This window comes from Magnolia sinica, chromosome 4 (assembly GCF_029962835.1).
Source record: "Magnolia sinica isolate HGM2019 chromosome 4, MsV1, whole genome shotgun sequence".
In the NCBI taxonomy this organism is placed as follows: Eukaryota; Viridiplantae; Streptophyta; class Magnoliopsida; order Magnoliales; family Magnoliaceae; genus Magnolia; species Magnolia sinica.
Window position 1 is genome coordinate 20,852,924 of NC_080576.1, and position 137,163 is coordinate 20,990,086.

Sequence of the window (137,163 nt, forward strand, 5' to 3'; positions counted from 1 at the left end):
GCGGGCGCGGTGGCTCCCAAGTCTCAAGTTGCTCCTGAGCTAGGACCTGTTGCCGAGTAGGTTCCGAAGCAGGGAGATGAGCAGAGGGGGGAGCCCTCAAAAGGGTAGATGACTCAACAGGAGACGTCGGCCTTCCAGCGGGCCGTGAAGAATATGGTCCCCTGGGTGGTCTCTCGTGGGAGCGAAAAAGACTTCACTACCCTCTTCGAAGCTCCTTCAAGGCGGACTCTCTCTCATATGGTAAATATACTTCTCGAGGTAAGAATTGAACTTTGCGCTTGTTCTGTTGGTTTCCTCAATCTTGATCTAACCTTATATTTTCCTGTTGCAGTTTGCTCCTTGTGCGCTCAGAGCTGGCTCGGATCTGGCCGATGCTCAAAAACGGGCAAGGGAGGCGGAAACACAACTCGCTGCTGCCGTGACCTGGCTCAATATAATGACTGACGACTTAGGGCTTGCCAGGAAGGCCGTTGATGAAGCCAGGGCCGAGGGTGCTTGTTTGGCCTCGCAATTGCAAAGAAGGTCCAAAGGCCGAGGTAGCTGGGTCTGCTAATGCGGTGGCTGATCTTGAGGTTGCTTTTGAGGCTGCTCCTAAGGCGGCGCCAAAGGTTGCTTCGAGTGGCGGCAGCAGCTGAGTCTGAGCCACCTCCCATGTTAGCTCCTGATGAACCATAGAGCTAATTTGGATGTGTCAAGCACTTTAAGCACACTAAGCTTCAGGCACTTCAAGCACACCAAGCTTTAAGCCAGGCTCGAGAGTATCTGCAACCGAGAGGGGATATCGAGTGTCGCGGCCAACTCTTTTTGCCTTTATCTTTGTTATTCCATCAATATAATTTCAAAATAGAAACTAATATAATCCGATCTAAAACTCATACTGATGAATGAATGTACTCGGTTTTCTCATTCGTTTGACTCAGTTTACATGTTTTTCATTCTTTACTTAATCGAGTCTTTCTAATTGCTCAATGGTCGACCTAGGGATAATAAATTTTTAGATGTTCGACGTTCCAAGGATGGGGGAATGATTGCTCGGTTAGATCTTCCAACTGATACGTTCCGGGTTGGATGGTGCTCGAGACTACATAGGGTCCTTTCCAATTGGGTCCCAGTGTGCCGGCACCAACTTCCTTGGTGTTGAGGGATGTTTTTCGGAGGACCATGTCTCTTACTCGGAAGCGTCTAACCTTGACTCAGACATTGTAGAACCGAGCTACTTGTCGTTGCTGAACCATTATCCGTAGCCGAGCCACTTCCCTTTGCTCTTCTAAAAGGTCGAGTCCGAGAGCTAGCAGTTCTTCATTATCTAACTCATTAAACGAGCGGACTCGAGTTGAAGGTAATCCGATCTCAACCGGAGTGATGGCTTCTGATCCATATGCAAAGGAGAAGGGAGTTTCTCCCATGGTCATTCGAGTGGTGGTTCGGTATGCCCATAGTATCTTGGGAAGTTCTTCGGTCCCTGTTGTCATGCCCCAAACCTAAAAATCAGATTCACAGGAATCTTGATCGCCGAACCCGGTGCCGACGACCTCCGTAGTATCCCATTCTCGACCCCCAGCGTACATACGCCAGGTCCTGATCCTGGGATCTTACAAGGAGGATTTTCCAACGTACATTTGTCTCATAAGAAGCATAACCACAAGTATACCCAAATCGTAATAGCAACATCATCATCACATATCTACTAATATAATCATTTGAATACAATGCTGAAAGGAAAATACATATATCGAAATCAAAGCTCCAGAGGACAGCTACATGCTCGAAGCTCAACGTTGCTACAACCTAACGCCATTTACACGCATATATCGTGCATAAGCTTATAGAAAGTTTAGGGGGTGGTGAAAGTGTGTGCACAAGGTAAGTGTCAAGTAAGCAATATCAGAGTAATCAGAGTAAGCAGAAATATATTGGTAAGTCCATTAATGCTATCAGCCGTACCAAGGCTATGCGATGCAAAAACATAACAAGATAATAACAGATGTTGAGGATGCAATACAATATGCAAATCCTATCAAGTCCGTCTAAGCCATATAAGTGCAAAAACATAGTAACCCAAAATGCTAGGTACTGCGGATGCAATGTAATATACGGTGCAAATAAAATGACCATACTGGAATGTGAAGTCGGAATGATAGTACGTAGTATCGCAGGCTATGGGGTCCACCACAAGGGACTTCTATCCAAACCAGTCCCATACCTAAATTTGGATAGTTAGACTCTATATGGTAAACTCATAATCTCAAGTTAGTCGCGCACCCAACCGAAATCCTGACCATGCGAAGGTACATGTAACAAATAGTTATCCACCACCAGCTCGAGTGGATAGTGAATGAATGAATATACAATTCCTGTTTAATAAGTTCACATATCAGTACGGTTGCTCTCTGAGAAATCATCGGGGTTTATTACACTCCACACCGACTACCGCCTCTTTAACCACACAGCCTAGCGAGTGGAAGAGACCTCACTATCCACCTAGCCAGCAGTCTGCCAATACCTACTCGACTCGTCGATAGTGGACTCATTTACGAGCTGGTCATACTCAGCCTAGCTTATAGCCCCCTCACTTAGGTGGATAAGGCCACATCCCCTCCCAACCGACCATGACACAGTGAGAGACGCGGCCTACTGGTATTCTATACTCGGGAGCTCATGTTCCACTCAGTCTAGACGTTGGGGCACCCTTGACCTCAGAGATTCTGAGATTTTTACTCAATGACATCCTAAGTGCCCACAGTGCTAGAACCAAGTATTTTCGGTGTCCCTTTTAGCTATCCATGATGTGCCTGTGGAGACCACGGCCCTGATGTCTCTAGTATAATGATCAAGTCACATATATGCGAGATGCATGAGCCACACTATCCAGTCACGCAGCAATCCTGCGCGTACTGCGCGATAATGTGGGCACTTCGTCTCATAAGGAGTCCCATAAATGGTTTGCCTAATGGCGTATGCTATGATCAAACATTTCTCATACATGCTCCTTTAGCTTGGTCGAGTTTGGTTCGAAGGTACTGTTTAATGATCTTGTTGACTGCCTCAACCTATCCATTCGTCTAAGGATGATGGGGGGACAAGTGGACATTTTTTATTTCGAGATTATCGCACATCTCCCGATACTGTCTGTTGTCGAACTGTTTTCCGTTGTTAGTAATAATGGTCCAAGGTATCTTGAATCGACAGACGGTGTTTTTTCAGACAAAGTCCATGATCTTTTGTTCGGTTATCCTAGCCAATGGCTCGGCTTCGGCCCACTTTGTAAACTAATCTACTGCAACAACGACAAACTTGGTCTGACATTTCCCAAAAGGGAGCGGTCCGATGATGTCGATTTCCTACTGTGCGAAGGGCCAAGGACCGGCCATAGGGCTCCTCGGGGGGTTGTCATGGAATGGCTGCGAATTGTTGGCATTTGTCACAACCCTGGACGAGCTTACATGCGTTGTGCTGAACGGTTAGCCAGTAATACCCCTGTCGTAAGACCTTATGTACGAGTGATCGTCCTCCCAAGTGATTTTCATAAATCCCTTCGTGGATCTCCCGTAGTACATAATTGGCTTCATGATGACTTAGGTAGCGTAACAGAGGGGTGAAAAATCTTTTCTTATACAACACCCCGTTAAACATGGTGTAACGCGAGGCTCGGATCTTCAATCGTCAGGCCTCGGCACGATCCTCGAGCAGCTCTCCACTATCGAGATATCGGATGATCGGGTCGAGCCAAGTGGGTTCCGAATCGATTGAATGTACGGTCGAACTAAGCGGGTCATCGATACTCGTCTTAGCAACGTATTCAATTGGAACAGACCTGGGTATATCATCTTCGTCAGCAGAGGCAAGTTTTGCCAATAGATCGGCCTTAGCGTTTTCTGTTCGAGAGATCCGAGTGATGATACATAGTTGAAAACCATCGATTAATTATTTGGTTTTCTTCATGTATACTCGTAGTTGCTCTTTACGTGTTTGATACACGTTAGTGACTTGATTGACGACAAACTGTGAGTCGCTAAATACATTAAGATGAGTAACACCTAGGCTGGCTGCTAGTCGGAGGCCGAGCAACAAGGCTTCGTATTCTGCTACATTGTTCGAGACTTGAAATCCAAGTCTTAAGGCATATTGCATATAGGTTTGGTCAGGAGTTTTCAAGACGACTCCTGCCTCGCTTGCTTTAGAGTTGGATGAGCCATCGACATAAAGCTTCTAGGGAGTTGGTCCGGGCAATGACTTAGGGAAGTAGTCAGCTGTTTGGTAGGCTCATCTACAAGCTCGGTAGATGAATCGGCTTGTGGGGTAACTTCAGCTATGAAGTCGGTCACAGTCTGTCCTTTAACCGCTACCATCGGCTTGTATTGGATGTCGAATTCACTGAGCTCGATCGCCCACTTCGTTAGTTGGCCGGAAGCTTCCGATTTCTGAAGGATCTGATGGAGTGGGAGGTCAGTTATGACGATAATAGTATGAGCTCGAAAATATGGACGAAGTCGTCGTGAGGAGACCGCTAGGACTAGAGCCACCTTCTCCAGAGGCAGATATCTAGTTTCCGCCAGTAGTAATACTTTGCTGACGTAACACACTGGCAATTACTTTACTTCCTGCTCTCATATCAAAGCCGAGCTTATGGCTGTGTCGAAGACTGCCAGGTACAACAGCAAGGCTTCCCCAGGCTTGGGTTTTGATAACAGAAGTGGAGATCCGAGATATGACTTTAACTGCTGGAACGCTACTTCACACTCTTCTGTCCAATCTACCGCTTGTCGTCCCTTCAGTTGTTTGAAGAACGGGAGGCACTTATCGGTAGCTCGAAAGAGGAAGCGGTTGAGTGCGGCTACTCGTCCAGTCAGCCTTTGTATATCTTTGATTATTTTTAGGGATTCAATGTCGAGCAATGCTTTAATTTTCTCCAGATTCGCTTCGATCCCTCACAGGCTGACCCGAAATTTGAGAAATTTACCCGAGCTTACCCTAAAGGCACACTTGCTCGAGTTCAACTTCATCTGGTATTTGCGAAGGATAAGTAACATTTCTTCTAAGTCGGCAATATGATCGGCCGCATGTATACTTTTGACGAGCATGTCATTAATGTATACTTCCATGGTCCGGCCGATCTGTCGAGCAAACATTTTGTTTACTAATCGTTGGTAAGTTGCTCATGCATTCTTTTGACCAAATGGCATCACACGGCAACAGTAAAGTCTTTTGTCAGTGACAAAGGTAGTCTTAGATTTATCTGATTGATACATTACAATTTGATTGTATCCAGAATAAGCATCCATAAAATTAAGAAGTTCATGTCCTTCCGTGCTATCCACCAACTAATCGATCCTTGGAAGAGGGAAGCAATCCTTTGGCCAGGCTTTGTTTAAGTCGGTATAGTCAATACAGACTCGCCACTTTCCGTTGGCTTTCTTAACAAGTACGACATTTGCTATCCAGTCTAGATAGTATATCTTCTTGATGAATTTAGCCTTGAGGAGCTTGCTAACCTCTTCTTTAATGATGGCGTACCTTTCGGGGCCGAGCGGTCGTTGCTTCTATCGGATCGGTCGATAGGTCAGATCAATGTTGAGGCAACGAGTCATCATTGAGGGATCGATCCCAGGCATATCTTCATGACTCCATCCAAACACATCAGCGTATTGTCGGAGTCAGGATACCAGCTTATCTTTCAGGAGCGGTTGCAGGGACGAGCCAATCTAAATTATCTTGGATTCATCTATCTCGACCAAGGGTACTGGGGTAGGATCTTTTACCGGTTGTACTCGCTCGTGGGTCTCGGTTCGAGGGTCCAATGATTCAATCGTAGTTACTTCGGTTGGAGCTTTTATGGCCGTTGCATAGCAGCGCCTTGCATCCTGTTGGTCACCTTTGATGACTCCTACTCCCGACTCGGTCGAAAATTTCATATAAAGATGGTACATCGATACTATAGCTTAGAGAAGGCATAGAGAGGGTCGGCCAAGTATAGCATTGTAGACTGATGGTTGGTCGACTATCAGAAAGTCGACCATTATTGTCGCATGATGTGGAGAGTTTCCAGCAATAAGTGGCAACGAGATGACTCCTTCGGGAAGTGTTCGTCCACTAGAAAATCCTATCAATGAGGTGTAAACTGGTCGTAATGCCGATCGTTCGACACCCATTTTGTCGAACGCTTGAGTGAACAGTACATTTGTGGATGATCCTGTATTAACGAGAATGCAGAATACCTTGCGGTTCGCTATAGTGAGGGTGACGACTAATGCGTCATCATGTGGATGATGAATGCCCCGAGTGTCCTCATCGGTGAACGATATGTAATACTTCTCATTTTTCCTCTCTTTCGAATGCCGAGGTAAAATCAGGATCTCGGACTCAGGTCGACCGATGCTCTTGACGTGATTTTTTTGAGCATTATTCGACTCGCTCCTGCCTCGGGAACCACCGACGATAATTCAGATTTCTTCCATGGGTCGGTTATCACCCGAGCGTTCTTTCATTGTCCCGGTTCTTTCGACATGCTCTCTGAGACGGCCTTCTCGGATGAGTATCTCAATTTCTTATTTCAAGTGATAGTAGTCACTTGTATTATGCCCATGACCGCGATGGTAATGGCAGTATTTGTTCTTATTTCATTGGTTCGGATTGCTTCGGAGTCTATTCGGCCAGTTCACAAACCCTTCGCTTTTAATCTCCATCAAAATTTGCTCCTGTGGTTTATTGAGCGGGGTGTACGTTGAGAATTTATGGTCGGGCCACTTACTTGATCTGCGTTGATCGCGAGACCGATCGTCTTTACTTTTCTTTCCACTAGCCGAGTCAATTTCTTTCTTTGCTGACTCTTTGGTCGGGATTTTCGCGCACGCATGATTCGGATTTCTTCGACGTCCGCATACTTATCCGACCGAGCCATGAATTTTGCCAGAGTGGTGGGCGGGTTATTGTCCAAGGATGTAAGAAATGATTTATCTCTGATGCCTTGCATGATTGAATTAAGAGCTGTTTCGTCCAAATGTTTTTGGACTTGAAGCAATTCGAAGTTGAAGCGCTTGATGTAATTCTTCATTAGCTCTCCTTCTTTATGAACTATGTTGTTCAGATGCGTAGACGGCTTTAATTTTTTCTTCCCACTAATAAAATTGGTGAAGAAGGCATCGCTGAGCTCTGTAAACGAGTTAATGTACTTTGGTTTCAACTGTTTGAACCAAAGCCGAGCCACGTCGACTAAAGTAAGGGAAAAAGCTCAGCACATAACGACGTCCGATGTATTGTGCAATTTCATATACGTTCAAAAGGATTCGATATGCTCGGTTGGATGGATTTTGCCGGTGAAAGGCGTAATCTGGGGTAGAAGGAATCACTCCGACAACCGAGTTTGCATAATTTCCTCTGTACATGAGGATGCCTTTGCCTTGGGTCTTATCTGACCCAAATTTCGGTTTTTCCTTTTATCGACGATCTCTTCCTGCACTTCCCTCTTGAAATCCTGAAGGTCAGCTTTTTAAGGTTCGTCACTATCGGCCGTACCCTCAACTGGAGGCCTGGTGCACCTTCTCTGATCTATTTCATGTCGAAGATCGGTGGCGGGCAGCGGGGCGGTCATGGAATGAGCGGGTGCAGGCTCGGCTGTACCCTGGTGCTAACTTTACTACTGAGGGACGGATTGCAGAGCAATAGACTGAAGATCGGCAAATTGTTGTGGAGCATTTGTCTGATCACCATCACGCTGAGGCGGAACTTGCTAGCGATGGATCTGTTCCAATATTTGCTTCATGAAGTTCATATTGGTCCTGAGTTCCTGGACCTCCCAATCTAACCGCCTGTTCTCTCGGTTCTGCTGAGTATGTCTGGCCGAAACAGAGGTTGCCGGACGGGCCGCAAAACCTTGTCAGTTATCGGGTCGATTATGGGCTCTGTTCGTACCTGGCGGGCCTTCGGTTACTGGAGCTCCAGTGATAGCGACCTCATTAGGCTCTATTTGAGTGGTTTTTCTAGTTCTCACCATCGAAAATCTGTTTGAAGCTTTTCGGTAGAGCTTGGAAAACGACTTTTCGTATCGTTTTCCACAGACGGCGGCAATCTGGTGATGCGAAAAACTGGTACGTCTTCCTTCGTCCTTTCACCTGCACAAGAAGGAGACAAAGGAGACCTTGGCTAGAGCCGCGGACCCTCCGATGCCAAAGTTAAGTGTATGATTGAATAAGAGGGTTTATGGGAGAGTTTTTGCATACCTTTCACATTGGGGATTTCCTGTGTTTATAGGAAGGGGAGGATCCTACCGTGCCAGGGTTCTTCTCTTGATATTTTGGAGATTCGGTATCAATTCGTTTTTGGACTCCATCCAATCCCGAGATCTTCCGGATCAGGGATCTTCTAACTAGATTTTCGAGAAGGTGCTTTCATTTACACCGTTTTTACCTTGCTTGGATCAAGCCGAATCGACTCTACTGACGAGTGAGTCTCGGCTAGCTACAAGGGTAGGGCTATTCGCCATTTGTCGAATGAGATGAAATCGATCCGTGATCAATATCCTTTTTTAATCCGATAGTCGACTCTGTAATCGACCTAAATGTGGCTCGGTTTTATGGTCGATCAGGTGGCTTCTGAGCCTCGGGCCTTAATTGGCCTCTTTGGATGTTGCTGTCTCGTTTACCGAGTCAACTTTATGCATCTCATAGACTCCACCTTATGGCTCTGGACTTTGTAAGTCTCGGTTGGGATTCATTTCCCACAACTCGAGCTAAGTCTCTCCTTTAGGTGTTTGGTATACTTGCCTCGGTTGGACTTATTGCCTCGAAATCCCGGACGGTGTCAGTAGAGTTGATCCATTCTATAGCCGAGTCCCCAGACTTATCCTATTTTTCCCAACAATATATATATATATATATATATATATATATATATATATATATATATATATATATATATATATATATATATATGTGATTGTTTTTGATTGCCCCACATAACATAAATAAATTTATATGGAAGATAAAATGTAACCCACCTACAAAGAACTCTACCATTTTACAAATTGCATGATTATCTTGAAATAATCATGTGCTATTGGTTGAGATCTTGTCGACCCTATATTATCGAAGTAGACATATTCTCCTCTCTCTGCCCTTGGGTCAAAGTTGTTCCGTTCGAATCCAGCCGCAAAATCGGTTTTCGCACTCCAGCACACGCCACATGGGACAAAAAAGAAGGCCGATACACAATAACATGGACAGTTCAAATCATCGGGCCTTACATAATGTGGGCCAGTCACCAGGCCTTATTATAATATGGGCCCCAGTGCGAGGCGACACACGGTGGTTCTTTAGTCGCGACAGACGCAAAACGAGCTACTTCCCCACGACAGTCGCACGTAGCTCTGTCGATTTCGAGCTTCATCTTTTTAAAAGCTAATTTCTCCCACGATATCCGTTTAAAAAGAAATGCCAGGAATGTTCCGATGGAAAAGGCTCCAGCAAACCGCTACGCGAACTGCCAGAGTCGCCGGCTCGGCCGCCGATCGCTCCCGGCTCGCCGGTCCACCACCGGTTCCCAACCGGTTCAACTCCTTCATACACGTCGCTGCCTACCGTCGCCTCAGATCCTTCAGCTTCCAAGAACGCTATAAATGGGACGGCGTCGGGGGCGAGTTCCAGACCACACGCAAGATCAGAGCCGAGTCCAATTGCCCTAGATGCTTCACTCAGATGGACCTCCTCTTCTCCAACCGCCAGCTGTCGTCATCCCCACCGTCGATCGAGGGAGGGAGCTTCCACGCCTTCAATCTCTGCCGCAACTGCAAGACCGCGTACTATTTCCGGCCGTACAGCATGGACCCGCTTCAAGGGAGCTTCGTCGAGATTGGACGGGTCAATAAAGGGAGGAATACGGTGAACGGAGACGAGAATGGAAGTAACGGCGCCGATGGTTCCGAGGAGAGGATGAAATTGTCTGGAGGGGAACCGCCAGAGAATTGGCCCCCACCGGGGAATGGGAATGGATTGGCGGCGGCGCACGCACCGCCGTTCACCTCGGATGTGAATGTGGAGCGAGCGGTGGGACCTGGCGGTGGGAGTGGTGGCACTGGGGAGTTTGGGGGGAAGGATGAATGGGGCGGGTCAAATCTGGGTAAGGATTTGCCGACGCCAAAGGAGATATGTGAGGGGCTTGATAAGTTTGTGATAGGGCAAGAGAGAGCTAAAAAGGTATTATTATTATTATTATTTTGTTAATGAGATATCTGCAGAATTGTTTGTTTGTTTTGTTTTGTTTTGATTTTGTTTGATTTTTATTTTTTTCAGCCATGGGATGTTTGTAGTCAGCACATGTTTATCTAAATGCTTACCTGAGCAGGATTTCCAATGCAAACCCAATTGGGTTTTGGGTGGGAATGGGAATCCCATTTGGATTTGTTGGGGGATCCTGCCAACCATCCAAAGATGGTAGAAGAGGAGTTTGTCTTGCCTCTGTCATGACTCTGGATCAGCATCTATCGCCGCACACTGGGGCTCACATTCGGAGTCTTTGAATGACTGGTACCGTCATTTTTGGAACTCTATGCTATATGTGCCAGTGCCACCTTACACAGACTGTATGATTGTGACCATCACTATCTGTATATGAATTTAGAACAATGAAAAGAAAATTTCAACTCAGAAATCAAAGGTTAGTATCATTACTAACTGTGATTTGTGGCTTATTTATGGCAGTAACGATAATGTGGACAGTGCAATTATTGGACTATCTCAGTACGTGGGCCCAGTGGCTGGCTACACACGTGGATCCTGAGTCGCAAGTCGCAACAAAGTCTAAATGAACTCTGTGGAAGTCTGGGGTACTCTAGTTTTTTCTGTGTACTGTTTAAGCTGAATTTGGGTCCCATGCATAATGTTTGATTGAGGATTAAGAAGGATAAATATGTGGAGAATGATAGGTTGTTGGGCAATATACCACAACTGCAGTGCTGAGGTGGCTTCTGCACAGTACACATGGTATGCACCTCAAGTCTGAAGCATTTGATTTGTGATCCATGTCTTATCCTAAATTAGATCATAAAACGATCCTGACCTCTGGTCTATGGGCATTTGTTCATTGAAAACATTTCATTTTTACTTCCCATTAGATATCCTGTAATCAGTCTCTCTCTCTCTCTCTCTCTCTCTCTCTCTCTCTCTCTCTTTCTCTATTTATTTATCACCCTTTGAGTGCGTATTTTGGATTATAATCCATCTACCATGGATCCACAATTTGGGCAGTTTAGATTTGGGGTCAATGCCACATTCATAGTTGGGGAGGTACCCCTGCTCTGTAGCTGTGATATAATGCCCTGCCCCCCACCATTCCCTTGCGCCTATGCATTTTTAGAGAGAAAAAAAGAAGAAAGAAGAACAATTATGTCTGGACAATTTTCTTCTTTTTTGTGCAAAACATGGTTCGGGGATTTGGGAAAAAGCTGAACAGATACTTATTTGCATTTGTAGACTTCTTTTTATTGCTTTTGCTTGGATAATGCATGTTGACAGAGAGTCAGGAGAGTACTACTGATATTTACTTGCAGCTTGTATTTTGTTTGTTTGTTTGATTGATTGATTTTGGATGTTGCATGTGGTAGAGATTTAGGAGAATAAGGACATATATTTATGGACACTTCTATGTTTTATCTTTTGGTTGGGTATTATTCTTTTATCTTTTCGTATATATTTACAAGAAAGAAAGATTGGGACTTGTGTACATTTTTATGCATTTCTTCTTTCTGTTGGATATTGCATATTCATTGAGAGTTAAGAGAAAGCATGGGAAATACCTTGTATTTATTGTGAATGGACCCTTGAAGAATATGTGCCACATTTTTGTGCCACATTTTTCTGGGCGCAACATGTTTGTCTTTGTATTTTTATGCCTTTTTTTTTTCTTCTTCTTCTTCCGCATTCAACATCTGTGGAGATTTAGGAGACTATGGTAGGATTTTGTCTACTCTTTTATTTATTTATTTAATTTTTTTAATTTTTAAACCTTTTCTCTTTGGGGTATTGCATGCCTTTGAAGATTGAGTGGAAACAAGAGTTAGACATTATACTCCTAATCGGGTGCATATCTGTTTTGGTTGTTGGATAGCTGATTAGAATAATAATCCCCGCCCCACACACACACACACACACAAAGGAAAAAAAAAGAGAAAAAGTTTAGCAGATTTTATGATTTTGTTCCTAATTCTTCCCATGTAATTGCCTCTATCACACATTTCAGGTCCTTTCCGTGGCTGTCTATAACCACTACAAAAGGATCTATCACGCATCTGTACAGAAAGGGTTAGTTCTTGTGAACCTACCCATCTACTCTGTTCTCCACCTCCACTCTTCATAACACATTTGCTGTGTTTCATATCCACATTGCATGGTTCTGTCCCTTGAGTTGGCATGCATTTGCAAGCAGTTAAAACGTGTTTCTTGGCGATGTAATCCAGAATATGTTGATAAGATATGTTGGTTCCTGTTCCAGGACTGAGGGAGATTTGGGAAGTCCCAAGGCAGAAACTAAGGATGATGATTCGGTGGAGCTAGAGAAAAGCAATGTATTGTTGATGGGTCCAACTGGCTCGGGTATGGCCTCTGCTTTATAAAGGCATGGAAGTGTTTGTTGTCTGCTAATTCATTTATCTGTCACATTATTCTTGGTTCTTGCCTTAAGGATCTGTGGAATTTTGCCTTCACGTGGACTGAGGTTCATGATCTTGCTTACATAATGTAATATTGATTGTAAGGACAGGGAAGACATTACTTGCGAAAACATTAGCTCGCTTTGTGAATGTGCCATTTGTCATTGCAGATGCAACAACGTTAACACAGGCAAGTTTCATTCCTCATTTTCTTATTAGCTTCCTACACCTGAAAAATCACTCTTTCAGCTGTTTGTTGGCATTCTGATTTTTGTAGGCTTGCATTTTATATGGTTTGACTCATTGTTGTGAACTCAACTGGTTGACTTGGGAGTTGGGACTCACCCAAATCAACTCAGAACGGCCATATGCTGAGTTAACTTTCACATGCATTGACTTGGGGTTACTTGGCTGGCTCATTTCAACAGAACTCAGCTGTCATTCGGTTTTCTACTTGAATATCCTGGGCTGAGGCTCAGCACGTTGTTCGACTTGCCCTGGTATTATAGTGACTAGGCCTGGTTATTTTGGTGACTTGGCCACATTGCAACTGTCTCTCTCTCTCTCTCTCTCTCTCTCTGCCTTGTGCATACTTGTGGGACCCGCTTTGTGTACATGTGCCAGATCCATTCGGTTTGTCAGGCAGGGCCCACTGTGCATATATGTGAGCCTATTTGGACCATCAATATGATGCTCTCTTTGTTGATGGCTGATGCATATAAATGCTACCAGATTGGAAGATTATATTAGTCCACTCTTTTGGTCAACAGTCTAAATCACAAAAGTCGTGGGCCCCACATTTACGGAATCTAAGAGGCTTATGCTTTACCCTTTTTTCATTAATGTGTGGCCCACCATATGATTTGATTGGACTGATATTTGGGCTAGAGCATCTTTACAGTGTGCCAATACTGATGTGTAGCTCAGATCATGCACACTCTCTGCATCTCACATTGCAGGGTTCATCAGCCAGGAACATCTTTTACACCCAAGCTCCCTAATATCTATGGGCATTACTATTTCTGTAGATGGATGTAAAATATGATGATCAATTTAGGTAGTTCTTTCATTTTTACAATTACTTTGTGAGTGCATCTTATGAATGATGCATCGTTGTTTGAATTTGATATGTCATCATGTATGCTGACTGTAAGTTTGTAAGATTGCATGTTGGTAATATCTTTATTAGTTCTTTCTCGAAATTTCATTGTTCATCCTATTTTGTTTATTATATATCTTTAAATACTCTATAATATTTTAATTTTAAATGGTTTGTTAAAAAGCATGACTTGCCTGAGTCACCTAGTCAAAGTTACTCAAGTCAGAAAGTAAGGGCATGCCATATCTGACCAGAGTCGTGATTTTTCCAACAATTATTTGGCTTCCTTATGAATATTGAGCATGAAGTATGGAACAAGTTTTGTTGGAGCAAAGGGATGCAATATATCAACATTATGGGGAAAATATCAAGTTTGTCCATCACCAATATCCATGTGTGAAGTAGCTTGGAACCATGAACTTCTCAATTTGTAACAACAGCATCCAAAGCTGCATGTACCATGCAGTGAGCATCGAGTAAAGTTCCAAGAATGATTGTAGGAACTTCATGCAGCGAAAGGCTGGAAGGTGATGGGTATTTTAAGAAGTGTCAATCCATTTAAATGGCAACCGATGAAGAGGAACCTCCTTCATGCACTCAACTGCGAAAAGCTTTATCCTTCATTCATGTCGTCTATTAGCTGCTTGTTTCTTTTGTTTGCAATGTTATATAGACATTTCTATATTCGTAGCAGGCGTGGGTTCTTTGCACAATGAGCTGCTCTTAAGAATCATTTGACAAAATAAAATAATTCACTTAATGAGAAGATGGTTTCGTCTCTTATGTCAGTCTATTATGATGATCTGTACCATTTTGTTAGACTGACAACATCTCTGCAACTGTTATTTGGAAAACTTTCTGCTGTTTGATTGGTGATAACTGAAAAGACAAAGTACTGCTTTGCAGGCTGGGTATGTTGGAGAAGATGTGGAGTCAATATTGTACAAGCTACTAATGGTATGAGCCATGGGCATTTTATATTCATAGAGAATTTGCACAATGTGCTTCTCGTTATCTTTTTCATAATTTGTAGGCCCCTTTTCTGTAACTGTACCAACTTCTCATAAACTCCAGGAGGCTTTGCAAGTGTATATGATGTGATTGCATGCTTCTTGCTGCTAGTTTGACAACATTACTTGTTGATCGTTGTGTTTCTGCTTTAAGCATCTTTCTACATATTGGTGACCACTACAAGTCCTACAATAGTGGCCTGATTTTCACATCAGTAATAATGTTTTTATCTTTATTGTCTTAGAAATTTCAATGTTGCTAGTTCATATGACTAGCATGAATGTCAGTGATTTCCCTGTTGTCAATCCAGATTATTTATGGCTTCACCTTTCTTATCCCTTCTTACGCCAAAGACCAGACCTAAGAGTGCACTTCACAAGGAGTCCAGTACAAATGCTTCCTTTTTTCCTTCAAAATGTGTTCAATGGTCATGTGAACGGCATTGCTTTTGTCATTACTTTGCACTCCATGCTCCCAGTGTTTTTAGTATCGGTATTGATGCATGTGAGCATTGCATATATGGTAAATAATTAAATTTACCAATTAAAACTAGAAAACATGTAAGTAAAGGACAGCTTGACTATGTGCATTCTAATATGTGTGAGTCATCGCCCATTGTTTCTAGAGGAGGGTCATTATTTTTTATAACATTCATTGACGACTTCTCTAAAAATACATGGGTTTATTTCATGAAAAATAAATCCGATGTATTTAACACTTTCAAGTCATGGAAGATTATGTTTGAAAAACAGTCAAGGCAAAATTGAAAGTTCTGAGGACCCATAATGGCAGATAGTTTATTTCTCAACAACCACCGCCCAGTTTCGTATCAGCATTGTACGATATCGATAGTACTGCCCGATATATTGGCTGATACTATCGCTATTACAAGCACCATATGCTACACAACACCAACAAGCAGCCTGGAAAAGTAATCTGCATGACATATGTTTGATTTATCAATTCTAAGCACAGTGGCCCTTCAAGACTATTACCTTGAAACTTAGTCGGACTCTGCTCATGCTTTATTAGGTGATATTTGTTTCATTTTCCCCCCTCGCTTCTTCCCTCGGAAGCGGTTCCCTCAACTTGTGAGGACACTCCACTTTCCATGATGTATATCAGGCTCATTTTGATGCAAATGTTAGGAAAAAAACAAGAATTCTCTTTTTTCCCTGTAATATCTGGACTTTGTTTCTTTCTATTTTTATATGTAAGTTTGTTTTCCTCAACTTCTATAAATTTCCATTCTCTGTATTTATCTGGTCCTCTAAATCACATATCTTTGGGTATTACTATCGTCATAGTTGGAGGACAACCAATCCGTCAGTTTTTTCACACATTGTCTAACACTACATTCCTTTGTAGTATGTTTGGTACCAAAACTCGTGGAAGTTACATTTGCATCTGTGTAAATACCCATATCCTTGCATATGGATATGTTTGCATGCTTGTTGGTATGCGTGCTGCATTGCAACTTCTTGAACTAGGTTGATTTCCTTAGAAAACTGATATACTTCCACCATCTCTTGCACTAAAATATTGTTACATTAAGTTTTGACCATTCTTTGGATCTCCTGTTTGGTGCTTAACTCATCTGGTCTTTTTATTATTCATAATTTGACGTGCTTTTAAAATTTGGCATTATTTAAGGTTGCTGATTTCAACGTAGCGGCAGCTCAACAAGGCATCGTCTACATCGATGAAGTTGATAAGATAACTAAGAAGGTCCCATGAATTCTTTGCATATCCATTGAAAAAATGGGCACATTTTGATCTAGGCATCTACTGATGCTTTATTGTGCAGGCTGAAAGCCTAAATAATAGTAGAGATGTATCGGGAGAGGGTGTTCAGCAGGCATTACTAAAAATGCTGGAAGGAACGGTGAGTGATTCTTGTCATTTTACTGAACATTTTTATGCTGTTGATTTCCTGACCAAACTTTTTGACAATTGGTCATAGTTCTGAGGTTTATATCCTCTAAACATTTCGACAATCAAGTTGAGGGATGGGGTGTATATCCTGTGGCCTCCTTCAGTGATAGATTGGCATCTGCACCACCATAAACATTCATGACTTCTTCTTTATTCACTAATCGACACAAAATAAAGAAATGGGTGCTGGTTCCCTTTGTTTCATAATATTTGATCAATTTTGTATTTACGCTGCAAGTTCTGAAGTTAAAGACTTATTGGGAGAATGCTTTGTATGTTGGAGATTTTGGTTATTTCACAATTGAAAATAGAATATCTTCTTTTCCAGATAGTGAGTGTTCCTGAGAAGGGGGCTCGGAAGCATCCTCGCGGTGATAACATTCAGGTAAACTGGCTTTGCTCGTGCATGTATTTGTTTATGCATCTGATGTAAGTTTGGTCTATGAGCATTATATCTTCCAAGTTCTACCATTTTTATCTGATGCAGATCCAGTATTTCACAGATAGGCATGATGATTGTTACATCTAAATCTCATTTGTATATATAGATTTCCTTCAAAAATCCGCCCTTTCATATTATGAATGCTTTTATAGTTTTAAACATTAAGATACTCATGTATGAGTTGCCCGCAGCATGCTGAGTTCTTAGTTTAGTGAATATTTGTTCGCATGCACTGTTCTTAGATTCCAAACTTTTTTTTTTTTGAAGAATGAAAAGTATATATTAAGCAACACAGAGAAACAAAGACAGCCCAAAACATGGCAAGAGCAAAGACCAAAAGAAAGAAAACAAACGAAAATAAAAGATTAAAAACAAGCAAAAATCTAGAAAAAGCTATACTACTCAAAACAGAGGCAGCAAGCAAGGCTGACAGACTTTGAACTGAATTAGCCCAGGACTGAAGAAATTTAAGATCGGTCTTTTGAGGGGAAGACTCATGTACCATTCCCACAAGTCCTCTGCTATTTGAAAAGCAATAGACAATTTGCAGAGTTGTGGGATGATCCTTCCTAATGTTTGCTCCCTTGGCCACAAGGATGCAAAGACATTCTCTCACCTTCTTCTCCACTGCCCTTATATTGCGGTCATTTGGTCTGACAGCTCTTCAAAGTTCTCTATTCAGTGGGTGATGCCAGGGTGCATCACAAGCTTTCTCCATGCTTGGCACTACTCTGGCCTTGACAGAAACTCAAGATTGCTGTGGAGATTGTCCAGGCTGGCTTCTAATTGGGCAAATCTGGCGTGAAAGGAATCTGCGTTGCTTTCAGAATGTCTCTAGCTCTGCCCCTTCAAATTCAGGATCTTCCGCTGCACGGATTTACTGGGAAATGACCGTGAAAGCGGGGTTGTGGGGGAGCAATACAAGTGTCGTTCTGCTAGGCTAGCATGTTGCCGCCAGAAGCAGAACCCCCGAGCCAAGTGCAACATGCTTTTGGGAGTTAGCAAAAGCCCCTCCTAATAGATAGGGGCAGCATCAGAGGTGCAAGGAGGATTTTCGAGCAGGTCACTGAAGCATTCTCCCTCTAGCAAGCAGCCAACTGAAAGCTGCAACCTTCAGAGGAACTTTATAACTCTAGAAGGAATGGAATGACTGAACATGATTCGAGGAAGAGGCACTAAGAAGGCTATAGAAGGTCTTGGTGGAGAATGTCCTAGAGAGGGCTGAATCCCTTGCAGGAGGTGGAGGAGAACAAGCAAGGCTTATGATTTTGAGTCAGAGAGAGATCTTCTGCAAGGTGGACAACAGACTCCTGATCCAACAGGAGAAATTGTCAGCCACAAAAAGGGAGTGGTTTGAGGAGATGTTGGAAAGATTTGGAAAGGCATCAACAAGGGGTGTATCTAAGATCCAATTGTCCAACAAGAACCCGATCTTTCTGCCATTTTGTAAACCGAAATAAACTCCCTTAAGGATTCCTTAACATCTGAAATGGCTTTCCAGATGCTGGAAGCCCTATAGAGGGTTAAGAGTTTAGTAAACCAACCACCTTCCTCAACACCATATTTAGCAGCTATAGCTTCCCTCCACCTACTTCCCTCCTTGGATCCAAAGCGCCACAACCATTTCCCCAACATGGCAGAATTAACGTCTGAAAGGACAAATTCTAGCCCTTCCCTCGGTATAGGGTTTACACACCTCAGAACAACTAAAGAGGTGAAATTTGTGGTGAGGGGAACTTCCATTCAGAGAAAGTCTCTTCGGATCTTCACAGTCTCAAGGATAATGGATTTAGGACAGTGAAATAGAGACAGGAAGTATGAAGGAAGGTTCGCGAGGGCCGATTTGATAAGAGTAAGACGACCCCTCAGGGAGAGATATTGGCTCTTCCAGGGGGCAAGCTTCCTTTCCATTCTTTCAATAACAACATATGAAAGGTGATTGGTAGGTTTACCAATGTAAAGAGGAAGGCCTAAATATTTTGAGGGGAAGGATCTAGTTTTGCAACAAAAACCAGCTGCAAGGGAAGAAAGAAAATCATCAGAAATGTTAATGTCCAACATTTCACTCTTACAAAGATTAATCTTGAGCCCAAAAATGGCTTCAAAGCATCTAATGACCATCCTCAAACTACTAACAACAAACTCTTAAGGCTTTATAGAATAGGAACGTATCGTCTACGAATTGAATGTGGGAAATTGGAGGGGAAGGTCTGGCTACGTTGAAGCCTTTGAAATAGCCAATTGAGGCCCCTTTGGAGAGCATACAACTAAGGTCATCAACCGCTATGACAACAAGAAAGGGGGAGAGGGGATCTCCTTGCCTAAGTTCCCTGGTTGGCGAAAAAATGCCTTTAGGGTAGCCATTAACCAGAACAAAGAAAGTGGCAGAAGAAAGGCAAACTCTAATCCATCCCCTCCATTTCTGGCCAAAACCAAATCTGCCTACCACATAGTCAAGGTAATGCTAGTCCACGTGATTGAAGGCCTTTTCGATGTCTAGTTTGCAAACTAGACTGTCCTCACCAGACTCATGATTTGAATCGACACATTCATGAGCTAACAGAGCACATTCCAATATCTGCCTATTAGCGAGAAAGGCTCCTTGAGCATCAGAGATAATAGAGGATAGAATAGGACGCAACTTGGAAGCTAGGAGGTTAGCCAAGATTTTATAAGGGGCACCTAGAAGGCTAATGGGATGGAAATTCCTAAGCTCCTAGCAGGGGCATTTTCACATCGGGCTCGAGTGGGGTCGCCTATGGGATGTAGGGTTGTGTTTATGTAGTTATATAAAGATTTGAGGGTAGGAAAGGATTCTCTTCCCAAGGATTTATATAACATTGATAATTGAAGTCCGAACGAAGACCAACGAGAAACTTAAAGATTCTGAGTTGTCTTCTTTGATTTGTCAGATCTTCCAATTTTAGAATAGCTGCGACTCCCATTTCTTGTTGATTGTCCTGCATCAAATTGCTATCAGAGTGGGAGGTCTCGTGTTCGAGACTCCTCACCGGGGGTGATTAATGCGCATTTCACATCGGGCTCGAGTGGGGTAGCCTGTGAGATGTAGGGACACACTCGGGGTGGGCGACCCATGTGAGGCGGTACCCATGTGATTTGGGGCCCACGAGGGGGGTTCAGTCAAGGTCCTAACCCATGAGATGTGAGCCCTGTGCTATGAGATAAAGGGATTAATTCGCCATACTTTAATAGTTCGAGCTTTTAGAGCAAGTGGTTAATTGTCTTGCATCACAAGGGACCCCTCTTTTCTGAGATATAAACTCCACATATACTAGGATTTGAACTCTTACCTATTAGGTATTTAGTAATTAATTGTACCAATTGGGCTACACACCTAACTTCTCGTGTTCGAGACTCCTCACCGGGGGTGATTAATGCGCATTTCACATCGGGCTCGAGTGGGGTAGCCTGTGAGATGTAGGGACACACTCGGGGTGGGCGACCCATGTGAGGCGGTACCCATGTGATTTGGGGCCCACGAGGGGGGTTCGGTCAAGGTCCTAACCCATGAGATGTGAGGCTTGAGCTATGAGATAAAGGGATTAATTCGCCATACTCTAATAGTTCGAGCTTTTAGAGCAAGTGGTTAATTGTCTTGCATCATTTGGGCTTGACCAATTCTTAAATGAAAGCTAAGACAAATAAAGGGAGACAATGTGATTGGATACTTGATACTGGTCGTCCAACTTAGAACCATCTACTGTAAGAGAACGTGTCTTGTTAGATCGTGCTCTGGCATTGGCAATAGCATGGAAGATGGCAGTGTTTTTATTGCCTGCTTTAAGCCAGAGAGTCTTGGATCTTTGTCTCCACTTTACCTCCTGCTGATAAGTAGATCTCGCATAATATGCCTTATGAGAATCCCTTGAGGCTTGATCCTCTTCAGAAAGAGGAGATGATTCTTCCCGAAGATCCAAAAGCTAAATAGTAGTGAGGGAGTTAGAAGTCAAAGAGTTGTCATCCACCTGAGTCTCCTTTCTCTATTTAATCAGATTGGATTTGAGCTTTTTTATCTTCTAATTCAGGGTGAAGCTCGGGCTGCCTAAAACTTGAAAAGAGGTCCACCAAAAGGGGAGGATTGATTGAATTGTTTCCCCCAACCCAATCCGAAAACAATCTCATACTCTTGGTGATACGAGAATTGTTAGACTTTTCAAAAGAGAAGCAAATGACATTGAAATCTCCTCTGATGCACCAAGGGAGATCTCATTTAGATCTAATGACATTCAAGTCATTCCAGAGAAAATGCCTTAAAGGAGGAAGAGCAAGGACCATAGAGGAGAAGATCCATTTGAACCCAGAGGAGGGGCTTCTGATAGGCACGAAGGCCAAGAAGGAACCTTTCAAGGAGTCTTTTAGAGTCTAGGAGCAAGAGTCCTAGGCTATTAGAATCCCCCCTGGAGGTTTCTTTGGCTTACAGGGTAAACCACTCTTTATGGTAAGCGCTCCAAATGGCATTGAGGTTAGCTCGACTTACCAAAGAGCGCTTCGTTTCCTGGAGGGCAATAGTGTTGACTTTGAATTTACAAAGGATGCCATTAATTTGAGCCCGCTTTCTATTACTACCTCTGACATTCCATGAAATGATCTTTATTGGTTAATAGACTTGCCCCTTCGACCTATTTTTGTCGGGCGCGTGCTTGATCCTCCATCATAGTTGATGGACGATTTTAGACTAATTAGTTCTCTGTCCCCGAGGAGATCTTGAAGCCTTGCTCATTTTTGCTGCAACTCTAGCTTCTCGATCCTCTATGAACTGCATTAGAGCAATGTAGTCTTCCTCCTTGTCCCCAAAGGAAATGCCTATTGACGTTCCAAAGTCCAATAGACTTCCCTAACTTTTTGGGGATCCTTGCATTTAGGGCGTGTTTGATTTTCCGGTGAAATGGTAAATACCGTGTAAAAAAGTAATAATTATTTCCCCATGCATTTACAACATACCTGATTTGACTGCTTACTTTTTGACACGAAAACCAATAATATTACAAAATATCTGTGGGTCCCACTGTGATGCATTTCGCTTATCCACACTGTTCATCCATTATTCCAGTTGAATTCATAGCATGAGTAAAAAATTGAGGCATATCCAATACTCAAGTGGACCACGTCAAACAAAAAAGGGAATCGAATACTTACCGTTAAAAACTTTGTGGGGCCATCTTTTGGCGTGGGCCACTTGAGTGTTGGCTCTGCTTCATTTTTTGTCTAATGCTCTAAAATATTGTAATAAAATAGATGGATGGAATGGATATATCATATGCATTACCTTGAAGTTCAAAAATTAAAATTATCTCTTTTGAACCAATTTCAAAGGCACGAATTTCTATGCATTTTCAAACACAGTGAAATCGTAATAATTACCATTTCCCGTGCATTTCCCATTGCTTTGAAAAAACAAACAGGCCCTTAGCCAACATAGAACTTGGATCCCACTAGGGGGAGGGGTTAGTGAGTTGTAGAGAAGTCGAGGTTGGCATAACACCTTAGATAACCTGAATGGGAGGAATGTCCATGATTAAAGAGATAGAGGGAATATGTTGGTTAAGAGGGACCGTCGCCCAATCGAAAGAAGGGGAGAGGATAGAGGTTGGGAGCTTTCGAGAGGGAGATAAAATAGAAGGGAGATCCTTATACGATACAACGATAGGTGCTTCCAATGATAGAGGAGGGGCTTGATGGTTGTTGCTAGCTTCTGCGGCATGGAGAGAGCAAGGCGGAGGGGGAGCTAAGCAAATGGATTGAAACTCAAGTTTTTTTGTAGAACTGAAAGAAGAAGAGCTAGATGGAGCTGAAGAGGTGTAGGATACTTCAACTGAGGACTAAGGTTTGGATCGATTGAGAACGCCTAAGGATCGAGAGGGCTGGGATGTAGGGATAGCCTGACACGTGTTGAGCTAGGAGGCGAAGCAGTGAATGTTTCTGAGGTAGAAGTGGCTTGAGGAAGTTGCGTGATGAGAGGAGAGCGATTGAATGGGGCGAAGAGCAACGAAAGGAGTCCAAGTCACCCGACTCCTCCCTCTTGTTGACATCACTGTTAGCGTAAAAAAATGATGACGTGAGAGGGTTCTGGGGATGACGTATGGGGGATAGGTGTCACTGCTTCGGTCACAGGAGAAGGGAGAGAGAGGAGAGGGATGCCATTATCCTTTAGGTAAACTGACATAGGCCTCTTAGTTTCTAAGATGGGGGAGACCTCGAGCCCACCGTCGACCTCTCTAGAGTTGCCACCCGTAAAGCTGACGTGTCGTTGCACATGTCGCCCCTTGGATCGTGCAAGACCATTGTCGATTGATCGAGGGTCACACGAATATCTTGCGGGGGAGGAAGATTGTTCATCAAAGGGGATGTCATTGTGTTCATGAGGGGATCGTGCGTGCAGATGGGCGGCATGTGTCCTTCATAACTGGTCATATTTCTCATCGGCAAAGAAAGAGGAAGGCACATGTGAGGAGCAGTGGCATGTGATAGGCAGATGATTGACATGTTATGGTAGTAAGGACATGTTCCAATGAGATCTCATGCAGAATTTGCAATGTTTTGTCGGAGCACCTAATTTCCTGAACTCCGTTTGATGGAGTCACCAATTGGGTGGCATTGTCGTGGATTCTGGCCCTGCTTTCGCTGGCCGACTCTGACTGATCTGAAATCTTCAACTTAGCTTCACCCGCCATAATGAAAATGGAAGAGTGTGACAGATCAAGGTTTTTCTTCCTAATTTGAATGTGAGCCGCTCTCAACTCCCATCCCAATTCAGTGGCTGGACCGAATTGCAGGACTTCATCGAGGTAGGAGTCGAGAGCTAGCAGAAATTCCAAATTCCATAGCTCTAAAGGCCTGTTTAGATTCATGAAAAGCATGAGAAAGGTAATAGTGTTTATTGGGAAACCTTATTTTCAGGAAATTGTGAGAAAGGAAATATTATTTTCCTTGTTTGTTTTTCAACAAGAATTTCGTAGAAATTTAGAATCTATTTTTAAGTTTGTTATTTGGCAAAACAAATTTTTTTCTTGAAAAATATCTGCAGTAGTCACTAGCACGTGCTAGATTAGCACATGTGACACATGTGGCACATGTGGTATACTTAGATATGAATAGTGGCTCATGTGGCATACACGGCATATGTGGGCACTTTAAACTGAATTGCGGCATGCATGGTACATGTGAGGTGCTTAAAGTTGTACAGTAACACATCCGGCACAAGACATGCATTGGCACATTTGACATGTGGGCACTAAAGCTAGATGATGGCACTTGTGCACATTGGCACCATTGCACGTGTCATATTTGGAGAATTGAAGATGAACAATGACACGTGCCATATTTGGAGGATTGTGAAGATGGACAATGGCATGTGTGGCACATTGGCGCATGTGGGGCACAAGTAAGGTGAATGGTGGTACATGTGGGACAATAACACACGTGGGGTCCAAGATGAGATGGATGGTGACACCTGTGGCACCTTAGCACATTGGGGGATCTCTACACATGTAGGGCACAAGATTAGTTGGATGGTGGCACATGTGGTATAATGGCATGTGTGGGGCATGACCTAAGATAGACAATGTCTCATTTGGCACACGTGTGGCAAATGTGAGGTGATTGAGCATGGATAGGGGCGCATTTGGGCTTTAACCCTTGAGAAACCTATTTTCCTTCTACCATGGGAAAATGCATTTCTTAGGGGTGGATTTATTTTCCAACAAAGATAGAAAGTGGGAAATGGTGTTTCCCACAATTTCCTACAAAGAAAGGCTTAACAAACAACAGAAAGTGAGTCTCATGGGAAACACCATTTCCTTTCCCATGCTTTCCATGAATCCAAATAGGCCCTAAGGAATACCTAAAAAATGAAACCAAACATCTAAGTAACCAAATGGGGACAAGTTCGCCCATTTACAGATGGAGGTCATGAAGCCTTCTTGGGGGTGAGTGATACAGGGCGGAATGATCTAACCTAATATCATGCCATGAAATAAAAAGACAGATTAACTAGAGCAATGAAACAACAAAATAAAGCTAATTTACCATAAATTCAGAAATTTCAGATTCATGACATGTCCAAATTCAAGCCTATGACAGCTCCGCAATGTGCATCTCATAAATTATTGATTAACTAGGACCTATGGGAGATAAAACCCCCATCCCAACATAGGGTTACATCTGAATTCAATGGAAATCATGTGTCTTGTAAGAGGTTTGATGTGTTAGGGTTGTTTAAAGGCTAGGGAATGTGGAAAATCGGTTTGGGGTATCTAGGCTAGAGGAATTAGGGTTTGGAGCATTAGGGTTGAGGTTTTGGGTTAAGATTTCAGATTTTGGGTTTAAGGGATTTAGGATTTAGGATTTCTAGAATTGGGAATATGGGTTTCAAGTTGTGGGAATTAGGGATTTATGATTTGGACAATGGATTTTGGAATTTGGGAATTCTAGGGTTAGGATTTTGGGGAGATTAGGATTAGGGTTTTAGAGATTTAGGGTAAGGGTTTTAGAACAAGGGTTTGGATGGATTAGGGTTGTAGAAAAAAGAAGAATGAATGTTTAAAAGAAGAAGAAAAAAAAAGGGAAGAGATGTGGAAGGAAGAAAAGAAAAGATGAGAGAAGATGATACCTTGTTGAGAAGAGAGAAAAGTAGAAAAGATAACTAGGGAATCGCTCTTCGTGGTTTCGCACCACCAATCCAATCACATGATTTTTTATTTTTTTATTTTTTTTGTTGATTCTCAAAGCAAAAAGAAAGAAATCTTTTTCATTCATGACAAATGTAATGGTTAGGGCGGGTATGTCCAACCCTTTCTTGTATCAGAAAAGACCTTTTACAAAAAGGCACTCTTAGATATGATTCTCAATATAAAGATGCTTAATGAATTAAAAGTTTTTCCTAACTTCCTACACTCAGCACAAGTATGAGCTATACAAAAAATAGCAAAACATGTAAGCAAATTCAACAACTAAACTATTTCGTGGCCCATGGGAGTCTACGATCAAGATGTTCGATGATAATGATCCAACGGTTTGATCATCGTGTCTGCTCGATCCAATGGTCCGATGTGTCCATCAAGCTCCTATATGTAGCCCACGTGCATTTTCCCAGTGTGGGGTCTTTGAAGGTGCATGAACATGCACGTGGGGTCTTCAACGTGGCTAGGAATGTGAATTGGGCAAAGTCGGCCCCATGTAATGGTCGTCTAGCCATAAGGAGACTGGCTCAACCCTCGTTCTCTGGTATGGTTCTCGGATGTCCTCATCAGTGAGTTTCAGCCACTAAAAGCGAGTCCAGGTAGGGGCCTAGTTAGAGGTTGGAGGAAGTTCGTCTTTGAAAGCGGTTTCAAGCCATAAGATCTATCAATCAAATTACAGCAAGATCTTAGCCATTGTTGGATATCAGCTAGGGAGGCTCCTTGACTGGTCCGAATGGCTAGACTATGAGCATACACTGATTCCACTTTAGAGATCATAGAGTAGTTGACTGTGATGACAAGACCTTCGTTAGAAATGGAGGTGTGTGTTTGAGAGGGAGGCTAGGCCAGGGGGGTGCCGAAGTCAACCCCACGACTGCATCCCTGAAGGATTGGCCGTCCTTTTTGGATAGATTGGAAGGTCGATTGTCGTTTCTAGTCGGAGACCAAACCGGCCTCTCTGGGCAGAGATGCAATGTCCATTGAAGCCCAGGTTGTGAAGAGAGGAGATGACTGCAAAGGCAACTTCTAAGGAGCACATAAGGATGAAGGTGAAACCCTTGTGGATGACAGAGCTTTTTCGACGGGGGAGAACGATCTCTTTGATTTCCCCCACTTTATGGAAAACACACGATAGTATATACTCATGCCACTTGGAGGGGATGCTAGAGATGAAGAGGGTAGGAAATCTGGTGTATTTAGAGACCGGCATGATCTTTGGAGGGCTAAGCCTTTCTGACATGGGAGGACGACCTCTTTGATTTCCCCCACTTTACGGAAAGCACAAGATAACATACACTCATCCCACATCCCACTCGGAGGGGATGCTGAAGATGAAGAGGGTAGGAAATCTGGCGTATTTAGAGACCAGCACAGTCTTTGGAGGTCCCATTGACTATCTTTTCCTGACCACCGTCCACCCCTCTTACATCTTCTGAACGGTTGCTTCAGTTGGAGCTTTCCCTAAAATTCAAATGCACGTTGTGACTAATTGGAGAATTTAGTATGACCATGAGCAATGTTCTGAAAATTGAATCCCATTGTGTAATTGTAACAGGGTTGGGTCAAAGTGAACCATAGTTGGTCTTTTATAGCACTCTTTTGTTACATATTAAAATATAGAAAATACTTCAAATATGGGAAATGTATATGGAAAATCAAACATTATTATACTTCACACTTCAAACTAGAGCTACCAGACTAAGTGCGAGAAACGAATACGCGAAACATCTCATTTTACAACAATCATAGCATTTAGACTGAAGCATGAAAAGAATGTGGGAAATGGGAAAATAGAAATGTGTCAACGATAAATAAGTTTCTTAGTAACTGTGCATCAAAACATATTTTGATTTATAACATTCCTTGATAATTTTTTATGTAATCAACTATATAGTTCATGATCTTTATCTGTAATCAACTAGGGAGGGGAGGAAGGATATCTCCACATGGTCTTTATTAACATAGAGAAAGCTTATGATAGGGTCCCTAGCGAGTTAATCTGGTGTGTTGGGAGAGCAAGGAGTTTCAAAAGGATCTATTGACATGATTAAGGATGTGTATGAGGGAGCAGTGGCAAATATGAGGACCTCTGGTGGAGAGACAATTGAGTTCCCAATTACTGTAGGCTTGTACTGAGGGTCGGTATTGAGCTTGAACCTTTTCGCATTGGTTATGGACAAGTTAACGAGGCATTTGCAGGAAGAGATCCCATGGTGTATGTTGTTTGAAGATGACATAGTTTGATTTAGAAGACGGGGCCGGGTGTAAACACAAAGCTAGATTTATGGAGAGATGCTTTAGAATTTGAAGTATTTAAAATTAGTCAGATTAAAACAGAGTATATGAGTTCAATTTTTGTAACAATAGGAGTGGGAATGAGGAATAAGTAAAGATTGTTGACAAAGAAGTTATCCAAAATGACCACTTTTGATATCTTGGGTCATTAATTCATGAGAGTGGAGCGATTGAGAATGATGTTGCCCACAAAATTCAAGCAGGATGGAAGAAATAGAGACATGCCTCTGGAGTTCTATGTGATCGTCATGTAACTCTTGAATTGAAAAGGAAATTTTATAGGATGACTATAAGACCGGCCATGCTTTATGGGATAGAATGTTGGGTAATTAAGGAACATGATGTCTATCAGATGAGTGTAGCTGAAATAAGGATGTTGAGATGGATGAGTGGCAAGACAAGGATAGAATTAGAAATGAATGAATTCGAAGGGATTGGGAAGTAGCACCAATAGGTAACAAGATGAGGGGAAATAGACTAGGATGGTTTAATCATGTGCAATGGAGACCCCGAACTGTGCTGGTTAGGAGTGAGTTGGTACAAGTAGAAGGCTCTAAAAGGGCAAGGGGAAGGCTCAAAAGGATGTGAGTGGAGATAGTGAGAAAAGACTTGATGAACTATGGTCTAACTGAAGTTATGGCCCTTGATAGAGTGGAATGGTGGAAAAGGATTCATTTAGCCAACCCTAGTTAGTTAGGATAAGGCTTAGATCAATGATGGTGAACTATACAGTTCATCAAGACCAATAAAAAATTGGAAACTGTCAATGTTAGTTACAGTCAGTATCTGCAATTTCATACATGTTCTAGATCATCACTAGTTTGGAAACCCTACTTTGTTCCATTTAACATGATTGTTTGATTCATTAATTATTTGTAGTTTTTCTCATAGTATTTCTGAAATTAAAAGGTTTTCTAGGGCTTGAGGTTGAATGTTATTCCTCCTGAAATTAAAAACTATTCCCCCAAAATTTTGCTACGGTCACTGTTGCACGGTGAATGGAACTTCATGAATAAGTAGACTGCCGAGGTTCAATTGACCGTGATTTCCTTTTTCCTAACACTGCTTGGTGCAGTGAGTAAACAATCTGGGAAATTAAATGGATTTTCACGTGTTTTTGTATGATTGGTAACTTTTTTCTCTACTTTCAGATGAACCATGAGCTAATGCATATTAGACCTTTTGTCATGCAAGTGGTTTATCATTTCCTAGTGGTTTCTTCTCTTTGAAGTTTGACGTATGATTCTGACTATCTGCAGATAGATACGAAAGATATACTTTTCATTTGTGGTGGTGCTTTTGTTGATTTGGAAAAGACCATTTCAGAAAGGTAATGATTAATGCCATTTCATGATGTTAAGACATGCAGCAACATTTAATTTCTTGTTATCTATATTGAGTTTCTGGGTGGGTCTTGACAATGTAAATTAGACGACAAGATTCTTCTATTGGATTTGGAGCGCCAGTACGTGCAAACATGAGGACTGGTGGACTAACAGATGCTTTAGTGACATCGACCTTGTTGGAATCGGTAAGCCTCAGGGAACATACTGGCTGGGGAAAACCCAAATACTCATGATTTGCTATATACATAAAACATGTTAACATTCTTTACCTAACTCAGGCTTCTCCAAGAACTGGTAGCCTCCTTTGTTAATTTGTTCCTTTTAAAATCCAACCTAAAGGCAATGCGTGACACAGGTTGAAAGTGGCGATCTTATTTCGTATGGTCTCATACCAGAATTTATTGGACGATTTCCAATCCTAGTTAGTTTGTCGGCTCTCAATGAAGACCAACTTGTTCAGGTAAATCCTGATTTTTCTTGTTTTCAAGTTGTTTCAGGTACTCAAAAGTTATTTGAAGTACCTAAACAATTTACTTCTTATTTGGGGTTGGGGCCTTGGGTATTGAGCAGGAAGGCCGGTGTAATTTAGGAAGTTTCCCTTATTGTTGTTTGTACACTCTGAAAACTCACTAAGCGACTTGGACTCAGCTGAGTCAGCTTGGTCTGACAGGGTCTGTGCGCTGAGTTCAGCTCCAATTTTATAAGCAACTTACCCAATCCAGAAATTTCCAAGTCAACTCCTAGTTTTTGAACTTGCCTATTCTCCTTGTTTCCTCACACCCTAACAAATTTCCATGGTCTTTTTCCTACCACAGGTCCTCACAGAACCAAAGAATGCTCTAGGCAAACAATACAAGAAAATGTTTAGCATGAACAATGTAAGCATGTTGATCTTTTACATTTGCCAAAAATACCATATCCTCGTTTACATTAGCCATCCATTGAAACAAGCTGCTGCTTCTAATATTTTTAATTGCTTTTCAGGTCAAGTTACATTTTACAGAGAATGCTTTGGGGATGATTGCAAAGAAGGCAATGGCTAAAAATACTGGTGCACGAGGTTTACGAGCTATATTGGAAAATATCCTTACTGAAGCCATGTTTGAGGTATGCACACCTGCTTACTGGAATGGATCTGCTGCCCAGGGCTGTCAATGGGCTGGGCCTGGGGTAGGTCTCGGCCCAGATTTTGAACTGTTTCGGGCCGGGCTGTTGGGCCGGCTGTATTCAAAATTCTGATTTTTAAGGCCCGAGCTGGCCCATTGACACCCCTACTGCTGCCCCTGGATGCACACTGTTTTTGTGCCATCAGATTGTCTACCATACACATGCACATGTATGATGATCTGAACGAGGTTGTCTAAACATTGAGATTTTTGGACCATGGCCTTGGAGATACTAAATGAATGGTTCCAATGTTGTCCATGTATGCTAGTTTTCAGAAATTACATGGCGACATGCAAATGTCAGGCCTCCAGGGGCACTTGATCCACTCTCCTACTTATTTTGGCACCTTTTAATGGTGTGCATTTCAAAGATCCTTACAATCAATGTTTTAAAACCCAGAGTGGAACAGTCCACTGTCATGGTCCAGGTCCATATAATACCTGTTTTTAGAGTTAAACTTCAAGGGTCATCCGGGTTTTGTGCTCCTAAAGCAAAACCGTTTGAGCTGGGCAGTTTTGAGCGATCTACATGGGACCAATGTTTTAAATATCGACGATGTCAGCCGATATATCCCACGATATTTCTTGTATCCCACCTGTGCGATACGAAACACACAAGTAGTGCGATATATCCCACATGTTTGATCCGGTGAGCATTTTCAATTTTCAACCATTTCTTTTTCTTCTGTAAATCATGTTAAATTAGTGTCAAATTGTTAAAATCCATGATTTTTCATGTTTTGCATGAAAAATTATGGACCGGGAGTTTCAATTTCGAGATTTGGAGGAGATGGGCCAGATTGCGGAAAATTAAAAAAAATCAATTTCTCGCAAATCAGTTGCAATCTATGTCCAAACATAAAATCAAACATGTATCTAACTTGATCTAGCGATCCTTCTTTTGCTTTTGAATGTATTTCTTTTGTTCCCACACTTCTTACATTTGTAAATTATATGAATAAACTTTGAATCAGTGTTGTGAATAGCGTTGTAGCGTAGCGTGTAGCGTACGCTACGTAGTGTAGCATACCAAAAACGCTACGTAGCATATGGAAATAGTGATTTAGAAGTGTATATTGATGTCTTTTTTAACAATCACTGAAGTTTCATTGAAAAATTCGACCAATTTCCCAATGTTTCCCATGTTTTCAACAACAATGATATATTACGCGATACAACCGTTATATCCCATGTGATAACCGATACTCATCCGTATGCCAAGGGTGCGATACGCAACACAATACTGATATTTCAAACACTGCATGGGACTGCCAATCTCTTCCTCTCTCCTGTCAAATAAAAGAAAAAGAATGATTTGTAGCCAGAAGATCTAAACAATGTGGCTCACCAAAAGGAAAGCTTGAATTCTGCACATGTGCCACACATCATGTATGGCTGCTCTTGATTTGGGGGGCTGCACACACGTTTGGCTTAGCACAAAAAAGAAGAGGAGAAGGAATGCACTTACCAGCTTGTCTGCTCCTTTGTCTTATTTCTTTCTTGCCTCTCTCTCCTCTTGTCTCACTTTCTCTGTGAGACTGCAACAGCCATAAAATCCTCTGGTCTTGTCAAGCTGGACTCAAATATGGGGAGTTGTTCGATATAGACTGTAATGCTAGATACGCACGCAGACGGTTGGTGTAAACATGTTGCACACATAAACTCAAACTAAACCATCCATTTTGTGGGATCGAATGTAGATAGGTGATAACCCAAAAATCCAACTGGCTGAACAAATACAAATTATGGTTCATGGACCCTTGTTTGCTTAAGTCAATGCAATTTTTAATTTTTTACTTGTATTTTATCTACATTTGGGTTCGACACTAGGACAGTTCAGTTTCAGTTGTATCTACGTGTTATTTGTATCGATTATCTACTAACTAGTATCAAATTTTGTCCTCAAAGGCAAGTCAACCTGGTTGGTTTGGACTAGGCCCTGCACCTAAGTCAATGTCTGGTCCAAGTTTTAAAACACTGCTCATAGTTTCATCGCTATTTCCAACACTTGCATTGATGGGTAACATCTAATAGTTTCATTGCTATTTTGTTTTTATTGTCATATACCAACCTAGTTGGACCCGTGGTTCGACAAGTTTGGACCAGACCCTGCACCCAAGTTAATGTCTGATCCAGGTTTTAAAACGCTGCTCACAGTTGATAGTTGTCATCTCTTATTTCCAACCCTTGCATTGATGGGTAGCATCTATGTGTATGTGTGGGTGTGCGCGTGCATGCTCCTTGTTGCATTGGAACCCTTAACGGTCCAATCCATCAATCTGTAACTGTCGTCCAGACCACAGTCTCATAAGCTACCATGGAGCCAACCGCCCTTTCTTGTTTCCAAGCCATGGATGAGATTGTTACAATTGCCAAACAAAAGTGATTCTTTAAAATCATAAGCAATCCATGACGGAACCTAACAAATAGATAGAGCAAATTGTTGATTGGGCATATTTTTGTGTAAAAAATCTTGACCGACCATATTCAAGGTGAAGTTGCGGTCTAAGTTTAATAGCCGCTACATTAGGAGCTAGAAAGTAAGGTTAAGTCCTAGAAGGGGGTGAATCTGACCTTTTAAAATTTACCAATTTAAAATTGCAAGAGGCCACCTCCATTCTCACAATCAAACAAGCAAACTAAGATGTATATATTGATGTATCAATTCAGCTCAAGTCTTAAACACAGAAAGATAGTGAATTATCATGTGGGCAATTCATCAAACATGTTGGTTGCAACAGATGAGCATTCACAATCATTCCGTAAAATGAAAGCAACAATAAACAAAAATCATTCAACCCATTACACATGATGTATAGTGGTTTGGTTATGTGCCTACTCCACTCTTGGCTAATGCACTCTCTCCTTGAGTGTACTAGATTTCACTATCACAATGGTTTTAAATCAGGTTGATCATAAACCTTTACAACCTACACAAGGTCTACACGGTTTGCAATGTTGGTGGCCTACACAAGGTCTTAGAGAGTTTGGATCACAAACTCCACAACGGTCCTACACAAGGACGACACAACACTTGTCCTACACAAGAACAAGCTACATACTCTCCCATCGGAGGCCTACACAAGGTCTTAGATGCGAGTTTGGGTCTCAAACTCGTGAACCCAAATCTCCACAAGAAGAGGGTCAACAAATGGACTCTTATACTAAGATTTACCTAGTTAGATGAGCCCCATGATAACGGCTAGACGAGGATGCTTCTTCTTGTGTAAATCATCTCCTCTTCAGCTCCCACGAACAACACCTTGCTTGGATGTGCCAAGGTTGGGAGAAGGTTTGGTGGACCTAACTTAAAGATGTAGGATCTAAAGGGTATAGGTTAGGGTTCCCAAAAGCTAGCATTGAACCCTAGCATTCAGTGGCCTTTAAGACGAGATTTGCCATTAAAGTTCAAGATCAAGGCCATTAATGAAATCTTGAGTTCATGTTTCAATCTGAGCTTTAAATGCTCATTAAATGTGCTTAATCATAAGGATTGAACAATGAACACCATGGAATAGAGCTAAAGGAAGAGGATATGAATAGAGAAAACACCTTGGAGAAGCTCTATTGGATGCCCAACCAAATGTCCAAATGCTTTAGCCACCATATAAATAGGCTTGATTCTAATGGTTAAAAAACGTGCAAAAATTAGTTGGACCAATCGATCGAACGATCCACCGATCAATCAGTTGGAATGGTTTTCAATAGATAACCCACTGGACATTTTTGAGGATCATCGATCGATCGGACGATGCCATCGATCGATCGACCAAAATGCAATTTACATACTAAAGCTTATTGGACATAATTCGTCGCCATTGATCGATCGGGCCAAGCCATCGATTGATCGACCAGAATAGAGTTTTTCAGGAAAAGCTCATCAGACACATTTCATCTCCATCAATCGATCGGACCCTATCACTGATCAATCGGTCCAAAATGATTTTACTTGTATACCTTGTTGGACATATTTGGCCTCTACCGATTGATCGGGACAAGGCTTCGATCGATTGGACCAGTCCCTCGATTGATCGATGACAGATCGATCAAGTGCATTTAAATAGACTTATTCATTTTCAAGCTTATGTACAATGATAGGAGAAGTTTAGGATGTTCCACTAGATCAAACGGGCATGGAATTTTCCAACTTAGGTCAGCCCATCTAGCGGAAGGAGTTTTGGGATCTATGGCTTAATGTTTTGGCAAACCAAGGCATTGCATTGTTTTTACCTGTAGATTTAAGCTTGGTTGTCTCAAATCTTCGAGCCTTGAGTGTCTTCATCTATCAATAGGGTTTCACCGGACTTAACGACACACAACACGCGCCAATTGACAAATCTATGCACTTACAAAAGGCTATTGGTGAATGGTTAATATTTGTCAAACAATGTAATGTTTGCATGGTATCCCATGACGTGTGTTGGAGCTAACCATTAGTAGATCAATCGAATGGATTGTCGGCATGGTGTGTCATATTAGCTCTTATGGGGCTGTAAAGGCCGTTTACGTAAGGGTAATGGTGGCAACTGTTACATGTCATAGGTTTGTAATGGCCATAATGATCGTTACGGAAAAAATGACCCGTAACGGCTGTTACAACCCCTGTAATGGTCGTTACGGTCTTTAGGAGGCCGTAACGACCATTACAGGGCCAGTATAGGTTTTTTCGGATTTGTTTTTTCAATAAAAAAGAGACCATAGCAAACGTTACAACCCATATTGTAAAGGTATATAGATTGTCGGTGCAATGTTTGCATGGTAGCCCATGACATGTGCACTGGAGCTAACCGTTAGTAGATCAATCGAGTGGATTGTCTGTGTCCCAATGTAACTAGGAGCACTAACAGTGCTCTGAGAGTAGAGCATCTCTCTCTCTCTCCCTGTGTGTGTGCGCGCGCTTGTGGCATTCTCGAAGCTTTTGAATGACATGTGGGACACCCCATCATCAATCAGAATGGTTCATTCAATAGTCCAGTGGGGAGTAAGCCATGGCCAAGAATCACGCAATTGGATGATCCTAAACCAATGAATGAGGCTCATTTGTTACAATTGTCTATTTTTTAGAAGCGATAGATCACATGTTTAGAATCATCAAATGAATGTGCTATTTCAGAATCATAAGATATACAAAACGAGATCTATTAGATCGTTCAAGATGATGATTGGACCTATTTTGTTTATTTGCTCAATATTAATTGTCCATTTTCCATGCTATTGATTGGATGTTTAGGATTATCCGATTGGTGTGATTTTTGCACTAGGCTTGCCCCTAGTTGTACAAAAGAATGGACGGTTCAGATTGATTGTTGGGTTCATGCATCATTCAAAAGCGTTGGGGATGTTGCTAATGTCCCCATGAATAAGGTAGGGGTGCACTCGGGTTGGTTCGGTCCGGTTCTGGGGTAAAACTGGAACTGAACTGTTCCTAATGGTTCTATGAGAATCGGAATCGGAACCGGACCGTTAGCACCATAGAACCAAACCGGAACCGAACCGTTAAAACCGATTCGGTTTTGGATCGGTTCCACGGTTCTGGGCTTGAGAGAGAGAGAGAGAGAGAGAGAGAGAGAGAGGAATGGATGGATGGGGATTGGGGGTAGCCGCAGCAGCATTGGCGTGAAGAGGTGAAGGGTATTAGGGTTTTTTTTTTTTGAAATATAGGTTCGGTTCACTGTTCGGTTCGGTTCTACATACCCCCAAATCGAGAACTGAACCGAACTAATCGGTTCTTTGATTTTTGGAACTGGAACCGGAAGCGGTGTACTCTATAACCGGATCAAACCGTACAGTTTGGTCGGTCCGGTCCGGTTCCACGGTTCTACCGGTTCAATGTAAACCCCTAGAATAAGGGTGGCAATGGGCTGGGTTGCTCGGCCTAGCCATGTGACCTGGCTCTGGGGGTCTTGGGCCATTAAGGGCCCATTTGGATCGTAAGTTATATTGCTTAAGTTGCTCATCCGTCAAGTAGCTTATTTTGGTTTCTACTTATTCAGGAGATAAGTATGTTTGGTAAACAACATACTTACCAACCAAAAAGTAGAATAGTATGTTTGGTTTCCAACATCATATCAATAACTTTGTAATCTCTTCCATTAATTTCTCCGCTCTTCTTCCAATCATTATTATTTTTTAAATTAGTCCCATTAATCTTTCTCCTCTTCTATTTTCTTTTAAATTCTCTTCCATTAAATTCTCTCCAATTTTTACTTATTCATATGGGGTGCACCTTTAACATCCATCGTTCACCATGTAGGGACAACCTTTGATATGGACCGTTCATTGTGTTGGTCCCACCTTGGCCCCATTTGCAATGTGAACCGTCCATCACATCTTGTGGGGCCTGCCTTTAATGTGAACCATCTACCTTGCGAGGCCCACCTTCAATTTGGGCTACTGCAGCAGGGCCCACCTTCGATGTGGGCCATCCATCATGTCGGACATTGGATGTAGATGTTCCATAATGCGGCCCAGCTTTAATGTGGACTGTCCATCATGCAAGGCCCAACTTCAAAGTGGGCCATCCATCATGCAGGGCCTACCTTAGATGTGGGCCATTCATCATTAGGGGCCGAGCTTTGATGTTAACTGTCCATTATGTGGGGCCCACCTTGATGTGGGTCATGTGGGGCTCATCATCCATGTGATTTGTCCATCATGTGGGGCCCACCTTTGATGTGGACCGTCTGTCATGTTGGCCCTCCCTTCGATGTGGACCGTCCATCATGTGGGGCTTGCTATGAATGTGGGCCATTCATCATTAGCGGCCAAGCTTTGATGTGGACTGTTCATTATGTGGTGCCCACCTTGATGTGGGTCATCCATCATGCAGGGCCCACCATCAATGTTAATTGTCCATCATGTGGGGCCCACCTTCAATGTCCACTGCCATCATGTGGAGCTCACTTTGATGTGGACCGTCCATCATGTAGCCCCACCTTTGAAGTGGGTGGTCCATCATGTGGGGCCCACTTGGATGTGAGCCATTCATCATTAAGGGCAGACCATTGATGTCGATTGTTCATAATGTGGGGCCCACCACAATGTGAACAATCCATCATATGGGAGCCACCATCAATGTTTTATTGTCCATCATGTGGGGCCCACCTTTAAGTCCACTACCCATCATGTGGAGCCCACCTTTGATATGGACCATCATCATGTGGGCCCCACCTTCAATGTTGGCCGTCCATCACGTGGGGCTACCTTATACGGACTGTCCATCACGTGGAGAGATGCGAAAAAGAGAGGAGGGAGAACAAGCAAAATTTTGTACTCATGGCTGTAAGCAAGTTTAAACTACTAAGATACTTTTAAGAATGTGATTATCAAACTAACTTTTGTAATAAATAGTTATTTGCTGCTTATAAGGAAAAAAGCTACTTATTTAACTAACTAACAGGCTCGTTTGGATCACAGGTTACTTTATATAAGCTGCTTTTACCTTAAGTAGCTTATTTTGGTTTCTACTTATCCAACAGATAAGTATATTTGGTAAACAACATACTTATCATCTAAAAATTTGGAGAGTATGTTTGGTTTCCAACATCACATGAGTACTTACCCCTCAAGTTTGTGTGGGGTGTGAGTACGTGTGTTAAAAAAAAGGCTCTGAAGGTGTTAAGTTATTTTTAAAAGGTGCTTACTAAACTAACTTAACATAAAAAAGTAACTTATGTGCTGCGATCAGTAAAAAAGTTACTTATGAGGTAGTATCTAAACAGGCTCTAAAGGCCTAAACAACTAACTTTTGTGTTAGCTTTTTTGCCTGTAAGCAGCAAATAAGCTACTTCTTTAGCAAAAGCTAGTGTGGTAAGTGGTAACTACCTTCTTAAAAATAGTTTATTAGTTTAAAGTTTAAACCTGCTTATGGCTATAAGTAATTTTTAATTTTTTAATTTTTTAATTTTTAATTTTATTATTATATTAAAAAAACTTCTTCTCATTCCTCCACGTGATGGATGGTCCATATCAAAGGTGGTATGTGATGGACGGCCCACATCGAATGTGGGGCCAACAAATAGACGGTCAACATCAAAGGTGGGCTCCACATGATGGGCATTGGACATTAAAGGTGGGCCCCACATGATGGGAATTTAACATTGATGGTGGGCCATATATGATAGATGACCCACATTAACGTGGGTTGCTTAACATCAAAGGTCTTCCCCTACTGATGAATGGATCACATCCAAGGCAGGTCCCGAATGATGGAAGGCTCATTTGGGAGGTAGGGCCCACACGATGGGCGATCCAAGCGAAATGAGCCGGGTAGTGGACATTAAAGGTGGCCCCCACATGATGGACAATTAACATTGATGATGGGCCCCACATGATGGATGACCCAAAAGTAAGCCCCATATAATGGGCAATTCTCATCAAAGGTTGGCCCCCAATGATGAATGAGCCACATCCAAAGTGGGTCCACATGATGGATGGTCCACATCAAAGGTAGGATCCACATGTGAGCAGTGGACAATGAAGGTGGGCCCACATGATGGATGACAGATATCAAGGTTGGCCTCACATAATGGATGGCCCACATCAAATATAAGCCCCTAATGAATATTGATGAATGGCCCACATCTAAGGTGTGCCCTGAATGATGGATGGCCAACTTCGAAGTTGGACCTTGCATGATGGACGATCCACATCCAATGTCTAACATGATGGTCTACTCGCAAGTCACATCTAAGGTGGGTCTTGCATGATGGATAGCTCACATTGAAGGTGGGCCTTGGAAGGTGGATGTTCCACTTGAAAGTAGGCCTAACACAATGGACGGTTCATGTTGAAGACAGGACGAAGGTGGGCTCAATACAATGAACGGTCCACATCAAAGGTTGGCCCCACATGATGGAAGATGGATATTAAAGGTGGACCCCACATGAATAAGTAAAATTTGGAAGAAATTTTAATGTAAGAGACTTGAAAAAAAATAATTGTATGAGGAGAGAGGAGGAAGAGACATTAATGGAAGAGATTTAAAAATCAATTGTGTGATGTTAGAAACCAAACATACTTTTTTAACTTTTTGGCTGATAAGTATACTGTTTACCAAATATGCTTATCTGCTGAATAAGTAGAAACCAAGATAAAACTACTTGAGGCATAAGTAGCTTAAGCAAAATGACTTACGATACAAATGAGCACTAAACTTGGCCCGAGGGCTGGGCTTGAAATCTAGGCTCGGAGTTCGTGTTGGGCCAGGGCTAATGATGAACAGCCTGGCCCAACCCAGCCCGTTACCCCAATGTATACCCTATAGGTCATAGGTATTAGTAATGTAAATGATACGCGGGCACTTATAACCCATCCAAATTGTCGACTCCAGTTTAGATTAGTGAACTATACATTGATGCACTCATTTTAGTCCATGCATATGCATATGGTGAATGATAGGGTGGGCATATGCTTTGTCGATGAATGATCTTATTCGACACAGGTGTTGCGTAGAAAAACCTTGATTCTTTGGAAGAGCATGAAATTCATGAACACACCCTTTTTTTCTTTTTTTTTATAGCTTGGCATGGGGTGGCTTTTTGCAAGAATGTGTGGGCGGTCTGGAGACTTTGCATCCTTGCCAGAATGTGGGCTATTTGGGGTGAGAGGAATAGTAGATGCTTTTGTAATTCCCATGACATCGATTGGGTTGTCCATAATGTTTGGAACTTTGTGACAAAATGGGCGGCAGGCAAGGGTTCGTTGGGGAAGATGTAATCTTTATTTTCTTTTGTTTTTGTTTGATACTTGCTTCTGTTGTTCCTGCTTTGGTACTATCTCAGCGCTTTTTCAATGAAAGCTCTAGTTATCTTTCAAAAAATAAAATAAAATCATGAACACACACTTGCCAATTGTATATGTAGCATATACGCAACTTATCTCTAACTTGTAGGGCCAACCCTGGCCTGATCTTGATCTGCTCTGGCCCTCTCCTAGCTCTGACCCAGCTCAGCCCTCAGCCCTCAGCCCTCTAGGGCAAGGGCCTCTTTAGCCCGTTATGGCTTGGGCTGGGCCAGGGCCAGGGCCAACCTTGGCCTTGTCCCAGTACAGCCCATTGCCATTCCTGCTCATGAAGTTAGGGACATAAGCAAAGCCCTATCTACACACGCATGCACACTATCACTAGTAATTAAGTTTTTTGTTTTACATGGTTCTCAGATTCCAGACATAATACCAGGATGCGAAAAAGTAGATGCAGTTGTGGTTGATGAGGAAGCTGTGGGATTCGTGGACTCACAGGGATGTGGAGCTAAAATCCTCCATGGAGATGGTGCATTAGAGCGCTACCTTTCTGAAACCAAATTGAAGGATCCAGTGGTACGTTGTGTAACTCTCTACTTGTAACAGTTTCTTTTTTATGAATGATATTTTCATGTAATCATTAAACCTTGTCACATGGTATTGTCAGAGGGCAACAAAATAAGACAGATCTAGAGAACATTTAGCCCCTTGACCAAACCACCCTTAACCAACTTCATTTACCATCCTGTACTTTCTGGTGGTATCCCATGATGAGTTATGCTAATCCTACAAGCAGGCACATGTGCCAATTTGGTGCATGTCTGCAATATCCAAGTTACTCATCAGGCGGACCCATGTACATGCCGTCCCATAAGATAAGGTTAGGTGGACCACTCCATCAAATGTGGACTGTTTGTTGAGTCTTTTTAAGCATTCATCATGTTTTTAATTTTTTTTTTAATTTGTTAATTTTTTTACAGTGGTCTGCCTGCTTACGGACTACTTCATATTAGAATGAGGCCGCCTTAGAATGGCTTGGATCTCGCACACTTTTGCCATGTGGACATGTACACTGGGGGGTGGTTGTGCGCATATATATGTCTATGGGAGTAGCAAAACTCTCCCTTGACATGCCAAAAAATTCATATGGGCAACAGGAGCAAAAAAATGGGGCTAAAAGTCTGAGATCATCAACTGTTTGACGTTCTTCAGTACTTCAGCTCAATCTTCCCAAGTACTTGGAATTTTCAAGAATCATGTTTCATGAAGTTTACAAAAGAGTTGCTCCCTTGTCCTTGACCGAGTCTTGATCAATGGGATAAGCATGAATGAGCTGATATGTCTCTGCCAGACCAAAACTTGCTGACAGATGACATTGGATGAGACCCATCAGTTGAGATGAGCTGTGAGACCGAATGTACCACCAATGTTCCAATCAAGTTGTCTTGGGTTTTTGAGTGCTTGAATGAGCTTTTGAAGTTGAGAGAGAGAGAGAGAGAGGTATGTTAATGTGACCTCTCCTTGAAACTTTTTTTTTTTTTTTGGCAGGCGAATGTGGAAGGTTCACCACCCGAATTAGAGGGAGAATTGGAGCTCTCCCACAGAGCCATGAGCGTATAGTTTGTACCTTAGCACACGTGTAAAATATCTGTAGTTGCATATCAATTGATGTAATTATTCTTGTAATAAGGGCTTCCTTTTCAATGATTAAAAAAATGTAACTAGCTAATTTAATTAGTGTGGTTTGGTGGGTTCAGTGATAGATAGTTCCAAGTTGCTGATACAAGTAAAGGTTAGGATCCTGTTTTCTGCACATTTCTTCCCCTACTTCCTAGTGCCTGTGTCACCCTTGTCCCATGATGCAGGGACAATTCTTCCGGCAAGCCCCACCATGGATGGGCCATTGCCTCAAAATAATATGCCTTTATCAGCTTCCTGGGAACTGTTTTTTTTTTTTTTTGGCTGAAAATGGGGAATTAGAATTCCAGGTTGGGCATAAGTGCTGCGCTTGGATAGTAGGGATCACTAGATTGGGTGGTGATTTTGAAACCAGCACCATCAGATGTGTGAAGCAATTTTAGGTACTAGTTTAAGAAACCAGCCCCAACGATGGCTCAGGCAGACCCCACAATTCGAAAAAGTGTACAGGGTGACGCCCACCTTCCAATCTGTTTTCATTGGTTGACCCACCTGAATTACAGTGTTTTGCATCAAACGGTTCGAGTGGATTTCACATAATAATCACAGTTGGCCTTGTAAAAATCAATGGTGGACATCCATCTGAAATGTTTCCTTTGGTGTGGCCCACCTGCATCACAAGTCAGCATGACTTTTGGGTGCTGGCCCTAACAATAGATGACACAATCGATGGTTACATGCACATCATGGTGGGACCCATAAAAAATCAAGGGTGGGCGTCCCTCTACCAACTGTTTCTATTGGTGTTGCCCACCTTAATCATGGATGTGGCTGATTTTTTCGGTCTTGGGCCTAACATGAGTTGATGCATATGATGGTTGGAGAGGATTTAACAAACACATCATGGTGGAGCCCACCCGAGCCAACCGTGCTTTTTCTGGCACAAGACTGGAGGTGTGTTATGAATTTTCTGTTGTTATGAACTCCATATGAAGGGATTATCAAGGCCATGCACAGTAGAATGTCTAGTCTGTGGTTATAGCAATTCAGACCATTGATCGGAAGGACCCCTCCATGGACGGGAGAAGCCTCAACAGTTTTGTAAATTGGCAGATCCTAATGATCTATGATCTTCGGATTGGGTGTAGGCAATTGAATCATTTCTTCTCACCTCGAGCTTTCACTTGCAAATTCGGGAATCTATTCGAATCTCCATACTCTATCCACCAGCGTGAGATCTCTCTCTCTCTCTCAATGGGTGGGTGTAGAACGCATAGTACCATCCAATAGATCCGGTCACATTTGCTCCAGTAAAGCTGTCTCGTAAGAAAAAGGCTTACTCATGCATGATTATAGCACTTATCCGCCAGCCAATGAAGCTGCTACATTAAGCCAAGCGGATTGCGTCCAGCGCCCGCCTTTCTCTAGCTAGGAACGGGCAGGGCAGATCTGTGTGGGGGCCCACTGTGATGTATCTGTTTGTCCATGCCTTCCATCCCTTCTTTCAGATCATTTTAAGGTATGAGTCCAAAAAATGAGACAGATCCAACGCTCAAGTAGACCACACCAAATTGTAAACTCCTGCTGAATTAAATGCAAGAGTCATCTCTGGTGTGGTCCACTTGAGCGTTGGATCTGCCTCATTTTGGGTTCACACCTTAAAATGAACTGAGATAAGGGATGGACAGTGAGGATAAACAGATACATCAGTGGGCCCCCACACAGATCTGTCCGTTCCTTGCTAGAGACATAGAGACATGCGGGGCGGACACAATCCGCTTCCACATTAAGCCACTAATTCTGCAGGATCTGCCTTACACTTGTTCTTTTTTATTTTCTAGATTGGGAGATGGATTTAACAAGAATAGGCAACAAAAATATGGTAGGCCATCTCTCTGCAATGCACGATGGGTAGTGGCCCCATCCTGTATAGCTAAAATTTCAATCATTAACTGCTTCTATTCTCCACCGTTGCTTTGAATGACGATATGATCATCTAAATCTGTGCATTCTGGGCCCATCTGTCATCTACAATGATAGGTGATGGATCTCTATTGTGATTTTTCCAGCACTACCATATCATCTCCCTTCAAACTAACCCTCCTAAATTGCTGAAATTGGTCCAAGAACTACCATATTGCACTTGCATGAGTAAATGGTAAGGTGCCACAGCCAAAAATTACGAAAAGAAAATGAAAATTTCCATTGAAATTGAACTTTCCAAGCATGAGAAATTTTGGTAGTACTCTCTCCAACAAAAATTCCAAGTATTTAAAAAAGAAAGGAAGAACACTGGGTGAACTAACTAATCCGTGGTGTATTGCTGTTTTCCAGAGAGCGGTGGATCAAAGGATAACCAAGCTGGAAGGATGGGACTCCGAAGAGTTTATAACTCGAGCATTAGCTACTGGAATTGGATCTTTTGCAGATAGATCATTGGCAATGTTGGCAGGAGAGCAGTGGGCCTTAGAACTCCGTGTCAAAGCAAGCAACCATGACTTTTGAAACCATAGACCTTGCAAAAGGGATGTAACTCAGAGCATACCTGAAAAAAAATAAAAAAATAAAAAAATAAAAAAAAATAAAAATAAATAAAAATTGAACATATACATGTATTATTATTTGGAAATGTAAGGTAATAGAGATCAGATGAGATGCAAACATTCTGATGGGAAGATTTTAAACTTTCCCAGCATAACCAACGTGCATCTAATTTGTGCCTGTGGTGGCGACAAGAATCAGGGATCTAATAGTGATTATGATTTTGAACTTGAAAGTAAATTTATGAAAACCGCATCTTAGTTTGAAAACTTGGAAGATTGAGTCCAATCAATCCTGTCAAGACTGGGAAGTTTTCCCTACTGGTAGATTTGACTTCACTAAGGGAACTCTGGAGTTCAGTCCCAGAGTAAAAAATAAGGAAGATCATCATCATCTATGCCTGTTCCCAACTAACTGGGGAATGGCGATTGCTACATGAATGTTTCCTGCCGTTCCACTCTATCAAGGACCCTGACCTTAGTTAAAACAAGTCATCAAATCTTTTCTTACTACCTCCAGACCTGTGGCCACATCCTTTTGGGCCTTCACCTTGCCCTATTATAGCCTTCAATTTGAACCAACTCATTCATAACTGATACAGTTTTTGGCTCCAATGCACTGGCCAAACATCCAAGTCTAGTTTCCCTAATCTTATTTACCTACTGTGGCTACTCAGTTCCCTTGAATATTGTATTTAATTATTTGAACATAAAATACCAAAATGAAGAAAACAGAGAAAATGTTTAAAAAAGAAAATGATGTAGATAGGACAAATCAAAGAAATGAATAGAAAGAAAAACAGCGTTGCTTGCTAAATACACACACACACACACACACACACACAGCATACACACGAACAAGCAATGACAGAAGAAATTTCATTAAAGCATCAGGACAGAACTGAAGTTCCAATATACAAATCTGGGCAAGAAGAGCCTTGGAGAGCAAGGAAAAAAAAAAGCAGAGTCATTTGATTCACAGTCTATCGTGTTAAATGAAGTGTTTAACCTGGATAAGAGGAATCTGATGTCATTTAAAACAGTATAACTGCCAAGGCTCCTCACTGTCACTAACCCATCTGAAAATATTGGATGAGTGACTTTCAATCACTGCTTGCTATATTTTATTAGTTTCATGTTGTATTATATAGCATAACTTACTAATATAGAATGCCGCAATTAAACATGCAAATTCACAAGTTTGAAATCAGCTATCAATTCATAACTTCTTTAACAACAACTTGGGGATACGGTAACAATCAATAGATACGAATACAAATTTACAATACAATGAGACAACAAAATTACGTCAACGGCTCTAGCTCTAGTTGGGCAATCAATAAGGGTGTGTCTTTCATTCCTGGCTCCGTTGTATCCATTTAAAAATCCAAACTCTAGTTCAATGGTTGAGAAAGAGAATACCACCATGTTGGAACTATTTGTGGGGAATAACTCCACCTTCAGATAAGAATACGATGCAGCAAACAGTAGGGGGGTAAAAAAAACAACAAAGGACGGTCACAAAAGGGGCTTCTGTATTTAACTTACCATACTAGTGCACCAAACTCCAAGATGATGGCGAGAAGTGTTAAAAGCTTGTTATGGACCTGTTCAATGGCAAAGATGAAAACATATCATCTGAGATCACAAGATGCATGTGGATTTATAGCAAACAAGCTGTTGTGGGACTTACATAAAGAGCACAGAAGAGAGCAATTATCATACTCGCGATGTAGATAGCTGTTGCATAAATGCGCACTGGATCAAGCATCATTGTTACTTGTCTTTTGGGGCCTATGAGGAAGGCAGTGCTGTCATACAAAAGACTCCAACTTTAGCATCTGAAAACAGACACAAAACACAAGTCACAGGGACAGTAAATACAACATCAGAGAGGAAAACTTAAAAAGGTTAGGAATTCCAACGTCGTGACAGAAACTACAGAAATACAATAACAACAGCAAAGTATCATCCCTAGAAAAAAGAAGAAGAAGAAGAAGAAGAAGAAGCAAAGAAGCCTGTTTATTCCTCACTAGTCACAGAAAAGAAGCTCCTTCCCACCAAATTCCCCGTGAATGTGCACATAAAGTCAGAGATTCAAATAAACAGAAAAATCCTCGGAAGGAAAGGCAAAATAAATACAATTATTACTCGGCTATTTCAGAAACCTACGCAAATTTTAATCTATGCAAAAGAGAGGGAGGAAATTTCAAATTAGTTCCACCAGAAATGAAAACACAGGAACCAGGGGGAGGGGAAAAAAAAAGAAGCCTGGCAAAATGTTAGAGAAAAGTGTCCCTATTATCTTGGAAAAGGCACAAAATAAAAGCTAATATATTTTCTCATCTTCATCTTGTTGCCCGAAACAGAGGTGCAAGTGAAGCATGAGGACTACATGAAATGTGATAGGACTCCCTTTATGCAGGTTATCTAAGAAGTAAATAAACAAACAAATACAACTTTATGCAGAAAACAAAATGGGAGATAACAAAAATTATTGCATGTGTGAAGAATAATTGCACAATCCTTTGAAGAAAAATAATGAATTTGGAGATCTTGATACTACTGGCCCACAATCAAATACAGACAATCTTGCGAGCAAAGTGAAACAAACCTCCCAAGTGCAAGCAGATTGCCGAATGTGAATGTTATCCCAAACTTGATAGGATTGAAGAAAACAAGCATCGACTGCCACCCAAAAAAGTTAAAAAGAAATATCATCAGTTGCAAACATTGGGTTTTGGAAAAGCATCCTCTATCTTCAGAATGAAATATTTATATAATACAATACAAAAAAGCCAGGGTTCCCTTAATTCTGTCATAATTAAAGCTGTCAAAACTCTAAAGCTGGGGAGGATCTTTTCTTTTCTATGAAGTACACATGGGACCGCGCATGCAAAAAGGAGCAGGCACACAAACACACATGTTCATGCGTAAAATGTGAAATCCAACTTCAGCACAAAGGTTTTGAGTGCACATCTGCTCGAATTCAGTCAAGTACCAAGTCGAGTTTCAATTTTAAAAAAAGCTTATGACACGCTCCATTTTTCCAGCATTCAACCAAATCCTGAGATATAACACTTCATTGGATCTTTCTCGGGTTTGTAAAGCCCAAACTATCCCATTTTACATGACCCCAAGCCTTGATCAATTTAACTTAGCCTTTTGTTTTTGGAAAATTCAATCAAGTTATAAACATGTCAAAAGACTAATCTGAACCATCTTAACAACGCCATCACTGCGAAAAATACACATGAAAACAAAATATAAATTTAATTGATCCATCCTGCAAAGATTGATATCTGAAAAAACTGTAGCAATCTCATAAAGTTTGGGGAAATCTAACATGAGTGCTGTGCAGCAATTGCTTGTTTGGCACGCTGCATTCAAATTTGAACATGGCACGACAGTACATGGTTCGGACATTTACTGGGAGGTTGCATTATCCTACACCCATGGTAGAAATACCAAAGCACTTGGACGATCTTAACCATCCAATCAATGACTTACGAATGGACATCACCCTCGTCACAGTACCATCATCATCATCTAAGCCTCATACCAACTAATTGGGGTCAGGTACACCTTGTCATACAGTTCTCAAAAAGAGAAAAGAAAAGAGAAAAGAAAAAAAAAAAGGGCACCGTAGTCATCGTCATCATTGTCTTTCTCCCAGCATTTTGGGGTCGGCTTTAGTTGCTAGATTGGGAGAAGTTATCGAGATAATCTGAACACCAGACATCAACCTGACTCCTTGTCCTCTGGAAACCATGGCAGAGGTTCACTGACTTGCAAATGGAAACTAGATAATATTGGCAAGGGTAAGCATTGAGCATCAAAAGGTCCACCATATGCAGAGGCTCACTGACTTGCGAATGGACACTAGATAATATTGGCGAGGGTTAGGAATGAGCATCAAACGGTCCACCATCTGCACAGATAAGCTTGATCAAACAGCATGATTTGCGGATGGTGGCCTATCGACAGTGGAAGCCAGCCAATAAACAGTTCAGATCACAGACTGTTGTTCTGCATGTCCAATTTGATTGCTGCGCCCAGATAAAGAAACTGGTGAGCTATGCTGAGGCTGGATTTCGCCTATAAAGTTCATCAAGAGGAAACTCTATCAGCAGATAAGGTTCTCCCAAATTTGCATACTAGAATTCTGAAATCAAGATTAGTTACGTAAAAATAAACGTATAAACAGAATTTTGCTAAGCCCACATGCTGTGGAGCCCTACCTATCCACACACTGTCCTAATTTGCATTCCAGAACACCTAATCAATCTGTCAAACCTGAAATAAAGCTCGGACCTCTCAAATGTGTCTTGCATCTTCACGTGTTGTGCTTGCATGTGGATGGCAGGACTACACACACGTGGTGGGCTTACCAAACCTGCGTATGATGAGACTTGCGAATCACTACTTACCAGGAGAGTACAAGCTAAGCCAGAAACCAAGCACGTCGCGAAACCGTACAATCTCTGGTTAAAGAAAAAAAAACAAAATAAAAAAAATAAAAAATCAAAGATTGATTAATGAATGAGATCTAAATCTTAACGAGAAAAATATGAAAAATAAAAAGCAAATCATCGATACCTCCATATGTTTTGAGAAGCATCAAAAGCTCCAGACCTCCATTTACTGAATAAATTGGCAGAATCTAGTCCCGGATGAAGTTTGCTTAAAGACAACCCGACATATTGCAATATGGTATGTCAGAACTTGAGCCATTGAATCTAGGTCATCTTCCAATGATCCAAGCCATTTACGTGACAAGTCTCACTTTGTATGGTAGAAAGACAATAAATAAAGGCTCTCAATTGGATTATTTTAACCCTTTGATAATTTGGCTCTTCCTTTCAACATGAATGGTTGCCATGACCTTTGTATTATCAAATATTCAATTTGAGAGTGTTTTTGAGCCCTATCAAATAAATGGTTTTATGTCTTGAAAAAGGCCCAAATCCAAAGGCCAGAGTCCTGATGTATCTTATTATAATATTTCAGGATTTATTCAAGCAAACCTCGACCCAAAATAAATAAAAGCTCTCAATTGGATTATTTTAATCCTTTGATAGTTTGGACATGAGCGATGGCCATGACCTTGGTATAATCAAATATTCAATCTATGAGTGTTTTTGAGCCCTATTAAATAAATGGTTTTATGTCTTGAAAAAGGCCCAAAACCAAAGGCTAGAGTCCTGATGTATCTTATTGTAATACATCGAGTTGACCCAACGTATCGAGTTGACAAACACGACCTTGTAATACTCAACAAAATGTAGGTTCATCTCTACTATATCTAACAGCAATAGCTTTGGACATTTTTGGCCTCGCAATTAGTCTTCACAACATTGGTTAAGAAAGGGTACATTCGTCATAAAAAATGTAGCTGCTTGGTAGGGAACAATTGAGATTTTATTGCACAAGAATTGCACCTAGTCCCTTTCACTTCTTTTAGGGCCTGTTTGTTTTTCCGAATTCCATGGTAAATGCATGCAAATGGGCAATGATTACCATTTCCTAATGTTTGTTTAAATAACAATTACAACACATTAAATGAGGGTCAAACGCATATGTAAGGGGAGAGGGTAAATGCATTTATCATCATAACAAATTTTCAATGTAAAATCTCCATCTTACATGAAAACATGGCAAAAACAAACAATGACAGTATGCCATTGTTATGGTCAAATGCATCTGACATTACCTGACAAAGTAAAGCAATTTGCCACCATTGCCCATTTGCATGCGTTTACTGAGGAATCCAGAAAAGCACCCTTAATGCATGTAGCCTCCACTGATTTCTCCTCTAACCTAATTAGACGCATGAAGCGTCTAACTAGGGAGACCATGAGAAATTTGTGGGCCCACCTTGATGATTGTGTGACATCCACTACGTTCATCATTGCACTGACTCGTGTTAGGATGTCAAACCAAAACATAGGCAGATCGGAGACTTGAGTGGGCCACAGAAAGGGAAATAGTGAGGATGAGTCACCGACTGTTTCCTTCTCTCATTCTCTGTGTAACATGCACCTACATGTAGCCCCACCTTTCCCTCCGCCTCTCTCTTCTTTTTTCTATGTCCCCTCCGAATCTCTCTATCTTTTCTCTCTTTATCCCTTCCTCACGTGTGTTGTATGTGCCATAACCCTAGCGTACTAAAACAAGAAGACAAAAAAGAAAAGAAAAGAAAAGAAAAATTGGCCAATGGAAATTCAATCATTTCTCGGATTCTTCCAGTTCAATTTGTATTAACTTAAGGAAAATTTTCCTTCTTCATGACCTACAAGAAAGGAAACAAATATATATATATATATATAGCCTATATATCTCAAACTTAAATCTAAACTTAAGGGTTATGATTAGGGACAAGAGAAGGTGAGAAAAATATCTTCAAACTTGCAAAAATGAGAGAGAGAAAGGAAGAGTATAAACCTAGATCATGTTAGACGTATTAAGAGCCATGACCAGAGGGTACTCGTCTAGGACAATGAGATCAATGGAAAGGTAGAGAAGCTATGTTTAAAACTTGTTAAAAGACAAAAACTCTATGAGCATAAGGATGGAAGGAACCATAAATTCAAATTAAGTTGGCATCCATAGACACTTTAATGCAGGGGCATTTTTACACCGAGCTCGAGTGGGGTTGCCTGTGGGATGCAGGGGCACACTCGGGGTGGGCGGCCCGTGTGAAGCGGTACCCATGTTATTTGGGGCCCACGAGGGGGGTTCGGCCGAAGTCCTAACCCATGAGATGTGGGGCCTGGGCTATGAGATAAAGGGATTGATTCGCCATGCTCTAACAGTTTGCGCTTTTAGAGCAAGCGGTTAATTGTCATGTATCATACTTCCATAGGATTATGATATCTGGAGTGAAAGAAACTTTGCGAAAGATGAAAACAGGAAAGGCCCTTGGATAATATGATATGCCAATAGAGGTTTGGAGTGTATGGGAGATACTAGGTTATTTTGGTTAACAAAGTTGTTCAACAAGACTGTAAAATAATTAAAAAATGCCAGACAAATGGAATAGAAGTACTGTGGGACTTACAGAGACATACAAAGCTGCAAAATCTTTCAAAAAGATACACAACTGCACCAGCCATCATGGGATTAAACTTATGAAACTTTGGTAAAGAGTGACTGAACAAAGACTAAGGCATGCAATGAATGTATCATAAAATTAGTCTGGTTCATGCCAGAGAGGTCTACCACTAAAGTTATTTTCCTACTTAGAGAATTGCTAGAGAAATATAGAGAGAGGAGGAAGATCTCCACATGGTCTTTATTGATTTAGAAAAAAAACTTATGACAAGGTCCCTAGATAGTTAATCTAGTGGGTGTTGGGAAAGAAAGAAGTTTCAAGAGAATACATTGACATGATTAAGGAAGTGTATGAGAGAGTAGTGACAAATATGAGGACCACTAGTGGAGAACCATGTGAGTTCCCAATTACCACAAGCTTGCACCAAGGGTCGGCATTGAGCCGTACCTTTTTGTGGTAGTTATGGACTAGTTAATGAGGCATTTGCAGAATCCCATGGTGTATGTTGTTTGCATATGACATAGTTTTGATTGATGAGACGAGGGGTGACATAAACAAAAAGGTAGATTTATTGAGGAGTGCTTTAGAATCTAAAGAATTTAAAATTAGTTGGACTAAAACAGAATATCTGAAGTGCAATATTTGTAACAATAGCTGTGGGAATGAGGAATGAGTAAAGATTGTTGACCTAGAAGTTTCCCAAAACAACCACTTTCAATATCTTGGGTCGATAAGGGCCTGTTTGGCTGGGCGGATTAAGAGGGATTAGGAGGGATGGGATGGTAAAATCCCGGGATATGCCAAATGAGCCAAACAGACCCGATGAACTTGTCCCGGGATATAGCAAACCCATGGATCTTAAACCAATCCACTGACATCACCATCATTACCTTAAAATTGATCCCATCCCTCCTAATCCCATTCAATTGTGCCTAGGGCGTGTTTGGTTGGATGGATTGGAAGAGATTGGAAGGTAAAATCCCGGGATATGCTGGGCGTGCCAAACAGACTCGGTGAACTTGTCCCGGGATATAGCAATCCCATGGATCTTAAACCAATCCACTGACACCACCATCATTACCTTAAAATCCATCCCATCCCTCCTAATCCCATGGGATCCGTCCGGCCAAACAGGCCCTAAGTCATGAGAGTGGAGAGATTGAGAAGGACGTTGCCCATAGAATTCAAACAAGGTGGAAGAAATGGAGATGTGCCATTGGAGTTTTCTGTGATCATCATGTACCACTCAAATTGAAAGGGAAAATTTATAGAATAGCTATAAGACCAGCCATGCTTTATGGGATAGAATGTTGGGCAGCTAAGGTACAACACATCCATAGGATGAGTGTAGCTGAAATGAGGATGTTAAGATGGATGAGCGGCAACACAAGGAAGGATAAAATTACAAATAAATTCAGTCGAGGGAATTTAGGAGTAGCAACAATAGGTAACAAGATGAGGGAAAATAGACTTAGATGGTTTGATCATGTGCAACGGAAACCAAGAACTGCGCCGGTTAGGAGTGAGTTGGTACAAGTTGAAGGCTCTAAAAGGGCATGTGGAAGGCCCAAGAGGACGTGGATCGAGGTAGTAAGAAAAGACTTAATGACCTATGGTCTAACTGAAGTTATGGCCCTTGTTGATCTATATCCAAACGATCCTGATGACGATGACGATGATGATGTATATATATCTCAACAAAATGGCACTGTTTCAGGGAAGAAAAACCCTACAACCTAACGAACAAGGCATCAATCAATTTAAAATCCTAGTTGTTAACGAAGTAATCCGTATAGAAGCACACAATGTAGGTGATTTTTAAAATTCAGAAACCAACCGAGTTAAATCTAAGAAAAAATAAAGGAATTTTCGGACAACAACCCCGGATCTCCACAAAGAAATAAGAAATGAGATTTCAACAAAAACCCTAGATCTTAAGAAAGATATCATCAAAACCTTCAAAAAGCAAAGAAATCAAGAAATTTACAAAAAAACCACGGACATCGAAAAAAATTACAAAAAAAAAAAAAAAAAAACAGATTTCGGTGGAGTTTCAATTAAAAAAATAAATAAAAAATCAATATCTTAACAAGGGTACTGTGAATAGAAAACTTTACAGAATTCCCCAGCTATGAAAAGAAATTTACAAAAAATAAAATAAAAATCCTTGATCTTAACAAAAAAGGAAAAGAAGAAGAAGAAGAAATGATAGAATTTCTACAGAAATCCTTAGATCTTGGCAAAGGCATCATCATGACCATCAATTCAAGAGCAAAACTTCCGTTAGAGAAATCAAATGACGACCATTTCAGAAATTGAATTAAAGTGAAATTCAGACGAACCTGTTGTGTAGAAAGCGTGCATTCGCGATTGAAGTCATCAATGAAAGAAGACATGTTACTGCTCTGTAATTCTTCTTCTTGTTCGACCTCGATCCCGACCAGCATCTTCATCTTCTCCATCGCTTTATTCATCTTCTCCATTTTCGGAAGATCGCTGGAGTTCTTCAGATCTGAGATTGGCAAAATCGCTGTTTCGGAGGATTTTTTTAGAAGGAGAGATGACTGAAAATCACACCAGTTAGAAGGAGAGATGTCTGAAAATCACACCATTTAAAAGAGGGTTTTAAGCTGCGTACAAGTGCTACGCGATTCGCGCGATGTGCCCTGTAATAGCCACGATGCTAAAATACGGACGCGGATTGGGTATTACCTCCGCCCGTCCCTTGACAGGAGCTCTGACGGGCCACCTATATGTATGGATTTAATCCACACCGTCCATCGATTTGTTTCATATCATTTAGAATGAAATCCCAAAAATGATTTGTATTTAAATGAAGTGTGGACCACACCACAGGAAGCAGCGGTGATAATGACATCCATCGTTGAAACCTTCCTAGGGCCCACTGTGATGGTTAATTTCCATCTGACCTGTTCATGAGGTCACATAGACTTGGACGAACGGAAAAAAATAATATCAGATTGATCCAAAACTTCTGTGTTCCCCGAAAATTTTTCAACGGTAGTTGTTTAATTTCCATTGTATGGTCCACTTGAGCCTTGGAACTGCTTTATTTTTGGGATTATGTCCTAAAATGATATGAAAAAAATGGATGGACGGTGTAGATAGAACCCATACATCACTGTGACCCATCAAAGGCCCTGTCCGTTCCTAGCTAGGGACGGGCAGGGGTAGTACCCAATCCGACGGGCCACGAGCATTGCCAGGGGTGGCAGGAAAACGGCTCGGTACCTCGCGGCAGACATCTACCGGATTACTTCCACTAAAGTGGGAGAAACGATTTAATGTACGTAAAATCTACGCCGTTCATCACGTAGACTACCTTTGGGGACGTGGATTGACCGGGCACAGAGATATTCCTGTACCTCCTGTTTTCGGAATCTGTGTGGGGCCCACAGAAATTCCCGCGACAAATCCACTCCATCCATCGGTTCTGCAGGACCACAATAGAACAACAAACTAATGATCAGACGGATCCAAAACTCAGGTGGGCTACACCAAGCGAAAGAGTGGGAATAGAGATATCCACCGTTGAAACCTTCTTGGAGCTGACCATGATGTTTATATGCCATCCAAACGGTTCATAGGGTTATTAACACTCAGAAAAATTGAAGGCTCAGGTGGGCACACCAAACGAAACTATGAGAACAGATACATCCACCGTTGAAACCTTCCTGGAGCTCAACATGATGTTTATATGCCATCCAAACCGTTCATAAGGTTATTACCACTCAGATAAACTGTAAGCACAGATATCATCCTAATACAAAGCTTCTGTGGCCCTCGAACTTTCCAAGGATGGGTGTTCAATCTTCTATTTCATGTGGCATTGCTGAGAGTTTTTGATAGGCCTGAGTATTATATTCCTATCCTATTATATCTGGGCCCTCACAGCTTCCAACAACAAGGGGCAAAGGAATATCCTCGGTGACAATGGGCATACGCAGTCTGCTTCCCTTTGTTGTGCCTTGATCCCTCTCATGTATTAAAACATTGTGATTTTTGGTGATCCTTTCATCCTATCATGAATGGATTGAACGACATATGAACATCACAGCTGGCCTTACACAAAAGAATTGATACTTGTTACTATTTCCTGTGGTGTAGCCTACCTGGGTTGTAGATGATCATGGTTTCTAGGTTTACGAAAATGGAAGTTCTAGCTCAGGTGGCAATGGGCCAGCCGTGATAGGTCTAAGCTAATGCCTAAGACAGCAGACCCGACCCAGAGCCTAAAGAAATTATGGCTACAAACATTGCTAAGAGTGGCAATGGGCCCAACGGGGCTTGGTCCAGGGAAATATCATTTGCTGATACAGCACAAAAATTGATCAAATCATCATCTCGCATGTGAATGTTCCTAATCCGTCCGTTGGTAAGGTGGGCTTAACTTATACAGAAATAGATATTCAGATGTATAAAGAACTGCCTATCTACATTTGAGATGCAGTTGTCTAGCTTAGGATTGGAACGGCGTATTCTCGAGTTGCCCAGTGACTCGACCTGACTCCATGGGACCCACCATGATGCATGTGTTTTATTCACACATTATCTATCTACTTTTCAGCTTATTTTAGGGCATGAGCCCAAAAATAAGACAGATCAAAAGCTTAAGCGAACCACACCATAAGAAGCAGTCGAAATTGAATGGCGGTGTTGAAAATTTCTTAAGGCTATGGAAGTTCTGGATATCTCCAAGTCTCTGTGACATTATAAACAGGTTAGATGACAAATAAATATCATGGAGGGCCTTGGGAAGCTTTTAATCAGTGAGCATCATTATGCTCACATTTTCCTGTGGTATGGTCCGCTTAAGCTTCCTCATTTTTGGACTCATGTCTGGTGGCCTAAAATAAGCTCGCAAAATGGATGGACGATTAGGATGAAACACATACATCACAGGGGCCCCACAGTTGGGTCACACTGAGGATATCCCTGCTGACCGGGTCACCAGGCAATATGCGGCAGTACAGAACACAGGTACATATATCAGGTCAGATGGGATGGGCCAGGCCAGGTCAGGTCAGGCTAAAATGAGTTGAAGCCTAGTGGCCCTCTTAAATAATCCGGCTCACTATTCAAGCAAATGGGTCCACGCCCAGTCCAAAGCTGGACCAGGTCCGGCCGTTACCACCCGTAGTCTGATCACCCCAGTTTACAGGTTTTTACGTGAAGACATGCAGAGTATACTTTCGTACTCTGTACAAGTGAGGCCGTGGTTGAATGATCCAGACCATTGATTAATTGAGTCCCACTTCATATCTAGAAAGTTCTCTTCTATTTGACGGTCCACCTTCCACGCTTAGCCTTCAAGTAGAAGATTAAAAAAGAGCAAGATGACAACGGGTCACATTCGGCAGAAAAAGAAAAGGCAACTAACATCTTCACGTCTGAGACATTTTTATGGCGTGATCAGAAAGGAAGTAGAGGCGTTAGATCTGAACATGGAAGGGTCATCATTTCTGCTGTATACGAAGCGTGATGATGACTTGTCACTTGGGACTGTTTCGTTATCTCTGCAGTTGATGGCAAATAGTTTAAATTCACTAAGATCGGATAATCCTAACCATCTATCAGTGGTCCTTTGATATACAACGATGGTTAACTGTTCACACAAATGAAGCGACAGATAAAACTGTTTTTATATCTTTGTCCAACTTTGATAGACCCACTTGATGGAGGGTCCTGATTTATATGCAGTACTGAGACGTGCTGTGGAGAGATGGCTCTACCATATCACCATGGTATATCATGCATCCAGACCATTAATATGTTGATTTGCATCTTGGATGGAACATACGCTAAAAAAAAAAAGATCGGGAGAATACACCAATCTAAATTAAAACCATTTTCGTTGAGTACGTACTATTGTTACTTCTCTCTTTTCTTAACCGTCTATTTTAAGGCTAAGCCACACGAAATTAGTTTGTCTTAATTAGGAATTTTTTTTAGACATGGCCTATCCACGATAGGAACACAGCATATATACGAACGGTCTAGATTTCCGGATCATGGGCCTCACTAGCTAGAATTAAAACCTAAAGTGCATTGTGCAAACTCTGGGCTACCTTATTCTGCTCAGGCAACTTGGCGTGACTTGGCACATATTGCCTGTCACCCAAAATAACTCAAGACAAGTTCGTCAGTGTCGAACTAGATTAGTCTAATCGAGTCCTAGACTTCTAGTGGATGTGTGGCTAGGTATTGATCTGTGCGGCGGCCTAATTTGTTAGATTGTATATGTTATTTTAGTTCAATAAGTTATATATATATATTTTTTCATTGTTGATTTATTTATTATTATTATTTTTTTTTGTATATATATAAATAAATATGATTGGAATGAATTTGTTGGGGAACTTTGTTAAGGTCTTAGTATTTATAGGAAACGAAGAATGCCAAGTTTAATGTGAAATTTATTTTGAAGTTATACCCAATTCAGAGTTGATTAACTGGTTGGATCACAGTTAACTTAATCAACTCAATCAAACCTAATAAACTCAATCAAATTCCAATTCAGTCAAAGTTAATTAAACTCAGTCAACCTAGTCTAACCCAGTCAAGTAGTCAACAAAAAACCAAATCCAACTTCAAGCCCAACTGATCCAAGCCCAAAGCCTAGACCCATTAGCACCTCATACCACAATAATACAATTTTGAATGAATCAGGGAGAACACACCATGTTCATCTTTTGCATGGAGATTAAGTAGGGTATTGTAGAGCGGGTTGAGGACACTTTCATGGCCAAGATGGACCAGAGAAGGCCTAATCGGCCTAATCAGAGGTGAAAGTGACCAGGACCGTCAAAAGCTCAAAAAAGTTGTTATCTTGCAATTCGAAATGAGTTTTTCGGCATATCATATATGATTTTGGGGTAGGAGAAGCTACTTTAGCCAACCTATGTTGGGTTGCCCGAGCTGAATTTGCGAGATTCCATCAAATTGACGGTCGAAAAGTCCATTTTATTTCCATTTTTGCTATAAATAGTAAGTTTTAATTCGATTATAACTTTTGATCTTTTGAGTTTTAGGAGTCATGCCCAACATGAAAAGGGCTTAGAAAAATTAGGAAAATAACATGGTTATGTCAAATTGGACACTTAGTATTTTGACCAAAAACCAAGAAGTCTAGTATGAATTATGACTATCTATAAATAGTAAGTTTACTATTTATAGTAAGTCACATTTTTAGGGAGTTTGAGTTTGAAACTCTATCCTAGGTTTGAGTTAACTATTTAAAGGATTTGAAATTCATTTTTTTAATCATGAATCAATTTATTAGAAATTATTTCTATTTTTATCCCTGGTGGATTCGAGGAATCTCTATGAGGAGTCTAGAAAAGCTCCGTGGATTCAGAGTAGTTATCCCTGGGGAAGACGGTGATCGACCTCATCACATCCTTCCCTGCATCATGGGGTGATGACATTGATTGGGTTCTTTGCAAACGCATTGGAAAAGAAAAGATCCCATTACCCCTCACTTAACTCAGAATTGCGCCTTTAACCCGTCGATCTAACTACTTCATTGCACCAAGTGACAACAACCAATTCTAACCCTAAGTCCTTTTGCCCTAGAGTTCTCGAGAATCACCAAAAAATCAATTCATAAACTTATAAATACCCCATCTCCCTTCATTTCTCACATCATTCACCACCATTAATTAAAGGAAAGGAGAGTGGGATCTAACCCATTCATCCACTAAGGAGTGAAAGTGTGAGGAGAGAAATTTTCATCCTAGCCTAAACCTTTAGCTTCCTGAGCTGCTCGAAAGCCTAATATGATCCACTCAGATCAACCATTGTGATAAAACCCGTCCACCCACTCCTCCAGCTCCGATCAACCTTATTCGTATTTACATAACATCATGCTTCATCATTTCCACTCCAACCCACCTATTGGTTTAACCGGTCTAAGTGTATGTTATGCGGCTTGGCGGTATATTGGATGTTGCCCATAAAACATTTAGATTAACTAGGTTTTGATCGCTTCTTCAAGTGAGTGCGTTAGGGTCGATTTATCTGACCCAGGCCATCACTTGTTGTAGGCATCACATCGTCATACTACATTACACACACATTAACATCATTAGTATACAAGAGCAAATCTAATCCTTAATATTTTGTTTAGTCTTGCAAAGTAGAAACCATATGCTTGTGCGGGTAGAGAGAGTGCCTAAGACCTTCCCTCTTTGTAATTGTAGTCCTTGTCCAATTCAGACCTGAACCCGGATGTGAATATTTTGGTGGTGTGAGATTCTTAACATTCTTCTTCTACAAAATTTCTTCTTCCTTTTCCATTCCTTTATTTTTTTTCCAAGAAAGACGAATCTTCTTTTTGTTGGTACAAAACCATCGTGGGGGAAAGACATTTTCCCCTTATTTTAGTTTGCTTAACTGAAAGACCAAAATACTCCTCACACGCATACAACAAAAGAAATACTACCTTAGCAACATATGTGGGAATAAAGGACAGCTTAGGCCCACACATGTGGGGTCCCACCTCCACACGAAGACAGACCCTAAACACATCAATCCCTAAATCCTGCCCACCCGATTATGTGGGCCCACCATAGATAATGCTTTATATGGCCGGCTGCCTCTTTCCTGCGGCTTGTCCTTAGTGTGCTTGATCCAACCTGAAACACACAAAAGTGCAATTGTAGGTGTTTGGTTTTGATCATGAACATAAATGGTGCCACCTCCACTTCGGTCATTTCCTTTCAGGGGAGTTGTTTGTTACTCCGGTAGTATATGGCACTTGATGCAGGGCACTAAGAAATTATACAAGTGGCATACATTTGACTTAAGAACTAAACTATATATGGAGCTAACAGTCTGATTCTAAGTCACAGCCCTAGAATCAGACTGGTTTGTACAATCTCAATCTTAAATCTCAGTCTTAGATGCACTCAGCTTGTTTCTTGAAAAACATTATTGAATATTTTTCACTTTTAATCACCCAATAAATGTCCACTAATTTGAGTGTCGGATAATCAATTAATACTCTTAGTTTCTGGTTAATGGTGCATCTAAATTGGGACACATACTTTGGACAGTTCAACTTAAATTACTTGCATGCAATGTATGCAATATCTAAATAATTTCATAGTGCCTGCGTATCATCTGCTAGAGTATCAAAGTTTTATCTTCCTTATAATGAATGGGATGAAACACAATCCTATTCCATCGAGCATCCAAACACACTTATTCTACTCTCTTTTATTCATACATCATAATTAAGCTAATAAAACATGTGTACAATGATAAAATTCAATCATATCTAGCGAAGCGGCCCGCCATCAGTTAATTTTATGGCAATTTAGACGTATTTCTCCTTCATTGTCTTCCTTAACATCGATCTGGCCCATTCTCACCATTGCCTGCGAGAAATCGAAGAAAAACCTGGCTTGATTCATCGCATAACCATTCACGATGCTTCTTGTTCTGGGGCTCCCATATAAAGTCTGATCGGACGTTAACAGCCCACTGCCCGATTGAAGGGCATTGTAATAGTCATTGTCAAATGTGATCCGAGTCCGATCAAACGGTGCCTCTGCATTATCACCTGATTTGCATTTTTGGGACAATGTCTTCGCAAAATTCGAATTGAGGGTCGGATCGACGCCGTCCGTCGAATCAAAGTTGCTCAAGCGGTTCTTGAAGGAGGAGCACCTTGCTACACCTAATGTGTGAGCCCCTGGTGCACCATGTACAGCAAGTCAGGCTAGAAGCATGTCACACACACACACACACACACACACACACACAAAAAGCGCATCTTATTCTAGATCAGGAGGTTTTGACAGTTTATGAAAGGCAATGGCTCGTTGATTTTCTCATGTTAATTATATTGGTTTTGTTATAGGATTAGGACTTTCTAGATGAACGGTCTGGATCATATCGTGGCGGGGCAGTCATTTTCATGATTCCAAACGACCATACCTGTCATTTACCTCATACTTTAACCATAAAAATCATTAAAAATCAAGAATATTTACCAGATAAGGCCACCATTTCTTGAACACTAAAACCATGTTGACGAAATGCCTTGATGAGATCTGAGCCGTTGAAAGTGGGAGGTGGTAGGTTGATCGTGTCCTCTATTTTGGACCTTGTCCCATCCTTTCTTCCTTTGGGCACATCATACAAAGGACCCCCAGCCTAAAAAAGAAAAGAAAAAGAAAATATAAATACAAATACAAAATAATATTAGAGTGCACATTTTCTAAATTCCCAATTTCAAAGGTTAACAGAATTCAACAGCAGCAAAACCCAAATAAGATAAAGATGTGATCTTGACAGTCCAATCTGTTTACCCTCGTAGTACTCATGATGTCACAGTTCAAATGGACCAAATGGTAACCCGTTTGATTTTTAAAACATTAGTTATAAGTACCAACAAAATTTTATTTTTTTTGGTAAAAATGTAAACAATTGAAAACTAAATTCTTCCAATTATATTAGAACTAGAACTAATTGCCAACCAAGAACTAATAATAAACCCTTTTGGCAGATTTAAGATTGTGAACTAAGATGATTGTGCATTTTGCGACCGTAGAAAATAGAAAATTTTATTTTTGTTTTTTTTTTCCTACCCAAAGGACTGCATCCCTAGCAGCCATTGCAACTATATCCGCGCACGAAATGACTCCTGGGCATTGATCCTCTATTTCTTCCTTAATTTCATCAATGAGTTCATAGCCACGCAAGCTTAGATTTGCAGGGGAATCTTTTTCCGCCTTGTTATTCTTTGTTGAATCAATCAGAATTGACCCGTCGCATCCCTATCATCAAGAAAAAAAATTGTAACTGTGTTACTATCAAGTCAAACTTTTATTAATTGATTACAATCCAATCCAATATTGCACCCAAACAGCCCCAACAACAAAGGCAAGGCGCAACTACCTCTACGAAGCAATCATGGAAATGCATCCTCAGGAGAGGGCCCGAAAGAGTGGGATCCTTCTGCAAAGCTTTACTAACTGTATTCCTCACTATCGATTCGGTGAATGGACATTGCATACCATAATAATCCATACTAAGAGCATGTACACTAAATTGAGCACTGAAAATTGTCACCTCTATAAGCAAAAATAGCTCAATTAAATGAGAAATAGCCATCTTTGCTAAGTTTAGAGGTGATTTTAGCAGCTAAGGATCAAAACCCACAAAATATATGCACCTCAGTGAAATGGAAATTTGAGAGAATGTAGCGAAAGAATAGCAAAAGAGAGAGTGAAAGTTGATAGATGATGAAAGGGAGAGTAAGGGAATGCATATATATACACACGCAACATGATTGCATTTTATCTAGAAGCTTCAGTCCTTTAAAAAGGGAGTTCTTATAAACTAATGAGAATTGAATGGTTTTTGTAACATGACTAATCAGAAAAAAAAAATTGATAAAAGAAGTGAGAGAGGCAAAAAACAAGTTTAGATTGAGGAGTGTCATTTTCTATGCTAAACTATGTATTTATATAATTATATTTTTATGTGTATTTTGTTGACAACAAACGCCCGAAAATCAAGGGTTATTAGTGCTTAAACATATTTTAGAGAAAGTTATTATGATATCACTATTTCAGTATTGAAGTCAGGCGTTTTTTCCAACCTTACCCAAAAAACCAAAAAAAAATAAAATAACAAAACAAAAAAAGTAAAAAAAAAAACAAAGAGTTTTAGAAGAAAAGCTTAGGGTGTGTTTGGATGCAGCCCATTTTACATTTTTTTTTAAAAAAAATATTAAATCCACAGCCAATACACATCTCTGCAACACTCGCTTGTATTTGTGCTTGAAAATCCGAGCCATTCATCAAACTTGTCATCACAAAAGACACACCCCAATTAAATTTCAGGCTGACTGGATACCTGAGTAGGCCATAATCTTAGGTTCATCTGGCTATTGGTGCGTTTTCTACAGGCTCTACCGTTGTCAGCATATTGAGCCAAAATGAGAAGAAAATGCATTTTTAATGGCACACAAACAACTCAGTTGTGGCACTTAAAAGGGAAGAATAATGGAACATGCCATGAGATTGTGGACCAAGATTTAATGTCCATTTGGAGTGGTGGGAATCCCTATCCAAAATCAAATTTCATGTCCCAGCCATTTTTTAAAAAAAAGTGGGTGGGCAATGACTGTATAGATTCCTGGTGACAATCTGGATGGTGATGTTTTCGTTGCATAATCTCTTGGTGTATCAATTTGCACACAATCCCTCCTTACAATAATAATAATAATAATAATAATCTCTACCATATATAGTGTGAACATCACTTGGCAAATTTTACCCCCGCAGTTAGTCATGTGGAAGGGCATGAAGTTTTGGAAGATAAAATGTGCATGGCACTTCATTTGAAGGTATTTTTGTCATTTCACTTATTTAAAGAAGGCCCCCGTTTCCTCACCATGATGATAATGTGATATCCACTATGTTAATTTGCTCATTGTGTGACATTATCTGAAAAATGAGGCTAACACAATTTTAAGGTGGTCATGACATTAGAAAAAGTAGAGATAAAACGTCCATGGTTGAAACTATCTAGTGAGTTATATTTTCTTCTTTTTTTTTTTCTTTCTTTTTTGTTTTTTACGTTTACCCACACATTTTCCCTTTTGCTTTCTTTTTTCTCTCCATTCTCACTCTCATTGTTGCAAGCGCCATAGCCCTTCATAATAATAATAAGAAAAATAAATAAAAATTTCAAAACACAATTGAGTGGAAAATACAAAAAAATAAAATAAAATTTGAAATACCACTAATGATAGTTGAAAGATGTTTCTTGGAACCTTGATAAAGAAATGTTAGTGGACTACGTTTGATGAAAGTCAATGTAAGTGGAGTTTTGCAGCTGGTATCCATGTTCTCGTGCACTCTCTTGTTGTCTTCATTTCTAATGAGGGGTCTCTTTCCAAAAGCTGTGCATACGCGTGAAGTTCCACACGCTTATGAGTGCAATGCACACGTCTAGATGCTAGATGAGAGAGAGAGAGAGAGAGAGAGAGAGAGAGAGAGAGAGAGAGAGAGTTGTTGTAGAGTCTAAGCAAGATGTGGCCGACCCACTTATTAGTGCATGCAATGGTAAGACTGTTTTTATGTAATGAGATGGCCCAGTTTTGAAGTCTTCATGGACCCACAGCATCTAAATTCAAGCTCGTGTTAGAACTCGGGATTGCTCTACATATTTCTAACCGGCCCATTCTCACACCCAACCTTATTATAATATATCTTAGTTGAGATTCTCCACCCCAAGTTTGGGCCACGTCAGGGCGATGATCAATCAGCCACTCATATTGTACCAGTGGATTGACTGGCTTTGGACATGTGTCTCCCAATACTCGAGTGCACTATCAGAAGGCTGCCACGTGTAATGAGAAGGAAAAATGCAATGGCAAGAATCTCCTATAATGCCATTTCCTTCACCAGCCCAATGTGAGGTGTGCACGCTGGCTTGTTAGGTATGGTCCAGTGAGGTTACCTACAGAGATGTCTCAATAGCCCTGTTTATTAAATGGGTTAGGTCTAGGTCTCATACCTGACCTGACTCACTGATCTCATGGGTCAGGTATGATGGTGTCTCAGTTGAGTATAAAAATTATAAGTAAGTTTTAACGCATCATTTCCAAATATGCATGTTAGTTCTATGAAGGTTTAAATCAATACACTTCAACAGCAAGTGACCTTATGCTAATATTTGAGAAGAATTTTCTTTCTTTTTCTTCTTCTTTTTTTTCTTTTCTTTTTAAATCCTACTATATATATTCAAGAAACTAATACCATGCTCCTATGGATGGAAAGATGGGGCTTTTACCTAAAAATTCCTCAAGAGTAGATTATATTTCCAAACATTCTTGTGACAACTTGATTGGAGTGAAAAGTCTATTTGTATCCTTAGAAATGCTTACGCAAAGCCAAAAACTCCTCTCCCTGCATAAGGAGTTTATGTGTTTACAAAATCCAATTTGATCACTAATTGTGTGACTCAATTTTAACTATAGGTCTAAAAAAATGGCCCTGTCTTTGATTCAAGTGGACCGTATGATTGGAAATAATGTATAGGGTGATGCCCACTCTCCAAATTATTTCCCTAGGTGTGGCCTACTTGAATCAGTAATTGTCCTAATTTTTTGTGTGGCATTTAATGGCTTGAGTGGATTTCATATAACCATCATGGTGGGCTATGTAATATCTCTCTCCCAATTGTTTCCTTTGATGTGGCGCATTTGAATCATAGGCCAACCTGATCCTCTAACCATGGGCCTAAAATGGAATTAGGCATCTAAAAATTAGAGTGGATCTCACATACACATCATGGTGTCCCTGCCATAAATCAGCATGGTCCCTCTCCCTACTTTTGGACCAGATTTCTATTTTCCTATATTTAAAAAAAAAAATCACTCTATTTTGGACACACATCCAAGACCACCCGTGATGTGTGTGAAAAAATCACTCTAACCATCAGATGTGTAATATGACGTTAGGCCCAACTCCTAAAATACAAGCAAATTTGTGACTCAGATGCGTCACAACAAAGGAAATGGTTGAGAGAGAGATATCCACTGTTGATTCTTTTTATATGTTCATCATGATTGTTATGTGAAATCCACTCAAACCATTAAATGCTACAAAAACATTTAACCATATGGCCCAAAACTCAGGGCAATCCATGATTCAAATAGGGCAACACCAAGGGAAATAGTTTGGAGGGTGGGTTTCACCCCATCCTCCAAAGAAAATGTGTAAGGAGTTGGGTATAAGATCCAAGTGAACAATGGCTCCCATGCACTCATTGTGATGCATGCATTAAATCCATCTAGCTCATCAGGCAGCCTGCAAATGTAGATGCATTAGCCCAAAAATCAGGCGGCCTGATCATATGGTGGACCACGTTTGTGTGTCAGATAATTTTGAACCATGCAATTCCATTTACAACTGTGGCCCACTTAATTTGCCAATTGGCTTGATTTTGGACTATAACTACGAGTGTCTTAGAACTTGCACATATTTTTAGACTTGAAGAGACTATATAGCACATTTAAAAGATTTGGTCTTACTCAGCCCAACTCATTTAGTCCTTATCAGAGTTAGTAGCTTGTTCAAATTGCGTCTGACTTGGACCCACTTGACCAAGTTAGTGGAAATTAGGGTGACTCGTAGTCTCAAATTGGATCGGCTGCTACCTAGTTTGAGCTGACTTGTTACTCTTACCGGTCTTAAAACCATGCTTCATATTCCCATAAGCAAGAATTATGAGATCCACGTTGATTGTATGGGACTTTCTACTCAGCTACTTTTCGAAGCGCCCTTGCCTTAGGCCATGGCAAAAACACTATCAATATCCAGTGGAACTTTATTGTCATCTAATCCATCCAATTGTTGTTGGGAGACACACACATTTTCTTTTTACATGTAAATTAATGGAATTAATAATATAAAAGATTTAAAAGGATGGAAATCACTTTTAACACAAACAAGCAAATTATCAAATATATACAGTACAAAAGATACCAAGATTTTTTGCGTGAAAAGTATTCTAATGTGAAAAGAAAATCCACAAGACCTGATCCGACACAAATCCACTATAATAAAAATACAATCATGAAGAAAGCATTTGGATCATAAGTTACTTTGAATAAGCTACTTACACTATAAGTAGCTTATCTTGATTTCTACTTATTTAGTTTATGAGTATATATGGTAAACAACAGACTCATCAACCAAAAATTAGAAATGCATGTTTAGTTTCCAACATCATAAATAATTATCCATCAAGTTCGTTTTATCCACCTCACATACACTATCTATCATGTAAGGCCACATTTGATGTAGACTGTCCATTATATAAGCCTGACCTTCAAAGTAAGTCATTCATCATGCTAGCCCACTTTGGATGTGGGCTTTTATCATTATGGGCTAACCTTTGATGTAGATCATCCATATATGCACCCACATTAATATAAAGTCGTCTATCATGTGGGGTCCACCTTTTATATAGACCATCCTCCATGTGAGCCTCACCTTCAATGTGGATTGCCCACCCTATGAGGCCTACTTTGATGTGGATCGCGAGAGAGCCTCCCTTGACATGTAAAGTGAGAGAGAAGTAGAAAAGATATAAGTTAAAAGGCTATAAGAATTTACTATAAGTAGTTTTTAGTACATTAGTTACTTTTTAAATGATGCTTATTAAACTAATTTAAGTGAAAAAAATAATTTAATTATTTAACATAAGTTCAAAAGTAACTTATTTGGTGGTATCCAGACAAGTCCTAAGAAACTTCTCTTAAATATTTCCAACTCGATCACCCAAAGTTGAATTACAAGCAATATGAAAGAAATGAATTTTGTAAGTAATGGAATGTTTTTATTCTCCATTTTCTACAAAAACCCACACTTTCTTCCTATTTCTTCTCCTTTTCTTTAATAAGAAAACCATAGAATATTTTGCTTCTTTTTTTTTATGGCACACAAAACGACAAAATTGAGAACATAGATCTTATAAGGTAGAGTACATAGACCACGGAAAGTTCACATCGTTAGGGTCATCCCTCCCTTTCCGAGGGAGGACCACCCGATCTGGTGCGAGGAAACAGAACTGTGGGGTAATATACCCCACTGCCCAATCTAGAAAACCTGGTTGGAACAGCCAAAGGTTCCCGGCGATCAAAACAAATCACTTAAGCCCACACATGTAGATCCCACCTCCACATGAGGAACCCAACAGGCGCATATGTCCTAATAATTGATTGATGGAATCAAATCAAAGATTTTTAATAGTCCATGGCCTATCAAAAGTATAGCTAAGCAGATGGACGGTTCTGATTACCTTACCATCTACCTCACATTCACAAACCATGCCCTGGTCAAAGTGGCAAGGATTCTTGGGCATGTGCCATATTTTGTTGAATGTGATAACAGAGTAACACTAGCGGATTTGGAGAATTCTCCAGTGATTTTCCCTGTTATCATGGTATCCGAGCAGTTCTCAGCAATTGACTGCTGAACTGGAACAAATTCCCTCATGTTTACTCCATAATCATAATGACTTTGGGAGCATCCATGAAGTTCTTGATGATGGACCCACCTTTGGTATGGCTTGGATGTCAAGCGTATGCAACAAGATAGCACGTGTGAATCCAATGCAGTGAAGTTTAGATCCAGATCCAATGCGTATGTGGATGGGAGTTAATTGACATGCGGGCTGAATAATATCTAAACAGGTCATGTATTAACTCAAATTAAAACGACTATTTTGTATTAATTTACCGGTAACATGTTAGAATGGCTGAATAATATCTAATTTGTGGACACCTGTTTCTGCATGGCTGATTCAGCTAGGTGAGTAGCTGATGCGAATTTTCCACAACAAGGGTGACACGGGTGATATCCACGTGGCATCCACTCAATCCATCGATTTTATCAACTCATGTTAGAATATAAGCTAAAAAATTTGAGGCAAATTCAAAACCCAAGTGTACCATACCACAGGCAACGGTTGGGATGTAAATGCCCACTACTGAGTCACTGATTTTCCAGCTCATGTTCTAACATTAGCCGCCATGTGAAAGACAGATGGACATACATGACGGTGATGTCCATGTGACATCTGCTGGGCCCATCAGTTTTACCGGCTTATATTAAGATGGCAGCCCAAAAATGAGACTCGCTTTGGCTGGGACCCCACATAATAGCCAGTTAGCTGGTGTAAAAGCTCTGTGGGACCTACCATGATGTTTGCGTTTTATCCATGCCGTCCATTTATTCTTCAAGATCATTTAAAGATAAGATGCCAAAAACGATGCAAATCCAAAGCTTAAGTGGACCACAATACAAGAAACAGTTGGGATAATGACGCCCACTGATGAAACCTTCCTGGACCACCATGAAGGTTATTTTCCATCCAACCTGTTCATAAAGTTTTGCAGACCTGAATGAAGTGAAAACATAAATATCAGCTTGATCCAAAGCTTTTGTGGCTCTCAAAAAGTTTTCAAGCATAAGCGTTCAATCCCACTGTTTCCTGTGGTGTGGTCTACTTGAGCTTTAGATTAGTCTGAGTTTTTGTATTATACCATAAAATGAGCTAGTAAAATGAATAAATGGAGTAGATAAAACAGATAAGTCCTGATTGGACACGATCTAAATGGCTGGTGCAGGTTAACCAGCCAAACTTCTTCCAAAAATGACGCGGATTAAACCCAAGTGACCTATACCACACGCAACGGTGGCGATGGAAACGCCCACATGAATCTGCCTGATTTGCGAGCTCATGTCTTGACGTTAGCAGCTATAAAGGATGGACGGACATGACAGTGGGCTCCAGAGAGCTTCCGATTACACGGATGCAACTTGGCTGCGACCCGGATCCAGTGTTGTGAGTGGGACCCTGACCGTGGGGCCACTTTGATGTAGCCGTTCAATATCTAAGCCGTCTACCTATTTTTCCAGATCATTTTATAACGTGGGCTCGAAAGTGAATCAGATTTAAAATGATCATTAAAAACTTTTGTGGGTCACAAGTTTTGGGTCATGTTGGTATTTGTGTTTTCTCTTCATCGCTTATCAACAGGTTGATGGTAAATAAATATTACGAAGGACTTCAGAATGTTTTTAAAGGTCGACATTTAATTACCATTGTTTTATGTGTTGTGGTCCACTAAGGATTTTTACTTAATGTACTAAGAGCATATTTGGTTGGAGAAGGGTAATAAAAGCATTACAGTTTTTATCATTAGCTTGGAAGAGATTGGGAGTAGTATTATTTTCAATTTCTTTTTATATAAAAACTTCGTGAGGTCGACCATAATGCATGTGTTACATCTGTGTGGGCCCCACAGTCAGGATCCCACCTACATAACGGGAGCTCTTATAAGTTAATTGCATCCTGGAATCCGGTTCCTCAGCTTGCAACAAACATGAAAATCTGTGTTCCTCCCATTGTAATTGGTCTACATCATTGTAGGCATTGTAACAATGCTATATTAAATGTAGCTTGTGATGATGGGGCTCAATCACATTGAAACAAATAGACTTTTAAGGTGTGTTCGGCCAGGTGGATTGGAAGGGATTGAATGGTATTTGGGTGGATGGCATGGGTTTCGAGGTAATGATGGTGTTGTCATTGGATTGTCCTAAGATCTATGGGATTGTTATATGTTGGGATTGCTATATCAAGTTTGTTTGGCACACCCGACTAATCTCGGGATTAAACCTTCCCATCCCTTCCAATCCCTCAAACCAAACACGTCCTAGGCAAATTTAAAAGGATTAGGGGGATTGGATGGGATTTAAAGGTAACGATGGTGTTGTCAATGGATTGTCTTAAGATCCATGGGATTGCTATATCTCAGAATCAAATCACTTAGTCTATTTGGTTACTTCCAATCCCTTCCAATACCATCCAATCCCTTCCAATCAGCCCGGCCAAACAGGCCCTTATGTTTGTGGCAAGAAAGCCGATTGGCAAGTGTACCACACACCACAAATCTAACTGGTTTGGGTATGTATCGTGTGAAGGTGAGCGATGTACGAATACACTAAAAGAGATCAAAGTTATGTGGCCCTAAAATAGTATATTTATTATATCCGCACCATTTGCAATATCATTTTAGAGCATGACTCCAAAAGGTTCATATTCAAAGCTTAAGTAGGCCACACCACAAATAATAAAAGGGTTCACCATAACTTTTATTTTCCATCCAATCTATTCATAAAGTCCCACGAGACTTCTTTAAGCCTAAAAGAATTTCAATGTTAGACTTTCAATCCTCGCTACTTCTTGAGTGTTATTCATTTGATCTTTGGATGTCTTAATTTTTGGCTCAATTTTGAAGACAAGTTCACCGGATGAAAGGACTGACTAAATAAAACACATACCTCATGGTGGGACCCACAAAACTTGATGACATAGACACATCAGCAGGGTATCGGATAACCACCATCCCATCACATACTGCATTTGGTAATAATGTAAATGATGATGTAAACCCTTCACACACTACGTCCAGGGGATGTTTTATTTTCAGAATCTTTTCGAATCCCATGTAAATAGGTAAGTATTACCTTTTCGTCCGTTTGAAAAAGAAGCAGGTACGGTCTAAAAGGGCTGGTTTAATTTTGTGGGCTCCACTGTGATATATATGATATATCCGCTCTATCCTTCTGTTTTATCAAAACATTTTGAGGCATGAATTGAAAAATGAGGCAGATCCAATCGCTCAAGCAGCCCACACCAAAGAAAATAGTGGCCCCAAAAAGTTTTTAACAATAAGTGTTTGATTTCCTTTTCCATGTGGCGTGGCCGACTTGAGATTTGGATCATCCTCATTTTTTTGCTCAAGCCCTAAATTCAACTGGCATAACGAATGGATGGTGTGGATAAACCACATACATTATGGTAGGCCCCACATATTTCACACTTTCATGCTTTTAGTATAAAAAAGTAGTGTCAAATTAAGCATAGGGAGCATCATAGTAATTACCTAAGAAAATAATTATTACTCGTTTACAACCCTTTTGCAGGGAATTTGGAAAATCAAATAGGCCTTAATGAAGCAATAGTGACGATGTAAATGATGATGTGAACCAATCGTCAAGCGGGGAAAGCAGGATTTTCTGTTAGTAACCGCAGAGGATCCGGATTCCCGATCACACGAAAGCGGATTGGCTGGTGTACTACACACCACGATGGGCTGGTGTATTCTATGGATCCCATCAGAGAGGTATGAGGTATATCCAAACCGCCTCCCTGCTTGGTGAGCTCGTTGTGAGACTTGAGCCAAAAAAAAAAAAAAAGATCCAAAAATCAAGTATACCACATTGTAAAAAGTAGTTGAAGATTTAAGGCCTGCAATTGAAATCTCATCGGAATCACATAAAATTTGGATAAATATGATATTTGTTTTTTCTCTTAATTCAGGTAAGTGTGATCATATAAATAGATTGGATGAAAAGTAAATGTTAAGGTGCCCCTATGGATGTTTTAATGGTTAAATTTATTGAACATTGATATTTGTGGTGTGGTCTACTTGAGTTTTAGAAATTTACTCATTTTGGGGATAAGCGGTGTAGATACGAACAATACATCATCGTGTGGCCATGTAACTTTGATCTTCCTTGAACCGTTCGTACAACTCGGAGCTTGCACGACACGTGCCCACACGGCCACACTAGCAAGGTTGTTGGTGTATGGTGCACCAGCCAATCTGCTTCCCGATCACACGGGCTCCGTGCAACAGATGCCGCAGGAAACTCGCGTGTGCGGTTCGGATGTCACGCAGCTACTATGCCCTTTACACACGAGTGCGCCTGTGGGTAAGATTGAAGCATGCCTGACGGGGAAGCGGATTGCGTACTGAGTCACTCAGTACCATTAACGTACTGAGTAAACTTTGTGGGGTCCACTGTTATTTATTTATTTTATCCACTCCGTTAATCCATATTAAAAGATAATTTTAAGACCAGATCCCAAAAATGAAGCAAATTAAAATCTCAAATCGTCCACACTACAGGAAACAGTTTGATTGAACCTTTACCATTAAAAAGTTTTTAGAGGCCAAAGAAGTTTTAGATCAAGCTGATGTTTGTGGTTTCTCTTCATCCATGTATTTTTTATCTTATGAACAGGTTGGATGACAAATAAAAATTAATTTGGACTCTAGGAAGATTTCAACGGTGGAAATCATTATTCCACACTGTTTCCTGTGCAATGGTCCACTTGAGCATTGGATTCAATTCAATTTTTGTATCAACCCCTAAAATTATCATTAAAAATGAATGGACGGTGTAGATAAACCACATAAATTAACAGTGGGCCCAACTGAGTTTACTCAGTACGATGAAAGCGTACTGAGTAACTCAGTACGCAATCCGATTTCGCCTGACGGGTGCGGATTATGGAAACGGATCGGCTAGAGAAATTTACGACTGTGGACCCCACCTTTTATCCAGTGGTTTTTACTAAACAATACAAACTTAACATACGCACCAAGACCTCCTCGTACGGACACCGAATTTGAGGACGAAAATACCCCTGCCTTCCTCGTCCAGGCATGCAGAGACGAGCGCTGACGGACGGTCGGGCGATGGGAACTCAGGTGGGGCTCACTGTGATGTTTGTGAGAAATTCTCTCCGTCTAAGTTCATTCATAGGGTCACAAAGACCTGTACGGAGAGGAAAAACAAATTTCATAATGATCCAAAACTTCTGTAACCCCTAAAAGGGTTTCAATGGTAGAGGTTCAATTCCCCACTGCCTTTTACAGTGTGGTCCCCTTGCTAGCTAGATCTGTCTTATTTTTCATCTCAAGCTTTAATATGAGTTCGTCAAATAGATGAACGGTTTGGAAATAACATATAGCTCATAATGAGACCCACAAAAATCAGTGGGGATTAAAAAGGGGAAAAAAAGAAAGAAGAAAGAAAGAAAGAAGAAGAAAAGAAGCCAGCGAGTTGGGGTCGACCGGGCGGGGACCCGGTCGACCGGGTCAGAGCTCGGCCTATGGCTACGGATTATAACCGTAGCCATAACTATAATGCTATACACTTTTTTCTCTCTTTTTTAAAAAAAAATTTATTTTTTATTTTTTTACATGGAGATCTTTTTCCCCCTTATATTTTTCTCTAATACATAATTATGTAAATATGTATATACAAGTATATAAAAATATTTTTCTATCTTTTAATTCATTTCTTTGTCTATTTATTTAACAAGCATATCTCCTAAACTAGGATGATTTACTTAACTTACCACATATAATTTTGGGGTAGGAGAAGCTAATTTAGTCAACCAACCTAGTTATTTTCTAATATTCCATCAGATTAGAAAACCCCTTTTGACTCTTCTTTTCAACTATAAACGATGTAATTCTCCACTGCGATATATAAAAAACGATCGCTTTAAGAAAACATTGAGTAGGGCAAATTAGAAAATTGATCGAGGAAAACATGAAATTTAGCAGGGGAAACATGAACACACACCCCCACACACTCACACTAGTGGAATTTCACCACCTACGGATACTTGAACGCTTGACCGGGTGTTGAAACTCCTAAGAGTCTACCACCCGAGTGGGGCAAACTGAAATATGAGTAGAAACTAGAAAAAGCAGTGGACAAGTCAAGTATGAGCGAGACAAATTAGAAAAATAGCAGGGCAAATTAAGTATGAGCGAGCAAACTAGAAAAATAACGGCAAATGAAATATGAGCGGGGCAAATTAGAAAAACAACGGGACTGAATTATGAGCGGGCAAACTAAAAAAAATAGCGGGCCAAACTGAAATATGAGCGAAAAAACAGCGAGGCAAACTTAAATATGAGCGGCAAACTAAAAAAGAGTGGGGCAAACCGAAATATGAGTGGGGCAAACTAGAAAAACAACGCTTTGCCTGAGTGGGGCAAATCGAAATATGAGCGGGGCAAACCAGAAAAACAGCGGGATAAATTGAATTATAAGCAAGGCAAACTAGAAAAACAGCGGGGCAAACTGAAATATGAGCGAGACAAATTAGAAAAATAGCGGGGCAAACTGAATTATAAGGGAGGTAAACTAGAAAAACAGCGAGGCAAACTGAAATATGAGCGGGGCAAACTAGAAAAACAGCGGGGCAAACTTAAGTATGAGCGGGGTAAACTAGAAAAACAGCGGGGCAAACTAGAAAAACAACGGGGCAAACGAATTATGAGCGGGGCAAATTAGAAAAACAGCGGGGCAAACTGCATTATGAGCGGAGCAAACTAGAAAAACAGCGGGGCAAACTGCATTATGAGGGGGGCAAACTAGAAAAACATCAATCAAACAAAAGGAAAAACTCACCATCAGTTAGTAGGAGCAACTGCAAGATTGTGTCTCTTGAAAGGACCACGTGATATTGAATAAAGATCAAATCCAACGTATGAGTGTATATTTGGATTACAACTAAATATTATAACTAAGAATTATCGTTGTTGGATTATTGGTATTTCTAAGATAAGCTGGAATAAAAGTAAATGGATAGATTGGTTGGTTTTTTTTATTGTATTGTGTTTGGATATTACATTTTTTTCTCTGTTGGATTCCTCTGCTATTTATAGAGTTTTCTTGTAGCTTGTTCTTTCCAAATCCTTCTCTCATTACTACAGTGGTTTGTTCATTAGACTTTTGAATAACTCAGCCATATCACTTTGTCGACCATTTACTAATGTGTAAAATTGAACTTACGTCAGCTATGATTCTACAAAAAGCGCTCCACATATCTTGAAGATCTTTTCATCCATATCCTATTTCTCATACAATGCCACATATTGCTCTCCTATTGGATTTTTCCAAAATGGCCAGAAATAAGCTACATCATTTCCCCCACGTCAATTCGCCTTTGGTAAAAAGGTGAAAGCGACGTTTTTCTGTTGTCCGATACAATAAATGTAATCGATCATTGTTCCACATATTGTCTGCCCATTCATTCTACCTGACTGAAACTATACCGAAAGATATCCTTTGCCTCATCCTTTTGAGTTGTACATGTGACACATCATATAAAATCGTATCGTACGAGGAGTCATGATCATCCTTTCATTAATGCACACGTATTGTCGCCGATACATAAACAAGACTAAATCTGTGCGCCTCTTCTTTTACCTTTGCTTCTTTTCTCTTGCATCAAAAAATTTCAATTTCCTTATCTCAATGGCCACATCTTCTTCTTCATCTGCTCTAGCTTTCCATCTAGAGTCATTCATCAAAAATCTAGATGTGCTGTTGTCGAGACTGGTCAATGACCTCATGTTCAACACTCCGATCTAATTAGAAAAGGCATTGTTGACACTCGGTCCAACTTTTCATCCTACGGTCGCTCATGAACAATTGCATGAAATCGAACCAAGTTTTCCAAAGTGTCCTGATGAAGTCCTTTTGGTTCAATCCAACACATTTCTAGATCTCTCTAACGCATTTAAATCTCCAATTGCATGTATGTTTGGCTATGGTTTTTTTTACTGATTTTTTATTCCTTTTCTTTTATAAACTTCCAAAGATATTGAAAAGTATAAGTTGGGAGACTTTAAATCTTTTCTCTATCTTAACTAATCGAATTGCTACGAGCTTGTTGGTGTAGCAACTATAAAACAGGAAAAATATCAATTGAACAGGCCATATCATGAGTTAATCTATATCTACTTAAAGAGTTACCACAATATCATAAATACTCAAAATTTCAAAACCACTAACATTGGCATAAAGACGCCTATGTTGAGTGTGGGGTGTCTTTTGTTTTGGGCCAGAAACTATTACCTGAAAGGGTCAAGATGGTCATTTTTTTACTTAAATATTGTTGATTTTGTTTTCTATTGGAAAAGAAGTCTGATGGTTGGATGGCTGGGATTCTTTTATGGGGGAGATTTTTGATCCATCACCAATCCATGAAGAGGCACATGAGATAAACTATCTAGAACACTTAAAGATTCTTTTTCGGGAATTCATGCTTGTTGTTGAAAGCAAGAGAATTTCATTCTTTGTATCAAAACATGCCTAATGTTAATCTGTGATATTCGATTTTGTTAGATTTTATGTGTGAGTGTTTAGAGCTTTTATTTTTCTACAGTATTTTGAGATATTACTTCTGAAAAAAATGCTATTTTGTGATAATTCAGTTTGCCCCGCTGTTTTTCTAGTTTGCCCCGCTCATAATGCAGTTTGCCCCGCTCATAATTCAGTTTGCCTCGCTGTTTTTCTAGTTTGCCCCGCTGTTTTTCTAGTTTGCCCCGCTCATAATGTAGTTTGCCCTACTATTTTTCTAATTTGCCCCGCTCATAAATCAGTTTGCCCCGCTGTTTTTCTAGTTTGCCCCGCTCATATTTCAGTTTGCCCCGCTGTTTTTCTATTTTGCCCCACTTATAATTCAGTTTGCCCCGCTTTTTCTCTAGTTTGTCCTGTTATTTTTCTAGTTTGCCGCGCTCATAATGTAGTTTGCCCCGCTCATAATTCGGTTTGCCCATTGCTTTTTCTAGTTTGCCCGCTCATAATGCAGTTTGACCACTGTTTTTCTAGTTTGCCGCTCATATTTCAGTTTGCTCCGCTGTTTCTCTAGTTTACCTTGCTATTTTTCTAGTTTGCCCAGCTCATAATTTAGTTTGTCCATTGTTTTTCTAGTTTGCTCGCTCATACTTAAGTTTGCCATTATTTTTCTAGTTTGCCCTCATACTTAAGTTTGCATTGCTTTTTCTAGTTTGCCCGCTCATATTTCAGTTTGCCATACTGTTTTTCTAGTTTGCCCAGTTTTTTTATATTTTTTCCACTGTTTTTCATGTTTCCTCGTTATTTTTCATGTTTCCCATTGCTTTTCTAGTTTGCCCCACTGTTTTTCATATTTCCGCTATTTTTCTAGTTTCCGTTGTTTTTCATGTTTTCCCACTGCTTTTCTAGTTTGCCCATTGCTTTTCATGTTTCTCCCGCCCTCTCTCTAGTTTGCTTGTTTTTTTAGTTTGCCCCGCTCATACTTCAGTTTGCTCCGCTGTTTTTCTAGTTTACCCCGCTCATATTTCATGCTTACCTTGCTCATTTTTATGTTTGCCCCGCTCTTTTTCATGCTTGCCCCGCTCTTAGGATCGATACCAAGACCTCAAGTGTTGAAACGAGGTATTTTCACTCAGTCTGCCAGTTGAGCTATGGATCTAGGTGATAGCTAGATCTGTCTTATTTTTCGTCTCAAGCCTTAATATGAGCTCGTCAAATAGATGAATGGTTTGGATATAACACGTACCTTATAATGGGACCCACAAAATGCCGTAGGAATTATAACGAAAAAAGAAAAAGAAAAAGAAGCTAGTGAATTAGGGTCAGTGGGACCCTATAGCTAATAGTGAAAGTAAGTGTTTTGACCTAATAGATGGAGGTGGTTTCACACATACTGCATAGTGGGCTATATAATTAAGTAAATATGTATATATAAGTATATAAAAATATTTTTCTATCTTTCAATTCATTTCTTTGTCTATTTATTTAACAAGCATATCTCCTAAACTAGAATGATTTACTTAACATACCACATATGATTTTAGAGTAGGAGAAGCTAATTTAGCCAACCAACCTAGTTATTTTCCAAGATTCCATCGGGTCGATGGTCAAAAATCCATTTCATTCAGTTTGTGGTCAATTTCAATCACTTCATGGTCAAACTGAAAATTCAACAGGGCAAACATGAAATTAAGTGAGGCAAACATGAAATTGAGTGGGGAAAACTAAAAATTTAGCAGGTAAAACATGAAATTGAGTAAGGCAAACATGAAATTAGGGCTGAAAGTCGGGCCGGTTGGTTCGGGTTGGTGCTCAACCCTAACCTAACCCAAGGTTCCTATACCTAAACCTTGACCTAACCCAACCCAATCTTGGGTTGGGAATTCTCAACCCAAGCCCAACACAAGAGGGCTCGATGGGTTGATTGGGTTGGTCGGGTGTATGCATGTTAATATTTTCATTATTATATTAGTTTATTATATTTCAATATAGGATTTATTTTTTGTATCTATGATTTATTAATTATATACGTGATTATTCATCATAAAGAACTTCATTTTTTTTCTTTAAAAAACCAAGCTAAAATATAGGACTACCCCTTTAAAAAGTCATGTAGCATAGAACGTAATCTATTTAGGAGAGAGAAATCCGACATATCTTGTTAGCTTGAGTCCTTGGAAATGACATGGACAAATGAGACCCAACGTCACTAGTGTACGTTCTACACAAACAATCCACACTCAATCTATTTGCCCCGCTGCTTTTCATGTTTCCTCCGCTGATTTTCTAGTTTGCCCCGCTCATATTTTAGTTTGCCCCGCTGCGTTTCATGTTTTCCCCGTTGATTTTCTAGTTTGCCCCACTCATATTTCAGTTTGCCCCGTTGTTTTTCTAGTTCGTCCCGCTGCTTTTCATGTTTCCCCCGCTGATTTTCTAGTTTGCCCCGCTACTTTTTATGTTTCCCCCGCTGATTTTCTAGTTTGCCCCGCTGTTTTTCTAGTTTGCCCCGCTCATGTTTCAGTTTGCCCCGCTGCTTTTCATGTTTCCCCTGCTGATTTTCTAGTTTGCCCCGCTTCTTTTCATGTTTCCCTCGCTGATTTTCTAATTTGCCCCGCTGCATTTCATGTTTGCCCCGCTGCATTTCATGTTTTCCCCGCTGATTTTCATGTTTCTCCCGCTGATTTTCTAGTTTGCCCCGCTCATATTTTAGTTTGCCCCGCTGTTTTTCTAGTTTGCCCCGCTGCTTTTCATGTTTGCCCTGCTCTTTTTCATGCTTGCCTTGCTCATTTTCATGTTTGGCCCTCTCATTTTCATGTTTGTCTCGCTAATTTTCATGCTTGCCCTCTCATTTTCATGTTTGCCCCACTGAATTTCATGCTTGCCTCGCTAAATTAACTTCTCCTACCCCAAAATCATATATAGTATGTTAAGTATATCATTCTAGTTTGGATCCTTACTCTCCCTCGGGTGGTAGACTCTTAGGAGTTTCAACACCTGGTCAAGCGTTTGAGTATCCATAGGTGGTAAAATTCCACTAGTGTGAGTGTGTGGGGGTGTGTAAAAAAAAAAAAACAAATCATTTTAATTTAGGAGATATGCTTGTTGAATACATGGACAAAGAAATGAATTAAAAGATAAAAATATTTTTATATACTTATATATACATATTTATATAATTATGTATTAGAGAAAAATGTAAGGGAGAAAAAGTTCTCACAGTAAAAAAAAAATTAAAAAAAAATACATCTGCTAGACTGTCTGTGGTTTTTTTTTTTTTTTTTTTTTTACTGTGTTGCATGTGTGGGTCCAATCATGAGGTTTGTGTTATATCCAAACTGTTCATCTATTTGGCGAGCTCATATTAAGGCTTGAGACGAAAAATAAGATAGATCTAGCTATCAAGTGGACCACACTGTCAAAGGCAGTGGGGAATTGAACGTCTACCATTGAAACCCTTTCAGGGGTTACAAAAGTTTTTGATCATTCTGAAATTTGTTTTTCCTCTTCATCCAGGTCTTTGTGACCCTATGAATGAACTTAGATGGGGAGGATTTCTCGCAAACATCACAGTGGGCTCCACCTGAGTTTCCAATGGTTGACGCTCATTCAACACTGTTTCCTGTAATGTGGTACACTTGAGACTTGGATATACCTCATTTTTGGTCTCATACCATAAAATGATCTCAAAAAATATATGGACGGCATGGATGAAAAGCAAACATCATGGTGAGGCCCACGTACCACTGACTATCCGTCATGGGCGGGTGGCAGGAGGCGTACCCAATCCGTTTCCGTGAAAAGGAGGTTTCCGTGAAAAGGAGGGGTATTTTCGTCCTGAAATCTGTCGTCCATACGAGGAGGTCCAACTGCGTATTCTAAGTTTGTATTGTTTCAAGAATATCCAATGGATAAAAGGTGGGGTCCATAGTCGTAAATTTCTCGGATCGGCTACTCCCCCTGACACCAGCCCCGGAGCTGGTGGTCAGTGCTCTATGGGCCCCATCATGATGTATATATTTCATCCATTTAGTTCATCCATTTTTAAATATCATTTTATGTTTATATGTCAAAAATGAGAGGGATATAATCTCAAGTGGATCACACCACAGGAAAACAATAGTGATTGGATATCCATCATTTAAATCCTCCTAAGGGCCTCTGTACTGTTTATTTGACATCCAATCCGTTGATTAGGTCATAAAGACCCAGATGAAGGGAGAAAACAAAGATCAACTTGATCCAATACTTTTATGGCTCCCAAAAAGTTTTTAACGGTCGAAGTTCATTCAACACAGTTTCCTGTAATGTGTTCCACTTGAGACTGGGATATACCTCATTTTTTGTGTATTAGCATAAATTGATCTAGAAAAATAGATGGACGGAATGGATGAAACACATACATCATGGTGGGCCCACAGAGCACCGACAACCAGCTCCGGGGCTAGTGTCAGGGGGAGTAGCCAATCCGTTTCCGTGGATTAGCTATCGACAGGTTGAGTAGCGAGACTAGCTACTGAAGTGACGTCAGCAAGTTTCATGGGCCCCACCATAATGTATGTTTTGTATCCACACTTTCCATCCATAGAGATAATTTTAGGGCAATATCCAAAGAATGGGTTAAATCCAAAGCTCTAGTGGACCCCAGCATAGAAAACAGTGTGACAGTGACGCTCACCATTAAAAACTTCTAGAGGCCACGGAAGCTCTAGATCAAGCTGATATTTGTGTTTTTTCCTTATTTCATGTCTTTTTTAACTTTTGAACAGGTTAGATTTCAAATAAACATTATGATGGGCCTTAGGATAGTTTTAACGGTGGGAATTGCTCTCCCCACTTTTTTCTTTGGTGGAGTCCATTACATATTTTTATTTGCCTCATTCTTTGATTCATACCTCGAAATGATATCTAAAAATGGATGGACGGTGTGGATATAACACATACATCATAGTGGGACCCACAGAACTTGGTGACGTCATTTCAGTAGCCGACTCGCTACTCAACCTGTCCGCGTCCATGCCTGACAAGCGACTTCGAGATCGAGAGAAGTCACGGGGGCAAAAGCGTAATTTCGAAATAATATAGACTTGGGCAAATCGCTGCAGAGAAGGGGCAGGAAGAGGGAGGGAGAGAGATGAACGGCTACGAAGGAGATTCGGATGGTGATGATGAGAGGGGATTGATTTGGAGGCTTCCGGTGCTGAAATTGAAGGAGTTGGGGAAACTGGGCCCCGCTTTGGGTTACGGAGCTGGCTGCGGTTTTGGTGTTGGTGTTGGTCTCCTCGGAGGTGAGTGACGTATTCAGGCACGCCCCTTGTGCACGTTAGCAGAATCCCCTCTATTTATTTTTCTTCCTGCTCTGGATTCTGAAAGAGCCATCCTTCTTGCGATTCCTTTTCCCTGTGTGGCTCTTGTTAAGCATCAAACACATCAGCGCATGTTAGTGGTGATTGGTGAACCCCTCTTTGGAGATGGGTGACAGTAAGACACATGCGCATGTTAGTTGGTGAACCCCTCTTTGGAGATGGGTGACAGTAAGACACATGCGCATGTTAGTTGGTGAACCCCTCTTTGGAGATGGGTGACAGTAGGACACATGCGCATGTTAGTCGAATTCTCCCTTTCCTTTTTTACTTCTTTAGACTACGTTAAAAGTTCCCAATTTCGTGCTGCTTTCAAAACCCATGTCAGAATCATTGTGATTGGACGGGGCCAACCACATGACATTAGCATGATCCATACAGTACAGTAGGTGGGCCTTGGCCCACTAACCATAGCCCAAAAGTTATCCTGGTCGGATGATCCTACGCATTCAATCAGTGGCCTGCAAATGGATGGTTAATAAAACATACAGCAGTGTTCATATTCAACCGAGAATATCTTCCAATCGGATGGTTCGAAATGTCAATCGAGAGTATTTTTTAGCCCATATTGAATCCCCACCGGATCCATTTGATGAACGGTCTGGATCATTTTGAGATCATGTGTAGGGGCCAAATCATAGGGTTCTTAAACGCATGGTTCTGTGTTGATTCTTGCATTTTAGAATCTTGTCAGGGACTACTTGAAACAGGGATAGGAACCATCAGAACTGATAACATAAAACCCTTCTTTACAAGCATTTTTCTCTTGAAAGCATGTGTTATTTTCAAGGAATGATTGGAAACCAAAATAACGAAGGCATTGGAAAAATGCACATGGTAACATTCTCTGTTAGAGATGTTGATTTTGGAAGAATTGGTTGTTTGATGATTTGATCATGAATCCACGAAAAAATTGCAGATCACAAAAGCATGTACCTTGAAAAGTCATGAAACCGCAAAATTGAGTGCTTTACCTCCAAATGCAAAGCAGTGCTCAAACACGATACATGGACCTGGAAACCCTTGTCTTACTTGAGTTGTCCATGGATCCTTGTCTTGAGAATGGGTTTGCTTCTTTATGAAAGATGTCTAATTCTTTCCTACTAGGAGCAATGATTCAAATCCTTGCATGATTTTTTTATGTGTGAAGAGAGTGAATCTCGAACTTGGAAGTGAGAATGTGTGGGTATATGTAGTAATATAGGGAATTGGGGAAATTTTTGGACTATTTGTGATGCAGGACAATTAACCACTTGCTCTAAAAGCTCGAACTGTTAGAGCATGGCGAATTAATCTCTTTATCTCATAGCCCAGGCCGCACATCTCATGGGTTAGGACCTCAGTCGATCCCCCCCCCTCGGTGGGCCTCAAATCACATAGGTACCGCCTCACACGGGCCGCTCATCCCGAGTGTGTCCCCGCATCCCACAGGCTACCTCACTCAAGCCCGGTGTGAAATGCGCATTAATCACTCCTGGTGAGGAGTCTCGAACACGAGACCTACCCAGTGGGCCCCGCCCACCCCAAGTATGCCCTTGCATCCCACAGGCGACCCCACTCGAGCCCGGTGTGAAAATGCCCCTGCATTAGTTTGTCGGAGAATCCTGATGTAGCATGACTTGAAAGAATTCAATTAGGATGGATTATTAGAATATCGTGCTGCAAAGTTCATGATCTCTTCATTGGCAGCAGTTCTCAAAATCTCCATTCTCTTCTCTGACTGTGTACCTTGAAGGAAATGGAGTTTTTTTACACACTGGGTAGAGCATATGTTGAACACTTGCTGCCATTTCCAGGAACTGTTTGTGCACAAAAATCATACACCCAGCTAGGCTAGTTACTTTCTCAGGTAGTCACATGCTTGTACACGTGTGTGAATTAAATTTTATTGGACTATTTAGTTATAGCTTGGTGTTGCATGCTTTTCTTGGCTCTACTTTTCTCTAGGGGCATATGTGGTTAATCTTCAATATGGTCAGTGAAGGGCCTATTTGGATTTTTGGAATGCATGGGAATGGAAATAGATTAGGTTTTTTTTTTTTTGAAAGGCAACAAAATATATATATTAAAGAAGAAGAACAAAAACAGAGAGTCTGCTAAGAGGGCAGAAACTCAAAGAAAACACGTTACGCACCAATGAAGGATAAATCATGGCCCTTTAACCTATCTAATTGAGACGCCCATTCCACTAACATGCGCTTTGCTCTAGAAGAGACTACAAGAACTGAACAAGATGTGTCAGAGAAGCATCTTTGGTTTCTTTCTTCCCAAATTGCCCACCATATGGCGAGGATTCCCATCCTCCATAGAGTGGTTTTGAAATTACCGAAACTAATTGATGGGGACATCACGCGCACACGCGCACTCACGCCGCCACCCCTACGCACGTACGTACGTAGATGGAGGACCCCACCATCGATCTGTCTCGATGACGACGTCCAGGGAGGGCCTCCTAGCTAGAAGTCAAGTTTTGGTTCAGAAAAGTGGCCCGATTGTCAAGAAAAGCCCACCATGGGATCTCATGATCGTGGCCCACTCGTCAGATTGGTTTTATATTTTAGGTTTTGCTTATTGTTATTATTTAGAACATCGTGAACGCTTTAGATTTTCTCGTTTGGTTTTTATTTTAGTTTACTTCATCGCCAAGTAATAGGTGTCGCACATGGTGCGAGTTTTTGGGTATAGGGTTCTCCCTATAAATAGGCACCCCTTGTAGTTCTTTTCATTCAATTGAAGTTAATAAAAAAATTCCTGCTTTATTTTTCTGCTCTCTTCGTGAGTTGTGGAAGAATTCAAAAGTGGGTGCGAAGCCCTCCCTTTTCGAAGGGCTAACTACCGTGGTGCGAAGCCACATCGATCCCCATTCACCCCCATCTTTCATCATCTTTTTTTCCATCTTCCCCCACCATCCGTACTTCGAATTTGTCCTTTTGTTGCATTAGATTTCTTCATTACAGTAGGTTTCCAGATTTCGGCCCGCAGGCGAGCTGAAACTTCGGCGGAGCACCACGCACAAACCGTACATCGGATCGAGCTGAAATTTAGAGGTTTTGGAGTCCATCCCTGGCCGACCAGGGTCAAGGTGGCCTTTTTCTGAATAGTGGGCCCCACACACGTGCGGCCGGGATCACGCGCACGTCCGTCTGGGCCATTGTTACTGTCCACACGCGGGATCATCTTTTGGTTCAGGTTTTTATCCTCTTTTATCCTCTCATAACCGTTTTTCATGAATCATAACCCTAGATTACATGATCCCTAATTGATTTACCCCTTTTTATCACCTTAGGGTTCCTTGAATTGAAATTAGGGAATCCCTTGGATTAGGGACTGATTTTTATGCATGAGTAGTTGATTTTATTTCCCTTTGACATTGTTTGGTTTATAATTTTATTGGTCCAGTCCTAGCCTGTGTCGGCTTGGACCCGCATAGATTCCCCTTTAATTGAATGTTTGGATTTTCATGTGGGATGTGGAATTTGTGTGATTGTTTCTGAATTGGTGTGATCTAAGCCTGCAATCTTGCATATCATATTTAATTTTCCATGTCCTGCATCAAATTTGGTATCAAAGCCTAGGGTTCTTGTAGGGGAATTCACCACATATTTAGGGTTTAGTTTGTTTGAGTCCTTCATGCATTCAGTCCATCATATATAGTTGAATTTTAGTAACAGTGTGTAATCTCCTTCATATAGAGTCTCGTAGGGTCATTTAGTTTTTAGACGCATATAGTTGTCATAGAAGGTCTTTAGGTTGAGCAAGTCAGTGTATGCCCACACGTACGGGTCGCGGTTTCGGTTTGCACCCTACACTAAACATGGAACAATTGCAAGAGTCACTAAACAAGATATCTCAGACGTTGGAGTCTATGATTAAGCGCTTGGAAATGGACCAATGAACAGCTTGATGTACGCATTACCCGACTAAAGACCATCGCTAGGACAAACCCCACCATTGGGGTAGATGTCCAATCTCAAGCAGGTGGCCTGGAGGATACACCAATGAATGGAGTTGGTCAAGGAATCAATTATGGGTGTGCACCCAGACACCCAACCCATGAGAGATATAAAGACCACTATTTTGAGGGGTACAACATGTGTGGCCTTGTGGCTGGAGAGAGTGTACCAGCGGCTAGTGTAGAGTTACCCACTGAGGCCATTCCGGTAATGGATGAGTTACGTGATATCTTTCCTGATGATCTACCGGATGAGTCCCCTAGGAAGGATATAGAGCACACCAGAATATGGGACATCGTAATACCTACAACCGAGTTCACGTTGAATAAGTTTGTCGATAGGTCCACAGGTCTAAGTCCTTGTGAAGTCGTTACTAATTATAAACCTAGGAAACTTATTGATCTTGTCCCTATGTCACTGTCTCATAGGCCGTCAGAGTCTGCAGAGTCTTTTGCGCATCACATTCATTCATGGCATCAAGAAATCAGGCAGAAGATCATGACTAATAATGAACATTGCACATTTTATACAGACCAGTATAAATGTTTCAAAGGATTCAATATTGGGGACTCTGTGATGGTCTGCATCAGGCCCGAGCGGCATCCTTCGAGGGCCGTTCGTAAGTTACACGCGTGTAGCGCTGGACCCGTCAAAATTATAAAACGAAACGGTCTCAATGTGTATGAGATAGATCTTCCACCTTTCATGGGAATTAGTTTCACATCCGATGTGGAGGATTTAGTTACTTTTCAGAGGACCACTGATACTTTGTCCAGCCCTTCGCCCACCCATCCTGATTCCTCATATTTATCCCTTGAACCATGGCCCCTTCCCAACCCATTTTCCCAACCTCTACCTCCCATATCTACTTTTCCTAACCTTTCTTCCCAGCCTCTACCTCCCATACCTACCCTTCTCGACCCATTTTTCCAGCCTCTACGTCCCATACCTACCCGTCCCAACCCATTTTTCTAGCCTTTACCTCCCATATCTATCCTTCCCAACCCATTTTTCCAGCCTCTACGTCCCATACCTACCCGTCCCAACCCATGTTCCCAGCCTCTACCTCCCATACTTACCCATCCCGACCCATCTTCCCAGCCTCTACCTCCCATACCTATCATTCCCGACTCATTTTCCCAGCCTCTATCTCCCATACCTAACCTTCACACACCCAAAAAGGAAATAGAGGATATCCAGGACCATCAGATAGTTTCAACGTCGGACGGCGGGTTTCAGAAGTACGTGGTTAAATGGAAGTTACGCCCAGCTTCAGGCAGCACGTGGCTCACTGAGGAGGAGCTTCAGAGACTTGATCCTGACATCCTGAAGCGGTTCAGGAGTTTTATTTCTCCAGTGGCGAAATCTTTGCAGCTGGGGAGAATTGATGGGGACATCACGCGCACACGCGCACTCACGCCGCCACCCCTACGCACGTACGTACGTAGATGGAGGACCCCACCATCGATCTGTCTCGATGACGACGTCCAGGGAGGGCCTCCTAGCTAGAAGTCAAGTTTTGGTTCAGAAAAGTGGCCCGATTGTCAAGAAAAGCCCACCATGGGATCTCATGATCGTGGCCCACTCGTCAGATTGGTTTTATATTTTAGGTTTTGCTTATTGTTATTATTTAGAACATCGTGAACGCTTTAGATTTTCTCGTTTGGTTTTTATTTTAGTTTACTTCATCGCCAAGTAATAGGTGTCGCACATGGTGCGAGTTTTTGGGTATAGGGTTCTCCCTATAAATAGGCACCCCTTGTAGTTCTTTTCATTCAATTGAAGTTAATAAAAAAATTCCTGCTTTATTTTTCTGCTCTCTTTCGTGAGTTGTGGAAGAATTCAAAAGTGGGTGCGAAGCCCTCCCTTTTCGAAGGGCTAACTACCGTGGTGCGAAGCCACATCGATCTCCATTCACCCCCATCTTCCATCATCTTTTTTTTCCATCTTCCCCCACCATCCGTACTTCGAATTTGTCATTTTGTTGCATTAGATTTCTTCACTGAAGCAGGTTTCCAGATTTCGGCCCGCAGGCGAGCTGAAACTTCGGCGGAGCACCACGCACAAACCGTACATCGGATCGAGCTGAAATTTAGAGGTTTTGGAGTCCATCCCTGGCCGACCAGGGTCAAGGTGGCCTTTTTCTGAATAGTGGGCCCCACACACGTGCGGCCGGGATCACGCGCACGTCCGTCTGGGCCATTGTTACTGTCCACACGCGGGATCATCTTTTGGTTCAGGTTTTTATCCTCTTTTATCCTCTCATAACCGTTTTTCATGAATCATAACCCTAGATTACATGATCCCTAATTGATTTACCCCTTTTTATCACCTTAGGGTTCCTTGAATTGAAATTAGGGAATCCCTTGGATTAGGGACTGATTTTTATGCATGAGTAGTTGATTTTATTTCCCTTTGACATTGTTTGGTTTATAATTTTATTGGTCCAGTCCTAGCCTGTGTCGGCTTGGACCCGCATAGATTCCCCTTTAATTGAATGTTTGGATTTTCATGTGGGATGTGGAATTTGTGTGATTGTTTCTGAATTGGTGTGATCTAAGCCTGCAATCTTGCATATCATATTTAATTTTCCATGTCCTGCATCACTAACCCCATGCCAGGCTTGAAAGAAATCTACCGTCGAATATGGAGTACGCCAACTTATGTTGAAGAGAAGACAAAAGTGAGCCCAGATTTGAGAAGAGAAATGACAGTGTAGCAGCAGGTGATTCACAGATTCTCCATTTTGCATACAGCAGAGGCAGATGTTGACTAGAGACATACCTCTCTTGCGCAAATTGTCAACCGTTAGGATTTTTTGCTTGCATACAAGCCATCCAAATACCTGGATTTTTGGCGGGGCAGGAGACTTCCAAATTCGATACAGCTTCCGAGATTCATATAGCGACGGCCTAGCGAGGAGGGAGCTATACATAGATTTGACCGAGAATAGACTGTCTTTTGCCAACTTCCAGATTAGGCCATCTTCTGTTGTCAGGTCTGGAGAGGCAGCAACCACACAATTCATGTTCCACAGTGCCCCAGATTCTGTCCCTAGTCTCCAGATCCACTTGCTGACAAGAGCCCGATTCATCACTGTTAAGTTCTTTATTCTAGCCCCTTCGGCTTTATACTGCTGACACACCTCATCCCAACGCAAAAGATGGAATTTTTTCTCCTCCCTTCCGTGCCATAGGAAGTCTCGTCTTAGTCTATCAATAGAAGATATGACCTTGCTTGGGCACCTGAACAGAGACATATAATATGTAGGCAGATTTGACAGGGCTGCCTTGATGAGGGTGAGACGACCTCTAAGTGATAAATATCTACATTTCCATCTCGCCAAGTATTTTTGAATTCTGAATATAATTTTCTCCCAATGGGACTCGGGAGGCGTACCGATGCATAGTGGCAGCCCCACAAAAGTGGCCGAAAGGGCAGCAGACGAGCAATGGAGAATGCTTGTGAACTGCTCGAGCTCCTCGTCCTCAAGATTAACCCCAAATAACTTGGATTTGGCGAGGTTAACTCTCAAGCCCAACACTGCTTCAAAGCAGCATATAGTGGTTCTCAGATTTTGCAACTTAGCAGAGTTGGCTTCACAGAAAATTAACGTGTTGTCTGCGAACTGGATATGTGATAGGGGCGTACTTCTGCCTTTCATCTGAATGCCTCCCAGAAGGCCCACTAAGATACCTTGCAGGATTAATTTCGATAGGGCCTCGGCGACAATGAGGAACAGAAAGGGGGATAGGGGATCCCTTGCCTTAATCCTCTAGAACTCTTAAAAAATCCTTTGGGAGAGTAGTTTAGAAGTACCGAGAAATGAGCCGAACCGATGCATTCTCTTATCCACTTGCGCCACTTATCCCCAAAGCCCATCCTTTTCATCATATCTTTTAGGAAATTCCAATCCACATGATCGTAAGCTTTGTCAATATCCAACTTGCATTCAAGGGTCTTCACCCCAGACCTGTGGCTCGAGTGTAGACACTCATTTGCTATTAGCGCGCCATCTATTATCTGTCCCAGCTATAAAAGCACTCTGGTGTCCTGATATTACCCTGCCAATCACTCGTTTGAGCCGAGAGGATAGAACTTTCGCCAATATTTTGTATGGCCCTCCAACCAGGCTGATCGGTCTGTAGTCATTGAAAGACACAGCCCCTGGCATTTTCGGGATAAGAGCGATAAAGGATGCTCCCAATGCTTTCGACAATCTGCCTCTGTCATAAAATTCCTTGAAGAAGGCCATAACGTCGTCCCTTATAACCTCCCAAAACCATTAGAAAAATAAAATGGGAAAACCATCCGGTCCAGGGGCCTTTTCGCTGCCAAGAGAGTCAATAGCAGACTTCACCTCTTCAATTGAAAATGGGGCTTCCAACATACAAGCGTCAGCCGATGAAATGCAGTCCATCTGAAGGTGATCCAGACCTGGACGATGCCACCCTTCATTCTTTAACAGGAAATTGAAATGAGATATTGCCGCTGCTGCAATGGATTCCCCATCTTCTAATCTGACCCCATCCACTGTGATGCTGGATATCCTGTTGCAGTTGGCATGGATATTCGCAATTCTATGAAAATAGCTGGTATTCTTATCGCCCTCCTTGATCCATTTTGCTCTTGACTTTTGTTTACATGATATCTCCTTTTCCAACGCCCGTGAAGATAAATTTTGGATTAGCTGGATTCTGCTCCTCATAAACGCAGGAGACAGAGGGGAGGATTCTGTTTGCTGATCAATCTTATGCAAATCTGCTAGAAGCGCCTCTATTTCCTGATCTCTAGCACAAAGAGTAATCTACTTCCACTGCTTCAGACGACCCTTCAGTTGCTTTAGTTTAGAGAAAGGAAATAGATTAGTGTCCCTAGGGAAACCTTATTTCCAAGAAATTGTGGGAAAGGATCCCTCTTTGTTTTTCAATAAGATTTTCTTAGAAAATGTGGAATGTGTTTCCAAATTTGTTGTTTCTGAAAACAAAAAATTTATCAGGAAAAGATTCCTAGTATTACTGGTGTGTGAATTAGCACATGTGGCACATGTGAGATACTAAAAGATGGATAGTGGCACATGTGGCACATGTGGGATGCTAAAAGATGGATAGTGTCACATGTGGCACATGGGATGCTAAAAGATGGATAGTGGCATATGTGGAACATATGGGCACTTGAAGTTGGATGGTGGCACATGTGAGGTGCTTGAACTTGGATGGTGGCACATGTGGCATGTTTGACACATGGCATTCTTGAAGCTAGATGGTGGCACCTACCCATATTGGCACATATGGAGTTGTTGAAGATGGATGATGGCACAAATGGTACATGTGAGAAAGGTATTTAAAAATGATTATGTAACGGTATGGTGGGAACCATTCTACGTTACAGTGGGTAACAACCCCTGTTACAAAAAAAAAAAAAAAAAAAAAAAGAGAAGAAGAGAAGAAAAAAGAAGAAGAAGAAGAAGCTTGTAATAGCAGATTTCTCTTCTCAACGGAATGGGTGGAGAAGTTTCCAATGATTCATTAGACTAGGGATGCCTAGACCTTTTTCCAATCATTGCCCAATATTTCTCGAGGTAGATGAGGAGAATTGAGGTCCACGTCCTTTCATATTTGAACTAGCTTGGTTAGAGATAGAAGGTTTGGAGGATAAGATAGTAGAATGGTGGACATCTTTCTTGGTCTATGGGGGGCAGGTTTCCCCATTTTCAAAAATTCAAATTGTTGAAGAGTAAGATATGTGAGTGGAAATAAGTGCTCCTGCAAGGTCAGGAGGAGGGATCGTCTAATTTTCTTTAAGAAATGCAGAGCTGGATATTAAAGAAAAGTTGGGGCATTTGTTGGAGGAAGAGAGAGCATGGCAGGAGGTCTATAGTGTGAAATATTCTGCTAGATTATGGGAAGAAGAGATTAAATGGCGTCAAAGGTCGAGAGCATTGTGGCTAAAAGAAGGGCACAAAAATAACAAGTTTTTTTTCATGCGATTGCAAGTGCTCAAGCGTGCACAAACAAGATCAAAGTTCTAATGGAAGACAGTGAAAGGCTTTAGGGGAAGGCAAAAATTAGTGGTGCAATAGTTGAGTTTTACAAAAAAAAAACTCTTATCAAAAGACGTGTAGCATCGTCCTCCACTTGATGATTTATATTTTGATGGTCTTTCAGCTAAGGTGGCGGATTCTTTAGAGCAACCATTCTCGGAGGAAGAAGTCAAGAAAGCGATGGTAGAGTTGGGTGATGATAAAGCCCCGGGCACGGATGGTTTCCCATCAGAGTTCTTTCAGAAAATTTGGAAATTGGTCGGGAGAGACGTGCTATGTTTCATGAATGAATTATTTGAGAAAGGTTTTATAGCAATGGAATTAGGGTCCACTTTCATTACTTTGATTCCCAAAAAAGGAGCCGAAAGCCTTAAAGACTTCCGTCCCATTAGCTTACTAGGTGGTCCAAATAAGATATTGGCGAAGATTTTGGTGTCTAGATTCCGATTGGTGTTGGGGAATATAATCTTGGCTTCTCAAGGGGGTTTCTTGGACGGGAGAGATTGTTGACATATTGTTGATGGGTCCCTATTGGCTAATGAATGTATTGATTCTTGTAAGAGAAGGGACCAAGGTGTAGTTTGTAAATTTGATATCGAAAAGGCTTATAATCATATGGATTGGGCCTTTGTTGATTACGTGTTGGGGAGATTGGGATGTGGGGCCAAATGGGGAGCTTGGATACAACCGTGTGTTAAGTCGGCTAAATTTTCGATTCTAGTCAATTACTCGCTGACTAGTTTCTTTTAAACTTCTAGAGGGTTACATCAAGGCGACTCGTTATGGCCTTATCTTTTTGTTACGGTGATAGAGGCCCTTAGCAAAATGTTAGAAAAATGAGAAGAGATGGTTCTGGTGGAAGGTTTTGGGGTGGATAAATCAAAGTTTTAGATTTTGCATTTACAATATGCGGATGATACGCTTTTGTTTTGTAAGGTAGATAGTTTCAAAGTGCAAAATCTCCAGTTGATTATACTTAGCTTCGAGGCGGTCTTAGGTTTGAAGGTGAACATTGACAAAAGCGAGATTCTTGGAGTTGGGACATCCATACCCTTTTTTATTTTCCAATTCCTTTGTAAATAAGTTGTAAATAAGTTGTAAATAAGTAATTATTACTATCTGAGCTTGTTTGAAAATATGGGAGTATTTCTGCCTCGAAAACTGGTTCAAAAGCATTGACTTAAATTTGTGGGCCCCACCAAGATATGTGGCATATCCACACCGTCCATCTGCTTTACTAAAACATTTTGGGGCGTGAGCCAAAAAATGAGGCAGATCCAAAGCTCAAATGGCCCACACTAAAGGAAACGGTGGCCTTAAAACGTCCACCGTTGAAAGTTGTTTCCTTTACTGGGCCGACATTGATGTTTATTTGTCATCTAACCCGTTTAGAAGTTCACAGAGACATGGATAAGGAGAAAACACCAATATCATGTTGATCCAAAACTTCTATGGGGCCCAAGAAGTTTTTAACGACAGGTGTTCAATTCCCACTATTTCCTATGGTGTGGCCCACTTGAGCTTTGGATCTGTCTCATTTATGGGCTCATGCCCTAAAATTAGTCTGCATAGCAGATGGACGATGTGGATAAGCCACATACATCACACTAGGCCCCACATTTATTTTACACGTCCTCAATTTTAATGTTCAAAAAGCAGGTGTCAACCTCAATATTGGGAATGGTGTGGTAATTACTTAGGAAAGTAATTATTACCTCTTTACAAGTATTACAAGGTATTTGAAAAATCAAACAGGCCCCCAAATAAGAAACTAAATTTTTTGCGTCTATTTTTGGTTGTAGGGATAGATCTTTCCCAACTACTTACCTCGGGCTTTCATTATGTATTGGCAAACCAACAAGATATATGTGGGACATTGTCATCGAGCGATGTGAGCGGAAGATGTCCGATTGGAAATCGAGATATCTATCTATGGCCTAGAGAAGGATTATGATCAATGCTTCGATGTCTAATCTTCCAGTTTACTTTGTCTTTATTCAATTGTCCAAAGTCGGTTTTGAATTCGCTAGAAAAATGGAGGGATTTCTTGCGGAAAGGATCGGAAGAAAAACACAAGTTTCATCTCATGAAGTGGGAAGATGTATGTAAACCAAGGGATCAAGGAGTAGTGGGGTTGAGGAAATGAATTTAGCGTTGCTAGGAAAATGGGTGTCGAGTTTTTTTTTAGATGGAGGGAGATGGTAGGTAGGAAATAATGAAAATGGGTGGTGGACTAAATCCTCTTCTTTGTATCGTGCCTCTTATTTATGGAAGTCGGTGGGGTCCATAAAACAAAGGGTGTGGGATGGGATAGGTTTCGAATTGGGGAACGGGAAAGACATTTGCTTTTGGGAGGACAGCTGGATATGGGTCAGTTCTTTGGCTATTAGTTTTCCTAGATTAGCGGGGTTAACTAAGGAGCCAAATATGAAGGTTTCTAGTTGCTTCTCATGGAGGGGTGAGGAAGTTATTTGGGCTCCTCCTTGTAGAAGGCATCTTCGTGAAGAAGAAATTCAAGACCTTACCAGGCTTCTCTAAATGTTGGCAAAGATTTCTCCAGTTAGTTCAAGCGCGGATTCGCTAAGATGGTTAAAAGATAATGATGGGAACATTAGAGGATTTACTCAGGTGTACTAAAGACGAAGGAGACCACCCACATCAACGCAACTTTCTTTGTGGATGAGAGATGAGTTCCAGATGGGGCCTGTCGAGCCATTTTGAAGACCCCACATCCATTGGACGTGTATCAGGAAGACCCCATTTTGGGATGATACATGTGGGCTGCTTAGGAGACCATTTTAGTCATAGGATTTTTATTTCGTGTCGATTCGACGGTTGGATCTTGTTGATCAAGCCATTGGGCCACCATATCTTCTATATTTGGGCCCATTGGACTATGATCTTGCTTCCTTTATATATTTTTTAAAAAAATATATATATTTTTAAGATTTATTTGTTAATTGAGATTGATAATAAGTGTTTTAGTTTCCTTAATTTGGATGATGGGCCATTTCACTCTAGTGACATAATTGTAATTATTTTGATATTTTATTATAAAAGCACGAGAGAGTGGGCATCCAACCCTAATGGAGAAATTGAGAAGAAAAAAAGAAGAAGAGAGAAGCTCTCTTGTGTGAAGAAATTTTCCTCCTTTTTTTTAAAGGATTTGTGAGAAACTCCCCATTCCAATTGAATTGTGGAAGGGTAGCGGTTTATTTGGTGGTGGATTCCCCAATGTGCATTCTTCCTCTTTTCTCTTCTCCAACAAGGTATTATTCTTTTTCTCTTTTCTTCCTCCTTTCCATTCCCTTACAACCTTCCTAAATTTGTTAAAACAGAACCCAATACATCCCTTTTCTTCTGTCTCCATATCCATCCGCGTGTGGACCCGCCTGCACGCACGTGCGTCTGAACGGCCTTCACATGTGGGCCCCATTTAGCTTCTTTTCCCTCCTTGATTTCCTTCCAAACCCACCTAATCTTCAGATCCTTTAAATCCCTAGAAACCCAATTCACAAATCTCCATCTATGCATCCAAAACCCTGAAGAAAATCTGAATTTTTTGGTGAAACCTTCCCCAAGCCAGAATTTTACATGGTTCATTGTCTATCCACGTGGTTGTTGCACTACCCACACTAGATTGAAAGTCATTACTTTCAAGTGGGCCACTCTTGAATTGTTTTATATTTTTGCACACCACATATGTGATAACCTAAGACCATCGTGTTATAAATCTGAATTTCCAAATCTATTATGTGGATATGTTTGATTTTACATGTTGATTGCTGAAATTAATGTGTAATTGATCTCTTATCTTGCATCCTATGATAGTTTCCATCATTCTACATTAGATAAATCATGAAAATTTTCAGTTAAATCGTTGTATCGATATCTAACCGAGGTCGGGGAAAATGTCGGGACATCTTCAACGACATATGTATGGTATATGGCGCTTTGTTAAAGGTTGCGGTCTTTGGATGGCTAGTTGCGAGGAACAAGGTGCTAACTATTGATAATCTTTGTAAGAGAAATATGGTCCTTCCGAATGCTTGCCTTCTTTGTCTCCAACATGTGGAATTAGTGAATCACTTGTTCCTTCACTGCCCTGTTGCAAGGGAGGCTTGGATCCATTTCTTTCAGCTTCTTGGGGTACTTTTGGTGCTCTCGAGTACATAGATATTTTTCTTCTATCTTGGCATGGAGGGGATTTAGGGAAATCAAAGAAAAGGTTATGGAGGTTGAGTTGTCTGGCGGGTCTTTGGGCACTATGGCTAGAAAGAAATGGTCGTTGTTTCAACAACAAGAGCGAGAAAGCGATATATGTTTTCAGGAGGGCTAAATCCTTTGTAATATAATGGGAGGCGAGGTCAAATAGTGTGTTTCATTTTCCGTCGGGTTGGAAGTAATGCTTTGTTTTTAGGGTTTTCTTATATTCTTTTGTACATTTTCACTTTTTGCCTTCTAATGAAACTATCACCTTAAAAAAAAGAGGCCCTGTAGTGTCCGTTATGGGGATGATACAGGTTTTTTTTCCTTCTTAAAAAAAAGGCAATGTTACGGCCCATATCATAATGGTAACGGCAGTGGCCATTGCGGCCATTGTTGTTATTAAATACCTTGCATGTGGGGGATAAGCGAAGATTGACTATGGCACATGTGGGGCATAATTGAGGATGGAATGTGGCTTATGTGGCACATGTGAGGGGATTGAAGGTGGTGACAATTTATCACCTTTTTTTTAAAAAATGGCCCTGTAGCGGTCCGTCGCGGGGCTGATACAGTTTTTTTTTGTCTAAATTAAAAAAAGGCCATGTTACGGCCCATATCATAATGGTAACGGTAGTGGCCATTGTGGCCGTTGTTGTCATTGAATACCTTGCATGTGGGGGATAAGCCAAGATTGATTGTGGCACATGCGGGGCATAACTGAGGATGGACGGTGGCTAATGTGTCATATGTGAGGGGATTGAAGATGGTGACAACTAATCACCTTTAAAAAAAAAAAAAAGGCCCTGTAGCGGTTCGTTACGGGGCTGATACAGGTTTTTTTTTTTTTTAGGCCATGTTACGGCCCATATCATAATGGTAGTCATTGAATACCTTGCATGTGGGGAATAAGCCAAGATTGATTGCGGCACTTGCGGGGCATAACTGAGGATGGACAGTGGCTAATATGTCACATGTGAGGGGATTGAAGATGGTGACAACTTGTCACCTTAAAAAAAAAAAAAATTGGTCCTGTAGCGATTCGTTACGGGGCCGATACAGTTTTTTTTCCTTAAAAAAAGGCCATGTTACAGCCCATATCATAATGGTAATGGCAGTGGCCATTGCGGCTATCGTTGATATCGAATACCTTGCATGTGGGGGATAAGCAAAGATTGACAGTGACACATGCGAGGCATAATTGAGAATGGACAATGGCTCATGTAGCGCATGTGAGGGGATTGAAGATGGTAACAACTCATGCGTTTAACTCACGAGAAATCCATTTTCCCCCCACTATGGGAAAATAAAATTGTTGATTTTCCCAAAAAAAAAATGAGGAAGTGAAAATGGTGTTTCCTACAAAGAAATGCTTCACAAATGAAGGAATGTTCGTTTTATGGGAACTAACACTTCATTTCCTTTACTTTCCACAAATTTGAGCCGTCCCATAAGGTCATTTGTCTCAGACATGTATATTATATGTGTATGATTTCATCATGTAATGTTGTGGCATTTGACCTCATGATCCCTTAGATCCCTCTTTGGAATCTGCCAATCCCCCCAATGCTTTGGGTTCTAAAATAGTTTTGTTATAGAAAAATGCCAGGCACCACTTGCCGATTTTTTCTTTTGTTCCAGTCACTTCTATTTTGTAGGTACAAACAACAATAGTTGCTAACTAAACTTCACTTCAAAAATAGTTGCTAACTAAACTAAATTAATCCAATGGAATTCATTTTCAAAGGTAGTGTTAAATATACCTGAAGTGATTAAAACCACCCCGACCACTTGATGCGACTAAAACCACCGCCCAACCAACACACCACCAAAATCAAAACACCATTTGATTCCAATGGCAGACAGAATATGCAAGGATTGTGTGCAATAAATAAAAAGAAAATAAATGAGAAAAACCCGGGCACAAACCACACAAGAACACAAGATATACGTGGTTCGCACCAGGGCTACATCCACGAGCAATCCAACAAAGAAAAATCCACTATAGCAAGGAGAGATTACAAAGAACAAGGAATGGAATACCTTCTTCAAGAATATAACAAAACCCCATTGAACCCAAGTTTAAAAAGAAAAAAAAAAAAACCCTCCACCAATGCAATGCTAGCAATAGATCTTCTCACCTTCGATACCTTGAGAAGAAAACCTTGGAGCATCACTTGTAATCTTAAATCATGTCTTCAAGAATAAGCCCCTCTTGAAACCCTCCTGCTTGTGCAAGAGAAAACCCCTATTTACTCTCTAAAATCGTAACTCCATCTTAACCCATCACATAGTTTACCCTAAAAGCCACCCTTTCGTGAGGGATATGTCAAAAATACCCCTCCAAGGGTGCACTAACAATTGGGCCTTATTAGCTTATGTGAAACACGAGTCATATGGGCTCAAAAAAGTGGCTAAACCCATAGTGATTTAGGTGTCACTATTTTAACATTATCATATATGTTCTGTTTTCATTTAATGTAGGAAAGAGGGATGGATGGTAGTTATATTTCTAAGCTCCTAAATGGAACAAATGTAAATCTGCAAGGTTAATCATAGCTTGAGGCTGGAGTAAATATTTGAGATCTTAGCCACCTCCTTGCTGCGATCAGTGCGATGTTTTCCAATGGGAGGTAGAAAAATGATCGCACACTCTTCATGAGCTTTCTATTAATGTGTATAAGCTTCTTGCCACCATGTTCTCCAGAGTACATTTTGTTCTAATACTGCTTTGCTTGACTGTATGATGGAGTGGATGCTGAAATGTGTTTGCATTTTGCTGTGTCAGGTGTGGGCTTAGGTGCTGGCATTCCAGGATTACAGTTTGGATTTGGACTCGGAGCCGGATGTGGGATTGGTTTAGGATTTGGTTATGGTGCGGGAAGGGGCGTTGCATATGATGAGAACCAAAAATACACGAACGTGGGGAAGCTATTCCATGGGACAGGAAATCTCCCATCTCAGTAAGTAACATTTTTAATTATATTTCTTTCTTTTGTCATTGGCATGCTACTGTGGGGCGTTTTGTTGCTGATGACATGTTGGATTCTAAAATACATGCTGCATCATAGGTTTAAATCTCCATAGTGACACCTCTCCCACATGAAATGATAAGAATCTTTTCTTCAGATCCTTCACTCAACCTACAGCCAGCGGTTCCCTTCAACATCTTGGCATTATAGCTCACAGTCAAAGATAACTGAATCATTCAATGAAGTAAAAACTGAATAAAAGGCTGATAATCTTTTCGATACCCTTGCTCTTATTCTTCATACCGAATGGGTGAAATCTACAAAAGCAACGTGGTGTTTATTAATCATGGATTCATGGCTATTTTTTGGGTAATTTGGGGGCTCGAAATGATTGTTGTTTTCATAATATGGGTTTTTCGGTTGAGGATTGTGTTTGTAAGATCGCACATTGCATTTTGGGATGGGCCCCATATGTAAAGTTGATAAACACTATCCATCTCTGGTCAGTGTTTCATATGTAATTATTGTTTCAGTTTGTTTTTCTTTGCTTGCTTCTTGCAAGTTTTTTTAATATTGATGTTATTTTCAAAAGAAAAGAAAAGAAAAGAAAAGAAAAAAGAAAGATTCTCATGCTGTTTGTCAATAGAGTAAAGGGGTCTAAATATAAAAGAGGAATTTTAGGATCTTCTATACAAGGCTGTGGAATGTGCAGTATATTCAGGTTTTCACTTCTGAAAAATAGGTCCTGTCTTCAGTTAATCAGACCATTCCCCTTCTGGATCCCCGCCACAGATAGACTATGCCCTGAAAATCTAATGGATAGGACAATCCTAACCTTATGATTTGTAGTCTACATATTGATAGTTGAAAAGAAGTACAAAAACAGTCACTCATTTAACTAAAGAAAGGCCCCAGATTGATGGCTAGGATCTTCAGTTTGGGAGACTTTAAGAACATAGTCCATCCGCAGTGAGGCCCTAAGGCCGGTGGTCCAAATCACTGAGCCATAAAGCCCACTTGTCAGAACTGGATAGCTGGGTATATTGTGCAAAGGCTTGCGTGGTATTTGATATTTATACTGCTGTTTCTCTTCTTGTGACTGTAGTCTTATTTTCATAATCTTCATTAACATCATCATCATCATCCTTTTCATCCCTCAAAAAATCATCATCATTGTTTTTTTTACGAGTATCATCGTCATTGTCAGTTTTTGTTCCTTAATATCTATTAGCATATTACTAATCTTGTTTATTTATTTCTCTTTTTAACATCTTTGTTTTCAGGGATGAGATCTCCTCCTTGATGAATGAGATGGTCAGAAATACTAAAAGGTTGATCAAAGTTACTTCAAAAGAGATCGACAAGTGGAGAAGATGAAGTGAGTTTGAAGTACAATGCGAAGATTTGTATTTTGTCTTATATATGCCATGGTTAATGATAATTACAGTATTATTGATTGTATCATGTCTCCACATGTGTACACATTCATGGATGCATGAGTGCGTACGATGAGTGTCTGATAATCTAGCTCGCTCTTAATGATCCTTGATTGCTGCCTCTAGTGGTGCAGCAATTACAGCAGGTTTGTGCGACCTTATTCAAATTACTATATCTGATATTGATATATTTAGCGAGGTCAATGGTCAACATCAAGCGTTACATAATACCCGACTCTCTCAATGATAGAGGTGGATTTGATTGTGATGGGTTCAACTCACAAGCCTAAAACCAAGTCCTTCCTGTAGCTTTTACTGTAAGGGTTACAAAACAAAATCTTATTTTACTGAAAAAATTCACTCCACACATAGTTATAATGTATTCCTAGTATTTTATAAAATCAAATTTTGTTTATTTTTTATTATTATTTGAATGACTTCCAAGGACAGGAAACAAGCAAGAGAAACACCCAAATGGGATGATAACGATGGTGAGTCGTCATCTGACCCTAAAGGAAGCCCTCGCCCCAGGTCCCCAACTACCCTCAAACTGGTCAATCTAACACTCTTTGAAAGGATCATCCCCAAAGCCCAAGATATTACTTTTCCCCATGCCGGAATAAAATCACAATTTATTCTTGAATCTTATTTGGAAAAGATTTTTCTTCTGATTAGTTTGTGATTCATGAGTTAATCCTAAGCAAGTACTCGGAACTTTTCAGGAGTTTAAAAGGAGTTCAACATATGAATTTGTTCTGTTAGGGGGGAAAAATCTGATGCTCTCTCCGAGTTTTCCGCTAACCATGATTCATTACCCTGCCGAATTTTCCACTGCATTTCTTACATGTTTGCATTAGATACATTCATTTTCTCTGTTTCATTATAATGGCATCAAAAGAGTCTTTCTTTCTTTCTTACTCTTTTTTTTTTTGAATTGGTGATAATAGAACATGATCTAAAGCGGCCACATGTCTCTTGAAATACCTATTTATTGGTTCAGAAGAAAATCCACAAATGTTACTGATTTTTACTGGAAGATGATAGAAGAACATTAAATCATAAATTAGCATGATTTTAAAAGATCATAAAATATAAAATAAAAAACTCTTTTTTGATGGGTTGTGCTGAATTTCTTATGAATGTCACGCTCAATCCAAAAGTAGTTTCATATTCATGATTTTCATCACATCAGCATCATCATCATCATCATTGTTATGGTTGGTGTCATCCATCACAGTGCAGCATAAGAAAGGGAGATGTGCCAGGCAGTTCCACATTGCTTGAAATCTGATGGAGTTTTGAAGTTCTCTTGCTATTTAGTTTGCTAGACATCACTTTTTCTTTTTTTACTGTTAGATGTGTGGCAGAGTTCTCTATCAGTAAGTGGAACTTTGTTATTGTGGAGGGCATTTGTTCATGTGAGGTCTATGATCATTGATCCATACCACTGATCTGATGGACCTTACTGTGGATGGATGACACCCTAAAAATCCCCACATTGGATGATTCCTGCTATCCTGATACCTTTGGCCTTTTCTCTCTTTTTCTTTTTTTGGCCTTCTTTAATTTGAATACTACAGTTGGTGTATTTTTCTTCTTAACCATTTATTTACAGGACCACCTAGATTGTACAATAGGGAGATTTTTTAGCATCGCCCATCCATTATAGGGAACATCAGATCAATAGTTTCAAGTATTGAATCACATGTTAGAACTCTCTGTGCAATAGGGAAGTTGGTTATTTGTTATTAATATTGAACAGCTTCTCTAGGAAGGTACTGTGAAAATATTTCTCTTATCAGCAGGCAGAGTGAAATCTCTACTGATGGGATGATCTGAAATCCTAACCCATCAGGTTCAAGTCCACCTAATATAAATTCGATGACTTTAAGAGTTTATGCTGTGGTTGATAATGAGCAATTTGTTTGGCTTTTATGGTGGTTCTAAACCTTGTTGGGTTGTCTCGAAATTGGTCGAGTCAACTCGGGTTGGCAAGATCTCGAGCCAAGTTGCTGGGAACCTCTCTCCTCAGTCTGACTCAATCCCAAGTCAGGACGACTCGTTGAGTCAACTCAACACAACAACACAAAAACCAAGTGTAGATGGGGAACATTTGACAATGCACTATTTAGTGGTTTGTTGACAGATTTTGGATTTTCTGTTACTTAACTATAGCAAATATCTACTGATTATCTCTAAATTTTTTTAATTTATAATTATTAAATATCAAGTCCAATCTGGTCAAGTATTCATTTAACCCAACCTAACCTAGATAAACGTCGAGTGGAGTCGGGGTTCTCAGGTTTTCAAGGTATGAGATAGTAGCTAAGAGCAAAAGAGAAAGCAGAGGATGAGAACGATGCCCCCTATATGCTCGTGAGAGCTCGGTCTAATGCTGAGTTTATTTAGCAAAGGATAACTTACGTTATTTTGTGTGAAGCAGTGATTTGAGAAATAGGAAATGGTCCAGTGGCTGGATTGGTTGAGTTAGCCAGTCAAAATTTTTATTTTGCTCTGTGGGGAGTTTGTTGATACTTGGGTTGCATATGATGCTTGACACACAGGCACTGTACATGTGGCATAAATTAACTCAGATTAAATCACCAAAATTGTTGAACTGGCTATAGTCAAAAGTCCGAAAATCATCATCCTTATCATCTACAAGGCTCTGCCAGAGTAACCAAGATTCTCCTCTGCACCCGCCTAGGCCTGTGATCTATTGGACGGGATTGCCTTTGTAAAATCTGTGGTCCTCACCATGATGTATGTTTCTGATCCACACCGTCCATCTGTTTTACTTGGCTCATTTTACGGTAGGAGCCCAAAAATGAGGCAGATTGTATGCTTAAGTCCCACGGTGATGTGTATATGTCATCCAACCTGTTCATAAGGTCAAAAGGTCATTGATGAACTAAAAACACAAATATTAGCTTGATCCAAAACTTTCATGACCCCCAAAAGTTTCCAACGGAAGATGTTATTCCCATTGTAGTCTTTGGTGTGGTCCACATGCGCCTTGGATTTGCCTCGTTTTTAGATTCATTTCCTAAAATGAGCTAATAAAATGAATGGATGGTGTGGATCAGAGACATACATTAAAGTAGGCCCCCCAAATTTTGCATGTCTCTTTTCTCTTGTTGATTTTAGTGCACTTGTTCCTGGGCTGTCTAAAGGGTAAATAATTAGTATACATTTACCAGTTTTTACTTTGATAAATGATTGCTGTCGACTTACATGAATTTAAAAGGATAAATAATTATTATCCATTTACCAGAATTTACTTTGATAAATGGTCTAAAATGGATGGTTGATATTAGAAGGTTAATGTGGGCCTATCCATGAGCAGTAGCATGGGAATGCTCAACCCACAAAGCAGCGTATGACTTGGGCGGTAGGGACTTGGGATTCTTGTATATTGTGCCACGTGTACGGTGGAAGAGAGTCACCACAGGTAAGGAACTCCAGAGTCTAAAATCTAGGCATTTCAGTGGATGGTCAGGATAGAACGAGTCGGATTTATATGGTCATTTTCCATTTCTTTTTAACTGCCCATTTGCTGGCTATTAGAAAAGACCGTCTGTTCGTTGTGATCTTTCGGTTATCTCCATCTCCTGTAGGGCCACAAGTTTGGACGGTCTAGATCGACTTTCACGTACTGGTGCGTTGCCACCGTTTAACGAAGTAATGAAAGTTGTATTCCCAATTTGGCCATATGATTGACCACCAAGTTGGACCAATGTCGGGACATTTTCGTCAATTCGAAGTGAAAGCAATCACGGATTACAAGATTCCACCAATTATTATCCAATCCAAACGAAAGTGACCTAGAGGTCAGGAGCCATCCACGTCAGCACATCATCCCCACGTCATCAGAACCAGACCAATCACATTTTTCTATCAGATTACAGGACCTCCAAATCAACCAATCACAGCCCTCGATACCCAATCCCACGTGGCAACCCCTCAACCACTAGATCAACCATTTAGTCCCACGATATCTCACACTCGTCACAGTGCTTCTCCCACTAAAAAAAATCATTCCTCCGGCGAACGTTCCCGGCAAATCCATGGCATCCATTGCTGCAGCAACGGCGCCGGCCTCGTTGGGTGTCTCAGAAATGCTAGGAAACCCTTTGAATTTCACCGGCACCGCCCGATCAGCACCGACCGCGTCGAGCCCGGCGACATTCAAGACCGTCGCACTCTTCAAGAAGAAGGTGGCAGCTCCACCTCCGAAATCGAAGCCTGCCGCCGTCAATCCGACTAACGAAGAGCTCGCCAAGTGGTACGGTGAGTGGCCCCACCACAATTCATGTAAAGGTTGGGTAGCGGGCCCCACAAATGGGCTAACGCATGTTGTTGATGATGTTTTGCAGGTCCCGATCGGAGAATTTTCCTACCAGAAGGACTCTTGGACCGATCTGAAGTTCCCGAATACCTGACTGGAGAAGTTCCCGGAGAGTAAGATCCCATTTCCATGATTTCTGTTTTAGAAACTAATGCTTGCTTAAGCAGTGGTTTGGAGAGATTAAACTGTAATTAATTAATGATTTGGTATTAATTACAATTAACAAGTGTTGTGTTTTTGTTATTGCAGTTATGGGTATGATCCCTTTGGGCTCAGCAAGAAACCTGAAGATTTCAGCAAGTAGGTGAAACAATCTCCATTTATCAGTAGTGAAAAGACATAAATACCCTTACCTTAGAAAAAAATAATATATGGTGTGTTAGCCCCAAGGTATTCCATGCCGTAACTGCCACTACTGTTATCTTTATGATATGGGCTGTAACGGCCATTATGGCCCCCTAAGAATGGTAACTTTGTTTTTATTGAAAGAAGAACTCAAAAACCTAACATCAGCTAATAATGGATCGTTACGGTGCTGTTATAGCCTTTATAGGAGTGCAAGTTATTTTTTTATAACAACAATAGTTACCACCATTACAATATAAGACTACTAACCACTTACTCTAAAAGATCGAACTGATAGAGCATAGCGAATCAATCACTTTATCTCATAGCTTGGGCTCCACATCCCATAGGTTGGGACCCCACTTTACACGAGTTCCGCTTCACACGAGCCACCCGCTTCACATGGGCCGTCCATCCTGAGTATGTCTCTGCATCCTAAAAGGTACTCCACTCGAGTCCAATGTGAAAATGCTTCTGCATTAGTTAGCTTTACTGCACATCATGGTTAGCTTTCAAATACTAAGGGCATAGTGTTTTTGGGAAGGGTGAATATTAAATCATCCCTATTTAGAGTTGCCATATTACTAAAATACCCCTAGGCCTTTTGAGAAGTGGAAGTATAGCATGGTGCATTTCATGGAGTGAACTTTTAGTGGGGTGTGGTGGACCTTTTGAGAAATGAAAGTGTGGCATGGTGCATCTCATGGAGTGAACTTTTAGTGGGGCGTGGTGGATGATCAAGTGAGAGATCATAGTCGCAAAACTTCGCGACGTACTCAAAACTCGGCTAAGTCAATTCGACCAGAAATCGAGCCAAGTCACTGTGAAACTCGCTGAGGAGTCTGACTTGGTTCAGACTCAACTTGCCTACTCGGTCGACTCGGTACTATTCGAACTCAGCCTCCACTAAGCTGGCAAACACCATTTACCAGCTGACCTAGGCCAGTTCTTTTATCCAAGCTGCATATTTTTATCTTATACATATTTTAAGTGACTGTTATTAGTGTAATTAAATTCCTAGTTTAATTATTAAATATAGGGTCGAGTTGAATCGAGTCTTCAAATTAACCTGAGTCGGCTGGCTATCGAGTCGAGTCGAATTTTTGAGTTTTTAAAACTATGTTACAGATATATCCTTCATGGAAGCACTTAAGAATGAATGTGCTTTACAGGTATCAAGCTTATGAGCTCATCCATGCAAGGTGGGCCATGCTCGGTGCTGCCGGTTTTATCATCCCGGAGGCCTTCAACAAATTCGGCGCTAACTGCGGCCCAGAGGCAGTCTGGTTCAAGGTCTGTGGTCCATCGACACGTTCATCAGTTATTTCACACTTGGAATGATCGTAGCCTAAAATGACTGTGATGCCCCTAGTATCTCTTACTGGGCTTCGTTTAATTTCTAAAAGATATTGATTACTTTGGAATTTGCAATTTTCCACTCGTGGGTTTGTTTCAAAATCCACAGACCGGAGCTCTTCTCCTCGATGGGAACACGTTGAATTACTTTGGAAAGAATATTCCGATCAATCTCGTCGTTGCCGTCATTGCAGAAATCGTCCTCCTTGGTGGTGCCGAATATTATAGACTTACCAATGGGCTGGTATGAAATTTCTCATTTAATTAGTAATTACTAATGAGTAATCTGTTTTCATTAATTCATTTTAGATATTCATCATCAGACACTGTTGTTTAGCCGATAAGAGCACGTCCCACTTATGAACACCATCTGATAATGCATTGGATTTTAAGTACATTGATAATTGATATAATATCCTTAATGACTATATGAAGAATGAAACAAATGCTGGTTTTTTACGGTAGGATTTGGAGAATAAGCTTCACCCAGGTGGGCCATTCGATCCGCTAGGTCTTGCGAATGACCCCGACCAAGCCGCATTGCTGAAGGTGAAGGAGATCAAGAATGGAAGACTGGCCATGTTCGCAATGCTTGGTTTCTTCATCCAAGCTTATGTTACAGGCGAAGGGCCAGTTGAGAACCTTGCTAAGCATCTAAGCGATCCTTTCGGGAACAACTTGCTCACTGTGATCGGTGGATCCATCGAACGGGCTCCCACCCTGTAATTTTCCAAGTGTCCCAAGATTCATGTACTGTACATTTGATGAGATCTCTCAAGCCTCTCTAAAATCTGTGATTTGGGTCGCTTAATCTAATCCGAATGCTTAAGATTTAAGATTGAGGTTTTGTTTGGATGCACAAGTGAATTAGATTGCGAAATCATTCAGTTTAAACAACAAGAAATGACTAGTTTGTAATGAATTTTCTACATCTCTCAAACTGCAGTTTAATTGCATTCAAATCCAACTTGAAAGTAATATGATTGCGTTTGGGAATGCATTTGCATGTTTTTTTTTCATTTCCACTCTTGTTAGACCAATTTCTCCAATTCAATTTGATACTGCATCCAAACACAAGCTCGCAATTTTTGTCATTTGATTAATATCGAGTAACAAACAGCAGCATGTGATTGCACAGATATTGATGAAGACGTGTTTGGATGTCCAAATTGAATAAGAGAATTTTGAATGATATAAATAGAAATTGGACCCGACATACTAACCTATTTTAAATGAATCGAGCCATCCACTGTAATCTATACCATCCAAACCATGAGGTCCATTTGAATGTTGTCATGATTGAATGATCGTAACCATCTAATTGGTAGATATCAAACGGTCAGTGGTTTGATCCTAAGACATCAGCACGATCCACACCACTCATCAATTGAGCCCCACAGTGTAGATGTCATCCCAAAGAAGAAATGAAAGAAGAAAAAACAGTATTACTTGTGCCCACAAACAAATCAGTTCTTTAATTACAATTAAATCATATAAATATATGGTAATTTTGGATTACTTGTCTAATCCAAATTAACATAAGCTTAATCGAGTGAAAATGCTGTTATTTTCCGTAGCCCCACAAATCCATCTCTCCACGAAGTGACAGCTGGTGATTCATCTGATGTACGGACGGACTGGCGTCCACAAATCTCACCCCTTTAGAGGACTCTTCCTGGCCCACTTGAGTATTGCTCACTAGCCTGTCTAGCATGGCCCAGTCATTCAACCCCTCATCCCTCCCTTCCACCATCTGCTGACTCTGTTCGCACGTGCCAACCTCTAGGCCCGCATCGCACGGTTGGTATTGCACCTGCCTCGCTAGCCCCTCGTCGCTGTCGCACGCGCCTTGGCTCGATAGGAATTGCTTGACCATGATCGGTGGTTCGGTTGGCAGGCCTGGGAAGTCGTAGCCGATGGGCTTGTGGTTTTGGAGGTGGGCCTGGGCTTGCACGTGTGAGTAGGGAGTGGTTGGCACGTGCGAGTAGTGGAGGGCGAGGTCCGGCTTGTAAAGGTCGTATGTGTGGAGGTTGTCCTGGTTGTGTTGGCGACGGTCGTAGTGCACGTCTTTGAGGGTCAGAGGTCGAGATTGATCGATGCTCATCCCACCGTTGATCTGGCGATCTGGGCCTGAGCTCGTGCTTCCTTCGTTCCCGACCTTGAATAGATTCTTCTTCTTGAAGACTCGACAGACTACCCAGCCATCCTCCTGCAAATGCGAATGTTTACACGAGTTTCAGGACGCTTGCACGTGCGAAGTGTTATGAGTGCAGAGTGTGTTCTCGTATGAATAGAGGCACACGTGGCAAGATCCAGTCCATTTACTAGGCAGGTCGCACTGGGAGCATGCCTTGACAGATCATCAGGCCAGTCCAGTCATCTAGTGCACCACACGTGTTTATCTCATAAGGACTGATGGGTCCATTTTTTCATAGAAGCCTAACCTAATCATTGGACAGGATGTCACCCACGTATTGCATGTTAACACGTGTGACATGAAACCCCGTAAGTGTAATTACACGTGCAAGAAACATCAACATGCATTGCACATGCCACATAATCACTTGCACACACGTGTGCACATAAAACTTTGACTAGAGCAAGTACACCACGCTGCATGGGTCATGCGGTGCCGTCCATCCATGCCTTCTCCACTGGCCCCAAGGAAGCAGAAAATTTCATTCGCCTTTAGCTCGCTGGGTTGGAGAAGGCATCTGTGGATCCAGACCGTCCATCTAGTGGGTCCCATCCATAGATGGCTCTTGATCGAAAATCTGAGCGAACGGACTGTCCTAGCCATCCATACAGCGGCCTTGAAATGAACGGCAAAATTGAAACTTATTTACAGTCAACATTCAACACTAAAAATCAATGGTTAGGATCGTCCTTTTGATGTGGTTTTCAACAGTAGGTCATGGATAAAGCCAACAACATGTGACCGCATGAAGAGAGGTGCATGTGAGCAAAACAAAAACCTGAGGTTTGCTAATTCAACGCCGTGTAGATCCGTACACAATAACACGGGCAGAGCGTACGTGCGAATTAGAAACATGTGCTTGAGATCTGAGCTTTCCATCAGGTTTGAAATTATGCTTAGATTTCCTGCCTGAAAAATAAGACAATTTCACTATTCAAGTGGGCCACAATGTACAAAGTAAATTGACGGTTAAATTTCTTTCTAGCCATTCATCTGTCTCAATATACCGGGGCCCGCCTGAGGTGTGAAATGGACTTATTTGATGCCAGAAGATCTAAGCAGTTTAACTCACCTGAAGGAAGGCTCAGATCTCACACATGTGTCGAACATTATGATACATGTACCCGCGTGTGGATGTGCTGGGCTCCGACACACGTACGGATTTTGTAAACCTCGAAATCCCTGTGTGTACATCCATATTGAACGGCTCAGGTGGTTGCACGTTGCATCGACTTGAACCATCCAAGCTGTTCATCAAACCAATCAAACCGTGTAGATATCCTGCCTGAAAAGTCAGGCTGATATGATCATCAGGTGGGCCATGCTAAGCATGGTGCAATATCCATTTCTTTGTACACGTGTGGGACGTCTTATGCATCTACCCGGATACGATCTAACACACATGTGCCATGCCACGTGCGAAAGACTATGAGAGAGAGAGAGAGAGAGAGAGAGAGTAGCTTACAGTCCCATTCCCTTGGATATCGTCGTTCTCTTCAAGGCGGTACTCGTGCATGATCCAGTCCGTCTTTTGGCCATGGGGGGCCCGCCCTCTGTAAAACACAAGCGTCTTCCTCATCCCTATCTTCTCGTAGCTGTTCCTTATGCACTTATCCCTGCCAGTCGCCTTCCAAAAACCCGCGTTTGTCGCTCTGTTCGTCCTCGACCCTGTTGGATACTTCCTGTCCTTGTGACTGAAGAAATACCACTCGTTCTGAGGCGTCGATCCTATCCTACACCTCTCTGTGTAAGAAAACATGTTTGTAAGAACTTGTATAGAGAAATAATGTACACGTGCTAATATAGTTCACCTGTACACGATCCAGACCACTCAAGGTGTGGGTCACCTGAACAAGCTCTGGCCGTAAAATCAAGATGGTCCACTGATCAGAACCGGCACAAATGCTCGTTCGAATATAGACCGTTGTTTTTTTTTTTTTTGAACTTTTCTACAACCGTCCATTTTTGTCATGCGCCTCTAACCCACGTGATGAGAAGACTTGCCTGATTTTTTGGATCTGGGTTTGTTCCTTGCATGCTGCACCCGACCAATGGCTCAGATCTTGATCAAGGAGTGGCGCAAGTAATGGATGGGTTGGATAGCACTGGAAGATTATGGTGGGCCCCACCAAGCTCGAATCCAGGGTAATTATCATAGGAATTGGGACGTATTTGATCATTTACTACTGTTGCAAATATTACAAGTCTCTTCTCCGATTAAATTCAAGAGGAATTACAGAATCATGACGCATTAGAACGTGGATAGATGCACCTGTCCATGCAAGTGGAGGCCATGGTTCGTTGATCTAGACCGTTGGTCTAATGATCTGCTGTGATCTGGATGACCCAAATCTCCTACAAGAACAAAACGATGGCTTAGAGAAATTAGGCCATGTTTTCCATTTGTTACAAAAACCATAGACCCAACAGTGTTTTCCGAATCTAGATGGTGGGACCCATTTGATGGATGGTGATATAAGCGTCACATTGGAAAATGGGTCAGGATGTAGGTGGGCTCGTTGTATTTGTGGAAGACTGATAACTTGAAAGTAGCAAACCAGTCGGTGTTATCTCCCAAAGAAAAATAAAAATCCTATCTACTAAAATGAGTTTTCTGTTTTGTTTTAGTGTATGTTTGGTTTCACCAATTATCATGATATTTCATGATTAATCAGTCTAAGTTGGTGCAAATTAAATATGATAAAGTTTCATGATATTAGGTGCAACCAAACGCACCCTCTACTCATGATTTTTAAACTTTGATGCACATGCATGCACACAAAGATTGTGGGTGGACTTCCATAGGTGGGCCTTTTGCTTTGGTGGACCTCCTGCCTCTGGGGTCCATGGATCGAATTTGTCCTTTTAGGATTCAAAATCCCTAGAAAACTACGACCCTAGCAATTTGAACAGGATAAAAGGAAGGTAGTCAGGGACTACTGAAGTGAATTGATCAGAGTCCGACAACTTGTGCCATGTTGCTTGGTGTAAGACCAGCTCCAGGACGTAGGTTCATATTTCATGTTAAAACGGTCTAACCATTCGAAAAATGGACTTGAAAGTATACGATTAACTATACCATGATTTTAGCTATACATATTAGGGGTGCACATGGGTCGGTTCGGTCCAGTTCTAGGGTGAAATTGGAACTGAACCGTTCCTAACAGTTCTAGGAAAATCGAAACCGAAACTGAACCGTTAGCACCCTAGAACTGAACCATTAAGACCTGTTCAGTTATACAGTTCTGGAAAACAAAGATAGAGAAAGATGGAGAGAGAGAGAGAGAGAGAGAGAGAGAGATGCCGGTGGCGAGAGAAATGGCAGGTGAGAGAAAGAGAGGAGCGTCAGGCGGCGGACGGACGGTGGTGGAAGGTGATTGTCTAGTGGGTGAGAGAGAGAGAGAAGAATGGATGGGGGTAGTCGCAGCAGTTGCGGCATGAAGACTAAAGGTAATGAATACTTAAGATTTTTTATTTTATTTTTTTTGAAATATATGGTGCTGTTCTTGATTCGGTTCCACAGTTCCGTTCATTTCTTTAGTTTGGTTCCATGGATTGATTTACAATTTGGTTGAATTCTACGTACCGAGAATCAAACTGAACTAATCAATTCTTTGAACCAAACTAATCAATTCTTTAATTTTTGGAATCAAATTCCAAAATCGGTGCACTTTAGAACCGGATTAAATTGTACAGTTTGGTCAATTGCGGTCCGGTTTACCAATTCCATGTGCGTACCCCTAGTACATATATCCAATAGCTAGGATCATTTTGTCAATCTGGACATCCCAATTTGTGGGTCCCATCATGATGGACCATATACCAAGCTAACTTTGATATATGATCCCAGTCATGGCCCAAGTTCAACCCACAAAATCTGTTGGATCAGTTTATCCAACAACAGCAATTTTTTAGTGGGTCACTAATTTGAACGGTCCAAATTAACCTCATCACATATCAAAACAATGTGTGGGGCCTACCTGATATGTGAGTGCCATCCAACTCGTCCATTACCACATAAAAATGCGAGCAATAAACATACCTTGTAGGTCCCACGGCTCCATCTTATTCAGATCAACGTCTCTGATCACCTCCAAGTCGAACTTTTGGAAAGAAATCTTCTTCCTGAGGTAGTAATGCAGGAGCTCCTCGTCCGTTGGATGGAAACGAAACCCAGGTGGGACCCCACCATTCGACGTCGTCATGTTGAGTTCGTTCCTGCAACCTTTCTTTTCTCTTTTATTTCCTCCGTGTAGTGGTACAAACGTATGTACGTGGGGTGTCACACGCACTTATATATCTCAATGGGTGTCAAAAAGTTGACGCCGGTGACGACGCCGCAGGATTTGGCTAAAGCTATCGTAAAACGCAAGTCAAAGCCATAAGACTGAAGAGTCTACCTTTGAATATCAGCACTGATCACCGATAGCTGGTTGTATACGTACTTTGAATGTAGTCCTGTTTTTATTTATTTATTTTGACCAATTTGTTAGATGTAAATAAAATCTGATCCGTGAAAAATATATATCCCACTATGAAGATTATTTTTATTAAAAATTAAGCTGATCTAATAATTTGAGGGCCACAGATTTATGTTAATCCAACTCCTCGGCTGTAGATTTATTTGTTATTGTGTGGTCTGTATAATTCTTTAATTTTTATTATTTTATGGAATTTTTTTTTATTTTTTTTTCCATCGTTTTGATGGTTCGGATTTCCTACAGAATCCAGCTATTGATGAGAAAGATGAGACTGTGCATTAAGTCAACATGCAGGTGGTTGTTTGTGAGATTAATTAGTCTCGTTGAAGAGAATGAGCCGTGAACGAGTTTCTCCTCGAGACGGTTTTTATTGTCTGTGACGTCTGAATCGCCGATATTTTCAAATTTTCGGCCAGGGAAAAATGCTGGCTCTCCGCCCCACTACGTTATGATACGAACCGTTCGCTTTATGTGGTAAATGATCCGTTGTACGGATTTAATTCAGTTCATCGGAGATCGTGGCAGTTGATGCGAAAGTGAGTTAGGGAACGCTTCTTTGGACCGTTGTTTTTTAAGTCACATCAGATGGATGAGTAGATCTCTGATGAGTGAGATTTTTTACCTATGGGCCATCTATGATGAAAAATCATAAATGAATGGTCTGGATGTAGGAGCAGAAGGGGCAAGCAGAAGCAGATTGGATGAGCCTCCGATAAGAATGACAACAACCATCTGAGCCATGCAAGAGAAATGTCCCCACCATGATGACAACTTGGCTTGAAAGTCAAGCACATCCACTCATCAGGTGGGCCATTGGTCAGATCAGTAGCCGTGCATTGATATTTATGGTATAGCCCACCTGATGGGTGGACTGGCCTGATTTAACTCCAAGTGATTTTCATGGTGGGACCCGCATGGTTAGGCATGTGTAGATGTGACACCATGATCTCATCAGACCCATTGGTGATGTGGATTGACCAGGAAAATTCCCAGAAGATCCCATCCCTTTAATCGTTGAACTTTTTTTTTTTTTGAAATACGGACTGTCCTCGAATGTTCCGATTAACCGTGTGTTTTTCATCTAAGTTGGACGTTTTTTAAAATAATCTCCTCCATCACGTGAGAATCAGATCAACGGTTTGGATAACAAATCCATGGTCCCACACACACTGAATAAGGGCCATCAGCTAATCTAACCGTCTGATGAGGAAGGCCGAACAAGTCCTTAAAAAGAGCAGTTGGAAGCGAAAATTTATTTAGAAGCCGTAAAAACGGTCCCTACCCATGCTTGGTTTTAAGACGTGTCTGAGTTGGCTGTGACTCAGAACTAGAAATCCGTGGGACCCAACCCTTGGCTGAAGGTGAATCTGGACCATCCATCCAGAAAGCCCTACAGTGTTGGATCACATCTCAAAATCTACTTTAAATCCACTTTCCCATATGTACAGGGTGGCCACGCATAAATGTATGGGTCCCTACAAGTGGGGTCCATGGATTAACAATCCAGAACATCTTGCTTCCTATGGAAATGAACCATGCTCCAAATATCACTTTGATTAGAAGATCAAAGCCACCATTGTTGCATTTTTTTTTTGTTCAGTTGAATGTGGAATTGTCGTATTTGGCTTATAATTACTCTAGTTGGAGGCCATAAATTGAAAGATCCGAACCGTCTGATCTAGTAGATTTTTGGTCATGGCCCATCCCCGGTGGGATGGAATAGGAGCATGGTCCAAATAACTAAACCTTGGGCCCCAGTCGTTGGGATTGGTTGCAAGCTTCTTCTTTTTTTTTTACCTAGCTAGCCAATATTGTTGAACAATTATTAAAGGGTGAGGATATTCTATCATATAGGATACTTTGAGCCGTTCGTATCCATGATGGAAGACACAGATCAATGGTGTGACCCCAAACCATTGGCCACACTTATGCATATTATTCATATCCTTCTACTTTAATGAATCCATTAGATGAATTTAAACTTCTAGGACCTGTTTGAAAAGATGCATTAGATGGAATTAACACCCAATATTACATAATGATTATATGTCTGAAAATACCATGGTATTATGACCATTTGATCCCAATTGGAAAAGAATTCTTCGCTTAAGTAAGCCAATGTATTAAGTGAAACTAATGTTTTGTGGATGCCATAATTGTAATTAATAGGCCAGATTTCACAACCGATGCACGTCCCTTTTACTCATTTGCAACTCTCGAGCATCATGTGTAAATGGTGTACATGATAGACAATGTAGATAAAACACATACATTAACATGAGGCCCATGGATATAGCGCATTTCAAAATCTATCAAAAAGTCCTTTGTATCTCCGACCAGAGAAGGTTAAAGATCTGAATTAATCAAATCATTTCCATCCATTCCAAATGTCAGAAAGAATTTATATCTCACCTAATGCAATGCAATACTAGCTGCTACTACGATGCTCCTAGTGAGCCCTTATGGAATTAAGTAGATTTTAGTTTGCACAAAATTTAGAAGACTTGAAATTAGAGTTTTAAGGTGGGAGTTCAAAAGAATAGCTCTTTTGGATGATTTGGATTCCTCCAAAATACAAATTTCAAACCATCAAAGGTTAAATAAGAAACATATCTCCAAGAAATCCTTCGTTGGGGTTAGACTCCCATGCTCATTTTACATGCTTTAAAAAGTCATACAGTGACTCATTCTCCTCACTTGTGGAAGCGATGTATAGTTATTTAGATCATTCAAACTTTGGGTCCCAATGCGGACCGAGCTTATCCATGGAAACACTCAGATCAATCACTCCTATAATTACCCAATTTATTCATCTTAAATGATAAGTTAAAACATTGAGGTCTTGGTATTGATATCCAAGTAGGGTGTAGCTAACGATGGGTGTGTATGCACTAATGTGCTAACCAAAAAAAATATAAAAAAAAATTTGATAGTTTAAAATTAAAATAGCCGATGGTTATCGATATTATTCCTTATGTTGGTACTTGGTTTGTTTTTTTATCACATGTAGTGTGTGCAGGCGTATTAGAATCAATATAGCGGCTCGATTCAAACCGATCAACTTTGACCCCAAGCACCAAAATAAGCAGATAATTAAAGTTGATAATATAAAACTAAACTTGAGGAGATCAATTATCTATTCAGTCACTTGTAAAATATTTGTAATGATCAAGTGATAGTCGCAAGGCACGGTTCTTCATCCAAAGATGAATTGCGCCTTGCCTTTCACAATAAAATACTTTCAGTCTACCGATGCAATCAAACAAAAGAAAATACTTATAATCAATCACTAATAACAATTGCAATAATGCTTCTTTTGAAAAAATTACTTGTATTGGATAAAGATCAAGTCCAACGTATAAGCATTAACTTGGATTACTAGTAAAAAATTACTATTACTAGATAATCACTATTACTATGATATAACTAAGATAATTTGATAGATTTGATTTGTTTGTTGAATTGTTATTATTTTATTTTATTTTTTGTTCCACTAATCTTCTCAGTGTTTATAGGTTTTCTTCTATAGCTATTCTCCAAACGTCTCTCTTTTTTATTGAACGATTATGGCAACTGAGGTGTTACTATATAGAACCTTTTCTTATTGCCTTTCTCATTTTGATTGTTTATCTTGTCTCTGTCAAGCTTTATTCTGCTCTATTATGGTTTGCTTTTCAATTGAGTCTGCTTCTAAATGCCTCAGCCGCACTACTTTGTGTGATACCTGATAGTGATGGCACGCAATGTTAAATCACTGTCATTTATGATTTCATACCAAAAAACAAAAACCCGCCTTAAATATATAAGAAAATCTTTTCATATAGCTCTTATATCTCATATAATGTCACATGTTGCCTTTTAATAACTTTTTCTATAATGGTCATGAATATGGTACAACAACTTATTATAATTTAAATTTCATGGTCATCCTCCCTACAGGGCTGATTCATTAAGCGATTCACGCGGTGTACAATTAGGCAATGTATACCGTTAGAGGGTCTCCACCGTTTCCGTAAAAACCGTGAAAAACTAACACAGAATTCTAACCCCATAAAAACATCTTCAGCCGATATTTTCAAAATATCAAGAAAAAAATGACGTTGTGCCGTTTCAATGTACCAACGGTTGTAATCGTATTGAAAGGTCCAAGGAGAATTTCGGGTATTCTTCCAAGCAAATATTCTAAACGATAAACGATCCCAAGAAAATAAAAAACCGAGTAATCATGCGATATTTGGATTGTTCCCGAAGCAATCTCATCGCTTACAGCAAGGATCTTCGGGATCTTCGCTTTTGGACGGCTGAGAATTCATAAAATAAAATAATATTAGTAGGAAATTTAATTAAAATAAATAAGAAATTAGAAATAATAAGTGGAGGTAGAGAAGGGGGCGCCATAGCTCGAGCTTAGGCATGTGGCGAAGACTTTTGGCAAGCTAAGAGCATGTACATTTGATTGATATGTACGCTTTTGGAGATTTTTTTTTATTTTTTATTTTAATAATTCTATAAGTGTGTGGAGCCCAACCGTCCTCATGTATCACACGTGTCAATTTGGAATACGTGTACGTGGTTGATGATGGATAAATCATTTTTTTCCTGGCACGTCCATTTGTTTTCTCTGCTATGGCCCCGATGGAGTTGTGAAATGGGGGCGCGGCTTCGGTGGATCCGGGGATGCACCAAAGTGGGTGAGATCCCTGACTGTAGGGCCCACCTAGATGTAGTTTCATTACATCCACGCAGTCCAACCATTTCAACAGCTCATTTTAGGCCAAGATCCTATAAATGAAACAGATCCAAATCTCAATTGGACCATACCAAAGGAAACAGTGGTGACTGATCATTAAAACTTACTGTGGGCCACAAAAGTTTGGATTAAGCTGATATTTGTGTGGACCCTTCATTCAGTTCTTTGTGACCTTATGAAAAGGTTGGATGGAAAATAAACATTTCAGTAGCCATCAAAACGTTTTTAATGGTGGAGATTCAATCACTATTGTTTCGTGTGGTGTGGTCGGCCTAAGATTTGAATCTGCTTTACTTTTGGGATCTTACCATAAAATGAGTTTTCAAAACGTACGGTTGGACGGCGTGAATGTAAGGAACATACATTGCGGTGGGTCCCACGGTCAGGGATCCCACCCAACCAGGTGGATCCGGGGATCCACCAGAGCCGCACCCGTGAAATGGACACGATTACCCAGCTACTGTAAACCTAATCTCTGTGGGGCCCACTGAAATGTCCCTGTGATATCCATTCCATCCATCAGTTTCGTCGGTGCATGTTTGGACATGAACCTACAAATGAGGCAGATCTAAAATTCAAGTGGGTCACAACAGAGGAGATAGAACGTCCATTGTTGAAAACTCATAAAGGTGATACTCACCAGGGTGAAGGGAAAACAAAATAATCCAAAACTCAATGGTGGGCGTTCAGTCCATGCTGCTTCTTGTTGTGTGGCCCACTTAAGTTTGGGCCACTGATGGACGGAAGGATGTCAAAGGAACATTGCGGTGCGGCCACAAAGCTTTGGGTCAGAGCCTAGAGGCTAGAAGTGATTACTGGAAATTCACGTTCGTGTGAAATGGGCCTGATTTTTATGCTACAAGAGCTGACAATATGGCCCACCTAATGGAAAGCTCAGACTTCACATGTGGGTTGCCTGCTGGCACGTGTATTTGTAGGATGGGTAAGGCACGTACACACGTGTGGAATTAGGAAGTATTTTGATATATTCACATATTAGCTCGGTGTGTTTATGCGTGTTATCTTGTGAGATTAACCAAGGAGCATAAGAGGTTTAATTATCTAAAAGGTTATTCATCAGCGGGTAAACTTTTATTCACCTGCCTGCAAAAGCTACTTAGCTGCTCTGCTTATTCATCTGCTTGTTTACCAGCTTATGGATCATTGTGTATGCAAGGTGTTGAGACTCAAATATTGTATAATTTTTTCATTTATATCTTGGTTTTATGAACATAAATCATCTTAATATTGTATTTTACTCATGTATGTGTTGCAAGATGAATTTAAGAGCTTGGATTAAAAAATGGTACTAAAAAGTAAGAATTTGATACTAAAAAATCACCAAGGCAAGGAATGGATCTTAGGAGATCAAGATTGAAGAATTCACATGCTAAAGATTCAAGAAAACCAAGCGATAAATGAAGAGAATCGAATATTTGAAGTGAAGAATCCTGAAATCGTCCTGAAAAAGTGTATTTTAAAGCTGTGAAGTTTATTTTGAAAAACTGCGCAGCAAGAAGTCCGTTTTAAACGAACTATGCAGCGAAAAGTCTATTTTGAAAAAATACATATATTTGAGGCGTTTTTTAGGGTTTTCAACTTTGTACGAAAATTAGAGTTCCCTACTTATAAATAGGGCCTCCTAGGTCATTCATAAACATTATTCAAAGCATTCAAGAACAATATTTAGGGTTTTTAAAGAGTTTTTAGTTTTATTAAAGCTTTATAAGTTGTTTTTTTATTTTAGATCTTTTCTATTTGTATTTTTTCTTTCTTTCTTTCTTGTTGCTTTTTATTTCTGCAATTTAATTATGTTTTTCTAAGTTCCTTCTAGCCCAAGCTAGAAGGGAAGCATATAAGTTTATTATTTCTTTAAGATTATGATAATTGATTGTTTTAGTGATGAAAAGAATGATGTATGAATATTATCTATTATTTAGGTTTTGTTTTTTGTCCTCTTATAAGATTCATATGTTTCCATCATATGAGATCCACATTGATAGATAGGCTTACCCTAGATTAATCAGATTTCCTAGATAGGAGATGTTCTCAACCTGTTATATTTCTTTGATATTCATTATCCTATAAATATTGAATACTTAAAATCACTGGCGCTTGAGAATATATGTCAATGGTGCAAATCCATTATTTTCTAATATTTTATATCATTTATTAAAATATTTAAAGTGTTTTATTTTCCGATTAGGTTGACTATAGTGCTCAGATCCTAGTTGTGTTATCCAAGTCATCATGATTTTGGAGCATTAACCTATGTGTGGAACTTTGAAGCTTGGGTATTTTTTATTCAGTTGAATTACATCCATTCAAAAATCCCAAAATCAAATCATCAGTTTAGTTTTTATTACTTAGTTTGTTTTGTATTTGATTTTTTTCCTTCTTGCAACTCATCTCCCCGTGGGATCGACCATGTATTCACAGGATATTACTTGTGAACTTCTGCACTTGGAGGCAAGCAATCACAGGGCCTACTGCAGCGTGTGTGCGACATCCGAACCAATTATTAACTGAACCTACGGTAGTAATGGATGTCCCAAAAATCAGGCCTATTCATTATTAGGTGGTCCACATGATAAAAAATAATTGACAACTACCCTAAAATCTCAAAGTTCTCGCAGGAAATTTGGATTGAATGCCCACCGTTGAAACATTCATGGGGCTGTAGAAGTTTTTTATCACGCTAATATCTCTTTACTATCAGCTTGTCAAACTGGAAATGACCATATGAACAGTTTTGATGGTGTGTAAGCATCACGGTGGACCCCAGAAAGGTTTCAGTGGTAGGCCTTTCCCTCCCATTGTTTCCTGTCGTGTGGTCCACTCGAGTTTTGGATTTGCATCATTTTTGGTGTTATGGACTAAAAATAGGTGGTAAAATGTATGCATGGGATGGATTTATCACTAACATAACGATGGACCCCACCTAGCTTCCAACTGCATTGTAGGGAGCGGATTTGGTGAGGCCCGGCCTCAGGCAACATGATAATGCCCGTGCGTGGCGAAATTTGATTAGGCCACGTATTTATGACATTGGTCGGGGCCTTTTCGTGTTAGGTGACGCGCCGGCCTCACTAATCCGCCGCCTGTTACCGTCGGTGTCACGCGACTACAAAATTTAACAATTTTAGCCTACGGTGCATCCAACGGCCTGTACTTAATATGCATCTATCCCCCACTTGATGATGAGAGCAGATTACCACTTTGATGAATATTTTTATATCCACACGGTCCATCCGTTTTATCATATCATTGCAGGACGTGATCCCATAACTTAATTATCTCAGGTGGACCACACAGCTTGAAACAGTGGTAAATAAAAATTAAAAGCTTTTTGTAGGTTACAAAAGTTTTGGATCAAACTAATATTTTTATTTTCCCTTCATCCAGGTTCGGTTAATCTCATCAACGTGTTGGATGGAAAGGAAACATTACGGTGGGCGTTTCCGTAGGCTTTAGGAAGTTTTTTATGGTGGACGTTCAATCACCACTGTTTCCTGTGGTGTTGTCCACCTGAGATTTGGATCTGCTTAATTTTTAAAACATGTTCTAAACTGGGATGAAGAAACGGATGGACGGCATGGATATTAGAACACATTATTAAGGTGGGCCCCACGGTAAGGGTAACACCCACTGAGGTGTTACCCGGGTATCAAACTGATCGGATGATCTTAACCATCTAATTAATTGATATTAAATGGATGGCTACAAACATAATCGTCACTGGGCCAAAATTCAAAAAAGGTGAAATTAGAGTTTAAGAACATGCGCTCACCGTTGTTTTTGAACTGGGCTCATTCATAAAAAAAACAGGACCCGCAATTTGAATGGTCTAGATCACCGTACATAGATGCCCTATTTATGGTGGATGAGTCACCATTGTACGGCTGTCAGCGGGTTGGTGTTGGCCCGGATTTTGAACTGTTTCGGGCCGGGGCTATTTAAAATTCTGATTTTGGAGGCCGGAGCCCGCCCATTGACACCCGGAGTCACCACCATTTTACATCAGAGTCTACCCCATGCGTAACATAAACGGGTCAACGAAACCTTCTCAGAAACGCATTGGCATGAAGAGGTCCGAAGCAAGGCAAATTTTTTAATGCGTGCAAGATCTTGGCCATTCATCAGGGTCGTGGGTTCGCCGTGGGCCAAAAATCTTGCCAGCCTGCTCCTCAGGTAGGTCACGTGATGAAAGAAATGGACGCTTGGAAGAAAAGATAAGGAATGATCCATATAAAAGGTACATCTGCGGCCAGTAATATAATGGAAACATCCATTCTTTAAACCAAGACGGTTTCATACTTCCCCCTCCTGATGAGTGGTCCGGATACTACACTCACTAAGACGTGTGTCTGTTGCTGGTTGTTTTCGGCAGTTTAAATGCGGCGTGCCATAATGGAATATATGACTGAAATTGGATGAGATTTATTGCCTATTCAACCACTTACTTAGTATGTAAAATAGGATCACTCGTTATTTAGAGGGTAAAGTTATTCCTTTGATGATAAGTTACATATCTGTTTTTAATACGAAAGAACTTTTTAAGGAATAGATTTTTGTAATCGGCGGTGGAGAATGGCTGTGAAGTACATTTTTGAATGAAGAACTGAATACGACGTATGAGCATAGACCTAAATTATAGCTAAGATTATCAGGTACTCAATTAACGCTGCAGATCACACTATGGAATGTGGGGGAATTTATTTATTTATTTATTTTTAGCTTGTTAGTACACACACTCCATGTTAGCCACCCCCACTAGGGATCGATACTAAGACCTCAAGTGTTGAAACGAGGTATGTCCAAATGTGGAGGAATGTTGTATTTCATTTCAAAATTTATATTAAAAAATAAAATTTTAAATATTTTGGTTTCCCTCTAAATTTGAAATTTCTGTTACTTTTGAATTGTGGGTTTAGTCTTACATCGAATTTGTCCAAGAAAATTTTCTTGCATATAAGATAGGCTTTTTGCTTTGGGGCTTGAGCCTCATTCAGGGAACATATGAATTTGGTACTATAGAGGGGGTTATGCCAATAGCTCTAATATATGTGGTTTACCACACGTGCCGAGCCATGCAGTATCATGCTGATTCCAAGTCCATGTTCGTGTCCATGTGCGTGTACATATGCGTATGCGTGTGCACGTGCACAATGGGACGGACAGGCCGTGGGTGTGGGTGTGGGTGTTGGTAGAGTTGTACACGAACCAAGTTAGCTCGAATAGCTCGACTCGAAAAAGCTCGATTCGACTCGGTTCGAAACTGAGTTCGAGTCGAGTAGAACTGATTTTTTGAGCTCGAAATTTTTTCGAGCCGAGTTCGAGCTTGCCCGAGCTCGACTCGATTCGGATCAAACCAATTCGGTGACTCGATTATTTTCATATTGATGTTGCTCACTAAGTTTTTGATGAAATGACTTAACTAAGTATCAACCGGTGGTTAGGAAGGTATGGATATGAAACAAATACCCTTATATCTTTATTTTGATGTTGTCTACTAAGCGTTTGATGAAATACATGTAAATTGCTGATGTTGTCTTACAACCATGAGAAATTGAATGTGCACTCAATGTATTTGAGAAAATGCTACATAGGCTCGATCTTAGCTCAAACTGGCTCGAGCTACTGACCGAACCAAGCTGAGCTAGCCAGTAAGGCTCGAGGACCCAGCCGAGTCGAGTTCAGGCTGGGGTCAGCTAGTGGCCAAGCCGAGTCGAGCTGTGCCAAGCTCGACACGTGTACAACTCTAGGTGCGGGTGTGCTCGTGCAGGTAGGTGGGTGTGTATGGGTACTTAGAAAACTTGATTTATGCAAGAGTGTACTTGTACTTGCACCTTTTTATATTAACTTAACACTTTTGAATTAAATTGTAAATAGTTCGAGGCCGCATATAGTAAGTGAACTGCTAAGACCGGGTTATAGTTGTTGTATTCTAGAAGTTGATTGTTCTGAAAACATGTTGCACTTGAGATGTTCTCTAAGAGAAACAAATTTAATTTCAAACCGAGCGACTTACATTACACATCGGCTCAATTCTATAAATCTTTTATCTCAAATTTTATTTTCTTTTTGGTTCTCAATTTTAAATAATCTATTTGATTCAACCAAATATTCCAACATCCCGTTAGTAATTGGCATTTTTTTCTCTATACATGTGTATCCCATCCTAGCGGCACTATTTTCTTCCAAATTCTCTCTCCTATCCTCTCCCTCTCCAGATGGCTCAGGAGACGAGGACGTGAAGGCTATGCACGTACGCAGGGAGGGTTTTGCGAGGTAATGATATGGATAATTAATGTTAGGTCTTCTAACTCGGTCAATGTTCATGCATGTTCTAAGCAATCGCTGGCTTCTTAATGGCTCTTAGTAAGGATATCTGATTTTTCTATTCCCATACACATGCACAGCCCAACTCCCCTACGCCCTCACGATCACGCATCCGCCGGCTCATTGATCAGCCCCCATGCACCCTCTCCGCGGATTAGTCATTGAACCCGGCATAGCGAGTTTTGCTCTGTGGGTCCTACCACGATGTATGTGTTGTATCCACACTGTCCATCCATTTAGAGATATCATTTCGGGGCATGAGCGGACGGTGTGGATACAACACATACATCATGGTGGGGCCCACAGAACGTGGTGACGTCACCTCAGCAGCTAGGCTGGCTACTGTCAGGTCCATGTTCAGTAGTAATCCACGGCTTGCTTCGTTCTTTGTCTCATGCCCTAAAATGATCTTTCCAAATAGATGGACGGTGTGGATACAACACATACATCATGGTGGGCCCACATGACGTGGTCACGTCACGTTCATGTTCAGTAGCTAATCCGCGTACACACGTAGCAATGTGTGTGCGACTGTCCATTAAACGGGTCCATACATGTAGGTTACCCGGCCCAAGAATCAGGCCAGTCCACTCGGCGTGGGTGTTAGATTGTTTGGAATGAATGAACGGTTAACAGAAAGTCGGCTAACAATACGCATTCAAGGATGCCACACCTACGGGCGGGACTTTTGTTGGCCACGCGGTGCGTAGACGGTTTTGATCGTGTACACGTGCCATGTTTCTTGAGTCTATTGACATGGGATATCACACACATCCACACATTGGGGCCATCAGACTACTCATCAGATAAATCTCACGGATGTTAAAATGGCAAGAAATCAGGTTATTCGGATGATCTTAACCATTGGATTTGTGAAATTAGTGTACTTTCAAAATTTTGACCAATGGTCAGCATTCAATCCTAGGACCTAAAAGTTTGGATGGTAGGACCGACCTAATTTTTTGGCAAGGGCACGTGACTTGTCTTCTCTGATGGTATTTTGTTTGTAATCATGTGATAGATAATAAAAAAACATGAACAATAATTAGTTTCTAGCTTTCTTCATATAGCATGATATGTTACCATTCTTTCTTTTAAAGATATTTTATAATTTTTGTTTTTTGATTAAATGCTATAAAATATAATAATTTTGAATTAATGGTGTCATTTTTTTTTAAGTTCAAAACATAAATAGGTACCTAATATCTTAAAAAGTAATCAGCACTCCACTAAGTAGGATATGGGCGCCCATTTCAAGCTCGAGGTATTGGTGTCATGCCCATTTGTAATTGTGGGTATCGGTGTAGTACCTATGGCAAGGAATATGGTCACTGGTGCCCCCTATTAGATCAAGTACACTTTGCTAACACCCTTGTTTGGGCTCATTTGGGAGCTTGTATTGGAATCATTAGAATGCAAATCACAATTACACCGGCATTAAGGTGATTATGAATTCTTAAAGGTGTTTGGCAACTTGTGATTGGAATGCATTGAAATTAAAACCTTTTGTTAAGAAGCTTGTATTTGTAATGCATTGAAATTCCTTAGTATACTCACAAAACTTGAATTGGATTAACTAAATCAACTTTAATATCTCAACTTATCATACATATGTGGTTTCTAATAGAATGGTTGTAATAAGCAATTATATTATTAATTCTAGGAAAAAATGAGAAAATTCCAAACCACTAATAAGCCACAAATGTAAGGATCACAGATGAGTAACTCACCGGGAATTTTAAACTATATATCCTATTAGATGGCTAACATTTGGACAGTTGTGATCACTTTATTAACGTGATTTTAGTGTTTTACAACCAATAATTAAATTATTTTGAGGTATCATAGCATGCCATGTCTACGATATAATAGTTGCCTAACAACACTTTTATCACACGTGCCACTCGTGCATTTATAAAGGACGCAAAAAGGCATTTCACTATAGAATCATAAGCAGAAACTTGGTTTTTAAAATACAAAAAAAAATAATGTTTATTTCAAATACCTTCAAATCTATTTACTTCCAAATACACCGATCAAACAATGGATTTAGGGCAAAATCACCCCAAATCCCCTCAAACACAGTCATATACAAGGTGGAAAACAGCTATATGGTGGGCGACCCTGTACTGGTGCTCATTTCAAGTCCGACATGGTGTGAGTGTAGGCATGGGCATAGGACTCATTAGCTCTCATAGGTACAGTACCCATGCAAGCTATGGGCGTGGGTGCCCCTCTACCGGCTCAAACATGACCTGCTCACACCCTTAGTTGTGAGAGTTAGGTGCCAGCCCAGTGCTTGTGCGAGGTCCGTGCCCTTCAACTAGTATGCCTTGTGTTATGTGTCTCATTTCTTCAAAATTAGGACAATCAGGTCATCATGTATCTACAACAATTGATGACTAAAGATTAACCAATGGCCCAAATTCAACTGAAACGGGTCAGCTTGCTAAAATGACCAACCCTATAAGGAAAATATTTAAAATTTTAAATGGTTAATGTTCCAAATATGCCAATCTAAATTTTATTTTATTTTTTTATTTTTGGGGCATCCTCCATTTACAATGAGTCCATCGTAGAAAAAGTTTAGATCGTTGAATTGGACGGGGGGCCTAGATTTCTAGCCAGGACCCTGCCCTTGGGCCACGTTTAGGTCCCCTAGCCCTGGCAGATGAGCTTAGACCAGCCAAAGAAACAGTCCAATTCTCTCATTTAACTATACAAATCAAACTTGAATAATCCTTTATAGGGCTATCAATGGTCTGGGCCGGGCCATAGACTTTTGGATTGGGCTTACGTATAGAAGCCCATGTGATTTTAGGACCAGCTTGCACCCTGGTTCAGCTCCATCGGGTCAGGCTCATGTAATTATATATATTATTGATGAGCCTTATATTTGAACTCCTGTCAACCATTCAATGAGTGAGATAGAGGTATAGAGTCTCTCAAAATGATATTTTAGCCCATTAAGTATGGATGGTTCAAATCACCTCACCATCTCAATGTGTGGGCCACACTACGTGACAACCTTATGGATAGTGAGCTATGACTAACGCAGCCCATTGCCGCACTTACCACTCTCCTCTTCCAATGGTCGCATTTGCTTCTTTCTCTGTCCACTTCAACCATATTCTTACTATTTCCAATCCAAAATGATGAGGCCAGTAGGAGAATACTGGTGACAATGAGATGAAGGTGATCATCGCTATGTATGACAGCCCTGGGCTGTCATTGCTGAGCCAAGCACGGACAGCCCAGGGCCACATGAATAGTTCACTGTCAATGGCAGGGCAGCTAGGAGGAAGAGGTAGATCTTTTTTTCTTTTCTTGTTCGTGGACCGCAGATTGCGGTCCAACTAAACTAACAGCCAGAAAACACTAGACCACAGATCAATAGGTTTGATCCTACGGGCTACGGTTGAAGACAACCTTTCGGGCTTGTATTGGGGTTACAGGTAGGCCAGTGAAAATCAACATTTTGAACAGGCCCCAACCCAACCATTGTCCCAGCCTAATTACAGGCCCATTGAAATGATCAACTTGTTTTAGCGTTTAGGGTGGAAGAGTTGTTATACAACACTTAGGTCTTATCTGTTAAATCTGAAGCCTGAATCTAAGATCTGAATTTGATGTCAGAAAACCTGTTTGGTAACGGTAAGAAAAAAACAAGTGTTGAAATCTGAAAATGAAAATTAAGTATTGAATTTCAAACAATCTGTTTATTAACAAATTGTCAAAAATACCTCTGTTAATTTAACACATTTACCCTTATCACACAGAAACAGTCTTGCTTGAATCTCTACCATTAATGAATTCCACTTGAATAAAAAATTTTCCATCCAACCAGTTTAAAAGGTTATGAAAAGATACCACATAAATATCATTTTGATCCAAATATTTTGTGACCCACGAGAAATTTTTAATAGACGGTAACCATTGTTTCTTGTACCATGGACCAACTGAGATTTGGATCTACCTCATTTTATGAGTCAGTGCATGAAATGAGATTTCAATACAAATGGACAATGTCGTTGTAGTCACATACATACATAACAGTGGGCCCCACAATCAGGGGTTCCGCCTACCTCAATGGATCCGGGGTGTAGATTGCCGGCTGATGATGTTAGTAGCCCATAGTTATCGGATGGTGCTCCCTGGCCTCCATTATAATGTACGTGTTTTATCCATGATGTTCATCCATTTTCCATATCATTGTACGTACGGAATAGTCTCAAAATGAGGAAGATCCAAATCTCATGTGGACTACACCATAGGAAACCGTGGTGATTGAACGCCCACCATTAAAAGCTTAGTAGGGACGTCAAAAGTTTTAAATGAAGTTGATATTTGTGTTTTCCCATCATCCTGCATGACCTGATCAAGAGGTTTAATGGTAAATAAACATTATAGTGGGCCCTATGAAGTTTTTAATGGTGGGCATTTAATCACCATTGTTTCCTTGTGGTGTGGTCCACTTGAGATTTGTATTTGTCTCATTTTTGAGCTCATGCCAAAAAACGATCAAGAAAAATAGACGGAATGCGTGGATAAAATACATATATCATGGTGGGACCACATGGCACCATCCAGTAGCCTCCATGATACTAGGCAATCCGTGTCTGGATCCCGGATCCACCGAACCTGCGCCCCCAAGTTCGGGAAGTGAATTGTATGTGCTGAGCTTTGTGTGCCAAGTCCTATGAGTCCCCCATAATGTATGTGTTATATCCACACCATACATCCATTTGGAAACATCATTCTATGTCATGAGCCCACAAATAAAGCAGATTCAAAGCTTAAGTGAACCACAAAATAGAAAGTTGTGGGGATAATGGTTCCTACCATTGAAACCTACCTATGCCCAACATGAAGTTTATTTGTCATCCAACGTGTTCATGAGGTCACAAAGACGTGGGTGAAGGGAAAAAAATAAATATCAAATTGATTCAAAACTTCCATGGCCCATAAGAAATTTTCAATGGTAGATGTTCAATCCCCCATGCCTTTGTGGTGTGGTGGTCCACCTGAGCTTCCGATCTGACTCATTTTTTTGGTCTATGCCTTAAAAGTGTGGATATAACATAGATATCATGGGGAGCTCATGGAACTTGGTAACGTCAACACACCAGGGAAGTCAGTGGTGTATAGCATACCATGCAATTAGGGGTGTCAATGGCCACGCTCTAGCCTATAAAAATCAAAATTTTGAATGGGGTGGGCCTTTGAACAGTTTAAAATCTGTGCCGAGACCAACTCGGGTCCTAGCCCATTGACAGCCCTACTAACAATCCGTTTCCCAAATCCAGAAGCGAGTGGCTACTACTCAACTAGGACCGGAGAGGGACGGTCCTTTCAGGGGCTTTGTGGGGCCTATATATATATATATATATATATGGGAAAAGGTACCATGCGCTCGGCCTCACAAGACCGTCCCATGAGGTCGAGTTGTGTGGGCCCCACCGTGATGCGTTTCGAACATCTACCCCATCAGTCAGATGCACCATTCCATCGTGGGCCTAGGTCTCAAAAATCAAGTCAATCCTTTACTTGTGTGGGCCACACCACATACAGAAGTGGGGAGGGGCTGTGCAGCATTAAAACATTCATAATCATTTTTTGGGCCCACCGAGATGTAGTTTGCAAATCCAGCCCATCCATTATGTGTGTCCCACTTAGATGAGGGTTCAGACCAAGTTTCAGCAGCATTCAAAACTCAGGTGGGCCCCACCAAGTGCTTTTATATGTTTTTGGCATGTCTTCACATGATTTTAGATGGTATGGCCCACCTGAGTTCCGTATATGGCTGATTTTTCGGATATCCCATAATTTAGAGGGGACCCATCAAATGCACGGTGTTGATGGTCGACACGCATCACGGTAGGGCCCACACAGCTCGACTTCACGGGAGCTTATCATGAGGTCGAGGCATAGTACATTTTCCCTATATATATATATATATATATATATATATATATATATATATATATATATATACACACACACACACACATCACAGTGGGCCCACACACTCATCACAGTGGGCCCACACACTCATCACAGTGGGCCCATCCTACGTGATGTGGATCCAAAATCTGAACCGTTCATGTGAAGCAACACCTCACGAAACCCCCCGGGCCTAAGTTTTACTTTGATCTAAAATTTTAATGCCATGAAAAATGAAAACATTTTCCTCCCTTGATTTGCATTTCTCTTTGCTATGGCCCAACAGAATTTTATATTAGGGTGAAAATTTGTCACATGAGGTTTCATGGAATTCCGCATCACATGGACCGTTCAGATTAGACACCCATGACACGTGTGAAAAGGTGCGCACGTGCGTAGGTGCGCAGGAGAGCTGACTCTCTCTCTCTCTCTCTCTCTCTCTCTCTCTCTCTCTCTCTCTCTCTCTATATATATATATATAGAGAGAGAGAGAGAGAGTCTTGCTCCCCTGTGCACCTACGCACGTGCGCACCTTTGCACACGTGTCATAGGTGTTTAATCTGAACAATCCATGTGATGCGGAATCCCATGAAACCCCATGTGACAAATTTTCACCCTGATCTAAAATTCTGGTGGGCCTTAGCAAAGAGAAATGCAAATCAAGGGAGGAAACTTTTTTCATTTTTCATGGCCCACCAAAGTTTTAGATCAAAGTAAAACTTAGTCCCAAGGGGTTTCACGAGGTGCTGCTTCACATGAACGGTTTAGATTTTGGACCCACATCACGTATGATGGGCTCTCAAAAAAGTTCGTATATAGTACATACGAACTGGTTCGCAGGTAAGCGTTTCTGTGTATATATATATATATATATTATCCACACCATCCATTCATTTTGTCATACCATTTTAGGACAAAGAATTAAAAACGAGATAGATCTAAGGATCAAGTGTGCCACACTACAAGAAATAGTGAGAAGTGAGAGCCTACCATTAAAAGCTTCTTAGGGCTATAAAAGGCTATGAGGAAGCTCGTATTTATGTTTTCCCTTCATCCGGGTCTGTGTGACCTTATGAAGAGGTTAGATAGAAAATATACCTCACTATAGACCCTAGGAAGGTTTCAATGGTGGTTATTCAATCCTCACTCTTTGTGATGTGGTCCACTTAAGCTTTGGATTTGCCTCATTTTTTTGGGTTCGGACTTTAAAATGATTTTGGAAAAGTTGATGGATGGTGTGAATCCAAAACATAAATCATAGTGGAGCAGAGAAGTTCCGCATGTTAAACGTTGGGTTGTGTATTACCCAATATACTGGGAAATCTACATGGCAATATACATGGTAATTTTAGAAGTAAATTATATATATATATATATATATATATATAAAAGAATTTAAGTGGGCCTGAAACGTCCTCGACACGATTTTAAAATAAACTTAAAATTTAAGCCCAAGCTCATTAGGCTTAATCTTCTTGCCCAAACCTGGCTCGATTCGACACAGCTTAGCCCATTGACAACCTTAATGATTAGTGGAAGAGTATATTTCAGTAAACACTTTCCTATATTAATTGCATAGTCATCTCTAAAGATCTAACTCATTAAACGCAATATGCATAGGAAAATTGGTCGAGGCCTGACTGACATAACAAGCAATGTTTGAAGCATATCCCGATCGTGGTTGGTCGAGACCAACATTACGATACATACCTACAAAACTAGTCTCAATTGTCCATGCCTACTACGTTTGAATCTTCTTACCAACCATGATTAATTCTTTATATATAAACGTGATTAAATGTTAATGGAAACCACAATCAATTGATAATCGATGACCGTGATCGAAAGATCTTAATAACAACGATCAAATATATGTTTAAATCATGTGCATCTATATACATCCATGTACATAATGAATTTATAGATTCACTATACATCTTTTAAAAGTGACGTTGATCTCTATGAGCATACAAACGGATGCTTCCAATATAAATAAATTCAAGTATTTCAACAGTGAACATCAAAGCAAAATAGTTGGCCTTCTAAATACTCACTGTACGTATGTGCAATTAACATCACAATATATTTTGTCAGCTGAATTTTATGATAATTAAAGGTTTTATCATCTCCTAAAAATCATTATCCCAATGACAAAACAACCAAGATCCACGATATCTAACATCATGATATATAATTCAACCAAACTCTGATGAGGAATCCATACAAATGAATTCTTAATCCATAATATGCGACATGGACTTCGATCATGCCGCAATCAATATCTCATATATATGAATTCTTATTATGGAACTCATGATATGGAACTTGGCCATACTGTGATCGTTAGCTCTTACAAACAGAGTTCTTAGTCCAAAAACCACGATATGGAACTCGATCATATCTCGATCTATTACTCGTACATAGCTAATTAAATGTCTGGAATCCGCGATAAAGAAATCGACCAAACAATAATTAATAACTCGTACATATTACATTAAGTATCGAGAATATCTGTGAATAAAAATTTTGATAAGTGTAAAACTAATCAAATTTCAATTATAAATGTAAAACTAAACAACCTTATATTAAACTAACAAACTTATTCCGCTTCCTAGTCTGCTCTTTCCCATACTTTTTTATTCGTCTAAAGACAATCAAAAGCAAGGGTCTGCTTGAACTTTTGAACGTTTTTTTAGCAAATTTAAAATATAAATTAGCATTATTCAACGCACAAAAAGTACAAACGTTATGTACAATGTTCGAATATATTTCAAACCTCCTCTTCAAAATCTAAATTTCGATCACTACCGAAAAAGTCCATATATTTTATGACATTAATATCGTAGTCATGTTTACACAATGAGTCAACATATCAATGATTATAAAAAATAATAATAAATAAATTGTTATAACGACTTTTCACAATATTGTGAGCTTATACTATGTTTTACTTTGGGGGACTATTAAACTCACTGACTCTTTAATATGGACCATATAATACACCACAGTTCCTTACAATATGAAAGAGAGGAGGAGTCCTTTGATAAGGACTTTCAAATGCTACTCGAATACAAACTTTGAATCAAGGGGCTAACTATCCACAAGCACAATGTCTCTAATAATTGGGTGGAGCACATACAAATTCTATAACTTTTTTTAATTAGATAGTGAAATAAAAATCTACCGAAAATATTCAAAATAACAAATTTAGTTGTTGGCCTGTTTATTGAAAATTACTATTAACAATTCAACTTTAGTTAAAAGAGATAAACTAAGCAATGATTATATAATTATGTACTTACATTCTTATATTGTCACATACTCTTATGCTCATTCTCGTTGTTAACAACATCGATAAAAGAATCATTGATAAGGGAACTATAATGTACTTCAAAGCGATAGTCATTAAGAAGTAAAAGTGCATCATTTATTGTTTGTTGTCATAGTGGAATCATAACTAATTAAAATCACTATTACGAAAATACAATCATTATTAAGGTAAACTTGGTGACTCATTTGGCTCTCTTACGATGAATGAATGTTCGTAGAACAAATAGTCTCATGGGTATGCATCGAGATGCGGGAGATGATGGTCATTGAGGTAATTCACATACAAATTCACGACATATGCTATGTATAAAAATTGACTCCACAAAGTTGAACATAAAATACACACACATAATCTTAAACATTAGATGTAAGGACAGGTATTTAGTTACATATTTAACAACTCGCTTGATTTCTAGACGAAGATGATCCACTTCTCATCATATTTTGAATCAAACTATTCTGTTGTTTCTATGTTCCTTCTTTATATCATAGATCATTTATGCTTTGGCACACTACTCAAGGATAATGCTTTTGTGCGGACGATGAAATTCATGAGAGTATATGCACTGTCATGCACCAATATCATTATAACTAGGTACAATTGTATTATACGATAATGTCACAATAACAGATTTCTTGAATCCATACCATATTAGCTTATAAAAACTATTTCAACATATCATTCATTTCTTTTACTTCATTCTTGGGCTCCTTAATTGATGCCCTTGTAGCTTCATGTTGATGTATGGTTTTTGTTGTTGATGTCTTAAAATATGAAATTCAATAGATATGTTGATGACAACTCAATGCTATCGAAAAATTTTAAAAATTCCATGTTTTATCACTAGAATATTTTTGTGTTTAATTCGATACCATTGAAGTGTTATTCAACAATCGTACAGAGTTATACAGAGTTGCATAAGTACGGAATTTGTTTCCTATTTTTTATTGTGATTCTCATAAAGGCTATATATATGGGCGTATTTGAGAATAGAGTGTATCTTAGAGTTTTCTAATTTGTTCATAAGGGTTTCAAGGGCATAACTTGGGGAGATTCGGGGCTTGTTAAAATTAAGTAATTTTTATCTCTTGTAATTTTTTTACTTTCATATTGTATTACTGTCACTTTGTGCCATAGTTTTTTCCCATAAAGATTTTTCCACATTAAATTGAGTGTTTATGATTGCACTTGATTGTGTAATTGGAATATTTTGCTTGATTTATTTTTATGTGTTTTTGCGGTTCCCCGACAGATTCCACAATGAACCTATCGCCCGCTTAAGCATTTCGTCTGCATTATGTGCTTCTCTGCTGCAGATTCATTGTCTTTTGTTTAGGCATCCATCTCCACTAAAATCTAACATAACTGCATTATATCACATTTGATCAAAAGCATAATGTGAGTTTCTACTACGCAACGATTATTGTTAGATTATATGGTTTAAACTAATAGGACACAACAACTTTTATGGTAAATTTATCGTGGCAAAGTGATCGCGGCTATACATTAAATCAATTATGGTATTTGACGCATTCCTTACCCATTCTATAATGGGCATTAATGGGGGTATGTATGATATGTCAATCACTTGTTCTAAAATAAACCGAGAGTGGTTTTATCAGATTGCGATCAATGCTCCTTGTACACTAGTATCACTTGACCTCCAAGCTCATATCGAAATAAATGCTTTCTACAATGTGAAATATAGACGTGTTGTAGACCACAATTGGTGTAAATTACAAACTCAAACAACAAACATTAACTCATCCAAACGGCTATTTCTACGACCTATCGACAACAATATCTACGTATGAACTATATATATAAGCGTGTTATATTTGATGTGTTTCATGCATTTTATACACATGATCTTTGCATCATACATACAACGATCTAACCATACAAATGTCCTGACTATGTGTAGTCTATAATAAAATTTTCGCATCATACAAACTGCGATCGAGCCTTCGTTGAAACCTTATAATCTTATGAAGAGATTGGATGACAAATAAATATCAATGTCGTCTGTATAAGAAGCTTTCAATGATAATGATCACTATTTTCAAAGTTTTAAATGTTGTGAATAAGCTGAGCTTTATCCATATTTCAATTTTTTCAAATTATTCTCGAATAATCCGTCGGATCGATTGAATGGAGTGAACATAACATATACTCAAGTGTAGTTTCCATAAAATAGTGTCATGTTAAAAACTCAGACATGATTTATTCGTAAGAGTCTAGTGCACAAATAGTTGACCGCACAATGTTGATTGCTCAATACTAAAAGATTAGCTATGTACAACATTATCATTTATACATTCATTTCTTTGATGCAGATTCAAATCATTGAAACTGACTTTAATCGTTGCGTTATGTAGTAAAGAAAAAAATATCAAATGTATCTTCTTCTTTTTAACATTTATTCATTAAATCTTTAAACTCATAATATGTAGATAAATAAAAAGTCATGTTTGATTACTTGCTTAATCTCGGAAAGTAACAACATTAGTAGTAAAAGTATGGACGGTTTGATGGAGAATAATTACTAAATTGAGTAATTAGAACGACTGAAGAGACTAGCAAGTGGGAGTCATCGGATCATCGTAGACGAGAGGAGATAAGAATGGTGAGATATTTAAATTTTCCTTTGAAAATCTATCCCATGTTGTTCTGCCTTCGAAAAGGGTAATCATCATGGAGATTCAGTGAGAGTCGTTGAAGAATTGATGAGTGTCATGGACATCTTGGATGAAGATAGAATGTATATTGTTTGTTTATCTTAATCATCCTCACCTTATGAATTTTTCGGATGGGTCCTTCGGCTGGCCACTTAGTTGCAATAATGGTTTATGTCCGACCTTGGCGTGGAGCCCATAAAACGTTTGTCAATCAATCACATTAAAGGATGTATGATGAACATTTATTGTCATGAGTCTGAATGCTAAGGGCAAATTCATATGAGAAAAAAATGTGTACATTGTCTTCT

At 40.5% G+C, this 137,163-nt stretch overlaps 6 protein-coding genes across 8 annotated transcripts; 3 read left to right on the forward strand and 3 right to left on the reverse strand.

The window, feature by feature from the left end:
* Nucleotides 1-9,333: 9,333 nt before the first annotated feature.
* LOC131242718 (CLP protease regulatory subunit CLPX1, mitochondrial-like) lies at nucleotides 9,334-42,186 on the forward strand. Of its 2 annotated transcripts, none has more exons than XM_058241548.1 (15): nucleotides 9,334-10,187; nucleotides 12,229-12,290; nucleotides 12,481-12,581; nucleotides 12,748-12,827; nucleotides 14,643-14,693; nucleotides 16,401-16,475; nucleotides 16,555-16,632; nucleotides 17,011-17,067; nucleotides 29,378-29,448; nucleotides 29,550-29,649; nucleotides 29,820-29,924; nucleotides 30,280-30,342; nucleotides 30,449-30,571; nucleotides 40,789-40,947; nucleotides 41,352-41,870. In XM_058241548.1, the coding sequence occupies exons 1-15, from the start codon at nucleotides 9,426-9,428 to the stop codon at nucleotides 41,382-41,384; spliced, it is 1,920 nt and encodes a 639-aa protein (XP_058097531.1). In that variant the 5' UTR covers nucleotides 9,334-9,425; the 3' UTR covers nucleotides 41,385-41,870. The 2 variants fall into 2 exon arrangements, with proteins under 2 accessions (XP_058097531.1, XP_058097530.1); XM_058241547.1 differs by lacking the exon at nucleotides 41,352-41,870 and adding an exon at nucleotides 41,920-42,186 and having other exon boundaries at nucleotides 9,336-10,187.
* A 2,002-nt stretch (nucleotides 42,187-44,188) lies between these two features.
* On the reverse strand, nucleotides 44,189-54,184 carry LOC131242719 (uncharacterized). 2 transcript variants are annotated; one of them, XM_058241549.1, is made up of 6 exons: nucleotides 53,946-54,184; nucleotides 48,980-49,033; nucleotides 47,164-47,237; nucleotides 46,243-46,360; nucleotides 46,098-46,156; nucleotides 44,189-44,554 (listed from the first exon to the last, which is right to left on the reverse strand). In XM_058241549.1, exons 1-6 carry the CDS (start codon nucleotides 54,084-54,086, stop codon nucleotides 44,476-44,478), a joined length of 525 nt encoding a protein of 174 aa, XP_058097532.1. In that variant the 5' UTR covers nucleotides 54,087-54,184; the 3' UTR covers nucleotides 44,189-44,475. The 2 variants fall into 2 exon arrangements, with proteins under 2 accessions (XP_058097532.1, XP_058097533.1); XM_058241550.1 differs by lacking the exon at nucleotides 48,980-49,033.
* A 6,566-nt stretch (nucleotides 54,185-60,750) lies between these two features.
* Nucleotides 60,751-62,890, reverse strand: LOC131242720 (peroxidase 47-like). Its single transcript, XM_058241551.1, has 4 exons — nucleotides 62,530-62,890; nucleotides 62,220-62,408; nucleotides 61,623-61,785; nucleotides 60,751-61,321 (listed from the first exon to the last, which is right to left on the reverse strand). Exons 1-4 carry the CDS (start codon nucleotides 62,743-62,745, stop codon nucleotides 60,924-60,926), a joined length of 966 nt encoding a protein of 321 aa, XP_058097534.1. The 5' UTR covers nucleotides 62,746-62,890; the 3' UTR covers nucleotides 60,751-60,923.
* A 19,251-nt stretch (nucleotides 62,891-82,141) lies between these two features.
* Nucleotides 82,142-101,293, forward strand: LOC131242722 (uncharacterized). Its single transcript, XM_058241552.1, has 3 exons — nucleotides 82,142-82,399; nucleotides 99,465-99,639; nucleotides 100,932-101,293. Exons 1-3 carry the CDS (start codon nucleotides 82,246-82,248, stop codon nucleotides 101,023-101,025), a joined length of 423 nt encoding a protein of 140 aa, XP_058097535.1. The 5' UTR covers nucleotides 82,142-82,245; the 3' UTR covers nucleotides 101,026-101,293.
* Nucleotides 101,294-105,079: 3,786 nt separating this feature from the next.
* LOC131242723 (chlorophyll a-b binding protein CP26, chloroplastic) lies at nucleotides 105,080-107,969 on the forward strand. The gene is made up of 6 exons (XM_058241553.1): nucleotides 105,080-105,374; nucleotides 105,461-105,545; nucleotides 105,682-105,732; nucleotides 106,950-107,070; nucleotides 107,243-107,377; nucleotides 107,599-107,969. Exons 1-6 carry the CDS (start codon nucleotides 105,152-105,154, stop codon nucleotides 107,857-107,859), a joined length of 876 nt encoding a protein of 291 aa, XP_058097536.1. The 5' UTR covers nucleotides 105,080-105,151; the 3' UTR covers nucleotides 107,860-107,969.
* Nucleotides 107,970-108,697: 728 nt separating this feature from the next.
* Nucleotides 108,698-113,535, reverse strand: LOC131244399 (protein BEARSKIN2). The gene is made up of 3 exons (XM_058244011.1): nucleotides 113,373-113,535; nucleotides 110,796-111,073; nucleotides 108,698-109,342 (listed from the first exon to the last, which is right to left on the reverse strand). The coding sequence occupies exons 1-3, from the start codon at nucleotides 113,533-113,535 to the stop codon at nucleotides 108,698-108,700; spliced, it is 1,086 nt and encodes a 361-aa protein (XP_058099994.1).
* Between the last annotated feature and the right edge of the window lie 23,628 nt (nucleotides 113,536-137,163).

Excerpts from the sequence above, each read along its gene's own strand:
- LOC131242718 (XM_058241547.1), top strand. The coding sequence starts at position 9,426 with ATGCCAGGAATGTTCCGATGGAAAAGGCTCCAGCAAACCGCTACGCGA. Across the intron at positions 10,188-12,228 it reads GGCAAGAGAGAGCTAAAAAG|GTCCTTTCCGTGGCTGTCTA; the intron begins GTATTATTATTA and ends CACACATTTCAG. Across the intron at positions 14,694-16,400 it reads TATTGTACAAGCTACTAATG|GTTGCTGATTTCAACGTAGC; the intron begins GTATGAGCCATG and ends GCATTATTTAAG.
- LOC131242723 (XM_058241553.1), top strand. The coding sequence starts at position 105,152 with ATGGCATCCATTGCTGCAGCAACGGCGCCGGCCTCGTTGGGTGTCTCA. Across the intron at positions 105,375-105,460 it reads AGAGCTCGCCAAGTGGTACG|GTCCCGATCGGAGAATTTTC; the intron begins GTGAGTGGCCCC and ends GATGTTTTGCAG. Across the intron at positions 107,378-107,598 it reads ATAGACTTACCAATGGGCTG|GATTTGGAGAATAAGCTTCA; the intron begins GTATGAAATTTC and ends TTTTTACGGTAG.
- LOC131242719 (XM_058241549.1), bottom strand. The coding sequence starts at position 54,086 with ATGGAGAAGATGAATAAAGCGATGGAGAAGATGAAGATGCTGGTCGGG. Across the intron at positions 49,034-53,945 it reads GCACGCTTTCTACACAACAG|AGATTGTACGGTTTCGCGAC; the intron begins GTTCGTCTGAAT and ends TTCTTTAACCAG. Across the intron at positions 47,238-48,979 it reads GCTTAGCTTGTACTCTCCTG|TCGATGCTTGTTTTCTTCAA; the intron begins GTAAGTAGTGAT and ends TTTGGGTGGCAG.
- LOC131242720 (XM_058241551.1), bottom strand. The coding sequence starts at position 62,745 with ATGGCTATTTCTCATTTAATTGAGCTATTTTTGCTTATAGAGGTGACA. Across the intron at positions 62,409-62,529 it reads TCCATGATTGCTTCGTAGAG|GGATGCGACGGGTCAATTCT; the intron begins GTAGTTGCGCCT and ends TCTTGATGATAG. Across the intron at positions 61,322-61,622 it reads AGAAATGGTGGCCTTATCTG|GGGCTCACACATTAGGTGTA; the intron begins GTAAATATTCTT and ends ATGGTGCACCAG.
- LOC131244399 (XM_058244011.1), bottom strand. The coding sequence starts at position 113,535 with ATGACGACGTCGAATGGTGGGGTCCCACCTGGGTTTCGTTTCCATCCA. Across the intron at positions 111,074-113,372 it reads GGAGCCGTGGGACCTACAAG|AGAGGTGTAGGATAGGATCG; the intron begins GTATGTTTATTG and ends TTTCTTACACAG. Across the intron at positions 109,343-110,795 it reads ATATCCAAGGGAATGGGACT|GAGGATGGCTGGGTAGTCTG; the intron begins GTAAGCTACTCT and ends TCGCATTTGCAG.
- LOC131242722 (XM_058241552.1), top strand. The coding sequence starts at position 82,246 with ATGAACGGCTACGAAGGAGATTCGGATGGTGATGATGAGAGGGGATTG. Across the intron at positions 82,400-99,464 it reads TGGTGTTGGTCTCCTCGGAG|GTGTGGGCTTAGGTGCTGGC; the intron begins GTGAGTGACGTA and ends TTGCTGTGTCAG. Across the intron at positions 99,640-100,931 it reads ACAGGAAATCTCCCATCTCA|GGATGAGATCTCCTCCTTGA; the intron begins GTAAGTAACATT and ends CTTTGTTTTCAG.